The sequence below is a fragment of the Prinia subflava genome, chromosome 33 (genome assembly GCF_021018805.1).
Source record: "Prinia subflava isolate CZ2003 ecotype Zambia chromosome 33, Cam_Psub_1.2, whole genome shotgun sequence".
NCBI lineage: Eukaryota > Metazoa > Chordata > Aves > Passeriformes > Cisticolidae > Prinia > Prinia subflava.
The window spans coordinates 54,694-185,075 of record NC_086279.1 but is presented as its reverse complement, the minus strand read 5'-3'; the positions used below and the strand labels follow the sequence as shown (position 1 = coordinate 185,075).

The 130,382-nt window shown below is 52.1% G+C and overlaps 5 protein-coding genes, 2 long non-coding RNA genes and 3 pseudogenes across 16 annotated transcripts; 3 read left to right on the top strand and 7 right to left on the bottom strand.

The window, feature by feature from the left end:
* Positions 1 to 8,776: 8,776 nt before the first annotated feature.
* LOC134563088 (zinc finger protein 239-like) lies at positions 8,777 to 12,182 on the bottom strand. 6 transcript variants are annotated; one of them, XM_063420886.1, is made up of 3 exons: positions 12,072 to 12,095; positions 10,601 to 10,682; positions 8,777 to 10,415 (listed from the first exon to the last, which is right to left on the bottom strand). In XM_063420886.1, exons 1-3 carry the CDS (start codon positions 12,078 to 12,080, stop codon positions 9,283 to 9,285), a joined length of 1,224 nt encoding a protein of 407 aa, XP_063276956.1. In that variant the 5' UTR covers positions 12,081 to 12,095; the 3' UTR covers positions 8,777 to 9,282. The 6 variants fall into 6 exon arrangements, with proteins under 6 accessions (XP_063276956.1, XP_063276957.1, XP_063276958.1 ...); XM_063420887.1 differs by lacking the exon at positions 12,072 to 12,095 and adding an exon at positions 11,880 to 12,036; XM_063420888.1 differs by lacking the exon at positions 12,072 to 12,095 and adding an exon at positions 11,846 to 12,028.
* A 4,560-nt stretch (positions 12,183 to 16,742) lies between these two features.
* On the top strand, positions 16,743 to 27,962 carry LOC134563102 (zinc finger protein 3-like). Its single transcript, XM_063420907.1, has 3 exons — positions 16,743 to 17,181; positions 25,507 to 25,585; positions 25,771 to 27,962. Exon 3 carries the CDS (start codon positions 26,168 to 26,170, stop codon positions 26,672 to 26,674), a length of 507 nt encoding a protein of 168 aa, XP_063276977.1. The 5' UTR covers positions 16,743 to 17,181; positions 25,507 to 25,585; positions 25,771 to 26,167; the 3' UTR covers positions 26,675 to 27,962.
* A 143-nt stretch (positions 27,963 to 28,105) lies between these two features.
* Positions 28,106 to 76,584, bottom strand: LOC134563108 (zinc finger protein 271-like; annotated as a pseudogene).
* LOC134563115 (uncharacterized) lies at positions 37,862 to 69,939 on the top strand. Of its 3 annotated transcripts, none has more exons than XR_010083317.1 (4): positions 37,862 to 38,320; positions 42,094 to 42,172; positions 42,718 to 43,185; positions 69,803 to 69,939. It is a non-coding gene; the product is annotated as an uncharacterized LOC134563115 (long non-coding RNA). The 3 variants fall into 3 exon arrangements; XR_010083318.1 differs by lacking the exon at positions 69,803 to 69,939 and adding an exon at positions 43,654 to 53,597; XR_010083316.1 differs by lacking the exon at positions 69,803 to 69,939 and having other exon boundaries at positions 42,718 to 53,597.
* LOC134563080 (zinc finger protein 271-like) lies at positions 60,906 to 66,816 on the bottom strand. Of its 3 annotated transcripts, XM_063420877.1 has the most exons (3): positions 65,253 to 66,816; positions 64,884 to 64,970; positions 60,906 to 64,694 (listed from the first exon to the last, which is right to left on the bottom strand). In XM_063420877.1, the coding sequence occupies exons 2-3, from the start codon at positions 64,903 to 64,905 to the stop codon at positions 63,280 to 63,282; spliced, it is 1,437 nt and encodes a 478-aa protein (XP_063276947.1). In that variant the 5' UTR covers positions 64,906 to 64,970; positions 65,253 to 66,816; the 3' UTR covers positions 60,906 to 63,279. The 3 variants fall into 3 exon arrangements, with proteins under 3 accessions (XP_063276947.1, XP_063276948.1, XP_063276946.1); XM_063420878.1 differs by lacking the exon at positions 64,884 to 64,970 and having other exon boundaries at positions 65,253 to 66,815; XM_063420876.1 differs by lacking the exon at positions 65,253 to 66,816 and having other exon boundaries at positions 64,884 to 65,246.
* On the bottom strand, positions 68,695 to 90,133 carry LOC134563106 (zinc finger protein ZFP2-like; annotated as a pseudogene).
* Positions 82,632 to 85,573, bottom strand: LOC134563101 (uncharacterized). The gene is made up of 3 exons (XM_063420906.1): positions 85,238 to 85,573; positions 83,056 to 83,454; positions 82,632 to 82,951 (listed from the first exon to the last, which is right to left on the bottom strand). The coding sequence occupies exons 1-3, from the start codon at positions 85,343 to 85,345 to the stop codon at positions 82,733 to 82,735; spliced, it is 726 nt and encodes a 241-aa protein (XP_063276976.1). The 5' UTR covers positions 85,346 to 85,573; the 3' UTR covers positions 82,632 to 82,732.
* A 399-nt stretch (positions 90,134 to 90,532) lies between the features above and the next one.
* LOC134563117 (uncharacterized) lies at positions 90,533 to 96,858 on the top strand. Its single transcript, XR_010083320.1, has 3 exons — positions 90,533 to 90,597; positions 92,705 to 92,765; positions 93,351 to 96,858. It is a non-coding gene; the product is annotated as an uncharacterized LOC134563117 (long non-coding RNA).
* A 10,664-nt stretch (positions 96,859 to 107,522) lies between these two features.
* Positions 107,523 to 112,631, bottom strand: LOC134563046 (N-acetylmuramoyl-L-alanine amidase-like; annotated as a pseudogene).
* An 814-nt stretch (positions 112,632 to 113,445) lies between these two features.
* On the bottom strand, positions 113,446 to 120,260 carry LOC134563110 (zinc finger protein 883-like). The gene is made up of 4 exons (XM_063420912.1): positions 119,823 to 120,260; positions 119,316 to 119,397; positions 117,814 to 119,150; positions 113,446 to 114,902 (listed from the first exon to the last, which is right to left on the bottom strand). The coding sequence occupies exons 2-4, from the start codon at positions 119,368 to 119,370 to the stop codon at positions 114,477 to 114,479; spliced, it is 1,818 nt and encodes a 605-aa protein (XP_063276982.1). The 5' UTR covers positions 119,371 to 119,397; positions 119,823 to 120,260; the 3' UTR covers positions 113,446 to 114,476.
* Positions 120,261 to 130,382: the final 10,122 nt, after the last annotated feature.

Here is a 130,382-nt window from a genome sequence, read left to right as displayed (position 1 = left end):
GAAGTTTGCGCAAATAAGATAAAGTTTCTCACGTATGCTAAGGCAGAGTTTTTACACAAAATAAGATAGAATTTTTAAGCTAGCAAGATAGAGTTTTTGCACTGATAGATATGCTATATGCGTAGGTTTTTGATACTGCTTTTCGTAGTTTTTCATAGTTTTACAAACTTAGAAAATTGCAGCTAAATTGGGTAGTGTGTAGATAAAGGCATGAATATGCATTTGTAACTTATGGATAAAAAGCCTCTGGGTTGAAGGTGAAAGTATCAATTGATCAATCTGGTCACCTGCAAGGGCTTTCTGAGTTTGCCATCTCACCTACGAGGGATGAGAGGTTTTATTGTTTCATATTATCAAATTTTTGTGCTTTTGGGCACTTTGTTTGTTAAATAAATAGCTTTTTCCACTTTTCTCGAAGGAGATTCTTTTCCCAGACCAATTGGGGAAGAGGCTATTTGAGTTTGATTCCCAGAGGGCTCCTATTTGAAGGTTTCCTCCTGAATTTGCCCTAAAGCAGGACATTCGAGAACTAATTTACATAATATGATCTCATGGTTATTAGATAGTTCTTCTGCACTGCGCTTGCATCTCTCCAATTCAGGGGTCATCGGGGGTCTTTGATGAAAGCTTCCAGGGTCTTCTTCGCATCTGAACTTTTCAATGATGTCTTTGGACCATGTGCAGTTATGGTGTTCCTTGGTCTGTCTGGTCCTAACTGGCCTAAATTCTTTGTTTTGTGGATAATTGGCTTTGCACTTGCCATTTTCTCATTAGTACTAATCTATCCCTAAAGCTATCCACCTGCTGAATGTTTTTCCTCATTTTTTGTCTATTCAGCATTAAGCACCTAGTTAACCATTTACTCGCCATTACATTGCATAAAAAGTTATTTATATCAGATTATATAGGTATACAATTTATGATTCAGGTTATCTAGGTAAAAAAAGCTAAGAATCAGGTTATATGGGAATAAGGTGATATAGATATATAAAAAGTCATGATTTAGGTTATATTGATATCAGGTTATATAGATATATCAGGTTATATAGATATATAAGGTTATATTAATATCTTATAACTCAAGAAATAGAAGCATCTTGTAACATTGATCTAAGTTATACCGGCATCATGGCTCCTCCCAGAGGACTGGAGATGTTGGAGGGGGGACTGCAGAGAAGGGTGAGGGATCCCTAAAGTGGGATTTTGGGGTAGGATCAGTGGGGATGGGAACATCCTCCTCCCTACCCTGGGCAGGGTCACACCTGAGCCAGGTGTGCAGGGCAGGACCTTGCCCTGACCCCAAGCACTGTCCCACCTGCAGGATCTGCTTCCCATCATCCTCTTCCTCCCTTGGCCCCAAGCCCAGCTTGGTACTAAACAAAGAAGCTGGGGTGGGGTCATCCCCTGGTGGGGGCTGGGCACCCCCTCTGCCCCCTCCCCAAATTCTCTCCCAGGGGAAATACGAGTTGGGTCAGAAGCCCTGTGGGGAGGGAAAAGGGGGTAACATTGGATGGGGGGAGGGTCACACATGGTCTGGGGAGAAACACACAGCCTCTGGGGATCCCCCCTCACTCCCATGGTGTCAGGAAGACAAACCCCAACATCAAGCCCCGGCAGCACCTTGTGAGCAGGGTCTGGTTGCAGCTCTGGGGTTGTCATGGCTGGCTTAAAACCCCCTCCCCGCTCCACAGCCACTCCAAGCCCCAAAGATCAAACAACCCCACAGATCCTGGCTGTCAGCCCCACTCCCCCCCAACTACCCTGCGCAATATAGATGGCCATGATAGCTATCAAAACTCTTTCTCATCTCTCCTAAGACCCACACAAATTCGTTCCAAGCCACACAATCCTCCACAGGCCTTCAAAGACCCCTAAAGCCATCCCCAGTACCACAAATGCCCCCCAAGAGCCACCAAAACCTCTGCCCAATCCCCTCAGGATCCCATAAACCCCTTCCCAGCCCCAATGGCACTGACCAAGAGAGGTTTGCGGACAGCAACATCCACACCTAGGAGCAGTATGGGCACTTCAGTGGCATTTTAGGCACTTCCATCCCTTTGGGCTCTTCCCAGAGGCCTGGAGATTTTGGAGGGGGGACTGCAGAGAGGGACAAGGGATACCAGGAGTGGGATTCTGGGGACAGGATGAGGGGCTGTGTGAGCTGAAAAGAACTTTAAAAAAAAAGAACTTAAAAAGTATGACGATGTATAGAACTGTGTAATAAATGGCTTCACTTGATCATATTGATCATGGCGTAATGTCCCATTCTTGATCTCCTGCAATAACTGGCACCTGAGGCCAGGGATTCTCATATTTCTCATATACTGCTTGCAGTGGAAAGAAGAAGCTGAGAAAAAGTGGGAAAGCCGACCAAAGAATCCCTGCTGCCCCGGCAGGAAGCCTTGCCAAGAAGGTGGGAGGAGAAGAGCTGCAGAAAGACAGGCTGGGGCTGAATTGGTACTGAGGCTGAGACTGAAGTGCAAAAACTCGCCCTGATAAGGTGAGCAGTGGGGGAGGAAGATGGGGTTGGACAAAGAGCAAGAAGCTGTCCTAAAACTCCTCCAGTATATTATCTCTGTGAGAGGTCAAAAATGTGACGATTCCATATTAAGGAATATGATCCAATGGGCACGGGATAAGGGTCTTATTACAGGTGTAAATGTGGCTTTCGAACTATCCTTATGGGAGGTGTGGGAAATATGGTTATTTAATTCATGTTTTATAAATAATTATAGATTGGGAACTGTGATATATATTGTATGAATTTCTGTAAAGCACCTCCCTGATCTTCCGGGTTCCAAAAATGGAAGGTGAGAACGACTTGCCCCTGCCTACGTGCAGCTCAACTCTTCGGGACTCGCAACAGGTCAAACGCTACGTGCCAGCAAAGACGTGCCAGCGAGGACTTACACCGGTCATCACACACCTCTACGACAGTTACTCAAAGCAAGGACTAACTCTGGACATTAGCATTTGAATGTGCCCGGGGACCCTTTCGGGATTTAATGTAAATAAAGTTAATGGTCGATGATTAGAGAAACAATGGGAGGAAAGTTGCCGAGGGGGAAACTAAGTGTATTTAAGTTGGGTCTTTAGGTGGGCAAGTTTGTGAACCCAGCTAGAGACAAGGCTGCCAGGTCCTGTGTCTCTGGGGTCACCCTTGGCTCTACTTTTCCCGGGAGAACTTCGGTCAAGTAAGTTTGCTGTTCGTGGGGTTCGTATTGTTTTGTTTTTATTGTTTGAAATTGTTATAATTTGATTCTAAATTTTGTGATTTGGATGTTAATAAACCAAACTATTGAATTTGGCAATAAATTTGTCCTGGCGTTTATAACAGGAGGCAATCAGAAAAGAGCTTTGGGAAGCAGTCAGTAGCGGTGGGGCAGCAGCCAAAGAGACACTGCCCCTTGGTTTAGAAAGACAGGTGTTATAAACGCCAGGACAAATTTATTGCCAAATTCAATAGTTTGGTTTATTAACATCCAAATCACAAAATTTAGAATCAAATTATAACAATTTCAGACAATAAAAACAAAACAATACGAACCCCACGAACAGCGAAACTTACTTGACAGAAGTTCTCCCGGGAAAAGTAGAGTCAAGGGTGACCCCAGAGACACAGGACCTGGCAGCCGGTGTCTCTAGCTGGGTTCACGAATTTGCCATGTTCGAGGCTCGGTTTTTATACTCTTTATTCTGCCTCTGGCAATATTTCCCCATACTTCCCTTTGTTTCTTGGTTAGTTATTCAAACCCAAATTCGTCTCCGGTCAGATTGAAAAAGAGCTCCCCTCCCAAGTCCATGTGTTAATATTCAGTTTTTATGGATCCTTATAGTTGATGAATGTTCGAGATATGGGTGATATTGCTTGATGGTCTGTGAAAGTGGCTCCCGAGGTGTGAGTTGCTGATCCGGCTCATCTCAACAGGTCCCCTCCCAATACTTGAGAAGGCTACAAAGTCTTTTGTTCCCTTCTGAATGGAGACGCCTGACTTTCAGGGTGGTCAGTTTCACCATCTGCTGCAGAAACCTCCTGAAACATAGACTTTTACCTGATATAAATTTATACAGCTTTATAATTTTCCAGTTTATCATAAGAACATGAATTAATCATCTCACGTTTTTCACACAGGTATCTATCTGTCAGGGAAAACTGGAGTTTCCCTTGGAATGGAGAATGTAAAAAAACCCCTCCCTCCAAATTATTACAATTTTGCAATTAGGAGCTTTCAGGCAAAAATATGGGAATAGGAATAACAGGTTTTTACTATGAATATTAAAAATACAAATGCAGTAGTACAAAAAAACAAACAAGTAAACAAACAGAAGTGTTGCCTTCCGATAGAAGGCAAGGCAACCTGGGTTCCAGAAAGCAGCACGGCAACCCGGCCTCTCCCGGGTTACTCGGTCCACAGACACACTGGCATCAATATGATGGATGGTCCAAAATGGCGTTTACTCCTTTACCTTGTGGTGTTAAATAGTCAAAGGGGACTTTACTACATCAGAGGGGGGCGGAGGGTCCTTATCTTTCCGTGACATCCGAGATCTTCCGGGTCCTTATCTATCACACACATCTCCCCCAGCCCCCTCACAAAAAATGAGGTAGTCATAAACATAGGTATTAAGATGGGGTACAGAGTAGTAACTTAATAAGGGGAAGGGGTTTGGAAAATCTGAGTAAATTTTGCGAGGCTGATTAGGCAAACTTGAAGACTGACAATGCTCACAGTTCGGTTTACAGCATTTGTTGTTGGCCTATAAATAGAAAGAATGTTGGCCTGTTCCAGGCGGGTTTGAACAAATGAGACCAGCTTGTTTAGCAGACATGGTCCAAAGGCGAGAGCTAAAAACAACATTGCCAGTGGACCTATCAGGGTGAAAATTAGGGCGGTGAGCCATGGTGATTGGTTGAACCAGGACTGTCCCCACTCCAGGCTCCCGTGTTCCCTTCGTGCTCTCCCGCGGATCCCCAGACATGATATTGCCCCTCTGCCCGCCGGTACCGGGCGATCGCTACCTGGGACCCCCCGAGATCCCTACAGGACCATTTCCGGCTCGGCTTTGGAGTCCTGCAAGATCCAAACATCCCCCTAAAAAAAATCTCACCCGGAGACCCCCTTCTCCCCGATGCATTAGGGGCAGGCTCTCCCTCCCCGCTCACCTACGGGTTCGTGGGGGGGGGGGGCAACGATATTGTCCCGCGTGCTGTTGCTGCTCCTCCTGCTCCTCCTCTTCCTCCTCCTGCTGCTCTTGCTTTTACTTTGTCTCCTCCTCTGTCCCTGCTCTTCCTCTCACTTCTCCTCCGCTCCTAGCCCGCCCAGGGCGGTGCCGACACCCAAAATTAGCCGCGCTTTGCTCTGGGGGGCTGCCAAAGCAGCTCCGCTCCGCGCGGCACTGAGAGGGATACTGAGAGCACTGCGAACGACCTTGAGAGCAGCGGGAAGGAATTGGCAACGCTTTCCCTCCCAGTCTGGCTCTTCCTGGGATCACTGGGAGGGAACTGGGAGCAAACAGCGCCCGGAGGCGGCTGCAGCCGGCGCTGGGCGGGGCCGAGCTAAAGGGCGTGGTTATGCAAATCTGGAATCGATCGCGCGCTGTGATTGGTGGGCGGGAGCGGCGCGGGGTTACCCAGGTCACGTGAGAGCCGGGGGACTCGGAGCGATGGCGGCGGGTTGCATGGAGAGGGGACAGGGAGCGGGAATGGGAACAAGGACCAGGAATAAAGCGTAAATGGGGACATGAGAGCGTAAATAGGGACAGGGACCGGGAATACCGGGCTGGGACCGTGAATAGGGTCCACAGTTTGATTGGAGCAGGACAGGACCAAGAGAGGAGCGGCGCGGGAAGAGGCCGGGGGCAAGGGAGTGACAGCGGGGAGAGGAGGATCCTCGACAGAGGACACCGGGAACTGGGACGGGGGGACATGGGGACAGTTCCAGGGCAGGGGGTCCTTGATAAACTGACGCAGAACCTCCCCCAGAGTCTCCCAGCACAGCCGGAGCTGCTTGGCGTGAGAAGCCCAAAGCTGCTCTCTCACTCCCCTCCAGAGACGGACAGGAGAGAGAAAACAGAATGAAGACTTCATGGCTTCCGATAACAACTGGGACAGATCACTCAGCACATGCCATCATGGGCAAAACAGGTTTTAAATTGGACACATTAATTGTTTATTGCTATCAAAATCAAAACAGGTTAGTGAGAATTAAAATAAACCCCCAAGTCCCTGCCAGCAGCCCTCAACTCTCTTAAACCCTGCCTCTCCACGTCCTCTGGAAGATGCCCCCGTGTCAGTGTCCATGGCCATATCTGTACGATGTCCCCATCTATGTTTTAGTTCAACATATTTGTTTTTACCCTGATTTTGGGTGTTTTGAAATGACAAATAGAAATGTAAAGAAAATCCAGGCCATGAGGAGCCTGGGGATGTGGAGCCCCCAGCCAGGTGTCTTCCAAACATGGATCACCGGCACCACGGATCACCAGGGCTCTGCCCACTGGGGGTCACTGGGGATCATCCAGCGCGGATCCTCCCATGGGGGATGGAGCTGGAGCAGCGCACGAAGGTCTTCCTGAACTCAGGGCACTCGCAGGGATTCCCTTAGTCGTGTCTCCTTTGGCTTTGGGTCAAAGTAGAGCGGCTGGAGAAGCTCTTCCCACAATTAATATACGCACAGGGCCTGTGATGTCACAAAAAGCAGGGCTGGCTGTGTTGCTCTCTAGTGCGTGGGACATGACAAGAGGCAGGGCTGGCTGTGATTTGTGTGGTGCCTGTGAAATCCCAAGGGCAGTGTCACAGTGGGGGCAGCTCTCCATGTCCCCAGCAGGTCACGCTGTCCAGTGCAGCCTGTGCCTGCGGTCACTGCGCACACGGGGGAGGCTGGGCTGGATGGGGGTTGGGGCAGAAACGCTGTCCCTGGGACTGGGCTCTCCCCCTGCCTCAGGGGCCCAGGCCCTGGTGGGATTGCCTTGGGCAGGGCACAGGGCTGCTGCTGGGCCAGGGGGACAGGCCTTGCCCCCTGCCAGCTGCCTGGGCCCCTCTGATGCCTGTCCCACATCCCTGTGCCTCCTGTCCCTGCTACTCCCCGCCACCTTCACTCCCTCCATCAAAGCCCCACTCAACCTCTTCACGGTGACCTCTGGAAAGAAAGAAAAAATGAAGGAAAGGAAGTGTACCCTGGCTGGACGGCAGGCACCCACCAAAGCTGCTCTCTCACTCCCCTCCAGAGATGGACAGGAGAGAGAAAACAGAATGAAGGCTTAATGGCTTGAGATAAGGACTGGGACAGATCACTCAGCACATGCCATCATGGGGAAAACAGATTTGAAATTAGAGACATTAATTGAATTTATGGCTATCAAAATCAGAGGAGGATAGTGAGAAGGAAAAGAAAGCTTTACAAACACCTCCTGCCCATCCCTCCCTCCTTCCCAGCTCTACCTCCTCCCCCAGTGGGTGCAGGGAGACAGGGAATGGGAGTTCTGGTCAGTTCATCCCATGTTTTCTCCTGTTGCTCAAAGAGAGGAATTGTTCTCCTGCTGTGCCGGGGTCCCTTCCAGGGACACTTCTCCAGAGGATGACCTCCGTGGACACACCCTGGCCCACCCTATTGGGTCGCCAGGCCATCTCAGTAGCCTAAATCAAAACCCCCTGCCCTAAATAAACCAGTTTCAGAACATTGGCTCCAGGTGGTCCTTGCAGAGTGAGGGGGAAACTGAGGCATGGGCTGGAGGGTGACTTGGCAGTGATGGGAGGGGACTTCATGATCCACTCTAGAGACCCTCAAATGAGCACCCACCCCCCAAATTTTCACCGCAGCCTCCTGGGACCCCCAGCTCTCACATCAGGGGTATTCCAGGAGCTACTGCAACCCCGCAGTCCCTTCAAGGGCTGACCCACGGTGTCCCCCCTGGTGTCACTGGAGGAGGAGGAGGAGCTGAGGGTATGACTGAAACTCCTGCCTGGTCACATCGGGAAGCTGCAACAGGAACTGGGGCAAAGCGTGGGCGCAGCAGCGGAGGTACTGCGGGGAACTGGGGGTGGGGCACAGAGACAGTCCTCAAAGTCTCCAAGGCCCCCTCGGGGGATGCGGGGTCAAGCAGCATCTTCCCATTGCCTCTCCCTTCCCATGCTCCCTGCTCATCCAAGTTCCCTTGGCTCCCAGCTGGGGGGCTCCCAGCACCACCAGTATGGCCCCAGCTGCCCCCACAGGCCCCATCCGCAGCTCTGGGCAGGTGCTGACACCCCAAAAGCAGCCATGCTGTGCCATGGGAGGCTCCAAGATCATCCAGAGCTGCTTGATGCTTTCAGAAGAAATGACTCAACAGAGCAGGTGAGACTTTTTTGGAGTTTAAAGTCAACTAATCTCCTCTTCCCAATCAATTTCTGATGTTAGTCTCTGTACACATGGATGTCCTGCCTCTGCCTTCATCCAGGTGCCTACAGGGAATCAGGAGGATGTGGAGAAAACCAGACAGGTGTCTTCCCAACATGGATCACAGGGAATGTGGGACACCAGAGCTCTGCCCAATGGGGGTCCTCTGAGGGGGGATGGAATTGGAGCAGCGGAAAAAGCTCTTCCCACAGTCGGGGCCCTCACAGGGCTTCCCTTATCGGTGGCTGTCTTGGTTTCTGGTCAAGTGAAAGCTTCCTGAGAAGCTCTTCCCACACGCAGGACACTCAAAGGGCCTCTCCTGGGTGTGGATGCTGTCATGATCCAATAGATGATCATGATGGTTCGTTTTAATTTCAGAGTGCAAAAAGAGGCAACGAGAATTTATTTTAACTAAAATCAATGCATCTTTTATTGCGATAGAGGATAAAGGAAAGAGAGAGAGAGAGAGAGAGACAAGAAGGGGGGTTATAGCTACTGACAGCAGATGTGAGTCCTTGTGGCACAGAGACAATAGACCACATTCACAGTCCTTGTGGCGTGCGCCAATAAATCTGTCCTGTCTGCTGGGGGGATCTCAGAGGTGGTAAAGTTGTGGGGACTTATTACAGTCTCTTTTTGAGGTGAGGGGCAGCTTGCCAGGAAGGGTGGTAGATCTCATGAGCAATGCAATCTTTCTCACTCCGCTTGGTGGAACAGCAAAGGTACAGGACAGACCAGTCCAGAGCACAGCTCAGCAAACACGGCTCAAATACCCTGACAGTCCTATTCTTTCTGCACAGGTTCCCAGGGGACATCTTGGTCCAGTCAATGCACCTGTGGGAGAAACCTGGATCGCACCTCAGTCAGGCCAGAACTCCTGTGTTGTGGTTTTAGGGTCCTTGGGGTCTCAGCCTCTGTCCTTGTTTGACAATCGTGAGGCAGATGAGGGATCTTCGGACCGTCTCTTACAGATGCGCTGGTGGGTGAGGAGGCTGAAGTTGCGGTTGAAGCCCTTCCCGCAGTCAGGGCAGCGGAAGGGCCTCTCCCCTGTGTGTGTGCGCTGGTGCTTGAGGAGATCCGAACTGCTCCGAGCCTTTTTCCCACACTCAGAACACTCGTAGGGCCATTCCCCAGTGTGGATCTTCTGGTGGGAGGTCAGATTGGACTTAACGCTGAAGCTCTTCCCACATTCCAAGCACGTGTAAGGCCGTTCCCCGGTGTGTACGCGCCGGTGGGTAATGAGTCCAGAGCTGTCTCTGAAGCTCTTCCCACATTCCCCACAATTGTAGCGCCGTTCCCGAGTATAGACCTTCTGATGCCGAAGTAGGTGGGAATTGCCACTGAAGCTCTTCCCACATTCCTCACACTCATAGGGCCGTTTCCCTGTGTGCACCTTCTGGTGGTAGAGGAGGTGGGAGCCATACCTGTACCTCTTCCCACATTCCCCACACTCGTAGGGCCGCTCCCCAGTGTGGATCCTCTGGTGGGCAATCAGGTTGGCACTCTGGCTGAAACTCTTCCCACACTCCCCACACTCGTAGGGCCTCTCCCCAGTGTGGATGCGCCGGTGGGTGATGAGGTTGCAGTTTTGCTTGAAGCCCATCCCGCAGTCAGGGCAGCGGAAGGGCCTCTCATCTGTGTGAATCCGCTGGTGCACGAGGAGACGGGAGCTGGTGGGAAATATCTTCCTGCATTTATCACACTCGTAGGGTCTCTCCCCCATGTGGATTCTCCAGTGGTGGATCAGGGAGGATCTCTGTCTGAAGCTCTTTCCACATTTTGAGCACTTGTGGGGCTTCTCCCCATTGTGAAGCTGCTCAGGGACCCCCAGCTCAGAGTTCCGGCTGCCTCCCTGGCCCAGGGTGGGTCTATCTTCCTCAGATCCCCGAGATCTGCGTTTGCAGCCAGTCCTCGTGCGGGATCTCCGGGGCTTTTCCTCCCTGTTGGACTCCTGCACCATGGAGCCAATCAAAATGGCCTCTTCCATGAGGTTCTGCTGCGGGGATTTGTCCTCCTTGGTCTCCATCCTCAGCTCCTTGTCTGGGGAAGGAAGGACAAGGAGAGGATGGGATTTGCCTCCATGCCACAGGGAAGGGGAAAGAGATCTCCCAATGCACCCCTGGCAGGATGGCGTTGGCAGTGGGGTTGTCCTGCAGCTGGGGGCCAGGCTGAGGAGGGAGATGGAGCAGCAGAGAGCGGCAAAGGGGTACTGACTTCCTCCTCACCTGCCTGCAGCTCCCCAGCCATCTTATTCTTCCTTGTGGCCTGCTCCTCCTCCATCAGGCCAAGGTTTAGGAATGGGAAATCCTAGTTTGGGGGGAAAACAAGGGCTGAGAGTGTTTCGTTGGGGATTCCTTCTGCCCAAGCCCATCTCCAGGAGTCACCAGACATTTGGTGTCCGTAAAAATGTCCAGACCATCAAGATTCAGCCCAAAAATACTCCAGACCACCAAGATTTAGCTGAAAAAACCCTCAGAAATACCCAGAGGGAGCTCCCACAAGACATGGATGGATCGTGATCATCCCAAAAAAAACCTCTCCAGGACTTCCCCTGTTGCCCTGGTTTTTCTGAGATTTTTTAAAGCCTTCTACTTGCTTGTAAGATGGAGTCAGTTCTTTAGCTACTGTTGCAATATTAAGGGTCAGTCTTTCACTTTCTCACGCTTTGGAACATAAACAACCTTTCTTGTTTTTGTTCACTGTCCTTTGCTTACATATTTCCAGCCTGAAAACAATGTTAGTTGACAGCTAGCATGGCCAGTGGGGTGAAAGGGTACTAACCCCAAGAGCCAATGTGCTTCCAGACCCACAAAATTATAAAAGGAAAGAAATAAACAGGCTGACTCTCTTTTTCTCGGTGGGGAGCAGCTTTCACTGAAGACCTCTGCCTCTGTGTGGTTGATTATTGCGTTCCGGGCAACATTCCCCCTCTCTGGTCTCTCCACTTTGGATTTCTGGGGATCTTGCATATATTCAGGGTCCTGCTCTCTGGCGTCCCCACCTTCTCCAGGCCATCAGGGATCCCAGGAATCCCCACGGTCCCCCCTCTCTGCCCTTCTGACCTTGGGCTTCTGGGGCTCCCCCTTCTCTCTGCTGCTGGGGGTTCCCTGCAGCCCCTGGGAGTTCCCTGCCTCCCCCTCTTTGGGCTCCCACTTAGCAACGCCAGGGTTCTTGGGGTCCCAGTGCTCACACTTCCCCTGACTCTGCTTCAGGATGTGGGGAGCTCCAGGGGTTTCCTCTCACCAGGGTGTTCCTCTCCCCAGGCTGAATCCTGGGGGTCTCCTCTCTCTTCGGTGTCCCAATGTTCTCCCCTCTCCTGCCTACCTCCGCGAAAAAACAACCTCCCAGGACACCCCTAACATCTCCCCAAAGGGCATTTGCGGCTTAGCTTTGGAATCCCTCAAGCTCAAAACATCCTCCTTCTCTCTCAACCCAACACACTCCCCAAAATACCCTCCCACGGATCCCACCGGATAATTGGGCGAGCTCCTCCTCCGCGGTTACCTGCGAGATACCGCGGAGCGGGGGGGAAACAATGCCCCAGGGGGCGGGCAGGTTGGAACGCGCGATCTCTTCGCTTCCAGTTCCTGCTCCTTCTCCTCCTCGATCGCAGCTCTTCCTCCCACTCCTTTTCCTGTTCCTCCTTCAGCCCTCCCCTTCCTCCTTTTCTTAATCCTTCCAGGCCTTCTCCCCTACCTTGTCCATCACCGCTCCACCCTCCCCATTCCTCCTGCCCCGTTAGCTGAACCCTTCGCAGCCCGCGGGAAGAGCGGGACTGGAGCCGGGACGGATCGGGATAGGCAGGGCGGGGCTCTCGGCTGCTCCCACCCGCTGGGGGCACGGGATATTCCCCCGCATCGGGACAAATTCCTGCCCCAAAGGAGGCGCTTGCAACGCCCGCCCCCGCCTCCTCCCTGCCCCACAGATCCCAGCAGCTGCCCCGCTGTCGCAGGTGCGGCTTTGCAGCAGGGAGGCTCTGCGGGCCCCCCGGGCTGTGCCCCCTCCCAGACCGTGCCTGCCCCGGTGCTGATCTTTGGCCCGGGCTCTCTCGCTCTTCCCGGCTCCCGCACAGTCCCGGGCTCACCGGGCACCGACCGCCCGGCGCCGCAGGGCCCCGAGCCCCTGCTCTGCAAAGGGCCAGTGTCCATTGCCGGCCCCTTGCCGGGGGCTCCGGCCATTGCCCACCGGAGTCCTGCACAACCCGCACCTCCCACCGCACCTCCCTCGAGCCGGGCACTGCGGCTTCCGCAACCAGACAGAATATTCAGTTCATGGAATCTTTGCTAGCTCTGCTTAGATCTGCAAATCCAGCTGCTGCCGAGACAATCCTATCTCACACTGAAGGCTTCGCACCTAAAATGCTGCCTTCAGTCCTGACACACCATTAAGAAATCCAAGAACAAAAGAGACAGCGGATTACAGAATCTTGCAAAATCACATCCCAGAACATTTTGGTATAAAATAACAAATATGAATGGAAGCTGAGAAAGTCACCAAGGTTAGAAAAGAAGCTTTGAACACTGGGACTAGAAGAGGTCAGGCAATCCATTTGATTGGAATGAGCCCTCTCTTTCTGACATGTGAGCAATGCCATCGAATTTTCCAAAACAGGGAAATGGGGAGCCCTGGCAGCAGCTGTTTCACACCGAGCAATGACACAGAACAGGGCAGGGCAAGCAGCTGCCAAAATTGCAACTTCTACTTGCAACTAAGGAATTTGTTTCAAGTTCTACTATTATTATAGTCATTAGCCACTATTCATAAAGAGTAGGAATAATAATAATACCTGTAATATTATTACAAAAAAGTAAATAATAGCAATAAGAATTAAGGATGCTAATAAAAACCCTACCATACTTATACTAGGTTTGCATGGCCAGATTTTGCTAAGGGGAGGCTCTAGGAGCGCCTTCTGTGAGAGGCTGCTGGAAGCAGCTGCTCCTCTGTGTCCCACAGAGGCAACGCCAGCCGGCTCCAGGATGGACCGGCCGCAGGCCAAGGCTGGGCCAGTTAGAAATGGTGAAAACACCTTTGGGATAACTGATTAAGAACAAGAAATGGATTATGGTGTCATTGTAACTGTGACCAGGGAAGAGCAGGGTGAGAACATGTGAGAGGAACAACTCTGCACACACCCAGGGCAGGGCAGAAGGAGAGGCAGGAGCTGCTCCAGGTGCTGGAGCTGATTTTCCTGAGATTGTGTGATGCAGTCCGTGCTGAGGCAGCTGGGCCCCTGCAGCCCATGGAGGGTACAGAGTGCAGAGATGCACCTGCAGTGCCTGCAAGAGCCTGTGCTGGAGCAGGCGGATGCCTGAGCAGAGGTTGTGACCCCATGAGAAACCTGTGCTGGAGCAGGGACCTGGCAGGGACCTGCAAACCCGTGGACAGAGGAGCCCACACTGGAGCAGGGTCCTGGTAGGACTTGTGAGCCCATGCAAGAGTGACTCACGTTGCAGCAGTTTGTGAAGAACTGCTGTCCATGAGATGAACTCACCTTGGAGAAGTTCATGGAGAAGTGACACCGGGAGGGAGCTCTGGCATAGCAGGGGAACGACTCCTCTCCCTGAGCAGCAGGAGAAAACATGGTACCAGAACCCCTATTCTGTTCTCCCTGCACCCACTGGAGGAGGAGGTAGAGCTGGGAAGGAGGGAGGGATGGGCAGGAGGTGTTTCAAAAGCTTTCTTTTCCTTCTCACTATCCTCCTCTGATTTTGATAGCCATAAATTTAATTAATGTCTCTAATTTCAAACCTGTTTTCCCCATGATGGCATGTGCTGAGTGATCTGTCCCAGTCCTTATCTCAAGCCATTAAGCCTTCATTCTGTTTTCTCTCTCCTGTCCATCTCTGGAGGGGAGTGAGAGAGCAGCTTTGGTGGGTGCCTGCCATCCAGCCAGGGTACACTGACTACACTTCCCTTTCCTTCATTTTTTCTTTCTTTCCAGAGGTCACCGTGAAGAGGTTGAGTGGGGCTTTGATGGAGGGAGTGAAGGTGGCAGGGAGCAGCAGGCACAGGAGGCACAGGGATGTAGGACAGGCATCAGAGGAGCATCAGCTGGCAGGGGGCAAGGCCTGTCCCCCTGGCCCAGCAGCAGCCCCGTGCCCTGCCCAAGGCAATCCCACCAGGGCCTGGGCCCCAGAGGCAGGGGGAGAGCCCAGTCCCGGGGGCTGCGTTTCTGCCCCAACCCCCATCCAGCCCAGCCTCCCCCGTGTGTGCAGTGACCGCAGGCACGGGCTGCACTGGACAGCGTGACCTGCTGGGGACATGGAGAGCTGGCCCCACTGTGACACTGCCCTTGGGATTTCACAGGCACCAAACAAATCACAGCCAGCCCCATCCCTTTTCATTTCCCACAGACTAGAGAGCATCACAGCTCCTTGTGATGTCACAGGCACCAGAGCACATCCCAGACCTGCTTTTTGCGATGTCAAAGGCCCTATGAGTGTATTAAATGTGAGAAGAGCTTCTCACAGAGCTCCAACTTGACCAAACAGCAACAGAGGCACTGGTAAGGAAACCCCTGCGAGTGCCCGGAGTTCAGGAAGACCTTTGTGCTCTGCTCCAGCTCCATCCCCCAGGGAAGGATCTGTGCTGGATGATCCCCAGTGACCCCCGATGTGCAGAGCCCTGGTGATCCATGGTGCCGGTGATCCGTGTTGGGATGACACCTGGCTGGGGCTCTACATTATTCTGGCTCTCTTTGGCCTGGATTTTCTTTTCATTTCTCTTTGTCCTTTCAAAACACCCGAAACTGGGGTAAAAATCATGACCTTGAACTAAGACATGGATGGGGACATGAAGGGATCTTCCAGGGGTTGTGGGGGATGCTGGGTGTGAGGGAGTTGAAGGTTTCTGGCAGAGATTTAGGGCTTGCTCAGGGCTTTGGGCACCCTAGGCTGAGCTGCTCCGACTGTGCCAGGAGACCCTGGTGGAGGTTCTGGGGCAGCTGATCAAGACCCCCTGCCCTGGAACTGTCCCCATGTCCCCCCATCACAGTTCCCACTGTTCCCTGTCCAGGATCCCACTCTCTCTGCTGTCACTCCCCTTGTCCCCTGCCTTTTTCCGTATTGCCCCACTCCTGGTCCCCTCCTTCTCCCATCCCAGTCCAGATCCCATTCCTAGTCTCATTCCCGATCCTGTTCCATATTCTCTGTCTGGTTGACATTCCAATATTCCCAGTCCCATGTTTTCTGTCCTGTTCCTGCTGTCATATTCCTGGTCCCCCCACTGGTCCCACATTTTCATTTCTATATTCCCAGTCTTGTTCCCATATTCCCATTCACATTCTTGTTTCTGTATTCCCGTTTCCAATCCTGGTCACATCTTCCTAAATCCTCATCCCATATTTTCTCTCCAGTTCCCATTTCCATATTCCATGTCCTCATCCCATATTCCCATCCCAGGTCACATTCCATATCCCTCCCCAAAATTCCCAGTCCCATTCCTGGTCCCTATCCCCATTCATGGCCACATTCCCAGTCCCATGTCTGGATCCTTTTCCCATTCCCAGTCCCATTCCTCCTCTCAATCTTGGTCCCTGTACCCGGTCCTTATTCCCATTCCTGGTCTCATTTCCTATTCCCATTCCCTGTCCCCATTCCCGGTCCCATTCTCGGTGCCTGTACGCTATTCCTGATCTCAGTCCTATTCCTGGTCCCAGTCCCTGTCCCCTATTCCTGGACTCTGTTCCCATTCCTAGTCCAGTCCCCTATTCCACGCCCCATTCCCTGGTCCCTGTCCCCTTTCTGCTCTGATTTCCGGTTTCATTCCCAGTCTCTGTCCCCATTCCCAGTCCCGTCCCATTCCTGGTCCCGTTCCCCAGGGCCGCCTCTCCCATGGGGCCCTGAGGGCTCCCCACCTCGGGCTGCCTGTGGCACACAAACCCTTCAGCCCTGCTGCTGCCCTTGCCCAGCTGCACACAGCACAAGGCTTTGGGCATTTCTCACAGGCCCCACCTGGCCACAGCAGCCCCTCCTGCCAGCACCCGCTGTGCCTCACAGCCCTCCCTGCTGCTGGGGCCATGCAGGGCACACGGGCCTGCAGGAGCCTCCTGTTCTTGGCACAGGAGCAAGGCTGCAGCTCCAGCCTTTGGGCCCTGGGCCGCAGCAGCCCAGGGGAGGCCCAGCTGCAGAGCTCGCAGCCCCGTGTGTGTTTCACTGGAACGCTTTGGAACACTGATTCCCCATCCCACATTCTCTCTCCGCTCGCTGTTTCAATCTTCCCTGTCCCGTTCCCATATTCCCATCCGCAGTCCCATCCCAGGTCTCATTCCCAGTTCCTGCCCCCATTCCCGCTCCCTGTCCCCATTCCCACCAATCACAGCGCGCGATCGATTCCAGATTTGCATAACGCGCCCTCTGCCTTGGCCCCGCCCAGGGCCGGCTGCAGCTGCGTCCGGGCGCTGTTTGCTCCCAGTTCCCTCCCAGTGCTCCCAGTAAGAGCCATACTGGGAGGAAAAGCGCTCCCAGTTCCTTCCCGCTGCGCCCAGGATCGCTCCCGGTGCCGCGCGGGGCGGGGCAGCTTTGGGAGTCCAGCAGGGCAGGGCGCGGCTGCTTTTGGGTGTTGGCACCGCCCAGGCCGGGCTGCGATCGCAAGAGGAGCGGGAGGAAGAGAAGAGAGAGAGGAGCTGGTGAAGGAAAGGTATAGAGGAAGAGGGGAAGGGAAGAGGAGGACCAGGAAGAGGAGAGACAGTAGAGGAGGAGGAAAGGGAAGGAGCGGCAGGAAGAGCGGGAGCAGCAGCAGCACCAGCAGCACGCGGTTTCCCCGCTCCCCCGGCTCCGGAAGCATCGCCTCACGGAACCCGCAGGTGAGCGGGGAGGGGGAGCTCGCCCCAAATCCATCGGGGGGTCTCCTGGAGGGTTTGTTTTTGGTTTTTCTTTGGGGGGGGGAGGGGGGGCGGGGCAGGGGATGTTTGGATCTCACAGGACTCCAAAGCCGATCCAGAAATGGCCCTGGAGAGATCTTGGGGGGCTCCCATGTGGAGATTGCTGGGTACCGGCGGGCAGAGGGGCGACATCGGGTTTGGGGATCTCCAGGAGTGACGGGCAGGAGCCCAGGAGCGGGGAAACTGCAGAGGGGCGATCACGGAGCTGGGAGACCCCAGGCAGCCTCGAGGGGTGGGGGAGCCTGGACATGAGCAGCATCCGGGTGCAACGCAGAAAGGGTCTAAAACTCAGAGACAAAGTGAGTTTTAAAGCAGGTATGTAGTTTATTTGGCCGGACGTACATGGGATACCTCGGCAACGGCAGACGCACCCCTCGCTCATTTGCGTTTTCTTTTATCCTCTACAATGTTACATAGGCATCAAGATTCGCAATACCCCTATGCATATTCATTCCCAGCCTCCCCTCTTCTTCACTTTGTATGCTAATCATTTTATCAGCCCTTTGTGCCTGCGCAGTTGTCTCTGGTGGTCGTCTCGGGGGTCTGCGGGATGAAGGTAATAGTCTTCCTCTTGAGATGAACTTCTGACCCCGTTGCCTTGCACTGGTCACTGATCCCTTGGTCATAGTCCAAGCTATAAGGCCAGTCTTATCTGGTCCTGGGGCCCGAGGAGCCTCATTATCTCAGTATCTCTGGTAATCTTGTATTCTTGTCTCCTGTTTTGGTAAGCATCGTTCCCCTTGCCAGACATCCTTGCATTCCTCTCTGTTGTTCTCACACGTAGTCCTGTCACTTCCCTTCTCAAGCAACTAATAGAGTACAAAGGGCAGCAAATATTAAGCAATACACCTCATCTTAATACCTATTCTTAATACTTTCTAATTGCTATGATTAATATCCTTTAGTTTCTAATGTCATGTTTCAGTCCCGCTTTTTCAATAAGGCAGTAAATTCTTTTAATTAGTACAAATTCCAGTTCTCAAGATGTGTGTGTCTCAATGCCTTGCCATGTACCTGTGATCAAGAGGTTAATATTTTTATTCATTATAACACTTTTTAAATCCAAATAAGCATTACAAAAGACAGCACTAAACATACCAACTGATATTAGTAAAACAATGATGGGGTGACATAATGTATTTAGGATCCCAGTTGCAGTGGGTGACCATCTAAAGAGTGAGTCCTACCAATTGTGACTTGCATCTTGTTTCACTCTTTGCAGAACCTTGTTTATTTCTTTTGCGTTGTGATGGACAGTAATTAGAGTTTTCTCTGCAGTTTTCTGAATACCGTTTAGAATTTCCACAAGGTCCTGATGGTCAATTAATTGTTTTACTAAAGTGAGATTCATCCCAACATTCATCCTGTGATGTTTCCATTGTCAGACTTAATTAGCTGGTGAGACACAGTTGGTGCCAAATACGGAAAGTCACACCCTAAAATCTTAACAAAGTTAAAAATACAGAGGTTAGAATGATTCTTGCTAAGCAAAGTCATATTATCCCTGTCTATTTCTATAAAAGCACATGCAGGTCTCAAACACACACAATGCCACAGATGGTGAGCACAAAAGCGGGAGCCATGTTAGCAATTGGATCATAGGTCAAGTTTGCCAACGTCCACCAAGACTGAAATTTCTTTTCAAAATCAGTAGCATTGTCCCAGACAGCTTTTTGGATTTCCCTTGGAAAGGCTCCTTTGCTTCCTTCTCTTATAATCAAAGCAGCTGTCGATTGCAACCATAATTGTGCCTGCATACAGCTAAAAGCCAAAGACACATTACTGTGAGCCATAGCAAGTGCATCTATGATTAACCTATGGTCTTGGTCCTCAGCTTTTTCCCAACTTGGCAACACTTTTGAAACCTGCCACTGACTGGTCCCCAATGCTTAAAAACATGACTGTAAGGGTTGTTTAAATTTTGTTAGATCACTTGTTGCAGTGGCCAATTTATTCAATAATATATCTGAATCAATTCCTTTTAGGACTCCCAGCCCTGTCCCTAATATTCTAGTCAGATCTCTTCACATTTTACCCCTGGTGTATGCTTGCTTTTGCAACCATGGTGTCCAGCCCTCAAAGGATGTCTTTAGAAAGGAAGAGCAGGCCATTTGAGCTTCAGAGATGTTAGTTTGTATTAGTAATTCAACACACTTGAGAGAACCATTCTGGATTAGACAACAATTGCTGTTGGCCCATGTTCCTTATTACATATGTGCCTATTTCATAAAATTTGGGCCGAAACCTAGGTGGTGTGATTTGGGTTTGGGGTGCTGATATAAGTTGTAATGGGCCTAGCTGTAGCATTTATTTTAAATTTGAAGGGGAGCCCAATAATATTATGGCCCAAAGACAGACCACCTCAAAGGTCTGTACAAACGTAAACTTATACCAACAGTCTAGTTGACTTGAAGAACTACAAACCTCCCGGTGTTTGTCTGTGGCAGTGGTTGAAGCACTGATTTGGATTGCTTTCTCATGAGTGGTTCCATTAATCAGCCAACATCCTATTCTAATTTCTTCTCCTATAGTCCCTTGGAGTGTCCATAACCTTTGTTTTTGCCACTCTTGCTTTTCATATACTTGGTTTTTGTGCATGACTACAGTTGATAGGTTTAAATCTTTTATATCAGAATATTCTCCCATGGATCCAGTGTGCCAAGTAAAAGCTTGGTACTAAGAACATTCAGCATTGTTCTGGCCAGAGGTTATTTCCCAGTTCTTGGATTGTTATTATGATTATAAACAAAACAAATTTCTCAATTAAATTCTTGCAGCTTAGATTACAAAACATTCCCAACTGCAATGTACTTATTTTGTTCAAGTGAGTTTTAGTTTCAGTTCTTTATCACCCAGTGTTACTTTCCAAGGGGCCTCAGGAGCCTTCTTTACTCAAGAGTGGTGAAATCAGGTGTTCTGCTCCTGGATCTTAATCACAGTGAAAGTGGTGAGAAGCACTTGGAACAGTCTTTCCCTCTGCGGCGCCAAAGCCTTTTCAGTAAGAGACTTGACATACACATAATCTCCAAGCTGTGTGTCATATACTGGCCTATCTAGCTTTCTGCTCTGAGTTCGAGCCACATGTTTTTCAATTTCTCTGAGTTGTTTACCTAAGGCTACCATATAAGTAGTCAGCCTTTATTCCCCATTTTGGGTGGATATCCCTTTGTGCACACCATATGGTCTCCTGTAAAGCCTTTCAAAGGGGCTCAGCTTGTCTTTAGTTCTGGGCTCAGTTTGGATTTGCAGCAATGCTAACGGGAGGGACTGGGGCCAAGGCAAATGAACCTCTTGCCTTAGCCTCACAATTTGTTGCTTGATCAAATGATTCATTTTCTGAACTTGACCACTTGACTGGGGATGGTATGCTGTGTGAAGTTCCCAGTCTATGCCCAGATGCTGACTGATCTGTTCAACTATTTTTGAAATGAAATGTGGTCCTCTATCTGAAGATATTGTGGCTGGAACTACAAAGTGCGGTATTATTTCTTGCAACAGCACCTTGGTTACCTCCTGGGCTTTGTCATTCCTGGTGGGGAAAGCCTCTGGCCATCTGTTGGTACCAACAAACATCAATACCCCCTTTTTCTTGGTAATTCCGAAAAATCAATTTGCCACTGCTGACTGGGTCCATGGCCCTTTCCAATTTGGCCAAGGTTTGGTTTAGGGATATTTTTGGGGTTAGTCTGGAGGCAAAGTTCACACTGCCAGGCCACTTGAGTGATACTGGCATGTAAGTTCCTGGCAGTGACGTTTCTAATCAAGTAATTATACAAAGCTTCAATTCCCCAGTGTGTTTTCTGATGTTCCTGTCTTACTAATGGCCATAGTAAGTGGGAGAGGATAACCAGTTTTCCTTCTGCTGTAACAGCTCATCCCTCCTGGTTATATGTTCCCTTTTGATCCTCAATTAGCCTTTTGTCCTTTTTATTTACACTGGCTAACCTTCTAGGGAGATTTGGCCATTGGGAATCAAGGCTCTTTCTACTGTCACCTCACCTTTTGCTGCTTCTTTTGCCTCTCTGTCCGCCAGCTTGTTACCCTCTTCCAATTCTGAGCTCACCTTCTGATGTGCCTTAATGTGCATGATTGCCAATTACTCAGGCAGTTGGACCACTTCCAGCAGTTCTATTATTTCTTGTGCATGTTTAATGCTCTTCACTTGCAAATTTAACAGTCCTCATTCTTCCCAGATGTCTCAATGAGTGTGCACTACCCCAAATGCATTTTGAATCAGTATAAATGTTTATTCTCTTTCCTTTTGATAACTCCTAACACATGGTTTAAGGCAATTATTTCTGCCTTCTGTGCAGAGGTATCTGCAGGTAGCGGTCCTGATTCCATTAGGTCTCTGGATGTGGTAACTGTGTACCCAGCATGTCATTTTCCATTGATGACATAGCTGCTTCCATCAGTGAACCAGGTTTCCACAGCATCTAAAGGGGTGTCTTTCAGGTCCAAATGGCTGGATTAGGTGCTTTCAATGGTCTCCAGGCAGTCATGATGAAGTGGCTCTCCTTGGTTCCCTGTAAGGAAAGAAGTTGGGTTAGGAAGACAATGTTAGTTACCATTATCTCTACACCATCTTGTTTTACTGTGTTAGCTTGTTATTTCAGGACCTGCTGTGGGGAAAGCCAGTGGCCTCCCTTTCTTTCCAGTACTGAGCATATTGTATGAAATACCAGCACAGTCATTTTCTGGCCCAGGGTGAACTTCCTGAATGTTCAGCACAACTGCGACCACTGCTCTGAGGCAAGCTGGCCATCCTTTAGCTGCTGCATCCAGCTGCTTAGAAAAATAAGCAACTGCCCTTCTATATGGGCTCAGGTCCTGTGCCAGTATTCCCAGGGCAATTCCCTGTTTCTCGTGAGAGAACACAAAGAATGGTTTCCTCACATCTGGAAGTCCTAAAGCTGGAGCTGATATGAGGGCCTTTTTCAGTTGCCCAAAGGCCTGTGTGGCTTCTTTTGTCCACTGGAGCTCTCTGCTCCCATTTGTAATGAGCCCATACACAAGTTTCACGAGTAATCCATAGTTGTAAATCCACAGTCTGCACCATCCCGCCATGCCCAGGAAGGTTCTCAGTTCTTTTACTGTCTGGGGTCTTGGGGTTTGGCAGATTGATTTCTATGCGCTCTTTCCCCAGAGTCGATTGCCCAGCACTGATCTCCTAGCCCAGGTAGATCACCTTCTGTTTTACCACCTGAGCCTTTTCTATGTCACCCTGTTCCTATGAAGCCCTCAAAAGTTTAGGAGGCTTACTGTCCAGCCACGCACCCTTCTTCTGTCGGGATAGCTATTAGGATGACATCCACACACTGCAACAGTTTTCTTTCTCCTGGTGGAGCTTCCCAGGATTCCAAATCCTTTGCAAGTTGTTCTCTAAACAGGTGGCACTGTTTTGTAACCTTGTGGAAGAAGGGTCTATGTGAGCTGAGCTTTGTGTCTACTTTTGGGATTCTCCCACTCAAATGCAAAAATCTTCTGGCTGACTCTGTGGAGAGGGAGGCAAAAGAAGTCATCCTTCAAATCTAAAACAGTAAGGCAAGTCAGCTCTGGTGTTAAACACGTTAACAAGGTGTATGGGTTAGCTACCATGGGGTAGAGATCCTCAGTTATCTTGTTAACAGCCTGTAAATCCTGCACGATCCGGTATGACCCATCAGGTTCGCAGACGGGCAGGATAGGAGTGTTATAAATCAAATTTGCACTCCTTCAGCAACCTCAGCTGCAAGAAATTTTCAATTATCAGGCTAATTACTTCTCTGTCTTCATTTCTTAAGGACTACTGCTGGATTCTGATTGGTTGTTTTCCTTCCTTAAGCTTAATTTGTATCAGAAATGCATTTCTCACCCTTCCTCGTACATTGGAGGCCTATACTCCTGGGAACACTTGGTTCAGTCTCTCCTCACTAATTTCTTCTTTAGCCTCAGTAGCTGTCAGTATTAAACTCAATACTTCTATATATTTCTGATCGTTCACCTCCAGAGTAACCTCTCCATTTTTAAACAAAATGGTTGCCTCTAGTGTCTCAAATAGATCTCTCCTTTGGATGAATCCGGGGAATTGGGCATGTATAGAAATTTATGGAGGCCCCACTGTTTTCCATATTTGTATTTTAATGGCTTGCAAAAGTATGCTATTTCAGATTGGCCCATTGCTCTGCTCATTCTAACATAATAGTTCTCCACCAGTGCCAAAGCTTTATTTAAAACCAAAAATGTTGCCTCTGTGTCCACCATAAGCTCCACCTCCTTTCCTTCCTCCCCTGTTATATTTTTTACAACCAGTGGCTCTCCTGGGGTAAGATCCTCCAGTCCCCTTCAGCTGCTTTTTGTGCGAGCCACCACCACCACCTTCCTTCCCTGGTTTCCTTTCCCATTTCTCCTTTGTTCAGGACACTCATTTGTCCAGTGTCCAAATTTTCTGTAATTTGCAGATCTCGGCCACCTGGGATGATCCTTGCCTGGGTGGTTCTTGTCTCTGCCTTCTTTTCTACTTTTACTAGTACGATTAATTTTCTCATCCCTTGCCTATATCATTTTTCTCGATTGCTGAAAATCCTCCATGCCTCATCTACCAAAGACTCTAAATTCCTTCCCTCTGGTCTGCGGAGCTTCTGAAGTTTCCTCCTGATATCTCCCGTAGATTGCCCTAAAAATAAATTTACAACCCAGAGGGCTTGTCCTAGGGATTTCCTTGCTCTCTCCTGATCCCATTATTTTCTTCTCCTATTTCATTTCCACCCGAATCCCGTCTCACACTCTCACACAGCCTTTTCCTAGTCTTTTCCTTTTACATTCCAAATCTCTGGGACATGTGATCTTCTACAAAAATACTCTAAAATCTCTAGTTCAGAATCCCCTTCACCCTGTTCCCCCACACAGAGCACAAGCACTATGTTTTCTACTCAAGGAACAATACTCATGCTAGATGCCGCCCTTGACTGCAGAGACAGATGGTCCCACTCCTTCTGTTCCTCTGGATGTTCAGATCTTTTTGGTGCAGCCTTCTTCCGGTCTAACACAACCACATTCCCTGCCAAAGTCTTATACAGTCCTTCTAAATAAACGTGCTGGTGGCTCCCTTATCACCCAATTACTTTTGGGGGTTACAAACTCCCAAGAGTCGAGCCCAAACCCTGGGGGAGTGGTTCTGTCTTGCCATGGCTAGAACAGCCATCACCAATGTATTATCCATGGTAAGGCGCACTAAACAATAAATCATGCTCACAACAAGGACATTAAAACAAACAGCACTAACCTAGAACAGCATTTATCACACAAACCCTAAAGGCAATACTTACAACAAAAGCATTAAAACAAACAGCATCAACCGTAGAAAACTGGCACTTTCATCAAACAAACCCTAAAGGCAATACTCAAAACAAACAATCTCTTTAGAAAGCACTCCATCAAAGTAGAATGCAAAAACCCTTAAGAACAGAATTCCTGGGAAACAACAGTAAACAACCCCTAAAACAACATGCAGTAAAAAGAAATTATGAAAAGTAAAACTTTAGCAGTAGTTTGATGCAATTATGACTTTTGACACAAGTTGGCAGTATAACCTCAAAATACAGCACAGTTCCCAAAATTGCAGTTACCTCACACAAACTTTCAGGCACACACAGAACCAAACAGAAAACACATCCAAACTTTTAAAAGCACGACACACAACCAAATAGCAGCAATAAAAAAGGAATTAGTTCAATCTTCCCCCAAAATTGCTAGCGGCTGATTAACGGTCAACGAACCCACCCGCTGCCTTTCCCTCGGTCAGCAGTTTCTCCCGCTGCTGCACATTTGGCCAATGGTTGCTTGCAAGCCCAAACCAATCAAGGCCCTTTCTTTTCTGTGCGCTTAGACATCTCTCTGTGGCTTATCAGTGGTCTCTACAGAGGCCCCCTTTTTAAAGAAATACATAGTGTTTCTCTGCTGTTCAGGAGGTCATTGTCGTCCCTGCAGTCAGTGACTTGAGAAGTGGAATTCCTTCCTAGGAAAATCCTGGGGGTGCACCTTAGGAACTCTGCTCCTCAGTCAGTCCTACAGCTGGCAGACAAGGTCCCATCTAGGGTACCAAAATGACCCACAGGAAGACTCTAAAAGTCAAAGTCAGTTTTAAAGTAGGTATGTAGTTTATTTGGCCCCACCGAGGCTGAAAGGGCCGCCAACTTCTGCGGCTGCACTTCTGCAGCGGAACCATCAAACCCAACATGCTCAGTCCTTGTGTTCCCCCCAAACTAGGATTTCCCATTCCCAAACCTTGGCCTGATGGAGGAGGACTCCACAAGGAAGAGGAAGATGTCCCAGGAGCCCCAGGCAGGTGAGGAGGAAGTCAGTGCCCCTTTCCCCCTCTCTCCTGCTCCATCTCCCAGCCCAGCCTGGCCCCCGGCTGCAGGACAACCCCGCTGTTGACACCATCCTGCTGGGCACGCATTGGGGGATCTCCTTCCCTTTCCCTCTGGTATGGAGGCAAATCCCATCCTCTCCTTGTCCTTCTTCCCCCAGACAAGGAGCTGAGAACGGGGACCAGGGAGGACAAATCCCCGCGGCAGAACCTCATGGAAGAGGCATTTTTGAATGGCTCCACGGTGCAGGAATCCAAACGGGAGGAAAAGCCCTGGAGATCCTGCATAGGAGAGGCTGCAAACACAGATCCCAGGGATGTGAGGAGGAAAGGTCCACCCTGGGCCAGAGAGGAGGCTGGAGCTCAGAGCTGGGGGTTCATAAGCAGGTTCATGATGAGGAGGCCCACAAGTGCTCGAAATGTGGGAAGAGCTTCAGGTGGAGATCCGAACTGATCTGCCACTGGGTAACCCACACGGGAGAACAACCATATGAGTGTGATAAATGCAGGAAGAGGTTTCAAAACAACACCTGTTTCCTCAGGCACCAGGGGAGTCACATGGAGGAGAGGCCCTTCCGCTGCCCTGACTGCGGGATGGGCTTCAAGCACAACTCCAGTGTCATCACCCACCGGCGCATCCACACCGGGGAGAGGCCCTATGAGTGTCCCGAGTGTGGGCAGAGCTTCAGGTTGAGCTCTGACCTGACTATTCACCAGAGGATCCACACAGGGCAACGGCCCTATGAGTGTGGGGAGTGTGGAAAGAGCTTCAGCCGGAGCACCACCCTGGCTGTCCACCAGAGGAGACACACCGGGGAGAGGCCCTATGAGTGTGGGGAGTGTGGGAAGACCTTCAGCCGGAGGTGCCACCTGATGCGCCATCAGATGATCCACACTGGGGAGAGGCCCTACGAGTGTGAGAAATGCAAGAGGTTTCACACCAGCTCCTGTCTCCTCAGCCACCAGCGCATCCACACCGGGGAGAGGCCCTATGAGTGTGGGGAGTGTGGGAAGCGCTTCAGCCAGAGCTCTACCTTGACCCAACACCAATGCAAGTGCAACTAAGGGAATCCCTGTGAGTGCCCCGAGTATGGGAAGAGCTTCGTGTGCTGCTCCAGCTCCATCCCCCATGGGAGGATCTGCACTGGATGATCCCCAGTGATCCCGGTGGGCAGACCCCCGGTGATCCCTGGTGCCAGTGATCCTTATTGGGAAGATACCTGGCTGGGGGGCTCTACATCGTCCTGACTCCCCGTGGCCTGGATTTTCTTTTAATTTCTTTTGTCCTTTCAAAACACCCAAACTTGGGGTAAAAATCAAGACGTTGAACTAAGACGAGGACAGGGATGTGGGGGATGATGGGTGTGAGGGAGTTGAGGGTTTCTGGCAGGGACTTGGGACTTGCTCAGGGATTTGGGCACCCCAGGCCGAGTGGTTCCAGCTGCACTGGGAGACCCTGATGGAGGTTCTGGGGCAGCTGATCAAGGATCTTCTGCCGTGGAACTTCATGGCCTCTCATCCTGGTTCCCACTCTCCCTTGTCCAGGAAGCCCTTCTCCCTGCTGTCACCCCTCCTGCACCCTACCCATTCCATGTCACCACACTCTCACTCCCATCCTGCTTCCATCCCAGTCCGGATCCCATGTACATTTACATTCCCTGTCCCATATTCTCTGTCTGCTTGCCTTTGCCATGTTCTCAGTCCCATATTCCCTGCCCTGTTCCTGTTCTCATATTCCCGGTCCCCCTGCTGGTCCTGCATTTCCATTTGTTATTCTCTGTCCCATTTCCATATTCCCATCCCCGGTCCCATATCCTGTCCCTTTCTCCATTCCCAGTCTCATTCCTGGTCCCACTCCCATATTTCCTGTCCCACTTCCAGTCCCAGTCTGGTACTCTTGGTGCAATTCTTGGTCGCTCTTCCCATTCCCTGTATTATTCCCACTTCCTGACTCGTATTTCCAGTCCCATTCCTGGTTCCATTCCCATATTCCTGGTCCCTATCCCCATTTGCAGTCCTGTCCCTTGTTTCACGTCCTATTCCCAGTCCTTGTCCCTATTTATTGGGGTACATAGGACAGAGAGCACTACAGACTTACTTAACATAGCCGGTTTGATAACCAAGATGCCTTGGCAAGAACAAACAGAGCTTTGAAGATTACAGGAGATTGGATTAAGTCTGTTGATGTGAAAAGAAGATTGAATCAAACTTCTCCAAACAAGATATGTTGTAAAATGTGTGACTTAGTCTGTATGATGTTTAACCTGATTATTGTAGCAAAAAATTACTAGCCGTCCTGGAATAGTATATAAGCATTTGGAAATTCCAGTAAAAAGGAATTGTGATCACTGAATCCGTCTTCCCGTCTCCATCAATGGTCAATAAATTGGTGCTCCGTGTGACGAGAGAAAGACCAGCTAGCTGATGGAATTTGATGACACCCCTGGAACTGATCGCGACGGTGAGAGAACCGCGTTTGGGCCCGCAATGCCTGTACGCTGCGATGTGACAGGTCAGCCAGGGGAAATCAAGAGTATGGGACAGGGCATGTCTGACGAGAGACGTCTATGAAACCGTGCTACGCCTCCTGAGCAAGCATGGATCCCCCATCCTTACGCAGGACCTTAAGTCTCTCCTACGATGGGTGTCATGCATGTTCCCCGATACCACCCCTTCTTCTAATTTTACTCTCCGCTGCTGGGACAAGGTCAGCATAGACCTGGCTATGCTGCGTGGCCATGAGCCAGAGCTATGTTTGCTTCCTGCTTGGAGGGCGGTCATGGACACAATTAAAGGGGGGCAGCAAGGCAGCCTGCAAGGCTACTGCAGAGATGGCCCCAGCGGCCGTGCTAGACAGAAACCTGCCCAGGTTCCACTCCCCGTCCCCTGTGCCCCTGTGGGGGACAGCTGGGGACATGCCTGGAGAGACAGGGGTGGAGGGTGAGGGTTGAAGGGGGCTGGATGTTGCGGTGTGCATTTCCCAGGATGCACAAGGCAGCACTGGGGTGCGACACATTTCCCCCCGGGGAGACTTCCTCCCTGCTCTGGACTTCAGTGGTCTCGGCAGTTGCTTTTGGGGCGCAGAGATGTATCAGAGGCGAGACGGGTCTTGGGGTAAACTAAGGAGATTTATTACAGGTATAACTGAAGCATAACAACTAAAAGCTGGACACCAAAGACAGGGAGCACATGTCCCACCGTGGGTTTTATAGACAGGGCGATACAAAGCAAACGACCAATGACAATGCACTCAGGGAGGAGTCTAGGGCAGGGAATACAGAACTAAATCCAATGGGAATAGCAGAAGCAGTGTAATGATATAAAACAGCAAATGATATATCAAATGAGGGAAGATTGGCAAGGAAGGTTCTAGCAACAGAGGCAGGGATACAGAGAAATGACACATAATGGCATGTATAATTTAAATCATAACACACAAATGAAATAGAAAGCTAGCCTGAAGACTCAAAGCAAAAATCCACACCACAACAGCTGGATGCACCCAAAAATGTGCCAAAGGGGGGGAATTATGGGAAATGATGGGAAAAGAAGGAAAGGATCCAAAATGCAGGGAGGAAGGACTCAAAATCAGGGGACAAAGGCTGTCATGGGATGGTGTGGAGTGTCACAGAGTGTTGTGGGATATCTCTACCTATGATGAGAAAGGTGAAGATGTTCAGCGTCAGGAGTAGCCACACGAACTTCCTGAGGGACAGGGCAACACGCTGTGGGACACAGGGACACCTTGAGGGACATGGCCCCGGGACCTCAGGAATTTGGCCCCACCAGAGGTGGGGCACAGGGACATAGGGGAAGGGGACAGGGACACATAGGGAGGATGGGGACAGGCACTCACAGGGAGGACAGGGATACACAGAGGGATGACAGGGAGCCACCGCAGGGCATGGAGACATATGGAGGGAGGGGACATGACACCACCAGGATACAAATCAGGGGAGAATGTCACCACAGCTTTGGGGACACTCCCATCAGGGTGCCTCCAGTCACACTCATTGCTGGGCCACATAACGCTGTAGGTGACACTGACCCTTGCCCTGTCCCCAGCCTGATCCCAGATGTGGTTGGGGTACCCTGAGCACAGCAGCCCTGGGACACCCTGGTTGCTGTCACTTGCTTCTGGGCCACTTGTCCCCAGCTGAACAAGTCCCCTATCCTGCCCTAGTGGGGGGTGACATTCAGCTGGGACACCATGGGGGTGACAGTGGGGCCATGGTGGCAGGAACTGAATCGGGCAGTGCTTTGCCATGGCTGAGATGTAGGTGCTGGTGGCAGTATGGTGGCACAGGTGGTGGCATTGATGCTGTCCCAGTTCATGTCCCCATCCATGTCCCTGTCCTGCACATGTCCCCATCCATGGCCATGTCCTCACATGTCTCCATCAATGGCCAAGTTCCCCATGTCAAGGTCCACCCATGGCCCAGACATGTCATTGTCCCCAGCATGTCCCCATCCATGCCTTAGTTCAACATCTTTATTTTTACACCAGTTTCAGGGCTTTCAAAAGGAAGAACAGAAACCTTTTTGTTCCAAGGCAAAAACAAAAGGATTTGCGTGTCCCTGCTGGCAGAACATCCACGTGCTTGGGTGGGTGGGAAGAACTTTTTCTGGAGGGTTATCAACCCCACTGTCTCCAAAATTATGGGTTTTGCCCCAGTCCATCCCCATTTAGATGTGGAAGACGCCCATGGGCCAAAATGAATTGAAATCCTGGATTTATGTTGGAGAAGACCTCCAAGGCCATGCAGCACTCCTTGATGTCACCAGATGGAAAAAGTGAAATTTTCCCAGGGTCACAAGTAGAAAAATCCACTCTTCACAATGGATTTCAGATGTTGGTCTGTGGATGTGTCCAGGTGCCCACAGGGAGCCAGGAGGATGTGCAGTCCCCAGCCAGGTATCTTCCCAACACGGATCACCAGCACCACGGATCACCAGGGCTCTGCCCACCGGGGGTTACTGGGGATCATCCAGAACATCCGCCCCTGCGAGATGGAACAGAAGCAGCGCACGAAGCTCTTCTCACACTTGAGGCACTCACAGGGTTTCCCTTACTGGTGCCTCTGTTGGTGTCTGGTCAAGGTTGAGTTCTGTGAGAAGCTCTTCCCACACTCGGGACATTCGTAGGGCCTCTCCCCAGTATGGATGCGCTGGTGCCTGACGAGGGTGGAATTCTTTCTGAAGCCCTTCCCACAGTCAGGGCAGCGGAAGGGCCTTTCATCTGTGTGAATCCGCTGGTGCTTGAGTAGATCGGAGCTGGTTGGAAACCTCTTCCTGCATTTATCACAATTGTAGGGCCTCTCCCCGGTGTGGCTTCTCTGGTGGACAGTCAGGGTGGAGCACCGGCTGAAGATCTTCCCAGACTCCCCACACTCATAGAGTCTCTCCCTGGTGTGGCTTCTTTGGTGGGTGATCAGGGTGGAGCTGTGGATAAAGCTCTTCCCACACTCCCCACACTCATAGCGCCATTCCCCTGTGTGACTCCTCTGGTGGCGGGTCAAATGGCAGCTCCAGCTGAAGCTCTTCCCGCATTTCCCACACTCGAAGGGCTTCTCTCCAGTGGGGCTCCTCTGGTGGGCAACCAGGGTGGAGCTCTGGCTGAAGCTCTTCCCACACTCAGGACACTCGTAGGGCCTCTCCCCAGTGTGGATGCGCTGGTGCCTGACAAGGTTGCAGTTTTGCTTGAAGCCCTTCCCACAGTCGGGGCAGCGGAAGGGCCTCTCCTCCGTGTGAATCCGCTGGTGCAGGAGGAGACTGGAACTGGTCATAAACATCTTCCTACATTTATCACACTTGTAGGGCTGTACCCCTGTGTGGATTCTCCAGTGGCGGATCAGGTAGGATCTCTGGCTAAAACTCTCACCACATTTCGAGCACTTGTGTGGTTTCTCCCCATCATGAAGCTGCTCATAGCCACCAAGCTCTGAGCTCCAGCTGCATGTCCAGCCACCTCCCTGGCCCAGGGTGGATCTTTCCTCCTCTGATCCCCGTGATCTGCGTTTGCAGCCCCTCCTCATGTGGGATCTCCGGGGATTGTCCTCCCCATAGGATTCCTGCACCGTGGGGCCGCTCAAAACGGCCTCTTCCACGAGGTTCTGCTGCGGGGATTTGTCTTCCCTGGTCTCCGCCCTCAGCTCCATGTCTGGGGGACGAAGGACAAGGAGAGGATGGGAAGGGGAAGGAGATCCCCTCAAATGAATCCCCGGCAGGATGGTGTTGGCAGTGGGGTTGTCCTGCGGCCGGGGGCCAGGCTGGGCTGGGAGATGGAGCAGGAGAGATGGGCAAAGGGGCACTGACTTCCTCCTCACCTGTCTGGGGCTCCCGGGACATCTTCCTGTTCCTTGTGGCCTTCTCCTCCATCGGGCCAGTGTTTGGGAATGGGAAATCCTGGTTTGGGGGAAAACAAGGGCTGAGTGCGTATGGTTTGATGGTCCCGCTACCCAAGTGCAGCTGCAGAAGTCAGCATCCCTTTCAGCCTCGGGCGGCCCGGACCCCGCTCATGTCCCGGTTCCCCAATTCCTTCAGGCTGCCCGGAGTCACTCCGGCTATGGGATCGCTCCTCTCCGCTCTCCCCACTCCGCGGCTCCCGCGTTCCCCCTCGACTTTTCCCGGGATCCCCAAACCCGATATCGACCCTCTGTCCGCCGGTACCGGGCGACCGCCACGGGGGACCCCCCAAGACCCTCCAGGGCCATTTCGGGCTTGGCTTTGGGGTCCTGCAAGATGCAAACATCCCCTGCCCAGGAAGAAAAACCTCTCGGAGATCTCATGATGGATTTGGGGTGATCTCCCCCACCCCGGTCACCCGCAGGTTCCGGGATGGGCGATACTACCAGAGCCGGGGTAACTACAGCCTGAGCGGGCAAGTAGGGCCGCGTGCTGATGTTGCTTCGCCTCTACCTCCTGCTTCTCCTTTTCCTCCTCCTCCGTCCCTCCTGTTCCCGCTCCTCCTCTTCTTGCAGGTCCTTGTCCTCCTCTTCTGTCCCTCCACTTCCTCACGCTCCTCCTCCGCTCTCAGCCCACCCCGGGCGGTGCCGACACCCAAAAGCAGCCGCGCTCTGCCCTGGGGCGGTTCCAAAGTGGCCCCACCCCGCGCGGCACCGGCAGCGATCCTGGGAGCACCGGGAGCGGTCCTGGGAGCAGCGGGAAGGAGCTGGGAGCGCTTTCACTTCCAGTATGGCTCTTACTGGGAACACTGGGAGGGAACTGGGAGCAAACAGCGCTCGGACGCGGCTGCAGCCGGCGCTGCGCGGGACCGAGCCAAAGGGCGTGGTTATGCAAATCAAGGAGCGATCGCGCGCTGTGATTGGTGGGCGGGAGCGGCGCGGGGTTTCCCGGGTCAGGTGAGGGCGGTGGGGGGACTGGAGCGGTGGCGGTGGGGTCAGGTGAGAGAAGACAAGGACCGAGAATGGGGACAGGGACAGGGACTGGGACTGGGACTGGGGACAGAGACAGGAATGGGACCGGAATAGAGACAGCGAGCGGGACTACAAGTCCGAGACTAAGAATAGGACCAGGAATACGGGACAGTAGCTGGGAATGGGGACAAACACTGAGCAAATGGGACCTGGACCGAGCATGGAGACAGGGAGAAAGAATAGGAATAGGGACCGGGAATGGGACCTAGAAGACAGGACAGAACAGGGAATGGTGACAGGGACTAGGACTGGGACAGAATATGGATAGAGACTGGGAATGGGGAATAGGACCAGGAATAGGAGACAGGGACTGAGAAAGGAGACCAGGGCCAAAAATGGGATTCAAAATGCAAGAAAGGGACTTGGAATGAGACCAGGAATGGGGACAGGGATCAGGAATGAGGACAAGGACCAGGAATAGGTACAGGTACTGGGAATGGGACCAAGAATACACAACTGGGACTGGGAATGGGATAAGGAATACAGGACAAGGACCAGGAATGGGAATGTGGCAACAGGACAGGGAATATGGAAACAGTGACCAGAGAATATGGGATGGGCATCAGTGTTCCGAAGCATTCCAGTGAAACACATTCGGGCTGCGAGCTCTGCAGCTGAGCCTCCCCTGGGCTGCTGCGGCCCAGGGCCCAAAGGCTGGAGCTGCAGCCTTGCTCCTGTGCCAAAAACAGGAGCCTCCTGCAGGCCCGTGTCCCCTGCATGTCCCCAGCAGCAGGGAGAGCTCTGAGGCACAGCGGGTGCCGGCAGGAGGGGCTGCTGTGGCCAGCTGGGGCCTGTGAGAAATGCCCAAAGCCTTGTGCTGTGTGCAGCTGGGCAAGGGCAGCAGCAGGGCTGAAGGGTTCATGTGCCACAGCCAGGCCGAGCTGGGGAGCCCTCGGGCCCCATGGGAGAGGCGGCCCTGGGGAATGGGGACTGGGACTGGGACTGAGATTGTGTTGCGAGAAAAGAGCAGAGCATGAAACAGGCATCAATATGATTAGGTTTGATCTCTCTTGTTTATTCCCAGTATTCTACTTTTATCAGGTTACAGACAGGAAAGCAAGCACAGCTAAACAGTTGGTGATTGGCTACAAGTACATATACATATACATTAAATGATTGTTCATTGGTCCACATTTTTTGGCATATAATTTACCTTTTTTTCTACCTTATGAATAGCATTTTGTTTTCTACATCCATGAGAAAGCCTAACAAGTTGTTACACATATTCAGCATCTGTGAGTAAGCATCCGTGTGAAGGCACACTAAATTATTACAATTGCTACTTTCTTCCTAATTCAAGGCCTACAAGACCAGCACAGGAACAGTACAGACTCTCATACTGTTCCCTGGTAGCAGGGATTGTTCAAACCCCCTATCAATAAATCATGACCTCGCTCTTCTAAAAATTCCTCTACAAGATTGCAAATAGGGAACAGGAACCAGCGGCTGGTGAATATCCTGCCCCTGGTGATGGCCATGCAGGAGACTTGGATTTTTATGGCCATGGAGGCCATGGAAGAAGCCACCAGCCAAGCAGGGGTGGCCACTGAGAGGGGAAAGTGGGTGAAGAAGACCCAAAAGCTGCTGTGGTGTTTGGTGGCCATATGTATGAAAGTCAGGGTGCTCCCCATGGAGCTGCACGGCCGGCTCTGGTACACTGAGACCACCCTGGAGAGGACAAAGAAGGCGTTCCCCGATGCCCCCAAGGCCTTGGTGGCCACATTGGCCAAGTTCAAGCAGCTGTGGGAAACCAGCGCCCACCTGACCATGCATCACGCATCATGACAGGGACCAGGAATGTGACTGGGAATGCAGACAGGGACCAGGAATGGGGACAGGGACCAGGAACGGGACTGGAAATACAAGACAGGGACCAGGAATGGAACTGGAAATACAAGACAGGGACTGGGAATGTGACTGGGAAAGCAGACAGGGACGGGGAATGGAACTGGAAGTGCGAGACAGGGACTGGGGATAATACTGGGAATGGCGACAAGGATGGGGACAGAAACAGGGAATTGGACTGGGAATGTGGAAAGGGACAGGGAATGGGGACAGGGACCGGGAATGGAACCAGGAATATGGTAATACGGGAATATAGGACCTGGAATGGGATCGGGAATAGGAATATAGAAACAGAACAGAGAACACAGAAACAGCAACTGCAGAGAGAATATGGGATGGGGATTAGGAAGATGGGACTGGGGTCAGAAACAGGAATACAGGACTGAGACTGGGAACTGGAATAAGGGAACGGGACAGGGAATATAGAAGTGAAAATGCGGGACCTTCAGAAGGACTAGGAATATGAGAACAGGAACAGGACAGGGAATATGGAAATGGCAATCAGAGAAAACAGGACAGGGACAGGGAATAAGGGAATGGCAAGCAGACAGAGAAAACAGGACAGGGACAGGGAATGAGACCAAGAATGGGATCCAGACTGGGATGGGAGCAGGACGGGATCAGGAGTAGGGTGACAAAAAACCAGGTGAGGGGCAAGGGGAGTGGCAGCAGGAAGAGGGGGGGATGCTGGAGAGGGGACACCGGGAACAAGGATGGGGAGACATGGGGACAATTCCAGGGCAGGGGGTCCTGGATTAGCTGTCCCAGAACCTTCGTCAGGGTCTTCCAGTGCAGCTGGAGCTGCTTGGCCTGGGGAGCCCAAAGCCCTGAGCAACCCCCAAGTCCCTGACAGGAACCCTCAATTCCCTCACACTCAGCATCCCTCACATCCCCTGGAAGATCCCCCATGTTCCCATCCTTGTCTTAGTTCAACATCTTTATTTTTACTCCAGCTTTGGGGGTATGAAAAGGACAAAGAGAAATGAAAAAAAAAACAAGGCCACAGGGAGCCAGGAGGATGTGGAGCCCCATTGGTATCTTCCCAATAAGGATCACTGGCACCATGAATCACAGTGGATCTGCCCACCGGGGATCACTAGGGATCACCCAGTGTGGATCCTCCCATGGGGGATGGAGCTGGAGCAGCACAGGAAGCTCTTCCCGTACTTGGGGTACTATGAGGGCTTCCCTTAGTTGTGCCTGCGTTGGTGTTGGGTCAAGGTAGAACTGTGGGTGAAGCTCTTCCCACACTCCCCACACTCATAGGGCCTCTCCCCAGTGTGGATGCGCTGGTGGCAGATGAGGGCAGCTTTTTCCTTGAAGCCCTTCCCGCACTCGCGGCAGCGGAATGGCCTCTCATCCGTGTGAACCCGCTGGTGCCTGAGGAGGCAGGAGCTGCTCTGAAAGCTCTTCCTGCATTGGTCACACTCATAGGGCCTCTCCCCAGTGTGGATCATCTGATGGCGCATCAGGTGGCACCTCCGGCTGAAGGTCTTCCGACACTCCGCACACTCATAGAGCCTCTCCCCGGTGTGGCTCCTCTGGTGGACAATCAGGGTGGAGCTCCGGCTGAAACTCTTCCCACACTCCCCACACTCATAAGGCCGTTGCCCTGTGTGGGTCCTCTGGTGGGCAACAAGGGTGGAGGTCTGTGAGAAGCTCTGCCCACACTCGGGACACTCATAGGGCCTCTCACCGGTGTGGATGCGCTGGTGGTTGATGAGGACAGAGTTGTCCCTGAAGCACATCCCACAGTCAGGGCAGCAGAAGGGCCTCTCATCTGTGTGAATACGCTGGTGCCTCAGGAGATAGTGTCTGCTCTGAAATCTCTTCCTGCATTGGTCACACTCGTAGAGTCTCTCCCCAGTGTGGCTCCTCTGGTGGCGGATCAGGTCAGAGTTCAACCTGAAGCTCTTCCCACACTCCCCACACTCATGGGGCCGTTCCCCCGTGTGGATTGCCCAGTGGCGAATCAGGGAGGATCTCTTGCTGAAGCTCTTCTTACATTTTGAGCACTTCCAGGTTTTCTCCCCATCCCGAAGCTGCTCAGGCACACCCAGGTCTGAGCGCCAGCCTGCATCCAACCTCAGGGTGGGTCTTTCTTCCTCAGATCCCTGTGATCTGTGTTTGCAGCCCCTCCTCATGCAGGAACTCCGGGGCTTTTCCTCTCTGTTGGATTCCAGCACCATGGAGCCACTCAAAACGGTCTCTTCCATGAGGTTCTGCTGCGGGGATTTGTCGTCCCTGGTCTCCGTCCTCAGCTCCCTGTCTGGGGGAGGAAGGACAAGGAGAGGATGGGATTTGCCTCTGTGGCAAAGGGAACGGGAAGGAGATCCCCTCAATGTGTCCCTGGCAGGATGGCGTTGGCAGCGGGGTTGTCCTGCAGCCGGGGGCCAGGCTGGGCAGGGAATTGGAGCAGGAGAGAGGGGAAAGGGGTAGTGACTTGCTCCTCACCTGTCTGGGGCTCCCGGGCCATCATTCTCTTCATCGTGGCCTCCTCCTCCTCCACTGGGCCAAGATTTGGGAATGGGAAATCCTGTTTGGGGAGGAAAACAAGGACTGAGCGCGTTGGGTTTGATGGTGCCGCTGCCCAAGTGCAGCTGCAGAAGTCAGCGCCCCTTTCAGCCTCGGGGAGCGTGGAGCCCCGCTCATTTCCCGGCTCCTCCACCCCTCCCCGCCCCTGGCTGTCTGGGTCCCCAGGCTCTGGCATCGCTCCTCTGCGCTTTCCCCGTACGGGGGCTCCCGCGTTTCCCCCCGGCTTTCCCGGAGATCTCCAAACCCGATATCGCCCCTCTGTCCGCCGGTACCGGGCGATCGCCACGTGGGAAAGGCTAAGATCCCTCCAGGGCCATTTCGGGCTCAGCTTTGGGGTCCTGCAAGATCCAAACATCAACTGCCCCGCAAAAAAATCCCTCCCTGGAGATCCCCCACGATGGATTTGGGGCGAATTCCTCCCCTTCGGTCACCTGCGGGTTCCAGGAGCGGAACTTCCTCCCGCTCCTGCCTTTCCTTTTACTCCTCCTCTGTCCCTCCTCTTCCTCCCGCTCCTCCTCCGCTCCCAGCCCGCCCCAGGCGGTGCCGACACCCAAAATCAGCCGCGCTCTGCCCTGGCGGTGGGGTTCCAAAACTGCCCCGCCCCGCGCAGCACTGGGAGCGATCCTGGGAGCGATCCTGCGAGCAGCGGGAGCGATCCTGAGAGAAGGAACTGGGACTACTTTCCCTCCCAGTATGGCTCTTATTGGAAGCACTGGGAGGGAACTGGGAGCCAACAGCGCCCGGACGCGGCTGCAGCCGGCGCTGGGCAGGGCCAAAGTAGAGGGCGTGGTTATGCAAATCTAGGCGCGCTGTGATTGGTGGGCAGGAGCAGCGCGGGGTTACCATAGTCACGTGAAGGCCGGGCTGGAGGCCGCAGCGATGGCGGCGGTGTCCGGTGAGAGGAGACAGGGAGCGGGAATGGGGACAGGGACCGAGAATGGGAACATGGGAACGGGACAGGGAAGATGGAAACACCGACCGCACCGAGAATATGGGATGGGGATCAGTGCTCCGATGCGTTCCAGTGCAACATATTCGGGCTGTGAGCTCTGCAGCTGAGCCTCCCCTGGGCTGCTGCGGCCCAGGGCCCAAAGGCTGGAGCTGCAGCCTTGCTCCTGTGGCAAGAACAGGAGGCTCCTGCAGGCCCGTGTCCCCTGCATGGCCCCAGCAGCAGGGAGGGCTGTGAGGCACAGCGGGTGCTGGCAGGAGGGGCTGCTGTGGCCAGCTGGGGCCTGTGAGAAATGCCCAAAGCCTTGTGCTGTGTGCAGCTGGGCAAGGGCAGCAGCAGGGCTGAAGGGTTCGTGTGCCACAGGCAGGCCGAGCTGGGGAGCCCTGAGGGCCCCATGCAAGAGTCTGCCCTGGGTAATGGCACTGGGAATGGGGACAGGGAATGGGCACAGGGAATGGGAAGAAGAAACAGGGATCGGGAATGGGACCAGAAATATGGGACTAGGATTGAGAATGGAGACAGGGACCGGGAATGGGGCCTGGAACAGGGGACAGGACTGGGAATGGGGACAGAGTCCAGGAGTAGGGGACAGGGACTGGGACCAGGAATGGGTCTAAGATCAGGAATAGGGGACAGCACTGGGAAAGGGGTAGGGACTGGGAATAGGAAACAAGGATAGTGATTCAGACCAGGAATGGGGATAGCTACTGGGTACAGGGATCAGGATTGAGACCAGGAATGGGACTGGGAACAGGGTCCAGGCATGGAACTGGTAATGTGACTGTGAATGGGTACAGGGACCGGGAATGAGGCCAGGAATTTGGGGGAGGGACCTGGAATGCAACCTGGGATGGGAATATGGGAATGGCACCCAAACAGAGAATATGGAACAAGGAATGAGTCCAGGAATGGGATCCACATAGGGATGGGAGCAGGACGGGTCTGGGAGTGGGGTGATATGGGAACGGGCAGGGAACAAGGGGAGTGACAGCAAGAAGAGGGGGATCCTGGAGACAGGACACCAGGAGTCACTTGGCCTGGGGTGCCCAAAGCTCTGAGAAACCCCCAAGTCCCTCCCAGGAACCCTCAACTCCTTCGCCCCTAGCCTCTCCCACATGCTGTGCAAGATTCCCCCCATGTCAACGTCCATGGCTATGTCACACAATGTCCCCATCCATGTTTTAGTTCAACATCTTTGTTTCTACACCATTTTTGGGCGTTTTGAAAGGACAAATTAAAATGAAAAGAAAATCAAGGCATGGAGGAGCCATGAGGATGCGGAGCCCTCAGCCAGTGTCTTACCAACACGGATTGTCAGCACCACGGATCACCAGGGCTCTGCCCACCGGTGGTCACTGGGGATCATCCAGCACAGATCCTCCCATGGGGGGTGGAGCTGGAGCTGTGCACAAAGCTCTTCCTGTGCTCGAGGCACTTGCAGGACTTCCCTTAGTGGTGGCTCCGTTGGTGTTGGGTCAAGTTACAACTCTGTGAGAAGCTCTTCCCACATTTGGGACATGCATAGGGCCTGTGAACTCACAAGAAGCAGGGCTGGGATGTGCTCTGGTGCCTGTGACATGACAAGGGACAGGGCTGGCTGTGATTTGTGTGGTGCCTGTGAAATCCCAAGGGCAGTGTCACAGTGGGGGCAGCTCTCCATGTCCCCAGCAGGTCACGCTGTCCAGTGCAGCCTGTGCCAGCGGTCACTGCACACACGGGGGAGGCTGGGCTGGATGGGGGTTGGGGCAGAAACGCCGTCCCTGGGACTGGGCTCTTCCCCTGCCTCAGGGGCCCAGGCCCTGGTGGGAGTGCCTTGGGCAGGGCACGGGGCTGCTGCTGGGCCAGGGGGACAGGCCTTGCCCCCTGCTAGCTGCCTGGGCCCCTCTGATGCCTGTTCCACATACCTGTGCCTCCTGTCCCTGCTACTCCCCGCCACCTTCACTCCCTCCATCAAAGCCCCACTCAACCTCTTCACAGTGACCTCTGGAAAGAAAGAATGGAGGAAAGGAAGTGTAGTCAGTGTACCCTGGCTGGATGGCAGGCACCCACCAAAGCTGCTCTCTCACTCCCCTCCAGAGATGGACAGGAGAGAGAAAATAGAATGAAGGCTTGATGGCTTGAGATAAGGACTGGGACAGATCACTCAGCACATGCCATCATGGTCAAAATTTCCCTGGTTTTGGAAATTCGATGGCATTGCTCACGTGTCAGAAAGAGAGGACTCATTCCAATCAAATTGTATTGGCGATTGATAGAGAGACAGGAAGACTGATTCGATGATCAGAATTCGATATTACTCAGATTTTCCAAAAGCTTATATACCATTTCAGAAAGGTTAATAAATTTCCACTTTAATAATCAAGTTAAAGATCATACAGACAACTCATACATTTTACAAGATGTAAAGGTGTAAATGGAATCTTTGGAAGTTGATTGAATCTTCTCTCTTCCCTTTAGCAGGTTTAATCCCATCTTCTGTAATCTTCAAAGCTCTGTTTGTTCCTGCCATGGCATCCTGGTTACCAAACCACCTTGCTAATCCAGTCTGTTTAACTCTCTGTCTTGTGTATTCCCACAAAATGGATTGCCTGAGTTCTTCTAGTCCCAGTGTTCAAATGTTGTTTTTTAACCTTGTTGGCTTTCTCAGCTTCTGTTAGTATTTGTGGTTTTATAGTAGAATGTTCTGGAATGTGATTTTGCAAGATTCTGTAATCCGCTGTCTGTTTTGCTCTTGGATTTCTTAATGGTGTGTCAGGACTGAAGGCAGCATTTTAGGTGGGAATCCTTCAGTGTGAGGTAGGATTGTCTTGGCAGCAGCTGGATTTGCAGATCTAAGCAGAGCTAACAAAGATTCCATGAACTGAATATTCTGTCTGGTTGGGGAAGCCGAAGTGCCCGGCTCAAGGGAGGTGCGGTGGGAGGTGCGGGTTGTGCAGGACTCCGGTGGGCAATGGCCGGAGCCCCCGGCAAGGGGCCGGCAATGGACACTGGCCCTTTGCAGAGCAGGGGCTTGGAGCCCTGCGGCGCCGGGCGGTCGGTGCCCGGTGAGCCCGGGACTGTGCGGGAGCCGGGAAGAGCGAGAGAGCCCGGGCCAAAGATCAGCACCGGGGCAGGCATGGCCTGGGAGGGGGCACAGCCCAGGGGCCTGCAGAGCCTCCCTGCTGCAAAGCCGCACCTGCGACAGCGGGGCAGCTGCCGAGATCTGCGGGGCAGGGAGGAGCCGCTGGTGGGCCTGGCAGCCTGGAACGTGGAGCTTGCATAGGGGGAACCCCTGCAGCCTGGAGATGGGAACCCCTGGAGCCTGCACCATGGACAAGGGAGACCCATGGGTACCCCGGGGCCCTGAAACAGGGACCCCGTACAGGCGGTACCCCTGGACCCCCTCTGACACCCAGCTGGGGAGCCCATAGAAGGGGAAGCTCTGGGTTTGCCAGGAGCCCCAGCAGCCCAGAGAGAGGGGATACCAATAGACACTGGAGCTGCAGAAGCCCAGATATGAGTGGCCCTTTGAACCCCAAAGGTGAGAGACCAGAGAGAGGGAACTCGTGGGTTCATGGTTTTTTTTGTGGAATCTTGGAGTTTTGGGGTCTTTTTAGGGTTAATCTTGGTGTTCTGGAGGTTTTTCTGGACATCAGGCACCTGGTGACTTCTAGAGATGGACTTGGGTAGGAGGAACACCCAAGCCAACGCACTCACACCTTGTTTTTCCCATAAATCAGGAATTCCATTTCCGAAAGTTTGGCCAGATGGAGGAGGAGGCTGCAAGGAAGAGGAAGATGGCCAAAGAGCCCCAGTCAGGTGAGAAGGAAGTCAGTGCCCCTTTCCGCCTCTCTCCTGCTCCGTCTCCCAGCCAAGCATGGCCCCCAGCTGCAGTACAACCCTGCTGCTGAGGCTGTACTGCCAGGGATGGATTGGAGAAATCTTTCTTCTTTTCTCTCGCACAAAAATAAATCTCCTTACTGCTTTCTTTCTTTTTTTCTTTTTTTCTTTTTTTCTTTTTTTCTTTTTTTCTTTTTTTCTTCTTTTCTTCTTTTCTTTCTTTCTTTCTCTCGCTTTCTTTTCTTTTCTTTTCTTTTCCTTTTCTTTTCTTTTCTTTTCTTTTCTTTTCTTTTCTTTTCTTTTCTTTTCTTTTCTTTTCTTTTCTTTTCTTTTCTTTTCTTTTCTTTTCTTTTCTTTTCTTTTCTTTTCTTTTCTTTTCTTTTCTTTTCTTTTCTTTTCTTTTCTTTTCTTTTCTTTTCTTTTCTTTTCTTTTCTTTTCTTTTCTTTTCTTTTCTTTTCTTTTCTTTTCTTTTCCTTTCCTTTCCTTTTCCTTTTCTTTCCTGTCCTTGTCCTTCCTCCCCCAGAAAAGGGGGAGCTGAGGATGGAGACCAGGGAGGAGAAATTCCCATGGCAGAACCTCGTGGATGAGGCCATTTTGAGAGGCTCGACAGCACAAGAATGCTGTGGGGACAAAATGCTCCAGAGATCCCACATGAGGAGGGGCTCCAAACTCAGCCCAGGGAGCCCTAAGAAGGAAAGACTCACCCTGTGTTTTGAAAGCGGCCAGAGATCCAGATGCAGCTCAGAGCTGGTGGTCCCTGAGCAGCTCCATGGCAGGGAGAAGCCATTCCAAGTGCTTGGAATGTGGGAAGAGCTTCAGCTGGAGCTCCAGCCTCCTCACCCACCTTTGGGTGCACATGGATGGGACCCCCTTTGAGCAGGGCCAGATTTGAGCTGGAATATCGGGATTCCCAGACCCAGGTTGGTGAGTGTGCCCAGCACATCCAGCACCGACCTGGAGATGCTGCAAGTCCAGTACAGTCAGAGCAGGGGTGAGTAGGAGGAGCCAGGGGCTGGGGGGATCAGTGGGAATGGGGGGTATCTGTGGGGCTGGGATGGGAGTTGTCCTCTTGCTCCTCACCATTCTGTCCTTCCCAGAGCCCAGTCACTCCCAGTATGATCCCAGTTGCTCTCAGCAACTGGTTCCAATTGCTCCCTGTTCCTCCCAGTGCGATACCAGTGGCCTCTAGTAGAGTCCCAGTCACTCTCCATATGATCCCAGTCTCTTCCACCAGGGTCCCAGTCACGCCCAGTTGCCCTCAGTGTAGACCTGGGCACTCCCACTTGCTCCCAGTTACTTCCAGCATGGTCCCAGTTGTCCCCAGCATGGTCTGGGTTGTTCTCAGTGTGGCTCCAGTCACCCCAGTATGGTCAGGGACACTTCCAATATACCCCAGTGGCCTTCAGCATGCTTGGAGTCATTCCCAGTCACTCCCATCATGATCTCTGTATGATCCCAGGAATGCCCAGTCACTTCCAGTAGGAGCCCAAAGCTGATGGAACAGCTGGAGGATCCACCTGGAGGAGGGTCCCTACAAGTTCTCTGGCTGCAGGAAGAGCCCCAAGGAACAGAGATCCCACCAGAACCACCACCCAAAGTAGGAGGTGGTGACAGCTCTGCAGCCTGGGGCCCCGGGACCACCAGGGGAGCCCCCAGACCGACAGCCCAGCAAGTGGCTCACACAGCCCCTCATCCTGTCCCCAAAATCCCACTCCTGGGATCCCTCATCCCCCTCTGCAATCCCTCCTCCAACATCTCCAGGCCTCTGGGAGGAGCCCAAAGGGATGGAAGTGCCTAAAATGCTGCTGAAGTGCCCGAACTGCTCCCAGCTGTGGATGTTCCTGTCCACAAGCCTCTCTTGGTCAATGCCATGGTGTGCTGGGAAAGGGTTTAAGGGATCCTGAGGGGATTGGGAGGCGGTTTTGGTGGCTCTTGGTGGCATTTGTAGTGTTAAGAACGGTCTGTGGGGGAGTTCTTGTAGTTCTGGGAGCATTGTGTGGCTTGGAGAGAATTTGTGTGGGTCTTGGTGGAGATGGGAAAGAGTTTTGAAGGATCTCAGGGCCATTTATATTGCATAGAGAGGCTTGGGGAGGGAGGACAGCTGGGATCTGTGGGGTAGTTTGAGAGGGCTGGGAGTGGCTGTGGGGCTTGGGGGGGGAATTTAGGCTGGTTGTGAGTCCCCAGACCCCCAGAGCTGCCACCAGACTCTGCCCACGAGGTGCTGCCAGTGGACAGGTGCTCAGTGTTGGAGTTTTTCTTCCTGACACCGTGAGAGTGTGTCCCTCCAGACCGTGTGTGACCCCCCCCCCATCCCAGTGTCACCCCCTTTTCCCTCTCCACAGGGCTTCTGACCCAGCTCCTGCTTCTCCCAGCAGAGAATTTGGGGAGGGGGCAGAGAGGTTGCGCAGCCCCCGATGGGGGATGACCCCACCCCAGCTTCTTTGTTTAGCACCAAGCTGGGCTTGGGTCCACGGGAGGAAGAGGATGATGGGAAGCAGATCCTGCAGGTGGGACAGTGCTTGGGGTCAGGGCAAGGTCCTGCCCTGCACACCTGGCTCAGATGTGACCCTGCCCAGGGTAGGGAGGAGGATGTTCCCATCCCCACTGATCCTATTCCTAAAATCCCACTTAGGGATCTCTCACCCCTCTCTGCAGTCCCCCTTCCAACATCTGCAGGCCTCTGGGAAGAGCCATGATGCCGGTATAACTTAGATCAATGTTACAAGATGCTTGTATATCTTGACTTTTAAGATATCAATATAACCTGATATCTCTATATTACATGTTATCATTATAATCTAAATCATGATTTTTTATGTATTTATATGACCTCATACCTCTATAACCTGATTCATAGGTTTTTTTATGTATATAATCTGAATTATAACTTTTATACCCATATAACCTGATACATATAACTTTTTATGCAATGTAATGGCTAATAAATGGTTAACTAGTTGCTTAATGCTGAATAGACAAAAATGGCAGAAAAAAAATCGCCAGGTGGATAGCTTTAGGGATAGATTAGTACTAATGAGAAAATGGCAAGTGCAAAGCCAATTATCCACAAAACAAAGAATTTAGGCCAGTTAGGACCAGACAGACCAAGGAACACCATAACTGCACATGGTCCAAAGACATCATTGAAAAGTTCAGATGCGAAGAAGACCTTGGAAGCTTTCATCAAAGACCCCCGATGACCCCTGAATTGGAGAGATGCAAGCGCAGTGCAGAAGAACTATCTAATAACCATGAGATCATACTATGTAAATTAGTTCTGGCACATCGTGGTTTAGGGCAAATTCGGGAGGAAACCTCCAAATAGGATCCCTCTGGGAAACAGACCCAAATGGCCTCTTCCCCAATTGGTCTGGGAAAAAAAATCTCCTTAGAGAAAAGTGGAAAAAAATATTTATTTAACAAACAAAGTGCCCACAAGCACCAAAAAATGAATAATATGAAACAATAAAACTTCCCATCATTGGTGAGATGGCAAAATCAGAAACTCGTTTTGGTGGAGCTCAGCTCACTCAGTCTCTCATCAGTCCCTCTAGAAAACAGGAGAGGTCCAGGCCCCAGTGGGCCTCAGGTGGGAACTCCCGGTGCTCTTCCACATTTTACCAGAGCGGGTTTGAACAGTCCCAAGAAAAAGGAAAAAAAAACAGTCCCGGAAACTTCACTGCCTCAGCTAGCTAAAAACGAACTAAAAGCAAAGGAGTTCTCTGTTCTGCTTTCTGTCCGTGCTGCAGACAACACAATCCAGGAGCACAATGTGGAGAAGTGAGTGCAGTTTTGGAAAACAAACTGCGCGCTTCTTCTTTACCCCCCTTTGCTCTCAGAACCAGTCTTAAAGGTACAGAACATAATATCCAACTAAACAGAACAGGCAATTGGGGATACAAGCATCACAAAGTCACCCTAGGACATTCTACCCCTTATCCCCATATTGTCAACTTGCTACCAAAACTAATACATATTCTAACTCTATGCTCACATACATTATACATACATATACATATATATATATGTATATATATATACAGTAGACAGCTATATACAGACAATGGTAGTGACATTCAGCAAACAATGATATTTACACATAGTTCTCACCCAACAATCCTGTCTCCCTGAGGTACACATGGTGTCGTTCCATCTTTCTGCATTATCCACCATGAGTAACCTGGTCCCTGAGCAAAGACAACCCCACAGATGGGCTTGTCTGTTCTTGAGGCAGAATTGATCCAAACTGTCTTCTCTAACAAACCTCTGACATGCACCACTGGGACTTTATCTCTGTTTACTGTATGCAGGGGCTCAGACTAGGCAGGGCCTGCTTGGTTGATGGAGCCTTGGGTGTTAACTAACCAGGTGGCCTTTGCTAAATGCTGCTCCCAGTTTTTGAAAGATGCCCCACCCAGTGCTTTCAAGGTCGTTTTTAACAGTCCATTGTACCTCTCCACTTTGCCTACAGCTGGTGCATGGTAGGGGATATGGTACACCCACTCAATGGCATGTTCCCTAGCCCAGGTGTTGATAAGGCTGTTCTCTAAATGGGTCCCATTGTCTGACTCAACCCTCTCAGAGGTACCATGCCTCCAAATAAACTTGCTTTTCAAGGCCTAGGATGGTGTTACGGGCCATAGTGTGAGGCACAGGGTAGGTCTCCAGCTATCCTGTGGTGGCTTCTACCATTGTGAGCACATAGCCCTTACCTTGGCATGTCTGGGGCAGTGTGATATAATCAATCTGCCAGGCATCCTGATACTTACATTTGGACCACTGCCCACTATACCACAAGGGCTTCACCCACTTGACCTGCTTGATTGCAGCACACATCTCACAGTCATGGATAACCTGAGAAATGCTGTCCATGGTTAGATCCACCCCTCGGTCTCGTGCCCACTCACAGGTGGCATCTCTGCCCTGATGACCTGAGGCATCATGAGCCTATCGAGCTAGGAACAGCTCTCCCTTGTGTTGCCAATCTAAGTCTATCTTTGACACTTCTGTCTTTGCAGCCTGATCTACTCGCTTGTTATTTTGGTGCTCCTCATTAGCTCTACTCTTGGAGACATGGGCATCTACATGGCGGACTTTCACAGATCATCTCTCTATCCTGGTAGCGATGTCTTTCCACTCTTCAGCAGTCCAAATTGGTTTTCCTCTATGCTGCCAGTCATCCTTTTTCCACTTCTCCAGACATCCTCATAGAACATTAGCTACCATCCATGAATCAGTATAGAGTTTCTTGGGTTATGTAACCAAAAAAACCCAAGTGTATTCTATTTCATCTGTTGAAAGGAGCTGGGGAGATGTTATTTATCTCTTGTAACTCCAGGGGGGAGGGGGGCAGATGCCTTCTGATAATAGGCCAGCTGTTAAAACCAGGTGGGGCAGTGTTTCTTATCTCTTTTACCACCCTTTCCACCTTCCAGGGTGATTTCTTCTGTTAATGGGCCATTAAGGCTCACCAATGACATGACATATTACATCATCCCATTGTAAGGTGCTCCACCCAGTGAGGGGGGAGCCAACTATTCCTATGTAGATAAAAACTGAGACATAGGAATACCAGGTATCCTCTTTTCCACTGGATTCCCAGAGGAAGAGCAGACTCATTTCACCACCACTGGACCCTTTCTACAGGATCATCTCTACTCCGGCAGAACCACATCTGTTTCTCCAGGAGAATTTATCTGGACTTCTTCCAACACCCTGACCAACAGGGTGTCAGGTCGTATATCTGACTCTGTCAGGGTTTCTAGGTTGTTTGTGTGTTTTTGTACTACTACATTTATATTTTTAATATTCCTAGTAAAGAATTATTATTCCATTTCCCAAAACTTTGCCTGAAAGCCTTTAACTGCAAAATTATAATAATCTGGAAGGAGGGAGGTTTACATTTTCTATTCCAAGTGAAACTCCAGTTTTCCCTGACAGATACCTGTCATTCTGAACCAAGACAAGAGTTTTGGCCACTTCTGTCCTTCAGCAATGTCCGGGCCAGCTGTTCAAAACTGAACAGCTTTGAGTCCAGCAAGTTGGCTTGACCCACCTTCTCCTTCAGTAGCTTATGCAACCTGTCGTGTGGGGCTCCATACAGCTGCTTTTCACTTTTGTTTCATCCATACAATGTGACAAAAACCATCTGTAAAAAGAGCATAATGTGTTTCTTCCTGCTGGCAGTTGGTTATATGGTGGAGCTTCTTTGGCACTTGTCACTTGCTCTTGTTCGTCTGCATCAGTGAGATTAAAGTTTTCACCTTCAGGTGAATTGGTAATTATTATTATTATTTGTAATCTGTAATTATCTCTAAAATCCCAGGGCAATTCAGTTTTCCAATATGGGCACACTGTGTGATGAGAGCAATCCACTTACTCCATGTGGCATTGGTTGGATGGTGGATAGAGGGAACCTCTGCTTTGAACATCCAGCCCAGCACCGGTAGTTGGGGTGCCAGGAGGAGTTGTGTTTCAGTGCCTGTTACCTCTGAGGTGGCTTGGACTCCTTCATAGGCTGCTAAAATTTCCTTCTCTGTTGGAGTGTAGTTGGCTTCAGACCCTCAGTACATTCTACTCCAAAATCCTAATACTCGGTCTCGAGTCTCACCAGGCACGTTCTGCCAAAGGCTCCAGGACAGACCGTGGTTCCTGGCTGCAGAGTAGAGCACATTCTTCACTTCTGGTCCTGTCCTGACTGGGCCAAAGGCTACTGCATGATCGATCTCCTGCTTGATCTGGGCAAAGGCTTGCTGCTGTTCAGGGCCCCAGTGGAAATCGTTCCTCTTGCGGGTAACCAGGTATAGAGGGCTCATGATCTGACTGTACTCAGGAACGTGCATTCTCCAAAAGCCTATGGCACCTAGGAAAGCTTGCGTTTCCTTCTTGTTGGTTGGTGAACACATTTCTGTGATCTTATTGATGACATCAGTGGGAATCTGATGCCATCCATCTTGCCATTTTATTCCCAGGAATTGGATCTCTCGAGCAGGTCCCTTAACTTTGCTCTTCTTGATAGCAAAACTGGCTTTCAGGAGAATCTGGATGATTTTCTCTCTTTTCTCAAATACTTCTGCTGCAGTTTCCCCCCACAATGATGTAATTGATATACTTCAGAAGTTCTGGAGCCTCACCCTGGATCAGCCTCTGGATCAGCCCATGGCAAATGGTAGGACTGTGCTTTCACCCTTGCAGCAATCGGTTCCAGGTGTACTGCAGTCCCCTCCATGTAAAGGCAAACTGAGACCTGCATTCTGCTGCTAAAGGAGTAGAAAAAAATGCATTTGCAATGTCAGTAGTGGTGTACCACTTTGCTGCCTTGGACTCCAGCTCATACTGGAGCTCTAACACGTCTGGCACAGCAGCGCTCAATGGTGGAGTCACTGCATTCAAGGGACAATAGGCCACAGTCAATCTCCATTCTCCTTCAGATTTGCATATAAGCCATATGGGGTTGTTGAAGGGTGAGTGCATTTTGCTGACCACCCCTTAGCTTTCCAGCTCAAGGATCATCTTGTGGATGGGAATCACAGCATCTCAAGTTGTTCTGTACTGTCGGCGATGCACTGTCGAAGTGGCAATTGTTACTCGTTGCTCTCCCCCATTCAGAAGTCCTACTGCAGATGGGTTCTCTGATAGTTCAGGTGATTCAAATAAAATCTAAAAGATCATGGACAAAGACCCTATAACTAGTTACCGTTGGAAAGTAGTATGTTTATTTCGACATTGGGCAGCAGGGGAGGTGCACGCACATTACAAAGCTCTAGCCCTCTATTTACAAGTCTTACATACTCAAAATGTTTATACATATGCATAATCTCAGCACCTCCCATTCTTCTCTTCATATTATAATGAGGCTGGAGTCCTTTACACTTGAGCAATTCTTCACTTGAATTGGGTTGGTGGTCCTTGAAATGGCTCAGTGGTCTTGAAAGATGAAGTCAGGGATGTCTTGCTCGCAATGACCTTTCTACCTTTTGCCTCTGGGAGGCTTTTGTGACCTCTTGGCACAATTCAATCCCTCCTGCTTTGGTTCCAATTAGTTTCTGGGTCCAAGTGCGTCAAGATTCCATTGGTTTTCATCTGTTATCCTCATGGTCTATTTATCTCATTTCCTTCTACAAACACAACCAAGACAGGCCTATAATAGCAAGTAATAGATTATCTATGCTCCAGCTTAAGCATCTAATAATTAACTCATCTTTGTTTTTCTAACTTGTATCCTAATCAACATATATTGCTTCTATTCCTTGGTTAAAATCTTAACTCTTTAAAATCTTACCTCATTTTCTGCACTCCTCCAGAATTAGTAAATTCTTTTATCTCTTCTTATCTCTTCATCTAACCAAGCTGTGCAGTGTCTCTCAAGACCATACTGTATGCTCTTGACAGTGAGGTCAAAGCTGCTACTTGTCACAGCATTCTCCAGTTCCAAACAAGTACTACAACAGGCAAAATCAAACTTATGTCAACTAAAGTAAGTAGAACAATAATTGGGTGAACCAAGGTTCACTATATGGTTTCTGTGTCACAGTGAATTGTAATCCAGGTCTTCTTTTTTCTATCTTTAATCTCTTTAAGAATTTCCTTTAATTCATTGTGTTTCAATAATTGTGCAACTACAGTTAAGTTCATCCCTATAGGCACAGGCGATATTTCTTGCATAGTAGTTTAATTCGCCTTTATGTGTTGGTGTGATACAACAGGTGCCTGATAGGAAAAATCACATTCTTCAATTTTGACAAAGTTACAAATCCACAAGTTGAATTGAGTTTCATTCGTGGTGATCTCGTCCACCATTATAGTGGGGCATGTTGTTCTGAGGCAGACACAACCTTGTCCTGTATACACAAGCAGGGTTGTCTGGTTAATTGAATGCATTTCAAAGTGATAAATGCTCTGTTCTGTGTCCAAACAAATATTCTTGTCATCATCTCTATTTTCTTCACATATAAACCCCAGTTGTTTTCTCATAGAACAGGGTTCTAAGTTAATAGTTTGCCATTTTCCTTCAAGCTTTTGTGCCCACATTTTTTGTTCAGAAGGATATAATACGATCCCCTTGTGGTTTAATCCTAAAGCAACTATTGGATGTATCAAGGTTACTGATGCACTGTGTATAGTTAAAGGCTGTTATCATACTTGTCACTGGGTTATAGGTAAAATAAACTAAAACCCACTAAGGTGTAAGTTCTCTTTCTAAGTCAGAAGCATTATCCCAACCAGTTTTGCAGATTTCAGAAGGGAATGCGCCTTCTTCGCCTTCTCTGACAACTGAAGCAGCCACTGATTGCATCCACAACCGTCCTTGTGTACACCCAAGGGCCAAGGAAGTAGTTTCACTAGCTGTGCCTAATGTGTTAATTTTCCCTTTATGATCTTGCTCCTCTATGTTTTCCCATTCTGGTAATATTTTCGACAACTTCTACTGCCTAGTACCAAATGTCATTAAGGAAGATTGTAAAGATTGTTGTAATTTAACTATGTCACTTTTAATTGCTGTTAATTTTTTCATTCTTCTTCATTTTTTCATTCATACTTCTGAATCTATTTGTGTTCAAAACCTCCAGTACTGTCTTTAATAATCTGGTAAGGTCTCTCTTTTGTCTAAACAGATCAGGCATATGTAGCCAGGTGGTCCAATCCATAAAAGAGGTCTTAAGAAATGGGGCACACTCTGGTTGAATGGAGGAGGCATTTACCTGTATTGCTATTTCTGCTCGCTTCAAAGACTATTCTGGATTAACCAACAGCCTTTGAATTCCTGTCTTTTTAATAGCATATGGCCCAATTTTGGTAATTATGGGAATTACAGATTGAGTAACTTCTAAGGTAGTTGGATTTTTAGTAGTCATGGTCTCTCCTAATGTTGGTGTTGGTGGAGTTATTTCAACCTTATCCTTCTGAAAATCAGTACAAACTCAGATTATATTATAATCAATCTTAAAATCCTTAATTGCACATCCTTCTATTTTAAGCCTAAACTCGGGACAATTGATTAGGCATTTGTCACAACATTCAGGTCCGATTTGGATGGGTTTCACAGGTCCTTGGTGAGATTCATGGAATCCATCCTGAAGAAACACATATTTACATCTCCAAATGTTTCTTCCTTCGCAAACAGTTGCATTTGTAACTTTCAACATCTGCCCCTGTGAGGGTAAAAGTCATAAGCTTTCCCTTGACACTTGTACATACCAGTCACATTATACGCACACGGTATTGCCTTAACTCCAGCTATGGCTGTAACAATGACTGCAGAAGCCACAACTCTCCAAACTATGCCTGCTTGATTTTCCATAACAACTACAAATCCTTCTATTCCTCAAAAAAATTGTTGAGCTATGCTAACATTTTACCCACACACTATTCACTTTCCTGAGTAAGCTTCAATTTTAGTTCATTGTCACATGGTGTGGCTCTCCAAATTCCTTCAGGAGCCTTCTTCACTCAGGTGTGATGAATCTATGCATTTTGTTCTTTGATCTTGATTGTGGTAAAGGTGGTGAGGAGCACCTGGAATGATCCTTCCCACTGGAGTTCCAAAATCTTTTCTGCAAAAGACCTAACATATACATAATCCCCTGGCTGTACATTATATACTGGCCCATCTAGTTCTCTATTTCGAGCCCCAGCCACATATTTCTTAGTTTCTCTAAGCTGTTTGTTGAGGGTCACTCTATATTTGTGTAGGGTTTCTTCCCCTACTTGGGTAAGTGTTATTCCTTCTTGGACCCTGTATGGTTTTTTATACAATATTTCAAAAGGACTAAATTTTCTCTCTTGGCTTGGTCCAAATTCATAATAATGCTAATGGAAGAAGAGCCTGTGGCCAAGGTAGCTTTGCTTCTGGTCCCAATCATATGATTTGCTGCTTAATCAAATGGTTTGTTTTCTCCACCTGGCCACTTGACTGGGGATGATACGGGGTATGAAGTTCCCAGTTTACACCTGGGTGGTGTCTAATTTGTTGCATGATTTTTGAAATAAAAAGACCCCCTGTCTGATGACATTGCGGTTGGGACTCCAAAATGCAGTATTATTTCCTGTAACAACACTTTGGTTGCCTCTTACACTTTGGCTTTTCTGGTAGGGAAAGCTTCTGGCCAGTCTGAAAAGGTATCTGTTAACACCAATTGGTACCCTCCTTTCCTTGGGTAGTTCTGAAAAATCAATTTGCCATTGTTGCCCAGGTCCATAGCCTTTCTCAGTTTGTCCAAGTTTTGGTTTAGGAATATTTTTGGGATTAGTTTGGAGGTAAAGACTACATTGGCGAGTCACTTGAATTACTTTACTTTGCAAGTTTCTGGCTATGATTCTGTCCTTCAAATAGTTATCCAAGGTTATTATATATATATAATACTTAGATATATATGTATATACACACACATATATATACACACATATGTAATAGTTATTCTCCCCAGTGTGCTTTCTCATGTTTCTCTTTCAGCAGTGACTTTAACAAATGAGAGGGAATCACAAGTTTTCTTTTCCCTTCTTCTGTAATAGCCCATCCCTCCTGGTTATAATTTCTGTTTTCTTTCTCAATAAGCCTCTTGTCCTTTTTGTTATACCTTGCTTTACCTTCAATAGTAATTTTTCCATCTGGAAGTAAGGCTGCCTCTACTGTCTCAATGGGTATCTCACCTTTAGCTGCTTCTTTTGCCATTCTGTCCACCAGCTCATTTTCTTCTTCCAATTCAGAGCTCACTTTTTGGTGTGCTTTGATGTGCACGATGGCTACTTTTTCAGGTAGCCGGACTGCCTGCAACAGTTTCATTATCTCCTGCCCATGTTTAATACTTTTCCCTTGAGAGTTCAACAGTCTTCTTTCTTTCCAGATGGCTCCATGTGCATGAACCACCCCAAATGCACACCTTGAGTCTATATAAATGTTAATTTCCTTTCCTTTTGCCAGCTCTAAAGCCCAGGTTAAGGCAATTATTTTAGCCCTCTCTGCAGAGGTTTTTGTTGGAAATGGTCCAGATTCTATTACTTCTCTGCTCGTGGTAACCGCATACCCAGCATGTCTTTGTCTGCTGATGATGTAGCTGCTTCCATCAGTAAACCTGGTCTCAGTGTCCTTGAGAGGGATGTCCTTCAGATCCGGGCAACTGGAGTAGGTGGCTTTGATGGTCTCCAGGCAATCAAGGACCACTGGTTCTCCCGTACTTCCACTGAGAAAGGAAGCTGGGTTCACAAGATTAGTTATCACAATTTCTGCATCATATTGTTCTACCATTATGGCTTGGTGTTTCAGGAATCTCTGGGGAAAGCCAGTGTCCACCTTTTACCTCCAGGACGGCAGACACTGTGCGGGACACTAGCACAGTCATCTTCTGGCCTAGGGTGAATTTGCATGCTTCTGGAATATTCACTGCCACAACGGGTCTGAGGCACCCTGGCCATCCCTTAGCTGCTGCATCCAGCTACTTAGAGAGGTAGGCCACTGCCCTGTGATACGGGCCCAGGTCTTGTGCTAGTATCCCCAAAGCAATCCCCTGCTTTTTGTGAGAAAACAAAAAGAACGGTTTGCTCCTATCTGGAAGTCCCAGGGCTGGAGGTGACATGAGGGCCTTTTTTAATTTGTTGAAAGCTCGTGTTGCTTCTTCTGTCCCTTGAAGGTCTGTTTCCTTCTGTGACCAAGGCATATAGGGGTTTTACTACCTGTAATTATAAATCCACTCTTGTGGCGCCTCTAGGAACAGAGTTCCTGACCTGCCGGGCTAGCTCAGACACCACGGCATGCAATAGGTACAGCTAGCAAGCAACGCAGGCCAAGCCGATCCTGTGGGTTTTGGTTCCAACGAAGTGTCGAGGACACAGCTGGTCAATGGCAGACAACGGCGGAGGAATAAAGGGAGGAGTCAGCTGAGTAAATCCAAAGAGTTTATTGGAGACCAAAGGGACCTCCTCACCACCTAGGGACTGCTCAGGCTGAGCAACTCAGCCCTGTGACAGCCTCTTTGATTGAGGGGAGGTGCCAGGGGTGGTGAGGAAGAGACAAACAATAGGAATCAGCCCGGGCATGGATTGAGAGGTGAGGGACATACACAAGGACCAAACACACAAGAGAGGGAGGAACTTCCTCTAGATCTGGCCTGTCACTTGACACCCCTCACAGAATGTTCTAGTCCTGAGGCAGGGCCCTGAGGTGACAGGCAGGCTCCAGGGAAGGAGGGGAAAAATACTGACATTTAACTGTAACTAGGGGAATTCCAGGGGTAAACTATTGGTGAGATAAAATCGGGGTACATAGAACAAACCATTGTACAGAGAAACTCATATAAACTTTGCAAACATAAAGAAACAAATCCTGCACCACTACGATCCACAGTCTACACTACCCGGTCATGCCCAGAAAGGTTCTCAGTTCCTTTACTGTCTGGTGTTTTGGGGTCTGGCATATTGCTTCCTTGCAATCTTGCCCTAAGGTTCTTTGTCCAGCACCGACCTCGTAGCCCAGGTAGATAACTATTTGCCTGACCATCTGGGCTTTCTTCTGGGATACTCAATACCGCTGTAAAGTTTAGACCCAAAAAGTTTAAGAAGCTTACTGTTCACTCATGACTCTTGGGTCCAAGTAGCTATCAGGACCACATATTGTAACAGCTGTCTTTCTCCTGATGGGGCTTCCCAGGACTCTAAATATTTTGCAAGTTGTTCTCCAAATATCGTGGGGGAGTTCCTAAATCATTGTGGTAACACTGGCCATGTGAGCTGAGTTTTGTGCCCACTCTTGGGGCTTTCCCATTCAAATGCAAAAATTTTTTGGCTGGCCTCATGGAGAGGAAGGCAAAAGAAAACATCCTTCAAATCTAAAATGGTAAACCAAGTTAGTTCAGGTGTTAAATAGGTTAACAAGGTCTAGGGGTTGGCAACCACTGTGTGTAAATCCTGTTATCTTATTAACAGCCCTCAAATCTTGTACTACAAGTTATGACCTGTCAGGCTTCCTAACAGGTAAATTAGGAGCATTAAGATCAGACTGGCATTCTTTTAATAGTCCTATCTGCATAAAGTTTTCAATTACCAGGCTAATCCCTTCCCTGTCTTCCTTTTTCAATTGATACTGTTTAATTCTAACTGGTTGTTTTCTTTCTTTAAGCCTTATTTGCACTGGAAGTGCATTCTTTGCTCTCCGTTAGGTATTGTTAGAAGCACGCATCTCAGGAAATACCTGATCCATTATTTTCCTATTCATCTCATCTTACCTTTCAACCTTGGCCTCACTGGCTATTAACATCAGGCTTAACAATTCCACATATTGTTGAACCTTAACTGCCAAAATAATCTCTCCATTTTTAAACATTATTTTTGCCTCCAGTTCTTCTGATAAATCTCTACCCAAAAGCACTGATGGACCATTGGGCATGTATAAAAACTTATGAATTCCCCATTGTTTCCCAAGTTTATATTTCAGTGGTCTGCAAAAATACACTCTTTCAGATTGGCCAGGTGCCCCCTTTACCATGACATAATCATCTGTTATTGGTATTAAAGCTCTATTTAACACTGAGTATGTTGCCCCTGTGTCCACCAAAAATTCAATTTCTTTTCCTTTATTCCCTAGTTTAATTATAACCAGAGGGTCTCCTAGGGTAAGATCCTCTGGTCCACCTCAGTCTTCTTTAATGTGAGCAACCACCCCCCTCCCCTTTTCAGTCTCCTCTTTGATCATTGCCTTTTTTTTCTTCTGGGCACTGTTTCTTTCCAGTGTCCAAATTTCTTACAAAATGCACATTGGTCTTTCTTTAGCTGCGGTGGTCCTTACCTTGGGGGTCCTTGTCCACACCTCCCTTTTTCTTCTTCCCTTACTATTGCTACTAATTTTCTTATCTCTTGTTTGCATCCTTCTTCCCTGTTGCCAAATCCCCTCCATGCCACATCTAGCAAAGTCTCTAAATTCCACCCCATGCGGCCCCGAACCTTCTGAAGTTTGCGCCTAATGTCCCCTGTAGATTGTCCTAAAAATAAATTCATTAATTGTTGTATCCCTTCCTCAGACTCAGGATCTAAGGTTGTATGGTGGCGCATTGCATCTCGCAAATGTTCTAAAAATTCAGGTGTTTCAGAGAGACCTTGCTTAATCACATATAGGGCTGACCAATTTATAGTTCTATGAATTTCCCTCTCCAATCCTTTCACTAAAAGGTCTTGATAATCTTCTAATTTCCCCTAATCCCTGTCATTATTAGGATCCCAATGTGGATCCTGGAGAGGAAAAAGATCTTTCACATTATCCTGTGTTACTCTACAAGTATCTTCTGCTAAATCTCCTGCTACCTTCAAAATCAATTGTTTTTCTGTCTCAGTTAAAGCATCAAAAACAGCTGGAGATCTGACCAGTCCTGTTTATGCTGTTTAATCATAAACTAACTTCTTAGCAACACCTACTGGGTCACTTTCACAGCATTTAGCAATCTTCTCCCAAGCCTCCAGATCCATTGTAGAAAAAGGAATTTTAACCAACATTGTTTTCCCTTCAGAACATACTGATTCCCTCAAGGAGGCATGTATAATTTCTCTAGTTTATTTTCAGGTCTGAGATGTTATAGGACCCTTTGGAGAGGGCTTCTCTTCTTTACTTTCACTGCTGGGCAAGGGTGGATATAGTTTTGGTGGATCAGTGATTCAGGAGTAAGTGGGGTCTTTTCCCCATGAGATGAAATGTGAGTTGGGGTTAATAGCTGTTCTGAATTTGCATCTTCTCTCAGCCCCTCCTTGCCCTCTAGGGGGTGGTCTAAACAAGTCCCCCAGCTCTTGCTCCGGTTCCTCAGCTTGATACACCTTGTCAGGGTGACTGCAACATTGCTTCGGTTTCCCTCTATTAGCCTTACTGTCTTTCTCAAGGACCAGTACCAAGGGATCAGAGGAGGCCCTAATTCCACAATCCCTCTGCCGCTCTGGGTGGTTCCAGAGGGAGAAAAACGTACTGGCATATGTCAGCTCCTCCCATTTTTGCTCCGGCCTTAGAAAAAGCATAAGCTGTAACAGAGTCTCATAGTCTAAGGTCCCAGCTGGTGGCCATCTAACACCCTCTTCAAGCCTAAAAAGTGGCCACCAGTGCATACAAAACTTAACAAGAGCTTTTTTATTTTCTGTACCACCATAACCCACCAGTTCCTTTCATGTCTCAAAATACATGCTAAAGGACTTGTCATAGGAACTTCTTTGCTCTGGTTACTTCCCATTGCTCTTTCTCCCCTTAACCAAAAACCAGCACTCTACACCAATTCTTCTTATCTCCTTCTTTGCTTCTTATCTCTCTTCTACCCAAACTTCACTTCACAGGTCTGTACAGTTCTTTCCCAGTCGTCTTCTCGCACAGCCCACAGCTCTGGTACTAAATGTGACTTTCCACACACTAATTTTAAAATCTTCAGTTCAAAATCAGCTCGATCAGGGTGCTGTTGGTGCTGGACACACTCTCTGTGCTCGGCTGCATAAGAACAATAATAGCATCCTGTACAAATCCTGCAATAGCACTCACGCACCATGCCAACCTCTAGATGCATGAAAGGCTGCAGAAAACCTCCCACAAATACAAGCTATTTCATTCTCTCTTTCTCGACCTTCTAAATTCTCTACTGCAGGTTGCTGTCAATCCAAAGCTACCAAGTTACCAGCAGAAGTCTGGTATAATCCACCTAAATACATCTTTTTGTTTCCCCTGTCTAACCACTAGTTTCTTGAATTCACAAACTCCCACTCGTCTAGCCCAAACCACTTGAGGTAAAGGTATCCCTTCTATCCATCTAGCCAGGCTGAATTCTCAGACAAAAGCTACCCGTGTTACAGTTCTAACAATCTACTAACACAACCTCCATGTCTAAGATCACAACTAAGCCCTTCTAAAAGGCTTCTACTCTCCTTTGCCAAACTTGTCCTGTTCCTTGTCTCTTCCCAATCTGCTTCAAAAACATCCACAGCTCCCAGAAACTAAACAGCTCTTTCCACAAACTACTTTGACAATTTCAAACTCAGTGTGTGCTGCCACCCAGTTATAATATTGTGGCAGCTCCAGAATACACCTCTGACACGCAGGCCTCCTTTTGTAAAATATACAATACCACCACCTCTTACACTCCTTACAACAAAGGACAACCCACGCTGGATGCCAGCCCATATTCCAATAAAAAATAATTAGGTTACATACAAAACAAAGAATTACTCCCTTTAGTCCCTTTCACAATGGGTTCTGAGTCCTCCTTCAAGCGGAGGTAATTCCCAATCAAAAGCCAAGTGATTACTAGTATGACTTGCATATAAACCACTACAAAAAAACTCCATCTGTCCTTCTGTCTTCCCATCTTACCAAAACCCAGTCTCTGGTAACATTCAAGAAATTATCTGATTCAAGCTGAAACCATCTAAAAACGGCCTGTTTAGATGGCCTGATTGTTTTGGCCTGGATTCTAGCTTCAGCCGCCACCTTCAATCCATAGTAATACAACAATATTACCATCAATCAAACCAATGCAACAAACTTGCTGCAATTATAACTTTTGATACAAGATGGCAGTATTGCCTCAAAAATACACCACCGCTCCCAAAAGGCAGTTACTTATACACACGCTAATATCACAGCCTTACTAATCCCGGGGGAAAAAACTTACAAAACCACTAAAACAATCAACCCCTGTATCTCAAATTCTGCAAATAAAACGCGGTTTAAGACCAAACACTTAGTGCTATGGTGAATGCCATCCTTGTGCTGCCCCCCAAAACTCTTTTCAAGGCTCGGACCATTTTGCCAACACAACAAGCATTACATCAAATACTGTTGCCCCATAGCTAAAGTACATACACAACACAGTCACAAAAGGAAAAAAACACCTTTTCATACTAAAACACTTAACCCTTATTCTTCAAATTATACAAACAGGGAACCACTTAAATCCCCAAACTGAAAAACTAAGTGCCACAATGAATACCGTCATCTCAGACTCCAGACTGTATTATTCTGAGCACCCAGTGTTTCAGTAAATACCATCTCCTATAATCAAAATACACACACACCACAATTGCAGCGGGGAGGGGTGCCTTTTTATTAGGAAAAAAATAAAGGATTCACACAACATACAGCACTATAGAGTGCTTTAAACATGCACCCGTCACTTCCTTAGTTTTTCTCTGGCAACTTCAGTCGCCCAAAAACAGAATCGCAGATCCAAACTCCTCTCACTCCTCTCTCGCTTCGTGCCAATGGCACGTTTCAACAAAGTCTCACACAGCTGTTCTCACGGTTAGGGCACACACACAACAACATAACAACAATAGACAAGGATTTGCTTCTAAACTGCTAGCAAACTAAGCCCTCTAGAGTGGCAAAAACCCCCCTTTGCTGGCAGCCAAAGCCCTAGCCCCTCATGGCACAGCACAACAGCTCTCTCCGTTGGCAGCCAATTCCCACTGAAGCTTGCAAGCACACTACAAAGGCACGAGTTATGCATGGGACATCTCCCCATGGCTTACCAACGGGCCTTCCCTTTTAACATACCATTTTGTCCAGAGTTTAAACAGTCAGGAGTCCTTGTCTACCACTAGATGAACAGCTGAGGAGCAGAGCCCTCCCTCCAGGAAGATCCCCAAGAGGGGTCCGCCACCCAAGCTGGTCTCACAGCTGAACAGAACTGGGTCCTGCCGTGGTTGCCAGAATGAATTAAGTAAAATTGATAGAATCATGGACAAAGACTCTCTAACTAGTTAAAGTTAGAAAGTGGTGTGTTTTATTGCGATGTCAGGAGGCACAGGAGTCACCTCCTAGACTCGTGCCCATGATCTACAAAGTTCTTTGCCCTCTATTTATTTCTCGAAGTCTTACATACACAAAATGCTTATATATATGCATAATCCCAGCACCTCCCACTCTCTGCTTCGTATTGAAATAAGGTTAAATGTCCTTCACGCATACGCAATTCTTCTCTTGAATTGGGTTGGTGGTTTCGAATTGGGTCAGTGATCTTGAAGGATGAAGTCAGAAAAGTCTTCATCATAATGATCTTTCTACCTTCTTGAGGCTGGCAGGCTTTCCTGACCTTTTGGCACCATCTAATCCCTCCTGCTTCGGGATCAATTGGAATTGAGTCAAGGGGCAGGTCACGTCCTATTGGTTTCCATTTGTTATCATGATAGTCCATCTATTTCATTTCCTTCTATAAACGCAACTAAAACTAGCACGTAACAGCAAAGAATACATCATCTTTCTCTAGCTTAAGCATCTGAATAATCATGAACTTATCATTTGTTTTCCTAACTTGCATCCCAATCAAAATAAATTGCTTCTAACCCTTGGCTAGAATCTTAACTCTGTAAAGTAATGGTTCAACTGGGGCTCTGTCCACCGGGGGTCATTGGGGATCATCCAGAGCGGATCCTCCCATGGGGATGGAGCTGGAGCAGTGCATGAAACTCTTCCCACATTTGGGACACTCACAGGGTTTCCCTTAGTGGTGGTTCTGTTGGTGTCAAGTGAGAGCTCTATGAGAAGCTCTTCCCACACTCAGAACATCTGGGAATAGTAAAATTGAATTCTGATCACCGAATCAGTCTTCCCGTCTCTCATTAATTGCCAGTAAGAACACTCATAGGGCCTCTCCCCCGTGTGGATGTGCTGGTGCTTGACAAAGCTGGAGTTCTCTCAAGAACAGGAGGCTCCTGCAGGCCCGTGTCCCCTGCATGGCCCCAGCAGCAGGGAGGGCTGTGAGGCACAGCGGGTGCTGGCAGGAGGGGCTGCTGTGGCCAGCTGGGGCCTGTGAGAAATGCCCAAAGCCTTGTGCTGTGTGCAGCTGGGCAAGGGCAGCAGCAGGGCTGAAGGGTTCGTGTGCCACAGCCAGGCCGAGCTGGGGAGCCCTGAGGGCCCCATGGGAGAGGTGGGAATGGGGACCGGGAGTGGGGACCGGGAATGGGGACAGGGATCAGGAATACAGGACTGGAAATATAAGACAGGGATAGTGCATGTTAATGGCAGTGGGGCAGGGACCAGGAATAGGGACAGGGCCTGGGAATGGGACTGGAAATACACGACAGGATGGGGAATCATACAGGGAATGGGGACAGAGACCAAGAATGGGACCAAGAATACTGGACTGGGACTGGGAAAGATAATACTGGACTGGGACCAGGAATGGGGCTGGGAATAGAGACGGGGACTGGGAATGGGACCAGGAATACGGGAGAGAGACCAGGAATGGGAATCTGGGAATGGCATGGGGAATATGGATACAGCAAGCGTAGAAACATTATGGGATGGGGTTTAGGAAGTTGGGTCTGGGATCAGAAATGAAAGTACAGGAACAGGACTGGGAATAGAGCAATGGATATGCGGGCCTGGCAGAGAGCCCAGCAAAGGGAGCAGGAAAACGAGAATGGGAACAAGGAGCGGGGAATACGGGACTTGGAATAGGGGAAAGGCAACCAGACAGAGAGTATGGGACAGAGAATGAGACCTGGAATGAGATCTGGATTGGGATAGGAGCAGGATAGGACTGGGAGTGAGGTGACACACAAAACGGGGGCAAGGGAAGTGTCAGCGGGGAGAGGGGGATCCTGGACTGGGATGGTAGCAGCATGGGACTGGGGTCAGGGGACACTGGGAACCGGGATGGGGGGATATGGGGACAGTTCCAGGACAAGGGGACCTTGATCACCTGCCCCAGAACCTCCATCAGTCTCCCAGCACAGCTGCAGCTGCTCAGTCTGGGGTGCCCAAAGCACTGAGCAACCCCAAGTCCCTGCCAGGAACCCTCAACTCCCTCACACTCAGCATTCCCCACATACCCTGGAAGATCCCCTCAAGTCCCCGTCCAGGTCTTTGTTCAAAATCTTTATTTTTACCCTGGCTTTAGGTGTTTTGAAAGGACAAAGAGAAATGAAAAAAAAATCCAGGCCACAGGGAACCAGGAGGATGTGAAGGCCCCAGCCAGGTGTTTTCCCAACACGGATCACTGGCACCACAGATCACCAGGGCTCTGCCCACCGAGCATCACTGGGGATCATCCCGCATGGATCCTCCCATGGGGGATGGAGCTGCAGCAGACACAAAGCTCTTCCAGCACTCGGGGCACCCGCAAGGCTTCCCTTAGTTGTGGCTCCTTTGGTGTCTGGTCAAGTGAGAGCTCCTGGAGAAGCTCTTCTCACACTCGGGACACTTGTAGGGCCTATCCCCAGTGTGGATGCGCCGGTGGGTGATGAGATTGGAATTTTGCTTGAAGCCCATGCCGCAGTCAGGGCAGCAGAAGGGCCTCTCATCTGTATGAATCTGTTGGTGCCTAAAGAGATTGGAGCTTGTCTGAAACCTCTTCTTGCATTGGTCACACTCGTAGGGCTCCTCGCCAGTGTGGATTCGATGGTGGTTGACAAGGCTGCAGTTGTGCTTGAAGCCCATCCCACAGTCAGGGCAGCGGAAGGGCCTCTCATCTGTGTGAATCCTCTGGTGCTTGAGGAGATTGGAGCTGGTCTGAAACCTCTTCCTGCATTTATCACACTCATAGGGCCGCTCCCCAGTGTGGATCATCTGGTGGACAACCACATCAGAACTCCTGCTGAAGCTCTTCCCACACTCCCCACACTCATAGGGCCGCTCCCCAGTATGGCTCCTCTGGTGTTTGATCAACTCAGAGCTTGATCTGAAGCTCTTTCCACACTGGGGACACTCATAGGGCCTCGCCCCGCTGTGGATGCGCCGGTGGGTGATGAGGGTGGAGTTGTGCTTGAAGCCCATCCCGCAGTCGGGGCAGCGGAAGGGCCTCTCATCCGTGTGAATCCGCTGGTGCTTGAGGAGACTAGAGCTGGTCTGAAACCTCTTCTTGCATTGGTCACACTCGTAGGGCCTCTCCCCGGTGTGGCTCCTCAGGTGAGAAATCAGGTTGGAGCTCTGTCTGAAGCTTTTCCCACACTTGGGACACTCATAGGGCCTCTCCCCGGTGTGGATCCTCTGGTGGACAATCAGCTTGGAACTCCGGCTGAAGCTCTTCCCACACTTGGGACACTTGTAGGGCCTCTCCCCGGTGTGGATGCGCCGGTGGGTGACGAGGTGGGAGTTTTGCTTGAAGCCCATTCCACAGTCAAGGCAGTGGAAGGGCCTCTCATCCGTGTGAATCCGTTGGTGAAGGAGGAGATGGGAACTGGTGGGAAACCTCTTTCTGCATTGGTCACACTCATAGGCCCTCTCCCCGGTGTGGATCCTTTGGTGTTTGATCAAGTCACAGCTCGACCTGAAATTTTTCCTACATTTTGAGCACTTGTGGGGCTTCTCCCCATCCTGGAGCTGCTCAGGGACCCCCAGGTCTGTGCTCTGGCTGCCTCCCCGGCCCAGGGTGGATCTTTCCTCCTCGGATCCCCATGATCTTTGTTTGCAGCCCCTCCTTGTGTGGGATCTCCGAGGCTTTTCCTCCCTGTTGGATTCCTGCATCATGGAGCCGCTCAAAACGGCCTCTTCCACGAAGTTCTGCAGCGGGGATTTGTCCTCCCTGGTCCCCGTTCTCAGCTCCGTGTCTGGGGAAGAAAGGACAAGGAGAGGATGGGATTTGCCTCCGTGTCACAGGGAACGGGAAGGAGATTCCCCCCAGCGCGCTTCCCCGGCAGAACGGCGTTGGCAGCGGGGTTCTTCTGCAGCCGGGGGCCAGGCTGGGCTGGGAGATGGAGCAGGAGAGAGGGGCAAAGGGGTACTGACGTTCTTCTCACCTGCTTGGGGCTCCCGGGCCATCTTCCTCTTCCTCGCGGCGTCCTCCCTCCTTCAGCGGGTCAAGTTTTATGAATTGGAAATCATGGCTTTGTCGGGAAAACAAGCGCTGAGCGCGCTGGGCTTGATGGTGCCGCTGCCCAAGTGCAGCTGCAGCTGCACAAGTCAGCGCCGCTTTCAGCGGACCCCGATCATCTCCAGGCTCTGCCCGCCGGTACCGGGCGATCGCCACGTGGGACCCGCCAAGATCCCTCCAGGGCCATTTCCTGCTCGGCTTTCGGGCAAGATCCAAACATCCCCCGGCCCGCAAAAAAAAACCTCTCGGACACCCCCCACGATAGATTTTGGCCGACCTCTCCCTTCCCGCTCACCTCCGGGTTCCAGAAGGGGGAACTTCCTTCTGCTCCTCCTCTTCCTCCTCCTTCTCTGTCCCTCCTATTCCTCCTGCTCTTCCTCCGCTTCCAGCCCAGCCGGGGCGGTGCCGACACCCAAAAGCAGCCGCGCTTTGCCCTGGGGAAGTTCCAAAGCGACCCCGCCCCGCGCGGCACCGGGAGCGATCCTGGGAGCAGCGGGAAGGAATTGGGAGCGCTTTCCCTGTCAGTCTGGCTCTTACTGGGAGCACTGGGAGGGAACTGGGAGCAAACAGCGCCCGGGCGCGGCTGCCGCCGGCGCTGGGCGGGGCCGAGACAAAGGGCGTGGTTATGCAAATCGTTGAGCAATCGCGCGCTGTCATTGGTGTGCGGTAAGAAAATACTCGAGCTAACTTTTTTGTTTGTAGGCGTGGTTATGCTAATGTACGTTCTGCGGGATTTAAGCTGTTTCGTGGGCGGGGTTATGCAAATATGTTCGCCGTTCCTGCGCGGTGCTTTGTGGGCAGCCCCATGGATGGGCCGGGGGCTTCGGGACCGCTCCCAGTTTCGGGTCCTCCCCTCTCCCAGGGCTCCAGGGAATCGCTCCGGGGCTCAAGTTCCCACTTCGGGCTTGGGGACCCTTCTGAAGTTTTGGGATCTGATCCCCCAAACCCCTCAGGACCCTTGAAATTCCTCCAGGACCCCCCAGTTCACTCTTGCCGTTGCCAGGGGTCTCTGGGGACTCCGAACCTTCCTCTCCCCACCCTGGAACATCTCTGTGGACCCCAAATTTCTCTCCTAGGGATAATTTTTGGCATAGAGGTGGGTGTGCAGACTCTCTGTGGGGCTCAATACTTGCCAGGTCCGGTCTGTGGGGCCCGGGGGGTCATCCCAGGGTCCTCGGTGCTTGGTACCGGAGCACCAGGGCTCCACAGTTAGTCCGGGGTCTGGTGTTGGTGTTTGGACTGAGCCTGAGGGGTCTCCGGTAGGTCCCGGGCGGGACCAGTGCTCAGTCCTGGAGCTGGGAGCTCCTTCTGGGGGTCCTTGGTGGGTTCCCTGTGCTCGGTCCCAGAGCTCAGAGCCCGATCCAGGTGGTCCCAGTGTCCAGTCCTGGAGCTCGGAGCTCACTGTGAGCACTCGGGGAGAGGAAGATTTGGGGTCCCCAAAGTCCCCTGGGGTGGGGAAGAGATGGATTTAGGGTCTCCAGGTGAAGAGGGGAGGGGCAACCTCACAACTTGGGCTGTTCCCAGGAATGTCCCCAAATCTCCAACCCCCCTGAGGCAGCCGAGGGTAAGGTTCCGCCTTTGTACCCCTCATGTTGATGACATCCCGGGGTGTCAACCCCCTTTGTCCCTCCCGTGTCCTGACCCCAATCCAGGTGCCACGTGAGCACTGATCCCCTTAAGAGCCTTTGCCCAGTGGGGGAAGGTGACACCATGGCCACCCCCCTGGCACGCACTGTCCTTGTCACCGGCTGCTCCTCGAGCACCGGACTGGCCATGTGGCTTGCCAGGGACCTGCAGAAGCAACAACTGGATGAGGGGGATGTCCCCAAATGTCTCCAAATATCCTTAAGACGGGGAGGGTGAGGGGGGACACACAAGGAGGGTGAGGGGGTGACATCCTGGGATTGTCCCCAGCACATTAAGGGACACTCCAGGATGTCCCCAACATGGGACGGTTAGGGAGGGCACCCCCAAAGGTCCCCAAGGTTGGAGGGATAAAGGAAATACCGGGAGGGGAGGGGGAGACACCCCTGGATTATTCTCAACTCATTAAAGGGCACTCAGGGATTATCCTTGACACAGGATTTTTGGAATCCCTGATGAATTTTTGGTGGTTTTGGGATCCCCTGTCCTGACCACCATGCAGGACCTGTCTCTGGGGATTCCTGATAGGGTATTTCCATTTCTGGGATCCCTGATGCATTTTTGGGATCCCTGATGAGTTTTTGGGGTCACAGTCCTAGTCAACACAGAGGACCTGTCACAGTAGGGTTTTTTGGAGGTCTCTAATGGGGTTTTTGGGAGCCCTGCCAGGTTTTTGGGGTATTTGGGATCCCTGATGAGTTTTCAGGATCCCTGATGAATTTTTGGGATCCCTGATGAATTTTTGGGGTCTCAGACTGATTTTTGAGGTCGCAGCCATGGCCACCATGTGGGATCTGTCACAACAGGGGCTGCTCGAGGCGGCAGCCGGGGCCACCCTTGAGAACACCCTGCAGGTCCTGCGGCTCGATGTCACCAGCACCAGCTCCATGGCCAAGTGCCTGGGAGGGTCCTGGCACTTCCTGTGGAAGTCGTGGGTGATGAATTTTGGGAGGCTTTGGGATGGTTTGATGTGGGACCCAAAACAGGGGAATGGACCCAAAATGGAGGGAGAAGGACCCAAAATCAGAGGACACAGAGTGTCATGGAATGTCCTGGGGTGTCACAAGATGTCCCAGGGTGTCATGGCATGTCCCTACCTGTGCTGCGGTGAGTGCAGTGCTCAGCACCAGGAGCAGCCCCAGGAACATCCTGAGATGCATGGGGACACCTTGATGGACATGAGGACACCTTAAGGGACATGAGGACACCTTGAGGGACGCGGAGACACCTTGAGGGACACAGGGACATCCTGCAGGAAACGGCCCCGGGACCTCAGGGATTTTGGCCCTGTGGGGGGCAGAAGGCAGGGACACAGGGAGGGATGGGGACACATGGAAGGGGACAGGGACACATAGGGGAGATGGGGACAGGGATTCACAGGAAGAACAGGGTCACCCAGGGCATGACAGGAACACACAGAGGGGTGACAGGGAGCCGCGGTGGGGGATGGGGACATATGAAGGGAGAGGACATGATGCCACCAGAACACACATGAGGGGACAGTGTTGGGATGCTGCCACCAGGATGCCTTCAGTGACACCCAGCATGGGGCTACATATCCCCACAAGTGACACTGATCCTTGCCCTGTCCCCAGTAGTAGTGTCCCCTGAGCACGGCAGCCCTGGAACACCCTGGTGGCTGTCACTCGCTTCCAGGGCACTTGTCCCCTGCTGAACAAGTTCCCCTCCTGCCCTGGTGGGGGGGCTGACATTCAGCTAGGACACCACGGTGATGACAGTGGGACTGTGGTGGTAGGAACAGCATCTGGCAGTGCATCACCATGGGCAAGATGAAGGTGCTGGTGGCACTGTGGTGGCATGGGTGGTGACATTGATGCTGTCCCAGTTCATGTCCCCATCCATGTCCCCAATGTCCTCATCTATGTCCATGTCCTCCCATGTCCCCATCCATATCTGTGTACCTATCCATGTGCTCGACGTGTCCATGTTCCCTGATGTCCCAATCCATGTCCCCCCATGGCCCCATCCATGTCTGTGTCCCAATCCATGTCCCTGATGTCCCCATCCATGCCTTAGTTCAACATCTTTTTTTTACCCCAATTTCAGGGCTTTCAAATGGATGAACAGAAACCTTTTTGTTTCAAGGCAAAAACAAAATTTAATTAATCCAGCAGGATTTACATGTCCCTGCTGGCAGAGCATCCACATGCTTGGGTGGGTGGGAAGAACCTGTTTTGGAGGGGTTTCCACCCCACAGTCTCCACAATTGTGGGTTTTGCCCCAGTCCATCCCCATTTGCTATGGAAGATACTCATGGGCCAGAGAGAATTGAAACAATGGATTTATGTTGGAGAAGACCTCCAAGGCCATGCAGCGTTACTTGATGTAATCAGAAGATGCAAACAGTGAGATTTTTCTGAGGTCAGAAGTCAACAAATCTGCTCTCCACGATGGATTTATGATGTTGGTCATGGATGTGTCCAGGTGCCCACAGGGAGCCAGGAAAATGTGGAGCCCCCAGCCAGGTGTCTTCCCAACACAGATCACCGGGGCTCTGCCCACCGGGGGTCACTGGGGATCATCCAGCGCAGATCCTCCCATGGGGGATGGAGCTGGAGCAGCGCACAAAGCTCCTCCTGCACATGGGGCACTCACAGGACTTTCCTTAGTGTTGGCTCTCTTGGTGTCTGGTCTAGTGAGAGCTCCTGGAGAAGCTCTTCCAAGACTTGGGATATTCGTAGAGCCTCTCCTGGGTGTGGATGCGCCGGTGGTTGATGAGGTCAAAATTCTCCCTGAAGCCCTTCCTGCAGTCAGGGCAGCGGAAGGGCCTCTCATCCGTGTGAATCTGCTGGTGCTGGAGGAGATCAGACCTGATTGGAAACCTCTTCCTGCATTTATCACACTCGTAGGGCCTTTCCCCAGAGTGGCTCCTCTGATGGACAGTCAGTTTGGAGCTCTGGCTGAAGCTCTTTTCACAATGGGGACACTCATAGGGCCTCTCCCGGTGTGTTAGCCAGTGGCTAACAAGGTGGGAGTTGTGGTTGATGGGTTGTGGCCCATGCCACAGCAGAAGGGCCTCTCATCTGTGTGAATCTGCTCGTGTACGAGGAGACCAGAGCTGGTTGGAAACCTCTTCCTGCATTGCCCACACCCGTAGGGCCTCTCCCCTGTGTGGATCGTCTGCTGTTTGATCAGGTAGGAGCTCTGGCTGAAGCTCTTCCACATTTCCGACACTCGTAGGGCCGTTCGCCTATGTGGATCCTCCAATGGTTGAACAGGTGGCTGCTGCGGCTGAAGCTCTTCTCACATTTCAAATACTTGTGGAGCTTCTTCTCATTGTAAAGCTGCTCAGGGACCTCCAGCTCCGAGCTCCAGAGGCATCTCCAGCCGCCTACCTGGCCCAGGGTGGGTCTTCCCTCCTTGGATCCCTTTGATCTGTGTCTGCAGCCCCTCCTCGTGCGGGATCTCAGCGACTTTCCCTCCCCGTTGTATTCCTGTGCCATGGAGCCGCTCAAAACGGCCTCTTCCACGAGATTCTGGAGCAGGGATTTGTCATCCCTGGTCTCCATCCTCAGCTCCTCCTCCAGCCGCGCTCTGCTCTGGGGGGGTTCCAAAGTCCCGCCCCGCGCAGCACCGGCAGCGATCCTGGGAGCACCGGGAGCGATCCTGAGAGCATCAGGAACGAACTGGGAACGCTTTGCCTTCCAATATGGCTCTTACTGGGAGCACTGGGACGGATCTGGGAGCAAACGGCGCTCAGACGCGGCTGCAGCCGGCGCTGGGCGGGGCCAAAATAAAGGGTGTGTTTATGCAAATCGAGGAGCGATCACGTTCTGTGATTGGTGGGCGGGAGCAGCGCGGGGTTTCCATGGTAACGTGAAGGCCGGGCTGGAGGCCCCAGCGATGGCGGCGGTGTCCGGTGAGAGGGGACAGGGACCGGAAATGGGACTGCAGATGGGAATATGGGAACGGGACAGGGAAGGTGGAAACATCGACCTCAGAGAGAATATGGGATGGGGTTTAGTGTTCCGAAGCGTTCCAGTGAAACACATTCGGGCTGTGAGCTCTGCAGCTGGGCCTCCCCTGGGCTGCTGCGGCCCAGGGCCCAAAGGCTGGAGCTGCAGCCTTGCTCCTGTGGCAAGAACAGGAGGCTCCTGCAGGCCCGTGTGCCCTGCATGGCCCCAGCAGCAGGGAGGGCTGTGAGGCACAGCGGGTGCTGGCAGGAGGGGCTGCTGTGGCCAGCTGGGGCCTGTGAGAAATGCCCAAAGCCTTGTGCTGTGTGCAGCTGGGCAAGGGCAGCAGCAGGGCTGAAGGGTTCGTGTGCCACAGCCAGGCCGAGGTGGGGAGCCCTGAGGGCCCCATGTGAAAGGCACCCCTGGGGAGTGGCACCGGGAATGGGGACAGGGACAGCAATGGGGTCAGGGACTGGGAAAGGGACTGGGACCAGGAATGGGACTGCCATTGAGAATAGGGGATGGGAACTGATAATAGGACTGGGAATGGGACAAGGACTGGGAAGAGGAAACGGGGACTGGGAATAGCATCGGAAATGGGGACAGGGATCAAGAATAGGGACAGGGATCAGGAAGGGGGACAGAGACCAGGAATAGGGGTCTGGGAGCAGAAATGGGGACAGAGACTGGGAATAGAAAACAGGATCTTGGATTTGGACCAGAAATGGAATCAGGGACCAGGAACAAGGGACTGAACAGGACTGAGAACAAGAATGTGACTGGTAATAGGAAAAGGGTCTGGGAGTGGGACTGGCAATGTGACTGTGAATGGCGACAGGGACTGGCAATGGGAATTTGGGGGAGGGATGTGGAATTTGACCCTTGAATTTTGAATCGCGATGGGAATATTGGATTCAGACAGCGGATGCTGAATGCGAGAGATCAGGCAGGCAGCACAGTGTCTGTGTGAAACTAAGTCACATAACTTTCTCATACTGGCCTGAGAAATTGTGAGGAGAAACTCAAACAGTCCTTGGAGAAGGAAAACAACCTTTGCAGGTTTTGTTTGTCTCCTTGCTGTTTACTTGCAAGAATTGGTTGAGGGGTGTTATTCCTAACTGTCCACTGATGGTGATGTGTTGGTTTGATGGCCAATAAAAGTTTTACCCTTTTGGAACTCTCTGTAGGAAAGGATCTTGAAGAATAAAACACGCTCTCTTGTGCAACTAAGCTTGAGAGTCCGTGTCGTTACTATTGCTGTTCCTAATATAGTGCGACAGGACAGGGAATATGGAAACAGGCCGGAGAGAGAATATGGGATGGGGATTAGGAAGATAGGACCTGAAACGAGAATACAGGAACGGGACTGGAAATGGGAGTATGGGAACAGGACAGAGAATGTAGAAATTAAAATGCAGGATTGGCAGGGGTACCAGGAATACAAAAACAGGAACAGGGCAGGGGATTTGGGAGTGGGAACACGGGAATGGCAAGCAGACAAAGAACATGGGACAGGGAATGAGATCAGGAATGGGATCTGGACTGGGAAGGGAGCAGGACACAACCAGGAGTGCAGTGATATGAGAACAGGCAGGGAACAACGGGAGTGACAGTCGGGAGAGGGAAATCCTGGACAGGGGACACCGGTAACCAGAATGGGCAGGCATGAGGACAGTTCCAAGGCAGGGAGTCCTTGACCAGCTGTCCCAGAACATCTACCAGGGTCTCCCAGCGCAGCCAGAGCCACATGGCCTGGGGTGCTCAAAGCACTGAGAAACCCCCAAGTCCCTGCAGGGAACGCTTAACTCCCTCACATCTAGCATCCCCCACATCCCCTGGAAGATCTCCAAAAGTCCCCATCCAGGTCTTAGTACAAAATCTTAATTTTTGCACTAGTTTTGTGAGTTTTGAAAGGACAAAGAGAAATGAAAAAAAAATCCATGCCACAGGGAGCCAGGAGGATGTGGAGCCCCCAGACAAGTGTCTTCCCAACACAGATCACCGGCACCATGGATCACTGGGGCTCTGCCCACTGGGGGTCACTGGAGATAATGCAGCGTGGATCCTCCCATGGGGGATGGAACTGGAGCAGCTCATGAAGCTCTTCCTGCACTCAGGGCACTCGCAGGGCTTCCCTTAGTGGTGGCTCCGTTGGTGTTGAGAGCTCTGTGAGAAGCTCTTCTCGCGCTCGGGACAGTCGTAGGGCCTCTCCCTCGTGTGGATGCAGTGGTGCCTGACGAGGTGGGAGTTTTGCTTGAAGCCCTTCCCACAGTCGGGGCAGCGGAAAGGCCTCTCATCCGTATGAATCCGCTGGTGCAAGAGGAGATGGGAACTGGTCTGAAACCTCTTCCTGCATTTATCACACTCATAGGGCCTGTCCCCCGTGTGCCTCCTCTGGTGTTCGATCAGGTGGGAGCTCTGGCTGAAGCTTTTCCCACACTCTCCACACTCATACGGCCGTTCCCCTGAGTGACTCCTCTGGTGGACAATCACGTAGTAGCTCCTGCTGAAGCTCTTCCCACATTGCCCACACTCATAGGGTCTCTCCCCAGTGTGGCTCCTCTGGTGGGCAGTCAGGGTGGAGCCATGGCTGAAGCTCTTCCCACACTCCCCACACTCATAGGGTCTCTCCCCGGTGTGGCTCCTCTGGTGGGCAGTCAGGGTGGAGCTCTGGGTGAAGCTCTTCCCACACTCCCCACACTCATAGGGCCGCTCCCCCGTGTGGCTTCTCTGGTGGACAATCAGTTTGGAGCTCTGGCTAAAGCTCTTCCCACACTCGGGGCACTCGTAGGGCCTCTCCCCGGTGTGGATGCGCCGGTGGATGACAAGTGTGGAATTTTGGTTGAAGCCCATCCCGCAGTCGGGGCAGCGGAAGGGCCTCTCATCCGTGTGAATCTGCTTGTGCCTGAGGAGATGGGAGCTGCTCTGAAACCTCTTCCAGCATTGATCACACTTGTAGGGCCGTTCCCCGGTGTGGATTTTCCAGTGGCGGATCAGGGAGGATCTCTGGCTGAAGCTCTTCCCACATTTTGAGCACTTGTGGCGCTTCTCCCCACCATGAAGCTTCTCAGGGACCTCCAGCTCCGAGCTCCGGCTGCCTCCCTGGCTCAGGGAGGATATTTTCTCCTCAGACCCCCATGACCTTTGTTTGCAGCCCCTCCTTGTGCAAGATCTCTGGGGCTTTTCCTCCCCGTTGAATTCCTTCATCTTGGAGCCGCTCACAACGGCCTCTTCCATGACGTCCTGACACAGGGATTTGTCCCCCCTGGTCCCTGTTCTCCACTCTTTGTCTGGGGGAGAAAGGACAAGGAGAGGATGGGATTTGCCTCCATGCCACAGGGAACGGGAAAGAGATCTCCCAATGCATCCCCGGCAGGACAGCATCAGCAGTGGGGTTCTTCTGCAGCCGGGGACCAGGCTGGGCTGGGAGATGGAGCAGGAGAGAGGGGGAAAGGCTTAATGACTCGCTCCTGACCTGTCTGGGGCTCCCGGGCCATCTTCCTCTTCCTTGTGGCCTCCTCCATCTCCACCGAGCAGAGGTTTGGGAATGGGAAATCCTAGTTTAAGGAGAAAACAAGGCTGAGCGCGTTAGATTTCATGGTGCCGCTGCCCAAGTGCAGCTGCACAAGTCAGCGCCCCTTTCAGCCCCGGCGGTCCCGGACCCCCCTCATCTCCAGGCTCTGCCCGCCGGTACCGGGCGATCGCCACGTGGGACCTGCCAAGCTCCTTCCAGGGCCATTTCCGCCTCAGCTTTGGGGTCCTGCAAGATCCAAACATCCCCTTGCCCGCAAAAAAACCCTCCCGGAGACCCCCCACGATAGATTTTGGCCGACCTCTCCCTTCCCGCTCACCTCCGGGTTCCAGAAGGGGGAACTTCCTCCTGCTCCTCCTCTTCCTCCTCCTCTGTCCCTCCTATTCCTCCTTCTGCTGTTCTTCCGCTCCCAGCCATGCCGGGGCGGTGCGGACACCCAAAAGCAGCGGCGCTTTGCCCTGTGGCGGTTCCAAAGCTGCCCCGCCCGGCGCGGCACCAGGAGCGATCCTGGGAGCAGCGGGAAGGAATTGGGAGCGCTTTCCCTGTCAGTCTGGCTCTTACTGGGAGCACTGTGAGGGAACTGGGAGCAAACAGCGCCCGGGCGAGCTGCCGCCGGCGCTGGGCGGGACCGAACCAAAGGGCGTGGTTATGCAAATCAAGGAACGATCGCGCGCTGTGATTGGTGGGCGGGAGCAGCGCGGGGTTTCCCAGTTCAGGTCAGGACCAGGGCGGGCGTATGGCTGGAGCGATGGCGGCGGTGTCTGGTGAGAGGGGACAGCGACGGGGAATGGAGACAGGGATCGAGTAAAAGACCGGGAATGGGAACAGTGATTGGAAATTGAGACAGGGGTAGGGAACGAGACCTTGAATCGGCAGTGGGGACAGGAATTGGGAATGCGACCGGGAATAGGAATAAGAGATTGCAACTGGAAATATCGAAATATCAACCAGACAGAAAATATGGGATGGGGATCAGAGTTCTAAAGCAGTGAAACACACACGGGGCTGCGAGCTCTGCAGCTGGACCTCCCCTGGGCTGCCGCGGCCCAGGGCCCAAAGGCTGGAGCTGCAGCCTCGCTCCTGTGGCAAGAACAGGAGGCTCCTGCAGGCCCGTGTGCCCTGCATGGCCCCAGCAGCAGGGAGGGCTGTGAGGCACAGCGGGTGCTGGCAGGAGGGGCTGCTGTGGCCAGCTGGGGCCTGTGAGAAATGCCCAAAGCCTTGTGCTGTGTGCAGCTGGGCAAGGGCGGCAGCAGGGCTGAAGGGTTCGTGTGCCACAGCCAGGCCGAGGTGGGGAGCCCTGAGGCCTCCTCAGGAATGGGACCAGCAATGGGGCAGGGACAGGTAATGGAGATAGGGACTACAAATGGGATCCTGACTGGGATAGGAGTAGGTTGAAATCAGGACAGAGGGGAACAGAGAAAAGGGTGGAGGGCTCAGCGGGCGACAGCTGGGAGAGTGGTATCTGGACAGGGGAACTGGGACAAGGGGACATGGTGATAGGTCTATGGCAGGGGGTCCTTGATCAGCTGCCCCAGAACTTCTTTTAGGGTCTCCCAAACCAACCAGAGCTGCTTGGCCTGGGGTGCCCAATGCCCTCAGAAAACCCCAAGTCCCTCCCAGGAACCCTTCTGTCTTTAAAGACAGAATCCCCCACATGCCCTGCATGGTCTCCCCATTGTTACTGTGCATGCCCATGTCCACACCACATCTCCATCCATGTTTTTGTTTTACATCTTTATTTTTAGCCTGTTTTTGGGAATTTTGAAAGGACAAAGAGATATGAAAAGAAAATCCAGGCCACAGGGAGCCAGGAGGATGTGGAGCCCCCAGCCAGGTGTCTTCCCAACACTGATCACTGGCACCACAGATCACCAGGGCTCTGCCCAGCGGTGGTCACTGGGGATCATCCAGCACAGATCCTTCCCTGGGGGATGGAGCTGGAGCAGAGCACAAAGGTCTTCCTGAACTCAGGGCACTCACAGGGCTTCCCGTGGTGATGGGTCTGTTGGTGTTTGGTCAAGACTGAGCTCCTAGAAGCTCTTCCCACACCTCATATACTCGCTGAGCCTTTGACATCACAAGAAGCAGGGCTGGGATGTGCTCTGATGCCTGGGACATCACAAGGAGCAAGGCTGGGTGTGATGCTCTCTAATGGGTGGGACATGACAAGGGGCATAGCTGGCTGTGATTTGTTTGGTGCCTGTGAAATCCCAAGGGCAGTGTCACAGTGGGGCCAGCTCTCCATGTCCCCAGCAGGTCACGCTGTCCAGTGCAGCCTGTGCCTGCGGTCACTGCACACACGGGGGAGGCTGGGCTGGATGGGGGTTGGGGCAGAAACGCCGTCCCTGGGACTGGGCTCTTCCCCTGCCTCTGGGGCCCAGGCCCTGGTGGGAGCACCTTGGGCAGGGCACAGGGTTGCTGCTGGGCCAGGCCTTGCCAGCTGCCTGGGCCCTCTGATGCCTGTCCCACATCCCTGTGCCTCCTGTGCCTGCTGCTCCCTGCCACCTTCACTCCCTCCATCAAAGCCCCACTCAACCTCTTCACAGTGACCTCTGGAAAGAAAGAATGAAGGAAAGGAAGTCAGTGTACCCTGGCTGGACGGCAGGCACCCACCAAAGTTGCTCTCTCACGCTCCTCCAGAGATGAACAGGAGAGAGAATATAGAATAGAAAGGCTTAATGGCTTGACATAAGGACTAGGACAGATCACTCAGCAAGTGTAGTCATGAGCAAAACAAGTTTGAAATTAGAGACCTTAATTCAATATATTGCCATCAAAATCAGAGCAGGATAGTGAGAAGTAAAATAAAGCTTTAAAAGCACCTTCTGCCGATCTCTGCCTCCTTTCTAGCTCTACCTCCTCCACCGGCAGGTGCAGGAAGACAGGGAGTGGGGGTTCTGGTCAGTTCATCACGTTTTCTCCTGCTCAGGGAGAGGAGTTGTTCCTTTGCTGCACCAGGGGTCCTCATTGCCCTGGTTTGGGAAATTCGATGGCATTGCTCACATGTCAGAAAGAGAGGGCTCATTCTAATCAAATGGATTGTTTGAGCTCTTCTAATCCCAGTGTTCAAAGCTTGCTGTGTGCTCTTGTTGACTTTCTTAGCTTCTCTTAATATTTGTGATTTTATACCAAAATCTTCTGGAATGTGATTTTGCAAGATCCGCTGTCTCTTTTGCTCTTGGATTTCTTAACGGTGTGTCAGGACTGAAGGCAGCATTTTGGATGGGAAGCCTTCAGTGTGAGATAGGATTGTCTCGGCAGCAGCTGGATTTGCAGATCTAAGCAGAGCTAACAAAGATCCCGTGAACTGAGTATTCTGTATGGTTGCGGAAGCCGCGGTGCCCGGCTCGAGGGAGGTGCGGTGGGAGGTGCGGGTTGTGCAGGACTCCGGTGGGCAATGGCCGGAGCCCCCGGCCAGGGGCCGGCAATGGACACTGGCCCTTTGCAGAGCAGGGGCTCGGGGCCCTGCGGCGCCGGGCGGTCGGTGCCCGGTGAGCCCGGGACTGTGCGGGAGCCGGGAGGAACGAGAGAGGCCGGGCCAAAGATCAGCACCGGGGCAGGCACGGCCTGGGAGGGGGCACAGCCCAGGGGCCTCCCTGCTGCAAAGCCGCACCTGCGACAGCGGGGCAGCTGCCGAGATCTGCGGGGCAGGGAGGAGGCGCGGGCGGGCGTTGCAAGCGCCTCCTTTGGGGCAGGAATTTGTCCCGAAGCGGGGGAATTGCCGCGCGCTGGGCGGGCTGGGGCCGCTGCCGAGCGCCGCCGCCTTTCCCCAGGAGCCCCCGGGCAGAGCTCTGTGCTCGGGGCCAAGGGCCGGGCGCCCGCTCTGTGGCTCCGAGACGGCAGAATTTTGGGGGGTGCCGGTGTTGGCTGCCGGCAGAGCCCCGGCGCTGGGCCGGGGATGCGTGGGACCCTGCCGCGGTGGGGTTGGGCTGCCCGGGTCAAGCACTGCATTGTCAGCCTGGAGCCACGTGGCGATGGCCCGGTACCGGCGGGGGTGTGGGTTGGGAGAGCGGAGAAGGGCGGTACCGGAGCTGGGGGACCCCCGGGAGCCTGGAACGCGGAGCCTGCATAGGGGGAACCCCTGCAGCCTGGAGATCTTGAGACCCATGGATACCCCGGGGCCCTGAAACAGGGACCCCACACAGGTGGTACCCCTGGAGCCCCTCTGACACCCAGCTGGGGAGGGCAGAGAAAGGGATCCTCTATGATTACCATGAGCCCCAGCAGTCTAGAGAGAGGGGATACCAATAGACACTGGAGCTGAAGAAGCCCAGATAAGGGGACCCTCTGAACCCCAAAGTTGAGAGACCATAGATGGGGAACTCCTAGGTAGGTATTTTTTTACAGAATCTTGAAAATTTGTGTTATTTTGTAGGTGTCTGAATCCTGGTGGTCTGGAGGTTTTTCTGGACACCAGGCACCTGGTGACTTCTAGAGATGGACTTGGGCAGGAGGAACACCCAAGCTAATGGGCTCACACCTTTTTTTCCCCTAAATCAGGAATTCCAGTTCCCAAAGTTTAGCTAGATAGAGGAAGAGGCTGCAAGGAAGAGGAAGATGGCACGGGAGCCCCAGGCAAGTGAGGAGGAAGTTGCTACCCCTTTCCCCCACTGTCCTGCTTCATCTCCTAGCCAAACATGGTCCCAGCTGCAGGACAACCCCACTGCCAAATCCGTCCTGCCAGGGATGGATTGGAGAAATCTGTTTCTTCTTTTATCTGGCACAAGAATAAATCTCCTTCCCTCCTTCCTTCCTTCCCTCTGTCTTTCTTTCTTTCTTCTTTTTTCTTGTTCCTTCCTGTCCTTGTCCTTGTCCTCTAGAAAATGAGCTGAGGACAGAGACCAGGGAGGACAAATCCCTCTGGCAGAACCTCGTGGAAGAGGCCATTTTGAAAGGCTTGACAGCACAGGAATGCCGTGGGGACAAAAAGGTACAGAGATCTGTCATGAGGAGGGGCTCCAAACTCAGCCCAGGGAGCCCCAAGAAGGAAAGACTCACCCTGTGTTTCGAAAGCCAGAGATCCAGATGCAGCTCAGAGCTGGTGGTCCCTGAGCAGCTCCATGGCAGGGAGAAGCCATTCCAAGTGCTTGGAATGTGGGAAGAGCTTCAGCTGGAGCTCCAGCCTCCTCACCCACCTTTGGATGCACATGGATGGGACCCCCTTTGAGCAGGGCCAGATTTGAGCTGGAATATCTGGATTCCCAGACCCAGGTTGGTGAGTGTGCCCAGCACATCCAGCACCGACCTGGAGATGCTGCAAGTCCAGTACAGTCAGAGCAGGGGTGAGTAGGAGGAGCCAGGGGCTGGGGGGATCAGTGGGAATGGGGGGTATCTGTGGGGCTGGGATGGGAGTTGTCCTCCTGCTCCTCACCATTCTGTCCTTCCCAGAGCCCGGTCACTCCCAGTGTGATCCCAGTTGCTCTCAGCAACTGGTTCTAATTGCTCCCTGTTCCTCCCAGTGTGATACCAGTGGCCTCCAGCAGAGTCCCAGTCACCAGGGTCCCAGTCATGCCCAGTTGCCCTCAGTGTAGACCCAGGCACTCCCACTTGCTCCCAGTTGCCTCCAGCATGATCCCAGTTGTCCCAGTGTGGTCCCCATCAACCCCAATAGTGTTACAGACACTCCCAGTATATCCCAGTTGCCCTCAGCATGCTTGGAGTCATTCCCAGTCACTCCCAGTATGATCTCTATATGATCCCAGGAGAACCCAGTCACTTCCAGTAGGAGCCCAAAGCTGATGGAACAGCTGGAGGATCCACCTGGAGGAGGGTCCCTACAAGTTCTCTGGCTGCAGGAAGAGCCCCAAGGAACAGAGATCCCACCAGAACCACCACCCAAAGTAGGAGGTGGTGACAGCTCTGCAGCCTGGGGCCCCGGGACCACCAGGGGAGCCCCCAGACCGACAGCCCAGCAAGTGGCTCACACAGCCCCTCATCCTGTCTCCAAAATCCCACTTTTGGGATCCCTCATCCCTCTCTGCAGTCCCCCCTCCAACCTCTTCAGGCCTCTGGGAAGAGCCCAAAGGGATGGAAGTGCCTAAAACGCCACTGAAGTGCCCGAACTGCTCCCAGCTGTGGATGTTCCTGTCTACAAGCCTCTCTTGGTCAATGCCATGGGGGGCTGGGAAGGGGTTTAGGGGATCCTGAGGGGATTGGGAGGAGGTTGTGATGGCTCTTGGGGGGCATTTGTGGTTCTGGGAGGAGGTTTATGTGGCTTTGAAGGGTCCTGTGAGGAGGTTTTGAGAGTTCTGGAAGGGCTGTGTGTGTTGGAGAGAATTTGTGTGGGTCTTGGAGGAGATGGGAAAGAGTTTTGATGAATCTTTGGGCCATTTATATTGCATAGAGCAGTTTAGGGAGGGACAGTGGGGATCTGTGGGGTGGTTTGAGGGGGCTGGGAGTGGCTGTGGGGCTGGGAGGGGGTTTTAGGGCAGTTAAGACCTCCCAGACCCCCAGAGCTGCCACCAGACCCCACCCACAAGGTGCTGCCAGGGGACAGGGGCTTGATGTTGGGGTTTGAGTTCCTGGCACTGTGGGAGTGAGGGGGGATCCCCAAGAGCCGTGTGTCCCCCCCCAGACTGTGTGTTACCCACCCATCCTGATGTCACCCACTTTTCCCTCCCCACAGACCTCCTGACCCTGATCCTGCTCCCCCCGTGAGGGAATTTGGGGACGGGGCAAAGGGGGTGCGCAGCCCCCGCAGAATTGACCCTGCCCCAGCCCCTTTGTTTAGCACCAAGCTGGGGTTGGGGCCTCAGGAGGAAGAGGATGATGAGAAGCAGATCCTGCAGGTGGGACAGTGCTTAGGGTCAAGGCAAGGTCCTGCACCGCACAGCTGGCTCAGGTGTGACACTCCCCTGAAAAGGAAGCAGGACATTCCCATCCACAAATATCCTGGGGTGTCCACAGGAGGGTTTTTTTGGAGAGGGAGGGAGTACAGGGGAAAGAGAGGGACTGTTTCTGGAGCTTGAAGGACTCCAAAGCTAAGCCCCAAATGCCCTTTGGGAATATTTTGGGGGTGACCTGAGAGGTTGTTTTTTCATGGAGGAGGCAGGAGAGGGGAGAACACTGGGACACCGAAGTGTGCAGCCCAGAGAGGAACACCCTGATGAGGGGAAACCCCTGGAGCTCCCCACATCCTGAAGCAGAGTCAGGGGAAATGGGAGCACTGGGACCCCAAGAACCCTGGCATTGCTAAGTGGGAGCCCAGAGAGGGGGAGGCAGGGAACCCCCAGGGGCTGCAGGGAACTCCCAGCAGCAGAGAGAAGGGGGAGCCCCGGAAGCCCAAGGTCAGAAGGGCAGAGAGGGGGGACCGTGGGGATTCCTGGGACCCCTGACAGCCTGGAGAAGGTGGGGATGCCAGAGAGGAGAACCCTCAGTACATGCAGGACTCCCTGAAGTCCAAAGTGGAGAGATCAGACAGAGGAAACTCCTGGATATAATTTTTTTGGGATGATCATGTTCCATGCAGGTCTTGTGGGGGCTCAATCTTGGTATTCCTGAGGTTTTTGCAGGTAAATCTTGGTGGTCTGGAGTATTTTGGGGCTGAATCTTGGTGGTCATTCCCAAACCTTGGCTGGATGGAGGCGGAGGCTGTGAGGAAGAGAAAGAAGGCCCAGGAGGCCCAGGCATGTGAGGAGGATGTCAGTGCCCCTTTCCCCCTCTCTCCTGCTTCATCTCCCAGCCCAGCTTGGCCCCGGCTGCAGGACAACCCCGCTGCCAGCGCCATCCTGCCAGGGATGCATTTGAGGGGATCTCTTTCCCGTTCCCTGTGGCACGGAGGCAAATCCCATCCTCTCCTTCTCCTTCCTCCCCCAGACACACAGCTGAGGACGGAGACCAGGGAGGACAAATCCCCACAGCAGAACCTCATGGAAGAGGCTGTTTTAAGCAGCTCCATGGCACAGGAATCCAACGGGGACTAAAAACCCCGGAGATCCCACATGAGGAGGGGCTGCAAATGCTGATCCTGGGGATCCGAGGAGGAAAGACCCATCCCTGGCCGCAGAGATGGCCAGAGCTTTTGCCAGAGCTTGGAGCTGGTGGTCCCTGAGTAGCTTCATGATGGAAAGCAGTCCCAGAAAGTGCTTGGAATGTGGTAAGAGCTTCAGGTGGAGCTTCAGTCTCCTCACCCACCTTCAGGTGAACACAGGGGAGCAGCCCTAGAGTGTGAGGAATGTGGAAAGAGGTACAGGCATGGCTTGCACCTCCTCTACCACCAGTGGGTGCACACGGGGCAATGGCCCTGTAAGTGCTGGGAATGTGGGAAGAGCTTCAGCGAAAATTCCCACCTGCTGTGGCACCAGAAGGTCCACACTAGGAAACGGCCCTACAACTGCGGGGAATGTGGGAAGAGCTTCAGAGACAGCTCTGGACTCATCACCCACTGGCACGGGCACGCCAGGGAACGGCCTTACACGTGCTTGGAATGTGGGAAGAGCTTCAGCACTGGGTCCAATCTGACCTCCCACCAGAGGATCCACACTGGGGACTGGCCCTACGAGTGTTCTGAGTGTGGGAAAAAGGCTCGGAGCATTCCTCAAGCACCAGCGCACACACACAGGGGAGAAGCCCTTCTGCTGCCCTGACTGCGGGAAGGGCTTCAACCGCAACTTCAGCCTCCTCAGCCACTGGTGCATCCACACCCAGGAGAGGACCTTCGAGTGTCCTGAGTGTGGGAAGAGCTTCTCAGGAAGCTCTCACTTGACCAGAGACCAACAGAGCCACAAGTAAGGGAAGCCCAGTGAGGCCCCCGACTGCAGGAAGAGCTTTGTGCACTGTTCCAACTGCACTCCCCATTAGAGGACCCCCATTAGGCAGAGCCCTGGTGTCCCACATTCCCTGTGATCCATGCTGGGAAGACACCTGGCTGGTTCTCTCCACATCCTCCTGGTTCCCCAGAGGCACCTGGATGAAGGCAGAGGCAGGAACATCCATGTGGATGGAGACTAACACCAGAAATTGATTGGGAAGAGGAGATTAGTTGACTTTAAACTCCAAAAAAGTCTCACCTGCTCTGTTGAGTCATTTCTTATGAAAGCATCAAGCAGCACTGGATGATCTTGGAGCCTCCCATGGCACAGCATGGCTGTTTTTGGGGTGTCAGCACCTGCCCAGAGCTGCGGATGGGGCCTGTGGGGGCAGCTGGGGCCATACTGGTGGTGCTGGGAGCCCCCCAGCTGGGAGCCAAGGGAACTTGGGTGAGTGGGGAGCACAGGAAAGGGGAAGCAATGGGAAGTGTGGGGGAGAGGGAGGAAAAGCAGGGTGAGATCCCCAAAAGGAGTGGGAGGGGAGTGGGACCCCCAAAACCAAGATTGGGGAGTGAGAATTGGGGATTTAGGGCACGATCGGAAAGGTGAGAGACAAGAAGGAAAAGAGAGGGCCTTGGACTGATGCCTTTTTGGGACTACCTAAAAACAGAGATCAGACAAAATTAAGGGAATAAAAAGCAGTTGAAGAACCTTCAGGTACATTTCAGGGCACACAAAGACCCCCCAAGGGATATACTCAAAACTGGCCGACAACTCACGGAATTCCATTCTTTTATAAGTTTGGTCCATTTGCATCTTGGGATTAATATTCCAACTACAGCTTCAGGTAATGAAGTCGTTTACCCCAAGTTTGCTCCCCCACCAACTCTCTTTTGTTTACATTTGTCAGGGCCTAAGACACTGAAGTGTCCCTGATTCCCAGGCCTGGAGAGGAATTGTTCTGTCTGACCAAAATGGGAAAGCACTCTATGGAGTATAGAGTTATACACTAAAGAATTGCAGGATTACAAATATACGAAAAAATATAAAAGCTAAAATCCTAAGGCATCAATGGCAGCTCAAAAGGATAAAAGGATTCATGACTACTTACTAAAGCATTTAGATGGAAAACAAGATGAGAAACGAATTTCTACAAAATTTGGTTGACTCCTTCCAAAAACATTCAGATGGAGAGCAAAGTGAGAGACCAAAATTGGAATCTCTGCTGGTTCTGGAAAGGGACCTTAGCAGACAAATGCACCTTGGGCTCCATAAGGCTGAAGTGGGAGAATGCATCGGGGGAGACATTGAGTACATGGACAGGGATGAGGAGGCAGCGGGGTGAGCACAAGAACATGGACAGCGGTTCAGATGAGGAAGAGTTGGGAATGTGCAGGAAGAACTAGTGGGTGAGAGAGAGAGGGGAGATCAGGCTTGGAAACTTTTAGAAGCCAAGAGAGTGACTTAGCCAGGACAGGAATCAGTAGGGTGAGGAGGATGAGGAGAAGGAGCAAAAGACAGAAATGTGGGACAAGGAGGCAAAGCTGGAGAAGTGGCTGTGGGAGAGAAGGGAGAGGCAGGAGAGCAGGCAGTGGAAAAAGAGAAGAAGAGGCACCTAAGGAAAAGGGAGAGGCTGTGGAAGGGCAGGCAGAGACAGAGCAAGTGTGGGCAGCAGTTTCTGGGAGCAGAAAGAAGTTGCAGAAGAGGCAGGGCAGCGATCCTGGGAACCAGGGCTTTTCCTAAGGGGAAGTGATCCTTCTAAGCCCTGGTGCCACACACAGAGGGCTGTCTGCTGTTCAGGGGTTGAAGTCCCCTGGAGAGGGAGAGCAGGCTTTGGGGAAGGTGGTGTTGTTACTGAGCATGATCAGGAGAAGGAAAAGAAGCTGCAGGCAGAGGCTGCTCACAGCCAAGTGCGATAGCATGAGGAGACTTCAGGCAGAGCTTGGTGATGGAGATGAGAGGGAGGGAATCTTTGAGGGAGGATGCCAGGATGTAGAGTCTATAGCCCTAAACAAAACTGAAGCCAGAGATGATGGTCAAGGTGGGCACACTGCTACCAAACAGTGCCATACACAACAGCTGAGATATCCAAGTTATTTCACGATCAGTCGAATTAAGAGGTGGGAGACTCTGTAAGTATTCCCAGCTTGAATGTGTAGGTTGTGTCCGCACTAACTGAATTTGTCAACAGCACCCCAAAGCAAGGGGCTGCCCACGTCCTATGGGGGGGCGGGTGACAACATTTTCAGTGTCACCCCTGCTACTTCCACCCCCCCACATTACCTCAAGGATGCTGCGTGGCCCCACACCCTCCATGCACCACATTCCCCGAGGGGACCTTGGGGACTTTGGGGCTATCCCCGTGTCCCTGCTGTGCCTGCACTCGGCCCTGGCTCTTGTCTCAGCTTCCTAATGTGACTAGAAAGGAGTTTCACACCCTCACCTCTTCTTCTTCTTCTTCTTCCTCCGCTTCCTCCGCCTCCTCCGCCTCCTCTGCCTCCTCCTCCACGGTGAGAATTTGGGGGGTGGATGCTGATTTGAGGGCCTCCATGGTAGGTCATCAAGTTTGTTCCTTTCACTGCAGACACCCCCCAGCCGGTGTCCCAGTTTCTCACTCACTCTGAAGGAATCACTTGGAGCTGATGTTCTGAAACTGGGTTTATTTTCAGGGGATTTTGGGGTTGAGGCTACTGGGATGGGCTAGTGGGCCAATGAGGTGGGCCAGGGTGAGGCCAGATTGGCAGCCATCTGGGCTGGGGGCTGGCCAGCGCTGGGGAACTGCAGGCCAGGGGCTATCCAGACCAGAATGCATCTGGGATCCATGACTCGGGTGTCCATATGGATCAAGATCCAACCTCTTCTTGCCCCCCGTCCATCCCAGGATCCCCAGCTGGGGCTGCTCCTCACTGCAAAGTGGACAAGACCCATAGTCAGTCCCAAGATGACCCCAAACCCCCTCCCATCAACCCCACCAGGCCACTGGCCCCAAGCCCTGAGGCTACTGGTGTCCCCTGGAAGCTGGGACAGCTCTGGATCTCAGGGAAGAGGGACCAGCATAGGGACTTGTGGGCATCCCTGATGGGGAGCACCGAATCCATGTGATACGGGGGACAGTTGGGGGACACAGCTGGGGACATGTCTGGGGGTCAGAGGGTAAGGGTTGGAGAGGCTGGGATGCACCCAAAAATGTGCCAGTGTCAAGGAAAGGGCACCCAAAATTGTGGAAAGGATGGGAAAAAAGGAAAGGATTCAAAATAGGGTGGAACAGACTCAAGTGGGGGGAACGACTCAAAATAGGGAGGAAAAGACAGAAAATAGGGAGAAGGGACCCAACAACAGGGGGAAGGACCCAAAATGGGGCGTGGGAGGACCCCAAAATCAGAGGACAAAGGGTGTCATGGGATGTTCGTGGAGTGTCACAGAGTGTTGTGGGATGTCCCTACCTGTGACGGTGTCGCAGTCCGCATGCATGCTCTTGGTGTCCAGGACACACAGCGGCAAGGGGGTGCGACACTCTTTCCCCCTGAGGAGTTTGTGGCTCTTCACTTGGGGACTCCGATGTTCTCAGTGGTCACTTTCTGGGGCACAGAGATGAGGCAGAGAACGAGACGGATTCCTGGGGGTAAACTCAGGAGGTTTATTGAAAGTACTGACAACTGAAAAGCTAAGCTCTAAGAACTGAACTCCTAGAACGAAAAGCCCCAACAACCCCGAGTAGGGCTCTGGCAGTGGATTTTATAGAAGGGGTGGCATAAAGCAAGCAACCAATGAGGGTATACCTAGGGAGGAGTCTAAGGTGGGGAATACAGAACTCAATCCAATGGGGATAACAAAGGGCGGGGAACAATGCAGAACAGCAAATGATACATCAAGCAAGGGAAGATTGGCAGGGAAGGATCTAGAAATAGGGGCAGGGATACAGGGGATTGACAACTGGGAAAGGAGGGGATTAGGGAAGGGATAACATGTTTGAGGGCCAATGGGGAAACTTCTAGGGAGTGGCCAGCTGACAGGCAAAGGAATTGACACATAACAGTATGCATATCAATTAAGGTACAGAACCCAAGAATAGAACAAACCGATACAAATGAAGGACTGTGCCTGTCTCAAAGAATGGGGGAGGGCAGGTTCAGGGGGAGACAAACTTCATATCTAATACACAAATGAAATAAAAGGCTGGCTAAGAAACATAAAATAAAACACACACCACCACATGACGGACAGGTAAAGATGCTCAGTGTCAAAAGCAGCCACAGGAACACCCTGAGGGACACGGCCCCCGGGACCTCTGGGACTTTGTCCCCAAAGGGGGCGAAGGAGAGGGACATAGGGGGAGTTGGTAACTGGCACCGGGGGACAGGGACACTTGGGGCAGGACAGGAGCATGCAGAGGTGTAACAGCGGGGCATGGAGACACATGGAGGGAGGGGACACGATGCCACGAGGACACACATCGGGGGACAATTTCACCATACCTGTGGGGATGCTCCCACCAGGACGCCTCCAGTCCTCCAGCATGGGGCAACCTGACTCCGCGGGTGACACGGACCCCTTGCCCTGTCCTCAAACTGTCCCCAGGAATGGTTGGGGTCCCCTGAGTTCGATGGCCCTGGGACACCCTGGTGGCTGTCACTCAGTTCTGAGCCACTTGTCGCCAGCTGAACAAGTTCCCCGTCCTGCCCTGCTGGGTGGTGCCATTCAGCTGGGACACTACGCTGGGTGACAGTGGGGATGTGGTGGCTGGAACTGCATCAAGCAGTGCTTCACCATGGCTAAGATGAAGGTGCTGATGGCACTGTGGTGGCAAATGGGCTGGTATTGATGCTGAACCAGTTCATGTCCCCATCCATGTCCCCCAAGTCCCCATCTATGTCCCCCATGTCCCCTCCCATGGCCATAGCCCCACCCATGTCTGTGTCACCCACATGTCCCCATCCATGCCTTAGTTCAACATCTTTATTTCTACCCCAGTTTCAGGGTTTTCAAATGGATGAACAGAAACCTTTTTATTTCAAGGCCAAAACAAAAGGATTTACATGTCCCTGCTGGCAGAGCATCCATGTGCTTAAGTGGGTGTGAAGAACCTTTTTGGAGGGTTTCCACCCCACTATCTCAACAATTTTGGGTTTTGCCACAAACCGTCCTTGTTTGCTGTGGAAGATGCTTTTGGACCAGAGAGAATTGAAACAATGGATTAAGGTTGGAGAAGTCCTGCAAGGCTATGCAGTGTTGTTTGATGCCATCAGAAGATGCGAAAAGGGAGATTTTTCTGGTATCAGAGGTTGACAAATTTGGTCTCCACAATGGATTTCTGATGTTGGTCTGTGGATGTACCCAGGTGCCCATGGGGAGCCAGGAGGATGTGGAGCCCCCAGCCAGGTGTCTTCCCAAAACGGATCACAGGGACCACCTCAGATCACCGGGGCTCTGCCCAATGGGGGTCACTGGGGATCATCCAGCGCGGATCCTCCCCTGGGAGACTGGAGCTGGAGCAGCGCACAAAGCTCTTCCTGCACTCAGGGGCACTCACAGGGCTTCCCTTAGTTGTGTCTGCGTTGGTGTTGGGTCAAGGTAGAACTGTGGGTGAAGCTCTTCCCACACTCTCCACACTCATAGGGCCGTTCCCCTGTGTGGCTCCTCCGGTGGGCAGTCAGGGTGGAGCTCTGGGTGAAGCTCTGCCCACACTCCCCACACTCGTAGGGCCTCTCCCCAGTGTGGATGCGCCGGTGCTTGTTGAGGGCAGATTTCTGTGTGAAGCCCTTCCCGCAGTCGGGGCAGCGGAAGGGCCTTTCATCCGTGTGAATCCGCTCATGCCTGAGGAGATCAGAGCTGATTGGAAACCTCTTCCTGCATTTATCACACTCGTAGGGCCTCTCCCCCGTGTGCCTCCTCTGGTGGACAGTAAGGTGGGATCTCTGGTTGAAGCTCTTCCCACACTCCCCACACTCGTAGGGCAGTTTCCCTGTGTGGAGTCTCTGGTGAAGCATCAGGTTGGAATTGTGGATAAAGCCCTTCCCACACTCCCCACACTTGTAGGGCCGTTCCCCCTTGTGGCTTGCCTGGTGGCGTATCAGGTGGTACCTCCGGCTGAAGGTCTTCCGACACTCCTCACACTCGTAGAGACCCTCACCGGTGTGGCTCCTCTGGTGGGCAACCAGGGTGGAGCTCCGGCTGAAGCTCTTCCCACACTCCCCACACTCATAGGGCCGTTCCCCTGTGTGGCTCCTCCGGTGGGCAGTCAGGGTGGAGCTCTGGGTGAAGCTCTGCCCACACTCGGCACACTCGTAGGGCCTCTCCCCGGTGTGGATGCGCCGGTGGGTGATGAGGGCAGAGTTGTGCTTGAAGCCCATCCCGCAGTCAGGGCACACAAACGGCCTCTCATCTGTGTGAATCCGTTGATGGCTGAGGAGATGGGAGCTGCTCTGAAACCTCTTCCTACATTTATCACACTCATAGGTAATATGCATAGTATGTCTGACCTGGTGGCGGATCAGGAAAGATCTCCGGCTGAAGCTCTTCCCACATTTTGAGCACTTGTGGCGCTTCTCCCCATCGTGAAGCTGCTCAGGGACCTCCAGTGCTGACCTCCGGCTGCCTCCCTGGCTCGGGGAGGATATCTTCTCCTCAGACCCCCATGGTCTGCGTTTGCAGCCCCTCCTCGTGTGGGATCTCTGGGGCTTTTCCTCCCCGTTGGATTCCTTCATCTTGGAGCCGCTCACAACGGCCTCTTCCATGACGTCCTGACACAGGGATTTGTCCTCCCTGGTCCCCGTTCTCAGCTCCTTGTCTGGGGGAGGAAGGACAAGGAGAGGATGGGATTTGCTTCCGTGCCACAGGGAACGGGAAAGAGATCCCCCAATGCATCCCCGGCAGGACGGCGTCGGCAGTGGGGTTGTGCTGCAGCCGGGGACCAGGCTGGGCTGGGAGATTGAGCAGGAGAGAGGGGGAAAGGGTCACTGACTTCCTCTTCACTTGTCTGGGGCTCCCGGGCCATCTTCCCCTTCCTTGTGGCCTCCTCCTCGTCCTACACCGGGCCAAGGTTTGGAAATGGGAAATCCTGGTTTAAGGAGAAAACAAGGCTGAGCGCGTTAGATTTCATGGTGCCGCTGCCCAAGTGCAGCTGCACAAGTCAGCGCCCCTTTCAGCCCCGGCGGTCCCGGACCCCCCTCATCTCCAGGCTCTGCCCGCCGGTACCGGGCGATCGCCACGTGGGACCCGCTGAGATCCTTCCAGGGCCATTTCCGCCTCAGCTTTGGGGTCCTGCAAGATTCAAACATCCCCTGGCCCGCAAAAAACCTCTCGGAGACCCCCCACGATAGATTTTGGCCGACCTCTCCCCGCTCACCTCCGGGTTCCAGAAGGGGGAACTTCCTTCTGCTCCTCCTCTTCCTCCTCCTCCTCTGTCCCTCCTATTCCTCCTGCTCTTCCTCCGCTCCCAGCCCAGCCGGGGCGGTGCCGACACCCAAAAGCAGCGGCGCTTTGCCCTGGGGGTGTTCCAAAGCGGCCCCGCCCTGCGTGGCACTGAGAACGATCTTGGGAGCACCGGGAGCGATCCTGGGAGCAGCGGGAAGGAATTGGGAGCGCTTTCCCTGTCAGTCTGGCTCTTACTGGGAGGGAACTGGGAGCAAACAGCGCCCGGGCGCGGCTGCCGCCGTTGCTGGGCGGGGCCGAACCAAGGGGCGTGGTTATGCAAATCAAGGAACGATCGCGCGCTGTGATTGGTGAGCGGGAGCAGCGCGGGGTTTCCCAGTTCAGGTCAGGACCAGGGCGGGCGTATGGCTGGAGCGATGGCGGCGGTGTTCGGTGAGAGGGGACAGTGACCGGGAATGGAGACAGGGATCGAGTAAAAGACCGGGAATGGGAACAGTGATTGGAAATTGAGACAGGGGTAGGGAACGAGACTTTTAATCGGCAATGGGGACAGGAATTGGGAATGCGACCGGGAATAGGAATAAGAGATTGCGACTGGTATCGAAATATCAACCAGACAGAAAATATGGGATGGGGATCAGAGTTCTAAAGCAGTGAAACACATTCGGGCTGCGAGCTCTGCAGCTGGACCTCCCCTGGGCTGCTGCGGCCCAGGGCCCAAAGGCTGGAGCTGCAGCCTTGCTCCTGTGCCAAGAACAGGAGGCTCCTGCAGGCCCGTGTCCCCTGCATGGCCCCAGCAGCAGGGAGGGCTGTGAGGCACAGCGGGTGCTGGCAGGAGGGGCTGCTGTGGCCAGCTGGGGCCTCAGAGAAATGCCCAAAGCCTTGTGCTGTGTGCAGCTGGGCAAGGGCAGCAGCAGGGCTGAAGGGTTCGTGTGCCACAGGCAGCCCGAGGTCGGGAGCCCTCAGGGCCCGTGCGAGAGGCAACCCTGGGGAATGGCACTGGGAATGGAAACACAGACTGGGAATAGTATTTGTATTGTTGAGAGATATCAAGAACTGGACAAGGAGTACTGGACTGGGACCAAGAATGGCACCAGTAATGGGGACAGGCACCAGTAATGGGGACAGGGACTGTGAATGGGGGTCCTGACAGGAAAGGCAGCAGGTCGGGATCGGGACATGGGGAGCACGGAAACGAGCCGGGGGGCAAGGGGGATGACAGCTAGGAGAATGGTATCTAGAACAGGGGACACTGGGAACTAAGACTGTGGGACATGGGGACAGTTGCAGGGCAGGGGGTCCTTGATCAGGAACCTCTGCTAGGGTCTTCCAGGGCAGCTGGAGCCTCTCAGTCTGTTGTCCCCAAAGCCTCAGGAAACCCCAAGTCCCTCCCAGGAAACCTAGATTCCTTTAACGCCAGCATCCCCCACATGCCCTGGAATATCTTCCCTTGTCAGCATCCATGGCCATCTCCACACCATCCGTGTTTTTGTTTAACATCTTTGTTTTTACCCCGGCTTTGGGTGTTTTGAAAGGACAAAGAGAAATGAAAAAAAAATCCAGGCTATAGGGAGCCAGGAGGATGTGGAGTCCCCAGCCAGGAGTCTTCCCAACACAGAGCACCGACACCATGGATCACTGAGGTTCTGCCCACCAGGGCTCACTGGGGATTGTCCAGTGTGGATCCTCCCATGGGGGATGGAGCTGGAGCAGTGCATGAAGCTCTGCCCATACTCAGGGTGCTTGCAGGGCTTCCCTTACCAGCGCCTCTGTTGGTATCTGGTCAAGGCTGACCTCTGTAAGAAGCTCTTCCTACACTTGGTATATTCATAGGGCTTGTGACATCACAAGAAGCAGGGCTGGGATGTGCTCTGGTGCCTGTCACTGCACAAGTGTCACAGTGGGGGCAGCTCTCCGTGTCCCCAGCAGGTCACGCTGTCCAGTGCAGCCTGTGCCTGCGGTCAGTGTGCACATGGGGGAGGCTGGGCTGGATGGGGGTTGGGGCAGAAAAGCAGCCCCCGGGACTGGGCTCTGCCTCTGAGGCTCAGGCCCTGGTGGGAGGACCTTGGGCAGGGCACGGGGCTGCTGCTGGGCCAGGGGGACAGGCCTTGCCCCCTGCCAGCTGCCTGGGCCCTCTGATGCCTGTCCCACATCCCTGTGCCTCCTGTGCCTGCTACTCCCACCACCTTCACTCCCTCCATCAAAGCCCCACTCAACCTCTTCACTATGACCTCTGGAAAGAAAGAAAGAATGAAGGAAAGGAAGTGCAGTCAGTGCACCCTGGCTGGACGGCAGGCACCCACCAAATCTGCTCTCTCACTCCCCTCCAGAGATGGACAGGAGACAGAAAATAGAGCAGAAAGCCTTAATAACGTGACATAAGGACAACAACTGATCACTCAGCATGTATTATAATGAACAAAACAAGTTTGAAATTACAGACATTAATTGAATGTATTGCCATCAAATCAGAGCAGGATAGTGAGAAGTAAAATAAAGCTTTAAAAGCAGCTCCTGCCCATCTGTCTCTCCTTCCCAGCTCTACCTCCTCCCCCGGTTCGTGCAGGAAGACATGGAATGGGAGTTCTGGTCAGTTCATGGTATGTTTTCTCCTGCTGCTCAGGGAGAGGAGTTGTTCCCATGCTGTGCCAGGGGCCCCTCCCAGGAACCATTCTTCCTGTACTTCTCTAAAGTGAGTTCATCTCACGGACAGAAGTTCTTCACAGACTGCTGCAGCATGGGTCACTCTTCCATGGGCTCACAAGTCCTACCAGGACCCTGCTCCAGCGTGGGCTCCTCTCTCCACGGGTTTGCAGGTCCCTGCCAGGTCCCTGCTCCAGCACAGGTTTCTCATGGGGTCACAGCCTCTGCTCAGGTATCCCCCTGCTCTGGCCCAGGCTCCTGCAGGCACTGCAGGTGCATCTCTGCACTTTGTGCCCTCCATGGGCTGCAGGGGCCCAGCTGCCTCAGCACGGACTGCACCACACAATCTCAGGAAAATCAGCTCCAGCACCTGGAGCATCTCCTGCCCCTCCTCCTGCCCTGCCCTGGGTGTGTGGAGAGTTGTTCCTCTCACATGTTCTCACCCTGCTCTTCCCTGGTCACAGGTACAGGTATCCTGCACTGTGTATGCTCTTTTTCTTAAATCTGTGTATTTTCTTTTTCCTAAATCTGTTATCTCAAAGGTGTCACCACCATTTCTAACTGGCCCAGCCTTGGCCTGCAGCCGGTCCATCCTGGAGCCGGCTGGCGTTGCCTCTGCAGGACACGGAGGAGCAGCTGCTTCCAGCAGCCTCTCACAGAAGGCGCTCCTGGAGCCTCCCCTTAGCAAAATCTGGCCATGCAAACCTAATATAATATTGTAGGGTTTTATTACCATTATGAATTCTTATTATTGCTATTATCTTTTTTTGCAAATAATGTTACAGTTGTTATTAGTGGTGTTTTTAGTCTTTTTGACTCTTTGTTATAGTTTTGTCTTGGATTATGTAACCAAAAGTATGTGTATTCTATTTCATCTCTTGAATCCAGTTGGGGAGATGGTTTTTCTTCCTTTATCTCTTGTAACTCAGGGGGCAGTGGGGCAGATGCTTTCTGATAATAGACCAGCTGTAAAACCAGGTGGGGCAGTGTTTCTTATCTCTTCCACCACTGTGGGGGAGGTGGTGATATCTTCTGTTAATGGGCCATTAAGGCTCACCAATCACATGACACATTACATCATCCCATTGTGAGATGCTCCACCCTTTGTTGTGGGGGAGCCAGCCATTGCTACCAAGATAAAAAGTGAGATGTAGGAACACCAAGCATCCCCATTTCCACTGGATTCTCAGAGGAAGACCAGACTCATCTCATCGCCACTACAGGATCATCTCTAATCCGACAGAACCACATCTGTCACTCCCGAAGAACTTAGGTGGACTGCTTCCAACACCCTGGCTGACAGGGTGTCAGGTCATATTTCTGACTCAGTCAGGGCTTTCTATGACTTTCATTTGTTTGTTTACTTGGTATTGTTTGTATTACTGCATTTGCATTTTTAATATTCCTAGTAAAAGACTGTTACTCCTATTCCCATATTTTTGCCTGAAAGTTCCTAATTGCAAAACTGTAATAATTTGGAGGGAGCAGTTTTTACATTCTCTATTCCAAGGGAAACTCCAGTTTTCCCTGACAGTTACCTGTCATTCCAAACCAACAGAAGTGGCTATAGTAGAACTTGAAACAAAAGCTCTTAATTGCAATTAGAAGTTATAATATACCCTATTCTGTGTCATTGCTCTGTGTGAAGCAGCTGCTGCCAGGGCTCCCTATTTCCCTGGTTTGGGAAATTTGATGGCATTGCTCACATGTCAGAAAGAGAGGGCTCATTCCAATCAACTGGATTGCCTGAGCTCTTCTAGTCCCAGTGTTCAAAGGTTGTTTTCTGACCTTGTTGACTTTCTCAGCTTCTCTTAATATTTGTGATTTTATACCAAAGTGTTCTGGGATGCGATTTTGTAAGATTCTGTAATCTGCTGTGTCTTTTGCTCTTGGATTTCTTAGTGGTGTGTCAGGACTGAAGGCAGCATTTTAGGTGGGAAGCCTTCAGTGTGAGATAGGATTGTCTCGGCAGCAGCTGGATTTGCAGATCTAAGCAGAGCTGACAAAGATTCCATGAACTGAATATTCTGTCAGGTTGTGGAAGCCGCAGTGTCCGGCTCGAAGGAGGTGCGGTGGGAGGTGCGGGTTGTGCAGGACTCCGGTGGGCAATGGCCGGAGCCCCCGGCAAGGGGCCGGCAATGGACACTGGCCCTTTGCAGAGCAGGGGCTCGGGGCCCTGCGGCGCCGGGCGGTCGGTGCCCGGTGAGCCCGGGACTGTGCGGGAGCCGGGAAGAGCGAGAGAGGCCGGGCCAAAGATCAGCACCGGGGCAGGCACGGTCTGGGAGGGGGCACAGCCCAGGGGCCCGCAGAGCCTCCCTGCTGCAAAGCCGCACCTGCGACAGCGGGGCAGCTGCTGGGATCTTTGGGGCAGGGAGGAGGCAGTTGAAGCAGTGATCCTGAAGAAAGATCTGGTAGGTCTTTTGCTCTGGGAATCCAGTGGGTAAGGCCTGCTGTGCTGTCCCAAATCCCACATTATATCCAGGTGGGAATGCTTGGCTCCTCCCCCTGGGTGGAGCATCTCACAATGGGCAGATATCATTCTATGAGTCATGCAGTGGGTCCTTGATTGCCCATAAAACAGAGATAGCTCCTAGAGGGAGTTACCTGTGAGTCATGGGGCAAGGTCTGGATGGCCCATTAACAGAAGATAGTCTGGAGGAGGGGGCAAGGGAAACACTGCCCCACCTAGTTTCAACAGATGGTGAAGATGGTGATAGAATACATACTTTGGGCATATCTTACACTATAACCTAGGACAAAATGTTTTGTAATTACCTGTGATCATAGCAGTAAGGAGCTATCCCATGCCTGCCCGCGTCGCAATAAACATACACTTTCTAACTTGATCTGGTAGAGAGTTTTTGTCTGTCACAGTTGGGTATCGATATGAGATCAATATTCATATTTTAATAAATCAGTACCCCTGGAGCCCCTCTGACACCCAGCTGGGGAGCGCAGAGAAGGGGAAGCTCTGGGATTGCCAGGAGCCCCAGTAGCCCAGAGAGAGGGGATACCAATAGACACTGGAGCTGCAGAAGCCCAGACAGCAGGGACCCTCTGAACCCCAGTGTGGAGAGACCAGAGGCAGGAAACTCCTGGGTAGATGATTTTTTGCTGAATCTCAGTGGTTTGGGTGTTTTTTGAGGGTGGCTGGATCTTGGTGGTCTAGAAGTTTTTATGGACACCAGACATCTGGTGACTTCTAGAAATGGACTTGGGCAGGACAAACACCCAAGCCAATGCACTCACACCTTATTTGCCCCCCCCCCAACCAGAATTCCATTTCCCAAAGTTTGGCCAGATGGAGGAGGAGGCTGCAAGGAAGAAGAAGATGGCCCAGAAGCCCCAGTCATGTGAGGCTTTCCCCCTCTCCTGCTCCATCTCCCAGCCCAGCTTGGCCCCTGGCTGCAGGATATGAAAAATGAAAGTTCAGTCTTTAGAACATTTTTAAAAGTTTAATTAGGGAATGCTAATGGACAGTCTCCAGCTCTGGGGTGTTCCTGGCTATCGGTCAAAGAACACCAAAGGAAGTTAAGACAGTGTTACCTATACACTGTTACTTTACTGAGGTACATATGTATTGGTAAGTTTCATGCATTTTTCAAACATTTTTGGAAGCTTTTGATGTGGCAGGAACTCTCTGTTATTTTAGTTTTACTCTCTGACTTATCTGCATGACATCCTGCAGATGACGTCAATATATTTATTGCTTTTTGTGGTTTCATCCTGTTTTTTCACATTTCCTTGATAAAATGAGTTAACAAGTTCTTTTCTAATTCTCCTCCAGTGCTCTGGTTTGTGTCAATGTTATCACTTGGAGAGGTCAGTCAGTAGGTGTGGGAAACAACATCATTGGTTTATTTAGTTCTCTTAGTTCTATAGAAGTATTTTAACATTCTATGTTTTACTAAGGCCTGCAGTATCATACATTCACCACACCATTATTTCTTTAAACTATATGGTGTATACTTAGATCTAATATATTCATGACACTACTATTTGCTTGGGCTATACAGTGCATACTTAGAATGATAGATTATGTTATATTAGCAAGCAGCTAAAAGTAGTTACAAATTGCGCTATATGTCAATACTTATGATCAATAAAAATGTGAAAAATCTAATACATAAATGCTAAAGCAAATATTATAGTGTCATTTTTAGCAAGGACAACCTGGCTGCCAACACTGTCCTGCCAGGGATGGATTGGAGAAATCTTCCTTCGGCCTTCCTTCCTTCCTTCCTTCCTTCCTTCCTTCCTTCCTTCCTTCCTTCCTTCCTTCCTTCCTTCCTTCCTTCCTTCCTTCCTTCCTTCCTTCCTTCCTTCCTTCCTTCCTTCCTTCCTTCCTTCCTTCCTTCCTTCCTTCCTTCCTTCCTTCCTTCCTTCCTTCCTTCCTTCCTTCCTTCCTTCCTTCCTTCCTTCCTTCCTTCCTTCCTTCCTTCCTTCCTTCCTTCCTTCCTTCCTTCCTTCCTTCCTTCCTTCCTTCCTTCCTTCCTTCCTTCCTTCCTTCCTTCCTTCCTTCCTTCCTTCCTTCCTTCCTTCCTTCCTTCCTTCCTTCCTTCCTTCCTTCCTTCCTTCCTTCCTTCCTTTCCTTCCTTCCTTCCTTCCTTCCTTCCTTCCTTCCTTCCTTCCTTCCTTCCTTCCTTCCTTCCTTCCTTCCTTCCTTCCTTCCTTCCTTCCTTCCTTCCTTCCTTCCTTCCTTCCTTCCTTCCTTCCTTCCTTCCTTCCTTCCTTCCTTCCTTCCTTCCTTCCTTCCTTCCTTCCTCCTTCCTTCCTTCCTTCCTTCCTTCCTTCCTTCCTTCCTTCCTTCCTTCCTTCCTTCCTCCCTCCCTCCCTCCCTCCCTCCCTCCCTCCCTCCCTCCCTCCCTCCCTCCCTCCCTCCCTCCCTCCCTCCCTCCCTCCCCTCCCTCCCCTCCCCTCCCCTCCCCTCCCCTCCCCTCCCCTCCCCTCCCCTCCCCTCCCTCCCCTCCCTCCCCTCCCTCCCCTCCCTCCCCCCCCTCCCCTCCCTCCCCTCCCCTCCCTCCCCTCCCTCCCCTCCCTCCCTCCCCTCCCTCCCCTCCCTCCCCTCCCTCCCTCCCCTCCCTCCCCTCCCTCCCCTCCCTCCCTCTGAAAGGCTTGACATCACAGGAATTCAGTGGGGACAAAAAGCTACAGAGATCCTTCTCGAGGAGGGGCTCCAAACTCAGCCCATGGAGACCCAAGGAGGAAAGACCCAGCCTGGGCTGGGAAGGCAGCTGGAGATGCAGATGCAGTTACAGCTGGTGGTCCCTGAGCAGCTCCATGGCAGGGAGAAGCCCTGCAAGTGCTTGGAATGTGGGAAGAGCTTCAGCTGAAGCCTGCTCATCCACCTTTGGGTGCACATGGATGGGACCCCATTTGAGCAGGGCCAGATTTGAGCTGGAATATCGGGATTCCCAGACCCAGGTTGGTGAGTGTGCCCAGCACATCCAGCACCGACCTGGAGATGCTGCAAGTCCAGTACAGTCAGAGCAGGGGTGAGTAGGAGGAGCCAGGGGCTGGGGAGATCAGTGGGAATGGGGGGTATCTGTGGGGCTGGGATGGGAGTTGTCCTCCTGCTCCTCACCATTCTATCCTTCCCAGAGCCTAATCTCTCCCAGTATGATCCCAGTTACTCTCAGCAACTGGTTCCAATTGCTCCCTGTTCCTTCCAGTGTGATACCAGTAGCCTCTAGTACAGTCTCAATCACTCCCTCTATGATCCCAGTCTCTTTCACCAGGGTCCCAGTCATGCCAGTTGCCCTGAGCGTAGACCCAATCACTCCCACTTGCTCCCAGTTGTCCCCAGCATGGTCTGGGTTGTTCCCAGTGTGGTTCCTGTCACCCCAGTATGGTCACAGACACTCCCAATATACACCAGTTGCCCTCAACATGCTTGGAGTCATTCCCAGTCATTCCCAGTATGATCTCTGATCCCAGGAGAAACCAGTCACTTCCAGTAGGAGCCCAAAGCTGATGGAACAGCTGGAGGATTCACCTGGAGGAGGGTCCCTACAAGTTCTCTGGCTGCAGGAAGAGCCCCAAGGAACGGAGGTCCCACCAGAACCACCACCTGAAGTAGGAGGTGGTGACAGCTCTGCAGCCTGGAGCCCCAGGTGTAAGAGCCTGAACGAGAGGTCTGGTGTGGTAGCCCCTGAGGCTCCCACAGATGACCTGGCTCTCCTGTGGAGAGTCTGAAGCTTGGGAACTGCTTTCAACTGTCAAGCGAGAACCCCTAGGGAGTCTCCTTGAGAGACTCCCCTGACAGTTAGGATGAGAAATATGAGCATTGCCATGAGACTTTGCGAGCCCATGCAAATTCTTGTCCCTGGGAGCCTTCGACTAAAGAGCTTGAGGAGAAGAAGAACCCACATCGTGTTCTGTTTCTTCCTGGGTTGCTTGACTCCCCCTGGAGTACAGCTGCCTTGGCTGTACAAGGAGCTAAAATCACTCTTCCCCCACCCGAGAGTGCCTGTGTGCCTGGTGCATAGGGTGCCTTGTTAAAGGTGCTTCTGCCAGGGAATGCCACAGCACCTGAAGGTCAGCTAGGCCCACTAGCCATCCTAGGCCATGGCAAGTGTCGCCCAAACAGGGCCGGCTTTTGAGTCATCCCTGGAGAAGCTGCTCCACACAGCTTCTGGCTGTTGGATTCAAGCAGCTGTCGGGTCAGCCGCTCCCCAGGGTGAGACGTGTCCTCTGGGCACTGACTGGGATCCCTCAGTAGGAGAGAAGAGGGCCAGCCGAAGCCACTGACCACCTCCCAATGATCTTTCCTTTGACTGTCAGCATCAGCCTAGGAAAAACAAGTGAGTCTGGAGAAGGGATTTTTTGGTCTTTTATTTCAAAATTTTGCATTTTGCTGTTGGAGAGGGAAAGGGGATTTTAAGATGGAGAACATTGTTAGCGGAGTTGTGCTCCCCCCATCTGAATGAGGTGTCTACCTCCAAGTTAAGGAACCCCTGATCTCAAAAAAATTTGAGTTTAATCGTCCGGAGTCGAAAGATTTATTCACTGGGTTTTTGAGTTCTTCCCTCATAAAAAACCTGATTCTGTTTATTTAGATGCATTTTGGGATGGGATAGGAAAAGAGTTAAATATAGCACAGTTGAATGGGGACTTATCAGTGGCCCATTTTTTTCCTTTATTTCAGTTAATAATAAAGACATTTAACAAGGGAATCAGTTCTTGGGAAAAGAAGGGGGAGTTCAGGGGAAGCTATGGGGCCCCAGTTGAAAAATCCTAACCCTCCTTCCTCAACCCCTGTCCCCAAACCCTCTTCCCCTACTGAGAGAGGTCAGCAGGTGAATCCTGCCACACAGCACAGGCTTGCCACTGTCTCCCAGTCACCCTCCAGCCCTCTTTCTCCCTATACCTCGTGTACTCTGGCCAAATCACCCAGCACCTTCCCTTAACCTTAACCATGCCTATGTAGCTAAGTTCTAGCACCTCATAAGTTTTGCCAATAAAGGTTTTTGATTCGCAAGATGGCGCTGGCAACGCAGTCAGCCCTGCCATCTTGTTATCCTTCACCCCAGGTTTTCCTGCCCCTGACTCCCGAAATTGCTGCATCCTACCGCATGTTCCTGTGCAAACCACCACGCAGGTCACTGCTCCTTGCCCCTCCCAAGAAGGCAGTCTGTTGGGTGTAACTGCATCAGGCCCCTCTCCTATCACTGGGAATACTCCTCCCACAGACTGCACCCCCTCAACGGAGGGCTCTACCCACTACCTCTCTACCTGCTGCCACACCCTCTCACCTGCCCCCCCAGTCCACCCACTTCCAGCACTCACATCATCAGGACCGGAAGTAGAGATGATGGCAACCGGAAGGACGCCATATTGGCCTCCTCTCCAGTCCACCTGAAGAAGCCCCGTGCTCGCTTTAGGCGCCCCCGTCCTCTTCGGAGGATGAGGGTAGTGAGTCCTCCCTCTCTGATATTGAGTGCGAGGACCACTGAGCTCAGATCCAAAGGAAGACAACAAAGGAAGGGGACCGGGAACTGGCAGCCAAAGTCTCTGCCTTCCCTATCACCTTCAGAGAAGGAAGCCATGGGCCTAGAGTAACATGGGAACCAATCGCGTACTCCCAGTTAATGGAGCTATGTAAAGCAGCCAAGGAACATTGTAGAGGGTCCTTTTACTTTAAAAATTTACTTGAGGCTACCTTCACCGTGCATACCATGCTTCCTCACGATATCAGGAATATTATGGTGTGCCTCCTCTTTCCAGCTGAATTAATGTTGTGGGAGAGGCAGTGGAAAGAGCAATTAAATAACATAATGATGACTACACATGCCAGTGACCCCACAAAGCCAAATTTAATATTGGATCAAATCGTGTGTGAAGGTAACTTCCTTAAACCATCTGATCAGACAACAATACCACAGACTGCCCTTAATGACATCACACTTGCTACCAAAACTGCCTTACAACTTATACCAGATGATTCCCTGCCTACCCAAGTTTTACAAGCATCAAGCAAAGCCCTGATGAAATTTCCATTAAATTAATTGATCATTTAAAAGTAGTTCTTGAGAAAAAAGTAGAGAGCAAAAAAGCTAGAAAGGAGATGGTTGTTAAATTGAATATGCTACATGCAAATAAACAGACAAAAGAAGTCTTACCCTCACTTCTGCTAGATCCAGAGCTGACTGTTGACCAAATGATTGAGGTAACAATCAAACATGCTTGCACCGAAAGCAGTTGCCCAAGCAGTAGCAAAAGGCATTGCTGAAGGGGTTTCAGGGGCTTTTGCGATTGTAGCAGTGCATGAGAATCAAAAATGTTACAATTGCAGGGAAACTGGACATTTTATGAAGGACTGCTCCCACTTTCCTGCAATAATTGGGAACCAGGGGTGAGATTGTTGATGATGGAAGTCAGGAAACGGCCTGCAGAGCGTGAGACGGCCTCACGTGACGACAACAAATGCCCAGCCGTCTCGACATCTCACCCTCACTCATTCCACTCTGAGAGACAATCAAGGTCAATTCCCTCACAGACCCAGGATGCCAGCTTCCAGAATTCCATCAAACTTCAAGGAGGTTTGCTTCACACCCTGGTTTTGGTGGGAACCCGCAGGGAATTGGTGAGCAACCTCTTCATCACTTTTGAAGAAGATGGGATTTACAGTATCCCCACCAGAAAGTATGCTTCCATGGATGGCCCTGTGGACATTTTAATTATTGGAGATCCTCTTAGCAATCCCCAAGAACTTTTTCTTTTTCCTGAAATAATTACCCCAGGGGAAGGAATTTTTATTTCTATCGTGTGCATGGACCCCCCTTTCTTCTTACACTATGGGATTTCTCTAGCCAATGCATTTTTGATACCTAAAAATTATCCACAAGATGTTTCATTGAACCCTCAAGTTATGTGGGTGAAGATCATAGGTGACAACAAGCCGATACACAATTGTGATCTTTTTTGCAAAGGGAAGAAAATTAATAGGCCAGGGATGCTTGACGCAGGTGCAGATTTTACCATCATTGCTAGATCTGAATGACCCCCTCAAGTGGGAGCTAGAACCTGTGTCAGGCATGGTTTCAGGAATTGGAGGAGTAGCAACCTCTTGGCAGGTGAAAAGGAATGTCATCATCTCTGGACCTGAGGGGAAGATCGCCACCATCCATCATTTTGTGGTCAGGGCACCAATTACCTTGTGTGGCAGGGACGTTTTGAGTCAATGGGGCACCTCTGTCCAAATACTATGTCGGGATTTCTAGCCGGGGCCACTGAGTGGTGTGCCAGCCCCATCATCAAACTCACCTAGAAACAACATCATCCAGTGTGTGTCAACCAGTGGCCCCTGAATGAGGAAAAACTGCATGCTCTGAAAACTCTTGTTGAAGAACAAGTTTCAAAAGGACACATTACACCTACAAACAGTCCCTGGAACACCCCCATTTTTGTTATTAAAAAACCAGGCAAAGACAAATGGCGACTTTTACAGGATCTCAGAAAAATCAACAACGTTATGGAGGACTTCAGCCCCTTGCAGCCTGAGATGCCCAATCCCACCATGCTCCCAAGGTACTGGCCCCTGGCGATCATAGACATTAAAGACTGTTTCTTTTATATCCCGCTTTATCCTCAGGACGCCCCAAGGTTCGCCTTTTCAGTTCCATCTCTAAATCTCCAAGAACCATGGCAGTGTTACCACTGGCTACTCTTTCCACAAGGTATGAAAAACTCACCAATGATTTGCCAGAAATATGTTGCTCAAGTCCTGTCACCGCTGAGACAATACCCAGACTGTTACTTGTTACACTATATAGATGATCTTCTCTTTTGCACTAAAGATGACTCTACCCTACGACCTCTGTTGAAAGACACAATTCAGACCATCCATGATCGTGGCTTTGAAACAGCAGAGGAAAAGATCCAAGTATCTTGCCCTTGGAACAATCTTGGACTGTGTCTAAGGGAGAGAACAATCACTCTGCAGCAAGTCACCATCAAGAATGACTCAAAGACCCTTCACAAATTGCAACAGCTTTGTGGATGAATCAGCTGGGTTTGTCCGCTACTGGGAATCACCACCAAAGAATTAGCCCATCTATTTAACCTCCTAAGGGGCAGTGACAAGCTCAACTCACCGCTCAGTCTCACACCTGCAGCGTGGGAGGCCATCACAAAAGTACAGGACGTGCTTTCTACCTGTCAAGCCCATTGGTTTGACCCCAATCTATGATTCTGATATGTGGTGCTTGGTAGGGTTCCACATTTTCATGCTGTCATTTTCCAATGGGACCCTCATGACGAGGACCCCTTGATTATTATTGAATGGGTCTTTCTCCCAAACCAAACAGTTAAAACCATCACTAGAATTCCAGAATTATTTGCTAGTCTTATATGAAAAGGCAGGGCATGGCTCCGCTTCCTGTCTGGTTGTGACTTTGAGTGCATTTACACGCCATTGGAAACAAACGACAATCTAGAACACCTCCTCCAAAATAATGAGAGCCTTCAGTTCCCTCTAGATAGCTTTCCTGGCAACATCTCCATTCATTACCCTGGCCATAAATTGTTTAAATCAGCCTTTCTATTGGTTCCTAAATTTATGACTTCCAAAACACCACTTGATGTTGTGACCATATTTACTGATGGCTCGGGGTACTCTCACAAGTCTGTGATGACTTAGAAGGACCCTTGGACTCAGAAGTGGGAATCTAACGTCCAAATAGTTGAAGGATCACCCCAGATTGCCGAACCTGCTGCCATCATCAGGGCATTTGATAAATTCCAACAACCTTTCAACTTAGTAGCTTATTTGGCCTATGTTGCCGGGGTAGCCATGAGGGCAGAACATGCTGTTTTAAAGGAGGTCTCACACCCAAAATTGTTCAGCTTGCTTTCAAAACTTGTCAAACTCATTTCCCACTGAAAGCAGCCCCTCCACGCGATGCACATGAGGTCACATACAGACCTGCCAGGCCGTGTTGCTGAAGGTAATAGGCGAGAGGACATCCTTGCAATGGTATCTGGACCACCTACCCTGCCAGATGTTTTTCAAAAAGCAAAACTGTTCCATGTGTTTTATCATCAGAATGCATCAGCACTTTCGAGGATCTTTAAAATCTCAAGAGAGCAAGTGAAGGCAATTGTGGCTGCGTGCCCCAATTGCCAAACCTACCAGATATACCTTTTCTTTCTGTTGCAGTCAACCCTAAAGGCTTGTGGAGTTGCCAAATATGGCAAACTTATGTTACCCATTTGTCACTGTTAGCCACGCTCAAATAGTACACAGAGTTGGAATTTGGGAGAGCAGCATCAGCAGAGAAAAATCTCTGCCCTTTGTTTATTACTTCCTATTATATACTTGTTGAAAGGTGACCCTGGATTGGAGGGTGGTATTCCCACCTAGCAACCACATTGGTCAAAGGGATGGTCACACAACCTTGTCTGTTCCAGAAAGGAATGTGAAAACAATATCAGTGTTTATAGAACACAACTGCTGTTTACATGAAAAGAGCATGAGAAGGTGCAAACCTTCTACTTTAATATGAATGCTCAGCAAACTAGGAAAATCTCATAGTGACACCCATATACCCTGCATTTAGTCATCAAAAATATATAGATGTGTCCATAAACACCTTCTCAGGTGCTGTGTTCGCTTCAGCACATGCTGGAGAGAGTATCCGTTTTGTTAAGTGGCATTTTTTCCTTGGCCTTTCTGCCCTTGGTGTCCCAGAAGAAATTAAGACCAATAATAGTTCTGCATACTCTTCAAAACAATTAAAAACCTTCTTCCAGCAATGGGGTATCCAACACAAGAGCGGTATACCCCACTCGCCCACAGGACAATCAGTTGTAGAAAGAGCGCACCAGAACATCAAGCGTGTCCAAAAGCGGGGAGGTGCAGAAGTTTAGTCTCCCATAGAGAGACTCTGCAGGGCTCTCTATGTTATTAATTTCCTAAATTGCTCCACCTCCGAGCCAGACCCCCCCGTCGTATGGCACTTCTCGAATTTGACCAGAGCTAAGCTCAAGGACAATCCGCCAGTGTTGGTCAAGGACCCTGAAATCCACCAGATCTCAGGACCTCTACAATTGATTACCTGGGACAGGGGGTATGTATGCCTCTCAACTCCATTCGGACCCAAATGTGTACCAAGTAAATATATTAAGTCATACCTTGGTCCACCAATTGAAACTCATGATTTTCAAGATCTTTCAGACCCTATTACAAGCCAACCTAGAGACCAAAGATCAGCAGCATGGAGGAGGCGCTCAAGAAAACTGAGATCTATGACTGCCACACGACGACCAGTCACCCGTGCCTTTGCAAAAAAGGCACGGGTCTTAATTGTTTTTAATTGTTACTTCAAACAATTTATCGAACTACCCATTACAGCCTAACTCAGATAACCCCCATTCTTTATATTACTCCCCTCCATCTCCTTCCATACACTCTTTTCCCTTGTCTGTTCACCTTACCCCCTCACCTTTTGGTTTTATAAATGAAGAAGGGGGAGGTGGAGGGTGGATGGCAACAGGGACAAGTTTTAAGAAGTTTACATAAGGTGTTTCTTTTTCAGAGGAAGCCCAAGCCCAGAATGCACCAGTTTGCCAGGATCTTGGTGCTGTGGATTGCAGGGTGCCTCACCATGAATGCTTGGCTTATGGACCAACCCAAAGAAAACACTGGGGTCACGCTAGCCAAGACACTTCACCAAGAAAACATGTTTGTCCATCTGTTTGGTAGCATGAATAATCCGCTAACAACATGTCTGGTGGGGACCCCCCTCAAATTCAACAACTACCCCTTTGTTGGGAAAAGCCGAAATCTGGTAGACTCTCGGGATGAGTGGGCAAAGATTTTGCCACATGCACCCGAGGAGCCCCAGGAATTGGAGCTACTGGGGTCTGCCAAGGCCACATCTATTAGGTTTACCTATAGAAGAGTAACCTATGCTATCAGTAGATCTGTTTATACAAAGAATGTGTCTCCCTCTAGGAGACTGTACTGGGCCCATAACTGGTGCAATTATATCGCCATCACGCTGTCCAAGTCCTCTCAAAATCCCAGAGTCTTACTGCAAGGAGTGTTTCTGATTTGCGGGGATAGGGTTTGGGCAGGGATTCCTTCCCAAGTGATGGGAGGTCCTTGCACACTCCGCAAGCCTGCAGTGCTAACGCCAAACATAACGCTAATAGAGGATTGGAAGAAAGATAAAACATCATTTGTACGCCAAAAGAGAGATTTAACTCAATTAGATGAAAATTGTGACACCCAAATTTCAGATTAGCCATACAATGGGAGGGTTCTCACGTCCATCTTTTTGCCGTGGGTCACAATGGCAAAGGCCGTCAGGGAGATTTCCCACCTTGAATGTTGGCTGGGCAAGAATGCCAATTTAACATCTGCTGTATTAAGTGACCTCCTGGTGGAAGAAGGAGGAAAGAGAGGGGGACTGTTTTTGGAGCTTGAAGGACTCCAAAGCTAAGCCCCAAATGCCCTTTGGGAATATTTTGGGGGTGTCCTGGGAGGTTGTTTTTTCATGGGGGAGGCAGGAGAGGGGAGAACACTGGGACACCAAAGTGTGCAGCCCAGAGAGAGGAGACCCCAGGATTCAGCCTGGGGAGGGGGACACCCTGGCAAGGGGGAACCCTTGGAGCTCCCCACAGCCTGAAGCAGAGTCAGGGGAAATGGGAGCACTTGGACCCCCAGAGCCCTGGCATTGCTAAGTGGGAGCCCAGAGAGGGGGAGGCAGGGAACCCCCAGGGGCTGCAGGGAACCCCCAGCAGCAGAGAGAAGGGGGAGCCCCGGAAGCCCAAGTTCGAAAAGCAGAGAGGGGGGACCCAAGGGATTCTTGGACCCCTGACAGCCTGGAGAGGGTGGGGATGCCAGAGAGGAGAATCCTCAGTACATGCAGGACCCCCTGAAGTCCCAAGTGGAGAGATCAGAGAGAGGAAAGCCCTGGAGAGGCTTTTTTTGGGGGGGATGATCATGTTCCATGCAGGTCTTGTGGGGGCTCAATCTTGGTATTCCTGAGGTTTTTGCAGGTAAATCTTGGTAGTCTGGGGTATTTTGGGGCTGAATCTTGGTGGTCATTCCCAAACCTTGGCTGGATGGAGGAGGAGGCTGTGAGGAAGATGGCTCAGGAGACCCAGGCAGGTGAGGAGGAAGTCACTGCCCCTTTGCCTCTCTCTCCTGCTCCATCTCCCAGCCTAGCCTGGCTCCCAGCTGCAGGACAACTCCACTCATCATAACCTCAAAATTCATCACCCCCACCCATCACCCCATAACCCCTCCTCCTGCCCACGGAGCACAGGTACTGCTTCAGGGGTCGCTTCATCTCGTCATGTCCCGCTGTGTCCTCTCGTGTCCCCTCGGGTCCCCACGGCTCTTTGGGCGCCCTGGAAACAGCAGAAAACGCTCTCTGGAACAGTGACCAGCAGTCGCTGACCTTGGGAACACTCCTGTCACCACTCCTGTCACTGTCGGTGTTGGGGTGGCTGTAGGAACGTTTCCAGCCCTGCAGCCATGCCCAGCACCGGCTCCCCGGGGACCCCTCGCCTCTTTTAGTATCCCCCTTGGGGGTGGCGGCAGTCATGGTGCACCACTTGTAGGTCTTCAGTAGGGTGTGGGGCTCGCGAGTAGCCAGGCAGGCTTCCACCTCCATCTGTGGGATGAGGGAAGAGTCCAGTTTGGGGGTTTCAGGGGGTAGATATGTTGGTTGTGGAGTGGGGGGGATGCATTCTGGGGGGGGTCCATTGTGCTGGATTTGGGGGCAGTGAGATAGGGGGAGTTATTTTCGGGGTTGGATTTGGGGATGGTGGGATGAGTGGAGGCATTTTGGGGGTCCATGGGCTGGATTTGGGGGCAGTGAGATAGGGGGAGTTATTTTCGGGGTTGGATTTGGGGATGGTGGGATGAGTGGAGGCATTTTGGGTGTCCATGGGCTGGATTTGGGGGCAGTGGGACGGAGAGAGACATTTTGGGATTTGAATTTGTGACTGATGGGATGGGGAGAATAGTTTTGGGGCTTCAGAGCTGGATTTGGGGGCAGTGGGATGGGGAAAGGCATTTTGGGGTTGGATATGGGGTTGGTGAGATTGGGAGAATCATTTTCGGGGCTAAATTTGGGAGTGATAGGATGGAGGAGAATAATTTGGGGGGGTGGGTCCAGGGGCTGGATTTGGGAGAAAGAGGGGACATCCCCAACCTGGCACCCCCACCTTAAAATGTCCCAATTTGTGTAGTCCCAAATCCCTGAGGTGTCCCTGCCAACCCAGGGGTTCCAACTTTTGGGTTCTCCTGCCCAGTCAGGAGGTTCCCCCCACAGTGGGTCCTCAGGCCAGCTCTCTGCAGTCCCCAGCCCTGTCAGGGACAGGAGGACAGGAGGACAGGGGACAGAGCGACAGGGTGACAGGAGCCTTGCCACCCCAGTGCAATGGGTCCAGGCAGGACCAGAGGCATTTCTGTTGCACCCTGACCTCAATTCCACTCCCCATCTCCGCTCCCTCCACACCCTGAGGACACCCCTGCCCCCCCACTTTGTCACCCTGTGGTGCCCCTCAGCAGGGGGGCTTGGTGGCACTGCAGAACCCCCTCTCTGTGCCATCCCTGAGGTGGCACCCATGCTTTTTGTCACTGCCACTCAGCAATTTGTCACCAGCACTCCAAGGTGGGGGGCGGCCCACATCCTACAGGGTGGAGGTGCCAACATTTTTGGGAATGCTCCTGGCCACTTCCACCACCCTGCATGCCCGTAAGGATGCTGCATGACCCCGCACCACCTGCTCTGCTTTGGCTGCAGCATCTCATAGGCGGGCCTTGGGGACTTTGGGAACTGTCCCCATGTCCTGCCCTCGGTCCCCCACGGTACCTCTGCTGCTGCGCCCGCACTCTGCAACATCACAAGTCACTCCTCGAAGGAGATGCAGGGTCATGGTGGCTCCTGCAGTCCCTCCAAAATGGCAGCTGGGGGACACGAGATGCTGCAGGTGTCAGTTTGGGGGGATGGTGCTTGTTTGTGAGGAAGTTGGGGTCTCCAGGATGGCTCCTGAAGTTCCCTCCCATCACCACAAAGTCACTCCCCCAGCCTGTGCCTCAGTTTCCCCATTGCTCTGCAGGGACCACCCAGAACCGATGTTCTGGAATTGGGTTTATTTTGGGGGGTTTTGGGATTGTTACTGCTGGGATGGGCTGGTGGGCCAGTGGGTTGGGACAGGGTGGTGCCAGGCTTGTGGTCATCTGGGCTGGGGGCTGGCCAGGCTGGGGGGCTGCAGGGCCAGGGGCCGTCCAAATCAGAGTCAAGCTAGGATCCATTGTCTGGCGTCCATCCAGACCAGTGTCCATCCTTTGGGAGTACATGGCTCTGGTGTCCATCTGGACCAGGATCCAACCTCTCCATGCCCCCATCCATCCCAGGCTCCCCAACTGGGGTTGCCCCTCACTGCACACTGGACAAGACCCATGGTCAGTCCCAAGATGACCCCAAACCCCCTCCCACCAACCCCACCAGGTCACCCACCCTGAGGCCTGGGGCCACCAGTGTCCTCTGGAAGTTGGGCCAGCTCTGGATCTCCTCAAAGAGGGCATTGCCAGGGCAGTCGGTGTGGCTGAGCTGGCAGTGGCCACGCAGTGTGAAGTCCAGCTGGACGTGGCTGGAGTGGATGGTGCAGGGCAGGAGCTCGTCCTGCACCACAGCCAACTTGTTGGGGTGCGGCAGGGTTGCTGTGAAGTCCCCACTGATGCCGACACTGGAGCCTCGGGTGTTGTAGCCCTTAGTGTGGGCACCCAGCCAGTGCCACCCCCGGCTCTCATACAGGCACCCATCTAAGCCCACCACAAGGCTCCAAGGACACGAGGGGAACAGTGAGAGGGACAGTGAGAGGACAGTGGTGGGGATTGAAGAATTACAGTGGTGGGGACAATGTGGGGAAAATGGTGGGGTCTATGGGGGCTTATGGGGACAGGGATGGTGACTGTGCGGGCACAGTGGTGGGGACCATGAAGAGACAGTGGTGGGGACTTCAGGGGGCAATGGTGGGGCCATGGGGGGACAGAAATTTGGACCGTGAGAGGTCAGTGGTGTGGTCTGTGAGGGGACAACAGCAGGGACTGCAGGGGAACAGTGGTGGGGGCCACGGGGGATGACAGTGACCATGGGGCTTGATAGGGACCATGGGGAGACAGTGGCTCTACCCACTGAGGGTGACAGGAACCAGTGGGGGTGACAGTGCCCACAGGGGTACAATGACAGGAATCAGGGGGATGACAGGAACTGTGAGGTGACAGTCCCCACAGAGGTACAATGACCACCCTCACAGGGGGTGCCAGGGTCTGTGGCAGGTGCCATCGTCCTGGAGAGGTGACAGCGACCTGTAGCCGATGCTGTCCCAGCCACGGGTGTCCTGGTGGAAGTGCTGCATGTCCCTCATGGCGCGGGCGCAGGCGTTGAAGGTCCAGCAGGGCCACGCCCACTCCAGTGAGTGGTGCAGGAACACCGAGTGCAGCGGGGGCTGCAGTGGAGCCAGGGTGCCCCTGTAGGGACAGGCATCCCACAGGCAGTGGGGCACAATGGTTGGGCACAGTGGGGATGAGGAGGTGGAGGTGTCATCTGAGATCTTGGGGACATGGCAAAGGCCTTGTGGGGACATGGGGCTTGATGGGGACACGGTAGAGTTCACATGGGGACAAAGGGCTTGATGGGCTCCTGGGGACATAGCAGAGGCCATATGGAGACATGGGACTCCTTGGGGACATGGTGGAGTTCACCAGGGCACGAGGGACTTGACAGGTTCTTGGGGACATGGCAGAGGCCACATGGGGACATGGGGCTTGATGGGGACACAGTAGAGTCCAGCAGGGGACAAGGGGTTCCTTGGGGTTGTGGTGGTGTCCACATGGGGACAAGGGGCTGGATATGTTCTCTGAGGCCACTGGGGACATGCCAGAGGCGATGTGGGGACATGGGGCTCGTTGAGGACCTGGCAGAGTCCACCTGGGGACAACGGATTTGACAGATCCTTGGGGAAATAGCAGAGGCCATATGGGGACATGGGGCTTGATGGGGACGTTGTAGAGACCTTTTAGGGACATAGGGGGTGACAGTCCATGTCTGGGAGGTGACAATCCCTGTTCAGGGAGTGACAACTGGCGTTTTGAAGGGAACAACCCCCATTTGAGGGGTGACACCCCCATTTAGGAGGTGCCACCCCGCCCCTACTCACGTAGCACTCGCTGAACTCCTGTGCTGCCCAATGAGCAACAGCTGCCACCTCCTGTGTCCCCACATCCCTCAGGGGCTCCGGGCTGGGCAACAGTGTCCTCAGCACCTCCAAAATCTCCACCATGTCCTTCTCCAGCTGTCCCCATCCTGCCAGCACCCCAAAATCCCAGTGCCAGTAACTGCTGGGGGGGTCTCCAGTTACTTCCGAGCCACTCCTTTTGCCTTAATAGCCCTGGAGCAGCTTGGCCACCGGGAGGGGTCCCTGGGCCAGTCACGCACCCAGGACCACCCCATCCATGGCCCTGATGGCCACAGGGTAGTGGACAGAGGACCCCTCAGGGTGTAATTCTGGGGGTTCTTTGCATCGCCTCAGCAGCTGCCGGGTCCTAGTGTGGTGGCATTGTTGTCACCCCCCTGCGCCAGCAGGAAAGGTGTCCCCAGAGCCTCAGCGATGGTGACAGCCAAGAGGCGGTCAGTGGAGGGTTTGAGCGTGGGGAGAAGTCGCTCAAAGCCACCAGATCTCAGCCCCACCTTGATGCTGGCCAGGAAGGGACTGAAGGCCACCATGGAGCCCTTGGGGGACAGCACTACCCCCAGCTCCGGTGTCGCCGGGTCGTGGTGGAGGAGCTCGGTCAGGAGATGACCCTGGCCCGGGGTGAGAGCCAGGGGGCGTTTGGGGGTCCCAGGGGGCTCGCCCAGCACTGCCCAGCACCCCAGAGTACTGCAGACCCCCAGCCCCCTCCCCAAGGCTGTGGCAGTGCCAGGGGAGCCGCCCCAGGGCAGGGACTCGAGGGAGTCCAGGATGTTGAGCACCAAGTCCATGTGGTGAAGGGGCTCAGTTGGGGACACAGAGGGTGGGAAATGAGGGGGGTTCAGGGGTGGGGAGCAGATTGGAGGAGGGGGAGGCATCCAAAAATGGGCCAAAATCAAGGGGAGAGTACCCAAAACTGTGGGAAGGGACCCAAAATTTGGGAAAGTATCCAAAAGAGGTGGAAAGGACACAAAATAGGGGGAAATGACACAAAATAAAAGGGAAGGGATCCAAAATCAGAGGACAAAGGATGTCACAGGATGTTGTGGTGTGTCCCTACCTGTGCCAGGGCGAGTGCTGATGCTCAGTACTAGGAGCAGGCACAGGAACATCCTGGGGGACACGATGACACCTTGAGAGACACGGGGACATCCTGCTGGACATGGGCTCAGAACCTCAGGGACTTTGGCCCCACTGGGGGTGGGGGGCAGGGACATAGGGGGAGAGATAGGGACATGAGGAAGGAGACAGGGACTCATAGTGAGTCAGGAACTCACAGAGGGGTTACAGGGAGCCACAGCGGGGCATGGGGACACGATGCCACCCAGACACACATCAGGGGACAATGTTGTCACACCTGTGAGGACACTGCCACCAGGACATGTCAGTGCATGAAGTCACCAGGACTGGTGACAGGGGATGCTGCCAGCAGGCCATGTGACCCCCTGGGTGACACTGACTCCAGCTGCTGTGTCCCCAGACTGTTCCCAGGGAGGATTGGGGTCCCCTGAGCGCAGTGGTCCTGGGACACCCTGGTGGCTGTCACTCACTTCCAGGCCACTTGTCACTAGCTGAAAAAGTTCCCCATCCACCCCAGGTGGGTGGTGACATTCAGCTGGGACACTGCAGGGATGGCAGTGGGGACATGGGGACAGGAACTGCATGAGACAACACTTTGCTGTGGCCAAGGTGATGGTGGTGGTGGCACTGATGCTGTCCCGATTCATGTCCCCATCCATGTTCCCCACGTCCCTATCCATGTCCATGTCCCCCTGATGCCTGTGAGAGGCTGACCTGGAACAGAGGCTAGACAGAGTTAAGGAAATACAGTAGGTATTTAGGAAAAGGCCCTTAAAGGATACACTTTGGACAATACAAGAGCCTGGCCAGGGCTCAGACCAAGATGGATGCAAGATAGATCACCGGTCACGAGTCTTCCCACTTTTATAAGTTTGGTCCATTTACATATTGGGGTTAATTGTCCAATTACAGCTTCAGGTTATGAAGTCCCATCCTTCTGGTTTGCTCTCTTCAATTCACCATTGTTTATACTTTTGGGGCCTGAGGCTGTAATGAAGGTCCTTGGTTCTCAAGCTGGAAAAGGACTGTTTTGTCTAACTACCCTGTGAAGAGAAGTTACTAACACTTAGTATGAAGTTGAGTTACACACCACGGCAGGCAATACAGAATCTGAAAAATAAGAAAGCTAAAACTTAAAACCACACCTCTATATCACTCTCCATGTCTGTGTCCCCCCATGTTACCACCTATTTCTGTGTCTCCCATACCCCCATCTATTGCCATGTCCCCATCTATTTCCATGTCCCCAAATGTCCCCACCCATGTCATTGACATGCCATGCCCCCATCCATGCCTTAGCTCAATGTCATTATTTTTATCCCAGTTTCAGGGATTTCAAAGGGATGAACAGAAAGGAAAAGAAAATCAAGGCCAAAAAAAATTATTTACGTGTCCCTGCCAGCAGAGCATCCTTGTGCTTGGGTGGGCGAGAAGAACCTTTTTTCAAGGGGTTTCCCCGCTTTCTCCAAAATTGTGGGTTTTGCCCTAGTCTGTCCTGATTTGGCTGTGGAAAAGATCCACGGGCCAGGAGAATTGAAATGATAGATTTATATTGGAGAAGACCTCCAAGGCTATGCAGCGTTGCTTGATGCCACTAGAAGAAGCAAAAAGTGAGATTTTCCAAAGGTCAGAAGTCAACAAATCTGCTCTCCACAATGGATTTCTGATGTTAGTCTGTGGATGCCCATGGGGAGCCAGGGGAATGTGGAGCCCCCAGCCAGGTGTCTTCCCAACACTGATCACTGGCACCATGGACCACCAGGGCTCTGCCCACCGGGTGACACTGGGGATCATCCAGCACGGATCCTCCTCTGGGGGATGAAGCTGGAGCAGCACATGAAGCTCTTCCTGCACTCAGGGAACTCACAGGGCTTCCCTTAGTAGTGGGTCCGTTGGTGTCTGGTCAAGGCTGAGCACTGTGAGAAGCTCTTCTCACATTCGTCACACTTGTAGAGCCTCTCCCTGGTGTGGATGAGCCGGTGCTTGACGAGGCTGGAGTTGTACTTGAAGCCCTTCCCGCAGTCAGGGCAGCGGAAGGGCCTCTCATCTGTGTGAATCCGCTGGTGCCTGACAAGAGTGGAGCTGATCTGAAACCTCTTCCTGCATTGGTAACACTCGTAGGGCTTCTCCCCGGTGTGGCTCCTCTGGTGGATGATCAGCTTGGAACGCTCGCAGAAGCTTTTTCCACACTCCTCACACTCGTAGGGCCGTTCCCCCGTGTGGATCTTCCAGTGACGGATCAGGTAGGATCTCTTCCTGAAGCTCTTTCCACATTTCGAGCACTTGTAGGGTTTCTCCCCATCCTGAAGCTGCTCAGTGACCCCCAGCTCTGAGCTCGGGTTGCATCTCTGGTTGCCTCCTCGGCCCAGGGTGGATCTTTCTTCCTTGGAACCCCGTGATCTGTGTTTGCAGCCCTTCCTTGTGCGGAATCTCCAGGGCTTTTCCTCCCTGTTAGATTCTTGCACCATGGAGCCACTCAAAACGGCCTCTTCCACGAGGTTCTGCTGCGGGGATTTGTCCTCTCTGGTCTCCATCCTCAGCTCCATGTCTGGGGGAGGAAGGACAAGGAGAGGATGGGGCCACAGGGAAAGGGAAGGAGATGCCGCTGTGCATCCCCAGCAAGATCCCCGCGTTGGCAGCGAGGTTGTCCTGCAGCCGGGGACCAGGCTGGGCTGGGAGATGGAGCAGGAGAGAGGGGCAAAGGGGCACTGACTTCCTCCTCACCTGCCTGGGCCTCCAGGGCCATCTTCCTCTTTCTCACAGCCTCCTCCTCCTTCATCCAGCCAAGGTTTGGGAATGGGAAATCCTGGTTTGGGGGGAAAACAAGGGCTGATCACGTTGGGTTTGATGGTCCTGCTTCCCAAGTGCAGCTGCACAAGTCATCGCCCTTTTCAGCCTCGGGGGGCCCAGACCCCGCTCATGTCCAGGCTCCCTCACCCCTGCAGGCTGCCGGGGTCTCCCGGCTATGGGATCGCCCCTCTGCGCTCTCCCCGCTCCTGGTCTCCCGCGTCTCTCCCGGGGATCCCGAAACCCGATATCGCCCCTCTGCCCGCCGGTACCGGGCGATCGCCACGTCAGACTCCCAAGATCCCTCCAGAGCCATTGCCGGCTCGGCTTAGGGGTCCTGCAAGATGCAAATCATCCCCTCTCCCGCTCAAAAACCGTCCCGGAGAGCCCCTCACGATGGATTTGGGGTGAGCTCTCCCTCACTGCTCACCTGCGGGTCTAGGGAGGGGCGATGCTGCAGGAACCGGGGGAACTGCGGCCTGAGCAAGCAGGGGCGGGGAACAGCGTTTTGTTGCTTCTGCTGCTCTTCCTCCTTTCCCTCGTCTTTCGCGTCCTCTTCCTCCTCTCTCCGTCTTATTCCTGCTCCTCCTCTTCCTACCGCTCCTGCCTTTCCTTGTCCTCCTCCTCCTCTATCCCTCCTCTTCCTCCCGCTCCTCTTGCGCTCGCAGCCCGTCCCGGGCGGTGCAGACACCCAAAAGCAGCCGCGCTCTGCCCTGGGAGGGTTCCTGGGATCGATACTGTAAGCACCAGAGGGATCTTGAGAGCACCGGGAGCGGTCCTGAGAGCAGCGAGAAGGAACTAGGAGCGCTTTCCCACCCAGTATCGCCGTTAGTGGGAACACTGGGAGACAGCTGTCAGGAGACAGCGCCCAGACGCGGTCACAGCAGGCCCTGAGCGGGGCTACCTCGAAGGGCGTGGCTATGCAAATACAGGAGCGATCGCGAGCTGTGATTGGTGGGCAGGAGCAGAGCGGGGTTTTCCCGTTCACGAGCGTTTCCCTCGTCAGGTGGGGGCCGGGGGGCGGCCGCAGCGATGGCGGCGGCGTCCGGTGAGAGGGGACAGGGAGCGGGAATGGGGCTGCAGATGGGAATATGGGAATGGGATAGGAAATATGGAAACGGCGACCAGAGAGAGATAATGGGATGGGGATCAGTGTTCCAAAGCGTTCCAGTGAAACACACACGGGGCTGCGAGCTCTGCAGCTGGGCCTCCCCTGGGCTGCTGCGGCCCAGGGCCCAAAGGCTGGAGCTGCAGCCTTGCTCCTGTGGCAAGAACAGGAGGCTCCTGCAGGCCCGTGTCCCCTGCATGGCCCCAGCAGCAGGGAGGGCTGTGAGGCACAGCGGGTGCTGGCAGGAGGGGCTGCTGTGGCCAGCTGGGGCCTGTGAGAAATGCCCAAAGCCTTGTGCTGTGTGCAGCTGGGCAAGGGCAGCAGCAGGGCTGAAGGGTTCGTGTGCCACAGCCAGGCCGAGCTGGGGAGCCGTGAAGGCCCTCAGGAATGGCACCGGGAATATGGGAGAGTGACCTAGGATCGGACCAGGGTTAGGAATATTGGAACAGGACAAGATGGAAATAGCAACCAGAGAGAGAATATGGGATGGGATTTAGGAAGGTGGGACCAGATTCAAAAACTGGAATATGGGAACATGACTGTGAACTGGAATATGGGAATGGGACAGGGAATATAAAAATGGAAATGCGGGACATGCAGTGGGACCGGGAATACAAAAACAGGAACAGGAAAGGAAATATGGGACTGGGATTATGGGAACGGCAACCAGACAGAGAATACAGGACAGGGACAGGGAATGAGACCGGGAATGGGATCAAAACTGGGATGGGAGGAGGATGGGACCACGAGTGGGGTGACACGGGAATGGGCAAGGAGGGTGACAGCAGGGAGAGGGGAATCCTGGACAGGGGACACTGGGAACCAGAATGAGGGGACATGGGGACAGTTCCACAGCAGGGGTTCCTTGATCAGCTGACCCTGACCCAGAAACTCCACCAGGGTCTCCCGGCGCAGCCAGAGCCACTCAGCCTAGGGTGCCCAAAGCCCTGAGCAACCCCCAAGTCCTGCCAGGAACCTTCAACTCCCTCGCACCCAGCATCCCCCACATCCCGGGAAAGATCCCCCCATGTCCCCATCCAGGTCTTCGTTCAAAGTCTTTATTTTTACCCCAGTTTTGGGTGTATGGAAAGGAAAAGAGAAATGAAAAAGAAAATCCAGGCCAGGGGGAGCAAGGAGGATGTGGAGCCCCTAGCCAAGTGTCTTCCCAACATGGATCACCAACACAACCGATCACCGGGGCTTTGCCCACCGGTGGTCACTGGGGATCATCCAGCATGGATCCTCCCAAGGGGGATGGAGCTGGAGCAGCACACAAAGCTCTTCCCACACTCAGGGCACTCATAGGGCTCCCCTTAGTGGTGGCTTCGTAGATGTTGGGTCAAGTTAGAGCTCTGTGAGAAGCTCTTCCCACACTCGGGACACTCATAGGGCCTCTCCCCTGTGTGAATGCGCCGGTGGGTGATGAGGGTCCAGTTGCGGTTGAAGCCCATCCCGCAGTCAGGGCAGCGGAAGGGCCTCTCATCCGTGTGAATCCGCTGGTGCAGGAGGAGATCGGAGCTGGTTGGAAACCTCTTCCTGCATTGGTCACACTCATAGGGCCTCTCCCCGGTGTGGCTCCTCTGGTGGACAGTCAGGTTGGAGCTCGTCCTGAAGCTCTTCCCACACTCCCCACACTCGTAGGGCCGTTCCCCTGTGTGGCTCCTCTGGTGGAGGATCAGGTTGGAGCTGTGGATAAAGCTCTTCCCACACTCAGGACACTCATAGGGGCGTTCCCGTGTGTGGCTCCTCTGGTGGGCAATCAGGTGGGAGCTCCACATGAAGCTTTTCCCACACTCCCCACACTCGTAGGGCTTCTCCCCCTTGTGGTTCCTCTGGTGGGCAGTCAGGGTGGAGCTCTGGCTGAAGTTCTTCCCACACTCGGCACACTCGTAGGGCCTCTCCCCGGTGTGGATGCGCCGGTGCCTGACGAGAGTGGAGTTGTGCTTGAAGCTCTTTCCACAGTCAGAGCAGCAGAAGGGCCTCTCCTCCCTGTGAATCTGCTGGTGGAAGAGAAGATTGGAGCTGGTCTGAAACCTCTTCCTGCATTGGTCACACACGTAGGGCCTCTCCCCAGTGTGGATCATCTGGTGGCGGATCAGGGTGGAGCTCTGGCTGAAGCTCTTCCCACACTCCCCACACTCATAGGGCCTCTCCCCGGTGTGGATTATCTGGTGTTTGGTCAGGTCGGAGCTTGACCTGAAACTCTTCCCACACTGCCCACACTCGTAGGGCCTCTCCCCGGTGTGGCTCCTCTGGTGTTTGATCAGGTCAGAGCTTGATCTGAAGCTCTTCTCACACTCCCCACACTCATATGGCCGTTCACCTGTGTGGATTCTCCAGTGGTAGATCAGGGAGGATCTCTGGCTGAAGCTCTTCTCACATTTTGTGCACTTGTGGGCCTTCTCCCCATCCTGAAGCTGCTCAGCAACCCCCAGCTCCAAACTCTGGCTACATCTCCGGTCACCTCCGCGGCCCAGGGTGGGTCTTTCCTCCTTGGATCCCTGTGATCTGCGTTTGTAGCCCTTCCTTGTGCGGGATCTCCAGGGCTTTTCCTCTCCGCTGGATTCCTGCACTGTGGAGCCACTCAAAACAGCGTCTTCCACGAGGTTCTGCTGTGGGGATTCGTCCTCTCTGGTCTCCATCCTCAGCTCCATGTCTGGGGGAGGAAGGACAAGGAGAGGATGGGATTTGCCTCCATACCAGAGACACCCCCAGCGCACAAGACAGCATCGGCAGTGGGGTTGTCCTGCAGCCAGGGGTCAGGCTGGGCTGGGAGATGGAGCAGGAGAGAGGGGCAAAGGGGCACTGACTTCCTCCTCACCTGCCTGGGCCTCCAGGGCCATCTTCCTCTTTCTCACAGCCTCCTCCTCCTCCATCCAGCCAAGGTTTGGGAATGGGAAATCCTGGTTTGGGGGGGAAACAAGGGCTGATCACGTTGGGTTTGATGGTCCTGCTTCCCAAGTGCAGCTGCACAAGTCATCGCCCCTTTCAGCCTCGGGGGGCCCAGACCCCGCTCATGTCCAGGCTCCCTCACCCCTGCAGGCTGCCGGGGTACCCCGGCTCCGGGATCTCCCCTCTGCGCTCCTCTCGCTCCAGGTCTCCCGCGTTCCCCCCCGTCTTTCCTGGGGATCCCCAAACCCGATATCGCCCCTTTGCCCGCCGGTACCGGGCGATCGCCACGTGGGAACCCCCAAGACCCCTCCAGGGCCATTTCCGGCTCATCTTTTGGGTCCTGCAAGATCCAAACATCCTCTGCTCCGCAAAAAAAAGTCCTCTCGGAGACCCTCCCCCCCGATGGATTTCGGGCGAGCTCCGCCTCCAAGTTTACCTGCGGGTTCCGGAGGGGGCGAAGCTGCGGGAGCCGGGGGAGCCTGAGCGGGAGGGCGGGGGAACCGCGTGGTCCTGGCGCTGCTGTTACTCTTCCTCTCGTTCCTCTTCCTCCTCTCTCCGTCCTGTTCTTGCTCTTCCTCTCCGTCCAGTTCCTGCTCCTCTTCTTCCCTTTCCTCCTTCGCTCTCTCTCCTCTTCCTCCCGCTGCGCCTCCGCTCCCAGCCCGGCCCAGGCGGTGCCAAACACAAAAACAACCGCGTTTTGCCCTGGGGATGTAGCTGAACCGGTTCAGCCCAGTGCGGCACTGGGAGCGATCCCGGGAGCAGCGGGAAGGAACTGGGAGCGCTTTTCCTCCCAGTATGGCTCTTACTGGGAGCACTGGGATGGAACTGGGAGCAAACAGCGCCCGGAGGCGACTGCAGCCGGCGCTGGGCGGGGCCATGATAGAGGGCGTGGTTATGCAAATCGAGAAGCGATCGCGCGCTGTGATTGGCGGGCGGGAGCAGCGCGGGGTTAGCCGTTCACGTGAGGGCCGGGGGGGCGGAGTGATGGCGGCGGGGTGCGGTGGGAGGCGACGGGGACCGGGAATGGGGTCCTGAGCGGGGGACAAGGCGGGTGACAGCTGGGAGAGTGGTATCTGGAACAGCGGACACGGGGAACTGGGACAAGAGGACATGGGGATAGGTCTGTGGCAGGGGGCCCTTGATCAGCTGCCCCAGAACCTCCCCCAGGGTCTCCCAAAGAAACCGGAGCCGCTCGGCCTGGGGTGCCCAATGTCCTCAGTAAACCCAAAGTCCCTCCCAGGAACCTTCAATTAAAGCCAGCATCCCTCACATGTTCTGGAAGATCCCCCCATGTCACCATCCATGCCCATGACCACGACCACACCATGTCTCCATCCATGTTTTGTTTAACATCTTTATTGGCCCGGTTTGGGGTTTTGAAAGGACAAAGAGAAATGAGAAGAAAATACAGGCCACGGGGAGCCAGGAGGATGTGGAACCCCCAGCCAGGTGTCTTCCCAACACGGATCACCAGCACCACAGATCACCAGGGCTCTGCCCAGCGGGGGTCACTGGGGATCATCCAGCGTGGATCCTCCCATGGGGGATGGAGCTGGAGCAACGCACAAAGCTTTTCCTGCACTCAGGGCATTTCCAGGGCTTCCTGTAGTGGTGGCTTTGTTGATGTTTGGTTGAGGCTCAGGTCTTTGAGAAGCATATCCTACACCTGACGCCTAGGGCCTTTGACATCACAAGGAGCGGGGCTGGGATGTGCTCTGGTGCCTGGGACATCACAAGGAGCAGGGCTGGCTGTGTTGCTCTCTAGTGCCTGGGACATGACAAGAGGCAGGGCTGGCTGTGATTGGTGCCTGTGAAATCCCAAGGGCAGTGTCACAGTGGGGGCAGCTCTCCGTGTCCCCAGCAGGTCACGCTGTCCAGTGCAGCCTGTGCCTGCGGTCAGTGTGCACATGGGGGAGGCTGGGCTGGATGGGGGTTGGGGCAGAAACGCAGCCCCCGGGACTGGCTCTCCCCCTGCCTCAGGGGCCCAGGCCCTGGTGGGAGCGCCTTGGGCAGGGCACGGGGCTGCTGCTGGGCCAGGGGGACAGGCCTTGCCCCCTACCAGCTGCCTGGGCCCTCTGATGCCTGTCCCACATCCCTGTGCCTCCTGTGCCTGCTGCTCCCTGCCACCTTCGCTCCCTCCATCAAAGCCCCACTCAACCTCTTCACAGTGGCCTCTGGAAAGAAACAAATAATGAACGAAAGGAAGTGTATTCAGTGTACCCTGGCTGGACGGCAGGCACCCACCAAAGCTGCTCTCTCACTCCCCTCCAGAGATGGACAGGAGAGAAAACAGAATGAAGGCTTAATGGCTTGAGATAAGGACTGGGACAGATCACTCAGCACATGCCATCACGCAAAAACAGGTTTGAAATTAGAGACATTAATTGAATTTATGGCTATCAAAATCAGAGCAGGATAGTGAGAAGTAAAATAAAGATTTAAAAGCACCTTCTGCCCATCCCTTCCTCTTTCCCAGCTCTACCTTCTCTTCCAGTTGATGCAGGAAGACAGGGAATGGGGGTTTTGATCAATTCATGACATGTTTTCTCCTGCTGCTCAGGGAGAGGAAACATTCCCATGCTGTGCCAGGGGCCCCTCCCAGGAACCATTCTCTGTGAGCTCTCCAACGTGAGTTCATCTCACGGACAGAAGTTCTTCACAGACTGCTGCAGCATGGGTCACTCTTCCATGGGCTCACAAGTCCTACCAGGACCCTGCTCCAGCGTGGGCTCCTCTCTCCACGGGTTTGCAGGTCCCTGCCAGGTCCCTGCTCCAGCACAGGTTTCTCATGGGGTCACAGCCTCTGCTCAGGTATCCCCCTGCTCTGGCCCAGGCTCCTGCAGGCACTGCAGGTGCATCTCTGCACTTTGTGCCCTCCATGGGCTGCAGGGGCCCAGCTGCCTCAGCACGGACTGCACCACACAATCTCAGGAAAATCAGCTCCAGCACCTGGAGCATCTCCTGCCCCTCCTCCTGCCCTGCCCTGGGTGTGTGGAGAGTTGTTCCTCTCACATGTTCTCACCCTGCTCTTCCCTGGTCACAGGTACAGGTATCCTGCACTGTGTATGCTCTTTTTCTTAAATCTGTGTATTTTCTTTTTCCTAAATCTGTTATCTCAAAGGTGTCACCACCATTTCTAACTGGCCCAGCCTTGGCCTGCAGCCGGTCCATCCTGGAGCCGGCTGGCGTTGCCTCTGCAGGACACGGAGGAGCAGCTGCTTCCAGCAGCCTCTCACAGAAGGCGCTCCTAGAGCCTCCCCTTAGCAAAATCTGGCCATGCAAACCTAGTATAAGTATGGTAGGGCTTTTATTACCATTATGAATTCTTATTTTTGCTATTATCTCTATTTTTGCTATTAATATTATAGTTATTATTATTACAAGTATTTTTAGTCTTTTTCAGTCTATATAAATAGTGGCTATAATAGAACTCGAAACAAAAGTTCTTAATTGTGATTAGAAGTTATAATATGCCCTGTTCTGTGTCATTGCTCTGTGTGAAACATCTGCTGTCAGGCTCCCTATTTCCCTGGTTTGGGAAATTCAATGGCATTGCTCACATGTCAGAAAGAGAGGGCTCATTCCAATCAAATGGATTGCCTGAGCTCTTCTTGTCCCAGTGTTTGAAGCTTGTTTTCTAACCTTGTTGACTTTCTCAGCTTTCGTTCATGTTTATGATTTTATTCCAAAGTATTCTGGGATGTGATTTTGCAAGATTCTGTAATCAGCTGTCTCTTCTGCTCTTGGCTTTCTTAAAGTTTGTCAGATCTGAACTTTCGTATTTGGGTGGGAAGCCTTCAGTGTGAGATAGAATTGTCTCAGCAGCAGCTGGTTTTGCACATGTAAGCAAAGCTAACAAAGATTCTATGAACTGACTATCACAGAATCATTAGGTTGGAAAAGACCTTCAGGATCATCAAGTCGAACCCAACCCTTACCTAAACTAAACCATGGCACCAAGTGCCATGTCTAGTCTTTTTTTAAACACATCCAGAGATGGTGAATCCACCACCTCCCTAGGTAGACCATTCCAATACTTTATTATCCTTTCAGTAAAAAACTTTTTCCTAATATCCAGTCTATATTTCCCTTGGTGCAACTTAAGACTGTACCCTCTCATTCTGTTAGTTGCTGTCTGAAGAAAGAGACCAACCCCCACCTGACTACAGCCACCTTTCAGGGAGTTGTAGAGAGTGATAAGGTCACCTCTGAGTCTTCTCCAGGCTAAACAACCCCAGCTTCCTCAGCCATCCCTCAAAGGGCTTGTGCTCCAAGCCCCTCACCAACCTTGTTGCCCTCCTCTGGATGTGCTCAAGCATCCCAACATCCTTCCTAAACAGAGGGGCCAGAACTGGACACAGCACTTGAGGTGTGGCCTCACCAGTGCTGAGTACAGGGGAAGAATGACCTCCCTGCTCCTGCTGCCCACACCATTCCTGACCCAGGCCAGGAGCCATGGCCTTCCTGGCCACCAGGGCAGACTGCAGGCTCATGTTCAGTTGCTGTCACCAGTGCCCCCAGGTCCCTTTCTGCCTGGGCACTGTCCAGCCACAGCATCCCCAGCCTAGAGCGTTGCAGGGGCTATTGTGGCCAAAATGCAGGACTCAGCACTTGGACTTACTAAACTTCATCCTATTGGAGTCCACCCATCCATCCAGCTATTCCAGGTCTCTCTGCAGAGCCCTCCTACCTTCCAACAGATTGACACATGCTCCCAGGTTAGTGTCATCTGCAAATTTACTATTGAAAGACTCAGTCTCCTCGTCCATGTCATCAGTAAAAATATTGAACAGAGCTGGCCCCAGCACAGATCCCTGAGGAACACCACTGCTCACTGGCCACCAGCTGGATGCAGCATCATCACCACCACTCTCTGGGCCCAGCCATGCAGCCCAGGGTGAAGCCAGTCAAGTAAGGCTGAGTTGTGTTGACTGGACGCAGTTGTGGACGCTTCCCTTGGGGCGTCTCCAGGGAGGGAATGATTGGACTGCCACCTCTGTGATGTCACAAAGGAAGGAAATCTGAGACTGCCACCACTGTGGCATCACAAAGGCAGGAAAACTGGGGTTGCCACCACCGTGATGTCTCAAAAGGGAGCAAAGATGCTGCTGCCACCACTGTGGTGTCACAAAGGGAGCAAAGCTGGGGCTGCCACCAATCTGGTGTCACAAAGAGAGCAAAGCTGGGGCTGCCACCTCTGTGGTGTGTCATGGGTTGGTGCTGGCCAAATGCCAGTACACCCATGAGTGTATGTTTTTCCTAGAGAAACTACTGTGAGATGTGGTCAAGAACAGAGCAGAGCAGGCCTGAAACTTGAAAATAGAAAGAAAACTTTATTAAACTACATAAGAACAGAAATAGAAAGGAAAAAGAAAAACCTAAACACACAAAACCAGAAATTAAAATCTCCCAGAATATTTCTTTTCCTCCCTCTATTTCCACCCTTCTACACTCCAACTTTTAACACACGTTGCCTTCCATCTTACTTGCTTAAACCAAAACCCTGGGTTCCCAGTCAAAGTCATCATCACTCGAAAAGAAGCAATCTTCAATTCATCCAGGGAGAGAGGAGATTTGCACCATAGACCCCCCCCACAGGAAACACAGGTCCACCCTCCCATGTTCCCATGTCACCCATGGCACCGCCCGAAGAAGTCTGCCATGGTGACATCCTCCTTTCCATGTCCAGTGCTCTCACCACCATCCATGGACCAAAACCGCATACAGGGCTCTTTTAAGGAAGCTTGGCCAAGTACCAAAACCCAGCCATCTTCTCATATTGGGACAGAAGTCCCCTTGTCTTCAACCCCTGGGGCCAAGGGTTCCAAGAACAGAGATCTTCATCCCTCAAGACAAAGGGCTCCACCACACCCTCTTCCTCTCTTCTCTGTTTGCTCCACTCCTACAGTGGCAAATCACTGCCACAAAGGCTTTGGTTCGAGCCAAATGCATCCACCCAAATACAGTCTTATGTTCAGAAGAATTCAGGTTCATTCTGTGGCTAACATTATGCAAGAAAAGTCCAGCCCAAAAAGCCAGTCCTCTTCCTCTCAGCCCATCTGGGATTCTTTTCATCTTCCTTTGCTATCTCAGTCCCAGGCTGTCTCTCTCTCTTCTCTCAAACTACCAATCAAGAGAATCAATGTCTGGAAAAACTCTTCTTCTGCCAAGAAAGAGTTAAAAGTCTCTGGCTCCCAGCAGGGCCGCAGGCTCGCACGGCACTCCCCCAGGCAGCCAGGCGCTTTCTCCCTGGGGGTGTGGGGTGGGTCGGGGACGGAAGGCACCTCCGCAGTTCTCCACCCTTCCATCCTGGATGGGGGCTGGCTCCGCTCCAGTCCCTTTCACTCTCTTCTCCCCCCGGGGCACCGGCCTACCTCAGCCTGGCCTCATGGTTTCCCTCCCTCTCCCCCTCCTAGCATTGTAGGCTGGGCAGGGGAGGAGGAGAAGATGCTTCTCTTCTGAAACCGGAACGAAAAAGGAAGTCCCTCTGGAAGTCCCTGCTTTTAAGCGCTTGTGTTCTAAGAGGCATGTCCAACCTCTCAGTGGCTACTCCAGGTGCCAGCATACAACCTGACCACTGATTGGTTTGCCCACAACTTCCTGGAAAACTCACTTCCCCCTCAAACCAGGACATGCTATCACAAAGCTGGGTCTTCCATCACTGTGGTGTCACAAAGGGAGGAACGCTGGGGCTGCCAGAACTCTGATGTAACAAAAGGGAGGAGAGCTGGGTCTGTCACCACTGTGAGGTCACAAAGGGAGCAAAGATGGGGCTACAACCACTGTGGTGTTACAAATGTAGCAAAGCTGGGGCTGCCACCTCTGATGTGTCACAAAGTTAGCAAAGCTTGGGCTGCCACCACTGTGGTGTCACAAAGGGAGAAAATCTGGGGCTGCCACCACTGTGATGTCACAATGGGAGCAAAGCTGCATCTGGCACCACAGTGATGTCACAAAGAGAGGAAAGCTGGGGCTGCCACCTCTCGTGTGTTACAAAGGGAGCAACGCTGGGGCTGCCACCACTGCGATGTCACAAATAGAGGAAAACTGGGGCTGCCACCACTGTGATATCACAAAGGGAGGAAAGCTGGGGCTGCCAATGCTCTAGTGTCACAGAGAGGGGAACGGTGGGGCTTCCACCTCTCTGGTGTCACAAAGTGAGGAAAGCTGGGACTGGCACCACTGTGATGTCACAAAGGGAGGAAAGCTGGGCCTGCCACCACTGTGGCAGCACAAAGGGAGCAAAGCTGATGCTGCCACTACTGTGATATCACAGAGGCAGTCTCGGAGTCCGGGATCCCTCTGGCCGCCCTTAGTGGTTTGGAGACTGGACAGGGGAGTCTGGGATCTGTACAAGGGGGTCAGTTAGCCTCACACAGAGCCCAGGAGGACACTGCCTCTCATCCCTGTCCATGGGAGTGAATGCCCACATTGTATGAAGAATCACAAGCTGAGAGAATTCAAAATAAGTAGTAGCTAGTTTATCACAGAGTGTAAATGTAGAATCTAGGATTTTTAGTATATGGGTTTGAAGAGGCAAGATGGAGGAATTGGGGAGTGGTCCTGTCCTTCTTGTTCTTGTTCTTTTCCCCCGTTTTCTGCTGAGTTGTGTTACAAGGATTGGTTTAGAGTAGAAATGACATGTTAACATAGGTAGTAGGTATTGGTAAAATTCTGTAAATAAAAAGTACATTGTGGACGGTGGTTGGGTCAGAGAAATGGTACAGAAGGTCTGGGACCTTCTGATCCGCCCCAGTCCGCCACGTGTCCTGCTCTGCTGGAGATGCCTTGCAGAGCTGAGAAAGAACTAAGATCATGTACCCTGCCAGGGAGGCCTTGCAGAGCTGAGAAAGAACTAAGATCATGTACCCTGCCAGAGAGGCCTGGCAGAGCTGAGAAAGAACTGAGAGATAATGAAGAATAAACAACCTTGGAAACATGCACTGGCAGACTCAGCTTGTCTTCTCTGGCTCTGGTGTGAGACCTTTTGGGCAAGAGAAGCTCGAAAGCCTTATTACCTCGGGGAACAGCAACCCCGAGGAAAGTCTCAGGGAACAGCAACCCTGAGAGAAAACCCTTTTACCTCGGGGAACGGCAATCCCGAGGAAACTCTCAAGGAACAGCAACCCTGAGAAGAAGAGAGAGTCCTGAAAACCTTATTACCTCTGGGAACAGCAACCAGGAGGAGAATCTCAGGGAACAGCAACCCTGAGAGCAGTCAGGGGTGTTTTCCAAGAAATGCACTGGCAGAGAGGCAAGTCTTGTGCTAAACAGGCTGTTTGTTTGTTTTGGTGGTGGGGAGATGTTGTAATAAATCAGCCGAGACTCCATCTTCTTCATGCAGGAAAAGCCAATTCTTTATTCACGTCACTTATGTGATACAGTTTTCACAGACCTCGTGCACCTTACTCATTGGCTGATGGATTTCTTCCTACTTCAGTTACTGGTCAGAAGGTCATTTGTGTGTACATGCCAAGTTTGAGGTTGTTTACATTTTTCTTTTGCGGGTTCTCATGGAACAGAGCTAATATTTATGCAGCTGCACTTGTTTTTCTCCCCAAGAATAGGCTGTTGTGTTAACAAACTTCTCATTCTCAAAATAGTTTTCAACTGGGAACTGGCAAGCTATTGCTGGCTGCTTAGCTAGAGTAGCAGGCCCTAGTCCATCTTTTATAAGACCTTTCTTGGATTACATTTTTTACCTGTCTGCAACAGGGAGAGTCAGAGACACAGACACCAACTGAAGGAATAGTGTAATTTACCATTGTTATAAATGGATTATGATTCCTGCTAATGACAATTATAACTATATCAATATTTTAGAAACTATAGGCATCATTATAAAGCAATAAAGAAAATTAGGATACAAAGCAGATAGGCCCCTTTGCAGATGTAGTATGTAAAAATAGGAGAAAGGATGTAGTTTGAGATAAGCAATGTCCCACGACAGAGTCAGCTTTGGAAAGAAAACAAAGCTGGGAATGTTCCAAAGCAGGAAGTCAAAGTAGAAAATGGATACGGCCTTGAAGATGGACAGAGCAGAGATTATTTCAAGGTAGAGAATAAAATCAGTAATTTAATCTGTAAAAAAAAATGTTTTATGGGACATAATGCTTATTTATGTATCACAAGGCTTAATACGCATGTGCAACCTGTAAGGTCGTTCGAAGGACAGCAAGGAAGAGGAGATGCCTTCATCCCAGAAGACCCCAAGAATGACAGAAGACCCCCCTACCAACAAGGGGAGCATGGGCTGTAGAACATCCATGACGTATAGTTTAAAAATTGGAAATAGGAGGAGATTTACAGGAAAAATATTTCATATGCATTAGCCTAAAGGGATTAAACTCCAGATTGGATAGCCTTGCTTTGTACGTGAGGTGGGAAATGGTCCTACTCCATACCCTGATCGGTTGTGCTTATGCCTTATCAAAACCTTAATCTATATATGCTTATATTCATCTATATTCATCTCAATATGATTATATTCATCTCAATTAAAAATTGCTGCTAAAATTTAATGTAGATGTGTTTGGTGACCTTCAATTATAACAAGGGAAAGGCTGGGGAACGGCACCATTTGAGCCCTTCTCAACTCATGGCTGTGAAGGGAGCAAAATGAGAGCAGAACAAGCAGTGCCTCACCCCTTCTCCTTTGGAACTTCATGAAACCAAGGGTCCATTGGGACATTACAGAACTCATGGAACCAAAGAGTCCATAGTGACACTGCAGAACCTAATGGAACGAAGGGTCCGTTGTGAAACTGCAGAACCTCATGGAAGCAAGGAGACCATTCGGACACTGCAGAACCTCATGGACCAAGTGTCCATTGGGACACCACAGCACCTCATGAAACCAAGGATCCATGGTTACACTAAAGAACCTCCTGGAACCAAGGAGTCCATGGTGACACTGCAGACCCTCATAGTACCAAGGGTCCATTGTGACACTAGAGAACCAAAGAGTCCATGGCTACACTACAGAACCTCATGGAACCAAGGAGTCCATGGAGACACTGCAGAGCATGATAGAACCAAGGAGACAATTGTGGTACTGCAGAACGTCATGAAACTAGGGACTACATGGTGACACTACAGAACCTCATGGAACACAGGGTTCATTCTGGCACCTCAGAACCTCCTGAAACCAACAAGTCTGTGGTTACACTACAGAACGTCAAGGAACCAAGGAGTCCATGGGGACAATGCAGAACCTAATGGAACCAAGGGGTCCATAGTGACACTGAAGAACCTTTTGGAACCAAGGTGTTCATTGGGATACTGCAGAACCTCATGGAACCAAGGGTCCATTGGGACACTGAAGAACCTCATGGAACCAAGGGTCCATTGGGACACTGAAGAACCTCATGAAATCAAGATGTTCATCAGGACAATGCAGAACCTCATGGAAGCAAGAAGACCACAGTGACACTACAGAACTTCATGGAACGAAGCAGTCCATTGTAAAACTATAAAACCTCATGGAACCAAACAATCCATTGTGACACTGCAGGGCCACGGAACAAGAAGTCCATTGTGACACTACAGAAGCTCATGGAACCAAGGAGTCTTTTGGGAAACTGCAGAACCTCATGGAGCCAAAGGTCCGTGGTTACACTACAGAACCTCATAGAATCAAGCGTCCACTGTGACACTGAGAAACTTCATGGAACCAAGGATTCCATGGTGACATTGCAGAACCTCATGGAACCAAGGAGTCCATTGTGACATTGCAGAACCTCATGAAACCAAGGGTCCATTGGGACACTGAAGGACCTCATGAAACCATGGAGTTCATGGTGTCACTACAGAACCCCATGGAAGCAAGCGCCCATTGTGGCACTGCAGACCCTCATAGAACCAAGGAGTCCATGGTGACACTGCAGAACCTCATGGAACAAAAGAGTCCTTGGTGACACTGCAGAACCTCAGGGAATCAAGGAGTCCATGGTGACACTGCAGAACCTCATGGAACCAAGGGCTATATTGTGACATT

Coding starts and splice junctions, on each gene's coding strand:
- LOC134563101 (XM_063420906.1), bottom strand. CDS start 85,345: ATGGAGGCCCTCAAATCAGCATCCACCCCCCAAATTCTCACCGTGGAG. Junction 83,455..85,237: donor AAGAAGAAGAAGAAGAAGAG/GTGAGGGTGTGA, acceptor CTCTGTTTTTAG/GTAGTCCCAAAAAGGCATCA. Junction 82,952..83,055: donor GAAATGACTCAACAGAGCAG/GTGAGACTTTTT, acceptor GCCTTCATCCAG/GTGCCTCTGGGGAACCAGGA.
- LOC134563102 (XM_063420907.1), top strand. CDS start 26,168: ATGGAGGAGAGGCCCTTCCGCTGCCCTGACTGCGGGATGGGCTTCAAG.
- LOC134563080 (XM_063420877.1), bottom strand. CDS start 64,905: ATGGCCCGGGAGCCCCAAGCAG. Junction 64,695..64,883: donor GGCCCGGGAGCCCCAAGCAG/GTGAGAAGAACG, acceptor TTTCTTCCCCAG/ACACGGAGCTGAGAACGGGG.
- LOC134563088 (XM_063420886.1), bottom strand. Junction 10,416..10,600: donor GGCTGGGGAGCTGCAGGCAG/GTGAGGAGGAAG, acceptor TTCCTTCCCCAG/ACAAGGAGCTGAGGATGGAG.
- LOC134563110 (XM_063420912.1), bottom strand. CDS start 119,370: ATGGAGGAGGAGGAGGCTGTGAGAAAGAGGAAGATGGCCCTGGAGGCC. Junction 119,151..119,315: donor GGCCCTGGAGGCCCAGGCAG/GTGAGGAGGAAG, acceptor TTCCTCCCCCAG/ACATGGAGCTGAGGATGGAG. Junction 114,903..117,813: donor CCCAACATCTACGAAGCCAC/CACTAAGGGGAG, acceptor GAGCAGCTTCAG/GATGGGGAGAAACCCTACAA.